Source organism: Gordionus sp. m RMFG-2023, chromosome 1, assembly GCF_954871325.1.
Source record: "Gordionus sp. m RMFG-2023 chromosome 1, tfGorSpeb1-WG-v2, whole genome shotgun sequence".
NCBI lineage: Eukaryota > Metazoa > Nematomorpha > Gordioida > Chordodea > Parachordodidae > Gordionus > Gordionus sp. m RMFG-2023.
This window is the reverse complement of record NC_088775.1, coordinates 50271859-50416037: the sequence shown is the minus strand read 5'-3', so window position 1 is coordinate 50416037 and position 144179 is coordinate 50271859. Positions and strand designations below refer to the sequence as shown.

At 27.2% G+C, this 144179-nt stretch overlaps 3 protein-coding genes and 2 long non-coding RNA genes across 8 annotated transcripts in view; 3 read left to right on the top strand and 2 right to left on the bottom strand.

Moving 5' to 3' along the window:
• Positions 1-669, bottom strand: part of LOC135923009 (uncharacterized) — a 1629-nt gene extending 960 nt beyond the window's left edge. The window contains exon 1 of the long non-coding RNA XR_010571101.1: positions 530-669. This is a non-coding gene — a long non-coding RNA (uncharacterized LOC135923009). The remainder of the gene's footprint in view (positions 1-529) is intronic.
• Positions 670-32338: 31669 nt separating this feature from the next.
• On the top strand, positions 32339-33118 carry LOC135926893 (piggyBac transposable element-derived protein 3-like). Its single transcript, XM_065462829.1, has one exon. It carries the CDS (start codon positions 32339-32341, stop codon positions 33116-33118), a length of 780 nt encoding a protein of 259 aa, XP_065318901.1.
• A 6170-nt stretch (positions 33119-39288) lies between these two features.
• On the bottom strand, positions 39289-118391 carry LOC135922854 (integrator complex subunit 4-like). Of its 4 annotated transcripts, XM_065457350.1 has the most exons (15): positions 117394-117545; positions 117163-117353; positions 116337-117090; positions 104422-104564; positions 104282-104367; positions 103695-104108; positions 98373-98527; positions 87491-87703; positions 87236-87378; positions 86678-87031; positions 80750-81023; positions 80087-80644; positions 58720-58843; positions 41086-41179; positions 39289-39389 (listed from the first exon to the last, which is right to left on the bottom strand). In XM_065457350.1, the coding sequence occupies exons 1-15, from the start codon at positions 117442-117444 to the stop codon at positions 39368-39370; spliced, it is 3576 nt and encodes a 1191-aa protein (XP_065313422.1). In that variant the 5' UTR covers positions 117445-117545; the 3' UTR covers positions 39289-39367. The 4 variants fall into 4 exon arrangements, with proteins under 4 accessions (XP_065313422.1, XP_065313423.1, XP_065313420.1 ...); XM_065457351.1 differs by lacking the exons at positions 39289-39389; positions 117394-117545 and adding an exon at positions 118369-118391 and having other exon boundaries at positions 40940-41179; XM_065457348.1 differs by lacking the exon at positions 39289-39389 and having other exon boundaries at positions 40940-41179.
• On the top strand, positions 41665-42428 carry LOC135922845 (uncharacterized). The gene is made up of 3 exons (XR_010571050.1): positions 41665-41703; positions 42128-42268; positions 42308-42428. It is a non-coding gene; the product is annotated as an uncharacterized LOC135922845 (long non-coding RNA).
• LOC135922181 (uncharacterized) lies at positions 42747-44804 on the top strand. Its single transcript, XM_065456606.1, has 6 exons — positions 42747-42803; positions 42920-42997; positions 43114-43191; positions 44097-44174; positions 44448-44581; positions 44633-44804. The coding sequence occupies exons 1-6, from the start codon at positions 42756-42758 to the stop codon at positions 44790-44792; spliced, it is 576 nt and encodes a 191-aa protein (XP_065312678.1). The 5' UTR covers positions 42747-42755; the 3' UTR covers positions 44793-44804.
• Positions 118392-144179: the final 25788 nt, after the last annotated feature.

Genomic DNA, 144179 nt, shown 5'->3' with positions numbered 1-144179 from the left:
TTTAAGTTTTGAAAATGTTTTAAAGCTGATAATTAGAATTTATATCTTTTTAATAAAAAGTTATATGGGTTGGGCAAAAACCTCAATAAAAAATTTTTACAGTCCGGCCTACGCCGACCTCTAATACAACTATATCAACTATCAAGTTTAAAATTATTCTGCAAAATATAAGGAATCTAATAATCTAATATGGGGTCGCATTAGGCTCAGTTAAAAAATATGATTAGACTGGAAATGTATTCCAACATGTGTAGATAATGTTTAGGGTAAAACTGTCAATTTATTTTACATTTTTATGAAGGCCAGATATTTTCAATATATTTTAGCCAAGCTAGGCCTATCAGGCCTGTTTACAGGTCTCTACTTTGTTGGCAATAATTCGTAAAATTCTAAATATTTTTAAATTAACTTTATAAAAACTTTTCATAGCTGTTCAAAATATTTTTCATAAATAGTAATTCTTTTAATTACAAATCATTATTTTACGAATGGAAAATCCCTATATAATATTTAAACTTAGTATTTATACATAGAGCTATGGCATGTCCTCCTGAATTCTTCTATGCCAATACTATTTTGAAGGCACAAAGATGTGCAGGGCACGGATAAATACCAAAAAGACCATCCATGTTCTTGTCGAAATTTTAATGAAATATTTGTTTGAGAGACGCATATGCCACCTTTGCACCACTTTAATATATATTTATATACTGGTATGAAATAATTATCAATTTTTTTGAAATTAATTTTATTATCTTATTCTCTAATAAAAATTGTAAATATAATTAAATTATTCTCAAAATATTTGATAAATAAGATTTAAAAATATTGTAGCCTTATGGGAAAAATATTTATTAAAAAATCATTTTTAAATTAATATTTAAAAAATAAATTAAGAGAGATTAATAATATTTTTGTAAGGCGAAAAATTTTTAAAATTTTTAGCACACGTTGGAAAGCAAATTCCTGGCTATGCCCCTACGAGTGAGATGTCTATGCATATTTGAGAATCTATGTGGCTAACTCAAAGACTTTGTTTATCCAAATAATAAAATTTAAAATGTTTTGTATAAATAATAAAACTTTTCCAGGGCCACATATTGTTCCTTCCAATGCCGGAAAACGATAAAATCTAGAAATTATGTTTGTGCATTGAACGAATTGACATACTGTCTAATAGAAAAAGAAATGAAATTTAGTTTTTTAAATCTTATAAGTATGATAATTGTGATTTTTAAATCGATCCCTTGCCTAATTATCTGATAATTAAAAATGCTCAGTAGAAGTCTAAAATTTTTCATTAATAACAATCTTAAAATTCATAAGAGTTGTAATTTTAAAAAATGAAATTATAACGTGTTTGGTTAATAACAAAAATCAATATTTTAATTATAAATATGGTAAAAAAATTTTTTAATTACTATAATATACTAATGGTTATAATTATTTAAAAATATAAATTATTATGCCATATGCCAACGAGTCAATTATAGAAATGAATGATTAAACCTCAAGACTTTGTCTACTATCATGGCTACTATTAGGTCCATTGAAACTTTTGCATTGTTCATTTATATTATATAATAACCCAGGCAAAATTCTATTTGTAAATACGTTACTTGATTCATTTTCATTTTGATTATTAGTTCTACCCAACTCCATAGCATAAGAACGACGATTGTTACTTTGAAATAGACAACTAAATTGAGGACTTCTATTTGATAATTAAATATAAATATTTTTTGATATAAATTTAAAGAAATTTAATTATCACAGCAATATCATTAGTTATTAGTATTATCCTCTTCAGTAATACATTTTGAACGTATAAAATAATAATATGCCCTGTTTTTAATTATACTATAAATTTATCTTATATTTGAAGAAAAAAAATAAGAAGATATATTTTTTATGTGCCTAATATAAGCTGCGATGATATTGGCACTGCAGGTTGACCATGTTACTTGACCTATTCCTAAACTTTCAGCCATTATATATTTACGTCTATCGCAACCATTCTGGAGGGTATCATGATCCATACCAAAACTTAATTAGTGAATTGATTAGTATTGTAAGAAAGAAATTAAATTATACAATTTGGGGATATGGAATCAATGAGAATTTGGAATAGGGATTTGAGAGAATATTTCTTTTTAAATATTTTATAAAATATTTTTTATTTATCTCGAATTACCATACAAGTAAAAAATTTCCAAAACGAAAATTTAAATAACATTTTACACTTATTAATATATATATTTTTAAAGTTTTAAACCTCATTTTTATTTACTATTGTTTGAATTACTAATTTACAGCGCTGTAAACATTTTTGAAAAAATCGAACTTCACTTTCATTCAAAATTTTATGATAAATTTTTTTAAATTTAATTTAATAAAAATAAATGTCTTATATTTTTAACACAATATATTAGACATATTAAAAAATAATGTAGTTTTATTTTGATAATATATTATAAATGCAATATAATATAGCGATTAAAAAGATAATTTTATTTATAAAAATTTCTTCGTATTAATTTTTTTTTATTAACAATTGCTTTTCAAATTTTTTTTATCTGATTGACAGGAACGCTTGGCAGTTAATATGGCATTAGCTATAATAAAAATGCGCTCTATTGGCCACACTCTGACAGCGTTGCATAGAGTTTCATGATTAACATTATCAAAAGCTCTACTAAAATCCACAAATGTAAAGTAGGGGAGGGTATTTTGTATTTGCAACATTTCTGCATAATTATTTTTAGGGTTATGGCTCTTCTATTATATTTTTGTTTGGTCTGTACGCGCATATGTATATGGGGAAAAGATGAAGTGTGGATAATATGATTTTATTTTTTAAGAGGACCATAAAAGTCTTTGAAGGATATAAGGGCTACGACTCGATAATAAGTAAATTTTTGTGGGTCTTTGATTATAGGGAAATTACATAGGAAGGATTTGTTCCATTCCACTGGAGTATTTCCGTTCTCCCATATTTTATTGAAGAGGGCTAATAGGAAGTAAGATATTGTCATGGTGCGATTTTAGGTATTCATCTGTGATATTATCTAGCCCTGGAATTTAATTTTTTCGTTACATTTTATTTTATTTATGGAGAAACCAGACGGGAATGGGACGAGGTTTGTATTTATGTTTGTTAGTAGAGTTGTTTTCCGAGAGTCGAAGATCATAATATAATAATCAAGCCATAATTTGTTCCCCTGGTCAATGATTACTTTTCCGTTTTCTAAAACTGCAATGTTTACAGAAATATTTTAATTTTTTATAGGCGTCATAAATCATATTATCTTTTCATATCTTTATAGATATCAATGGCTTTTTTTGATAAGTAAATCCGCCTATCACTCCTCAATAATCTCTGTATGTTTTTCCATAAGTCGTTATTCGAGCCATTCATTCTAAGTTGATTTATTTTTTCTAATGTCTCACTAGACATCCATTCTTTCCTTGAAAACATTTGCCAAACCATCATGCAAGATCATTTTTAAATAGTTTCCAATATTCTTCTACTTTTCTGTGCTAGTTATGTTTAAGGAGTTAGCTCTTTCCCTATTTAATGCTTGATTAAAAATTATTACATCTTCAGGTGTTTATAATTTACTGAGTTTACGTGTAAAGTTGTTTTCAAATGAATTGTACTAGATCCAGTTGAGTTTTGTCTAATTCTGTTATAATAGCCCCAAATATTTTTTACGGTAATAATAGCTATAAGCATTCTATGATCCGACAAGTTTATATTAGTTGATGCCGTCAAACCACTGGTGGATATTAGAGATGAAAAGATTAATTTGGGATTTCTGCCGAGCCCTCAAAAGGTTTATGTGTTTATTTCTCCGTGGCATAAAAAGGTATTTTTCGATTTTAAAGTTCATGTTTCTGCAGAAATCAAGAAATTTCTTGCTATCCTCGCTAGTCGGTTGTTGCATGGTATACCCGGTGATATTACTGCTAACATATTCTGCTTCTTACCAATTTTCATTAGATCGCTTAGAACTATTATATTCTATTTGCACGGTAGGGAATGGATCGTATTTATCATTATGTCGATGAAGCCTAATTTTTCATTTCAAATTGGTGGACCATAGAAATTTGCTATTATTGTGGGTCTAAAATTTGTGTTTAAATAGAGAAGACCACATCTTTCAGATATGGGTACGAATTTGATGATGAATTTATGTATTCGTTTATTTATTAGGAATGCTCTCCCAGACCAGATTTTGGAAGTGCTACCCGAGCAAAATATTTTAATCATTAAATTTGCAGTGTTATTCCTTTGAAGAGTTTCTTGATTACCTATAATGTATACTTTCACCACTTCTAACCTTAAGATCCGTCTTCATTCCATTTATATTAAGGAATGCAATTTGTTACTCCTGTGAAATTGTTCTCCATTTCATAGAATCCAAGAAGATTTTATAAAGATTCAGGTGACGTTAGAAAGAATTTTCGGTTTAGATTAAAGATTAAAGTTATAGTAAAGGAAAATTTAATTTAAAAGAATTTAGCATCAGTTAAAAAAATTGAAATATGAAAAAGCAGCTGATTAAAAAATATAGGACTTTTTTCTTAAAAAATTCGGATTAATATTAAATTTTTCAAATAAATAAAATAGTGTTTTTAAAATTGAACGAACGTTAAATTCGAACGCGTTCGTCAAAAAAAGGAACGCGTTCAAGTTCAAAGTTCGGCAAAAATAAAAGGAACGCCGTTCATCATTTTTTTCAAAAAAACGAACTTCGTTCCAAACACTATTAATTCATGAAGATTCAGAATATTTTTTTATAAGATATAAAATATTTAATCTAAAACTATTATGGTTATACCTAGTCCTATCTAAACCAAATTAATAACTAATTTTTTATACAATTTTATTCATTTGTGTAAACATACCAAACTAATTTGGTACGTGATTTTAAGTTCGATAAAAAAAATTTATGTTTAAATTATACAAGTAGAAGGTTTCGAAATAAATGTAATTTTAAATAAAATTCAGATAACATTTTTATCCCCATAATTGTTTTCTATTTTTAAAAAGATTTCGAACCTCATTTTAATCCCAATATTGTTTGAATCAAGATTAATTCCGTCAATTGACCGAAAAAGTATTTAAACTGGTCAAATACGGTCAAATACTATAAAATATCTAAAGAAAAAGAAAAATATGTTTGAAAAATGGGAAAAGTATATAAATACATGTGATAATGCTGATTATTGAATGGTAATGAATTTAATGAAGCATATAATATAATACAATAATTAGGTATTTTAATTGGTGATGATAAAATATATCAAGTGATATAATAAATTTCAGAAGTAAAAGCGGTATATTTAATAGCAAAATATGTGAAAAGCATAATGGTTGATTTGGGTTAATATTCATACGAAAAATAGAAATCGCCTGAAAACCATGACAACAGGAAAATTGATTAAAAGATATTTAAAAAAATGATAATATTGAATATTATTCAAAACAGGCTGACTGAAACATTGGTTATAGAATGACAATCAATTTAAAAAATATTATAAAATTAATATTACGGATTCATTTGAGATTACACAAAATAAAGTAAATATTGTCTAAAAAACATTTATTTGAATTTGATCATATTTAACCGTATTCGACAATATTTGGCCAATCAAATATCGGATTTTATACATGGTTCTATATTTATTTCTATAAAATATTTTTAAAAAAAATTTCAAATGAAACGTAGGGATTTGAGATCTTAAATCCCTGTGTGCGATTCCGAATCTCCATTGATTCAATATTACTATACGAATATACATCGTTATATATATTATAATGTAAACACATTCAATAAAAAAAATATCGATAAAATTGATCAAATATCATGCTATTAATATGAATATGGAATAATACTTATGTCCCATTTCATGGGTGATGGTTATGGCAGTACCGAATCCATCCATACCTTCATTTAAACTCACCGATAATATTGGATCACATACAAATTTCCCAAAAAATCCATAACCTTATAAATATTAAATCTTAACATGCACCATATATTATATAATAAAATAAAGTATTAATTATTTATAAGCATTTTAACTATAAAATCTGCAAACTGTCATATCTCTTAAATACTGTATAGAACCCTGCACTGGCTTATTTCAGGGTCCATCTCCCGAACCGAATCTTAATCTAAAATATTTATTCGGTTCTGATCTTTAAAAAAATTCTATAGCTTTTATGGATATTATTTTGAAGAAAAACACCAAAATTACTGCTCTCCTTTGCATCTTTTTTTTTAAACATACTTTTTTTCAGCCAAATATTTTCTTTATTTTTATCGGGTCGGGCTCGTAAGTATTTCTAAAATAGAAATGTATCGAACTTGGATATTTGAAAAAATAGTCATTTTGGCTGAAAAACTAGATGCCCGGTGTAGGGCTCTAAAAAAGACACTAAATGGGCGTAAGGGGGTGAAAATGATATTTTAATAATAACTATAATACTAATATTTTTAATTTTGCATGGCTCTTACGCGCAGTGCTTATTAACACTTTAAAATATTTTCATTGACCAGTTTAATTATCCCCCCCCCCTGAATATACATGATCTTAAATTTCATATATCTCAAATATGCAGAGTTGTTAAAAGATACTTTTTAATGGATCTAGATATAGATACAGCCTCTAAAAAGTTTTTTAGATACAGATACATTGTCTAAAAAGTTATCTAGATACAGATACATACACCCTAATTTAGGTTTGCATAAACCTAAATTAGGATTCTATTGTGAAAATTCATGAAAAGAGGTAAAAAAATTTTATTGACACGATATCACATTTATTAAAATATAACTAAAATAATGATTTTTAGTTTTAATATAATAATATAATATATGAAAATATATGATTATAAATAATTATTGATTTCAGTAATAAAATATTTTCATAATTTTGGTCATTAAGGCATCCTCGTTTACATCTAAAGACATTTTTAGACATGCTAAAAACCTTTCTACCGGGGGGCTTGAAGGGATTGTGGTGTTATATTTTATGAATAATAATTTTATATCAGGAAATTCAGAGCTAATGTTTTGATCATTTTTATAAATGAAGGATTTTCAACAATTGAAAATGGCTGAATGCTAGCTATAATTCATTCAAAGTGGTTTGGGTTAAAGACTGAGATCTCTTGGAAAAAATTCAGTGGACGATGAGCCTAGTCCAATATTTTCTTTAATAGATTTATTTTCCTTCCCCTTTTTTATTTTTAGTGTATGATGTTTTCTCTTAAAATTTAAAATTACAATTGTAAACAAGTATTTAGTGTCTATACCCTTAAATGTTTTAATGTTACAAGTTGAGGTAATACTAACTGAAATTTTCGTATTTTTTGGTAGACATGGCAAACATCTTACTATCAGAGATTTGTTTTCTTTATTTGAGATATTTTAAATATGCTCTATAAATTGGCCATGGAAAAACAATGTCTGAACTTATTGATGCTTCATTGATTATTACTTCTTCCACTTCTTCACTATTAATATTAATCTAAAATAAATTTTTAAAATTAAAAAAATAAAATATAATTAACCAATTCCATTGAAAATAAAAATGGCAAATTCCTTGAGGTGTATTGTAATCAGAGTTGTTAAAGTATCTAGATATAAAAAGTGGTATCTGTATCTAGATAGATTTTTTATTAAAGTATCTGTATCTAGATATTATTTACGAAGTATCTGTATCTGTTTTTAGATACTTTTTAAGATATATTTTGATATACTTCTATTTATCGCCTTTTTATATTATAAATAAAAATACTTGAAGGTAAAATTTATTTTATTTCATATGAGCATATAACTTAATATTAATATATATATAAAAATATTATGTCCGAGTTATCAATAACAAGCAAATTCTGATATTACAATCCATCTCAAGGAATTGCCATTTTTGATTGCAATGGAATTTTATTCTATTATATTAATTTTTAAGATTAATATTGATGACGAAAATGACGACATTCTTCCATGGCCAATTTATAGACCATATTTTAAAATAATATCTCAAAATAAAGAAAACAAATCTCTGTTAGTAAAATGTTTGCCATATCTACCAAAAAATATGCAAATTTCAGTTAGCATTACCTCAACTTGCAACATTGTAAAACATTTAAGGGTATAGATACTAAATAAATGTTTACAATTTTAAATTTTAAGAGAAAACATCAAACACTCTTAATCCAAAAAAAAGGGAAGGAGAAAAAATCTATTAAAGAAAATATTGGACTAGGCTCATTGTCCATTGATTTTTTTTCCAAGAGACCTCAGACTTTAACCCAAACCATTTTAGATGATTTAATAACTGATTTTATTATAGATAGCATTCAGCCATTTTCAATTGTTGAAAATCCTTCATTTTTAAAAATGATCAAAACATTAGCTCTACAAAAATTATGATTTGCCGACAGACAGTGGTTGCTAGAATCTCCCAAAGATGGGAGAAAGAAAAGAAAGAAAGCATTAAAAGTCTAATAGAACCATTATTAGTATGTACAACAGCAGATTGTTGGAGTGCCTATCGCCTATATAGCTAACATTTAAATTTATATAATAATTTAATTACAAACAAATTATTTAAACAGTTTTAAGAAATGTTAATTTTTAGTTCATACATGTCACTGCACACTATATAGATCCAACAAGTTTCGAAAGAAAAAATGTAGCGTTGGCTTGTAAAAGGATGACTGGTAGTCTACATATGATAAAATAGCAAAAAATTTACAAGATATAGCAAAGGATTATTGCATACAAAATAAAATCTCAAAGACCATTACTAATAATGCCAAAAACTTTATTATGTCTTTTAGGTTCATTTTATTATAAATATAAACATAATATTACTTATTTATGATAGAGTTTTCAAGCCAATTGAAAATATTAGTGAATCCCTGGAAGATGAAGAAACAGTTGCACCAATATCAATATCAGATCTTTATATTACTGCTCAAGATTTTGGAAAATCAGAATCATAAACCTGTGAAAAAAACCAATAATTAAATATCCGATTTTTTTCAATATCCCACAGCAGGAGATATGATTGTTAATGATTTAAATTCTGATAATCAACAAATTTTAAATGTTTTTTCAAAAATGAATGCCGAGATTTTAGTATTTTTAAACAATATCCTGATATAAAAATGGTATTCATTAAATATAACACCACAATCCCTTCCAGCGTCCCTGTTGAAAGACTTTTTAGTATAGCTAAAAATGTCTTTAGAGATAGACGAGGATGTCTTAATGACCAAAATTTTGAAAATATTTTGTTACTGAAATTTAATAATTATTTATGATCATTTAATCATATATTATATTATTTTATTAATGATATATAATAATTATTTATATTAATCATATATATTATATTAATATCTAAAAATCATTATTTTAGTTATATTTTGATAAATGTGATATCGAGTCAATAAATTTTTTAGATCATTTCATGAATTTTCACAATAGAATCCTAATTTAGGTTTATTCAAACCTTATCTAAGAGTATAATAAAAAATGTATCTGTATCAAGATACATTTTAAATTGTATCTGTATCAAGATAACTTTTTAGAAGCTGTATCTGTATCTAGATAAATTTTTAGACGATGTATCTGTATTTAGATCCATTTAAAAAGTATCTTTTAACAACTCTGATTGTAATCATAGACCCGGAATGAACTAGAATGAACCGCTAAACCGTTAGAAATATATGAACCGTAACCGAACCGATATAATTATTTTTTGAAGGAGTAAAAAGAACTTTATAAAAAAGTTAAAACGGTTTGAACTGGGTTAAACCCATTTCAGCCAAAAAAAATAAATAATTTTACGTTTTTTAACATTCTTTTACTTGTGGTGTATTACATATTTTACCATATCTGCGTCGTTATTTATAATTATTAAATGATCAAAATATTTGTTAAATATCCATAAGAAGTATATATTAATTATACTATGAATTGATCCACAATCTTTTAAATGCTTCATATAGTATTAGAGCATTTCTATTTCCAATATTTTAGTATGCAAAATATATAAATAACCAATTTTTGATTTAGTTGCATTTAATTAATCTAAAAAATCATCAGTTTTTAAATATTGGGAATCAAAAAAATTTGAATAAACTTGCTCTTATGGTATTTGCGTTTCCCGCAACATAATTTCTGTTAATAGAGCTATTTTGGGGCTAAAATTTGTGTTATCATCACAACTAACAAATATAAATCCACTTATATTAGAAAATATATTACTTATACGTTCAAATAATATATTTAGAAATGAGTTATATTTAGATAATTATAATAAATAAATTAATTTTAATCTATTTTATAAATAAACAATATATTAACTTAAATGATGGCAATAATTTTAATAAATAATATTCATAATTAAAATCATTATACGATGGTGCTGCGTCAATAAAAATAATTTTGAAAAAAATTTCTAACCGTTATGAACCTTTATAAACCTTTACAATTAGCTGAACCGAAACATAATAAATTTTTTCTTAAGAACCATTATAATTTTTTACACTGAACCGTAACCAAACTGAACCGCAACCAAACTGAACCGTTATAAATAAAGATTCGGGTCCCTGATTGTAATATCAAAATTTGTTAGGTTTATTGATAAACTCGGACATAATATTTAATGAATATATATATTTTTTTATATATAAGTTTTAATATTTTATATATGTATATATAATTTTTTATTATAGTAGTCTTAATATTTTTCAGTATATATATATTTAGATTATATGCTCATAAAAAATAAAATAAATTTTGCATTCAAGTATTTTTATTTATAATATAAAAAAGTATCAAATAAAAGTATATAATATATCTTATTAAGCATCTAAAAACAGATACAGATACTATATTCGATATTTTTATATCTAGATATTTAACAACTCTACAAATATGACATGTATGTTTAGAACTAGGACAACCTTATGAAATGTATTTAAATACAAAACTATAAAAAGTGAGCAATAAATTGCTTTATCTTTATTATTGATATGCTCAACTGAAAACAAATTCTTGATATTTTCCCATAACCAAATCATTAAGTTACAAACATGATGTCTTTGATTTCAGGTTCATGAGCGGGTGTTAGGAAAATTTTATGGAAATGTTACATTTAGATCTAAATGGAAAAAATTAGCTCTTATGCAAAAATCTGATTATTTGTATTTGTTGCTTTTGTATATGAGAAACCAGATAATGTATTAAAATTGATTGCATGGGATTAGATTCCTTTAGAAAATTAAATTTAACCAAATGATTTTAAAAAATTTTGATTTTAACCCCAATTTTTTTTAAATTTTGAGGCTCCGCGGAACTTTTTCCATAAGACTTACTGGCCAGTCTGCCCCTAATTTGATTTAGAAGGACCCAAAATTAAAACCTTGGCAAAAAAATTATATCCAAGGTTTATTTTTACTATAATATTCATATATAAGTTTTGATATAATTATACCTATAACTCTTTTTTCGTAGAATGCACCATTAATATCGAAAAGGTCATTACTAAATATTTATATAGTACATTCATTATATATAAATAATTATGTAAAATCTTTTACCCTGTTAAAAGTACTGAATTATCCCATATTTTTTGTTGATTTAACGAATATTGATAACGCGAAAATTGCATAATTAGAGACCTAATATAAGAATTCGCATGGGGCAGATATGGCTAAATATCAATTGACAAATCATGCATATATAAATTAATACAGCTAATAATAATTATTGGAATATTTATGAGACAAGATTCAAAAAAAAATAAAACGAAATATCCAGTGTAGGAGAATAAAATTGAAACTACACCTAGCGAGTTTGAGAAAAGATATTAATAACAAATTTAAACATTTAAATATTTTTTAATAAGATATTAAAGTTAAAATTTAGCAAATGTGTTTTGATGGGAATATCGGTAAGAAATAAGATATGTAATTTAAAAAAAAAAATCATATATATTAAGAAACTGGATTAGAAGTCATTAGATATAGTCGAACTAGATTGATGGTGATAGGTACCCCTATAGATGGATGCAAATACAAAAGATGCACCTAAAATTATAAGTTTTAAAATAAAAATAAATTATTTTACAAAATGGAAAAGACTAATATATTGATTTCGGATTTCAGCTATGTTCATTTTATTTCTTTCGATTTTTAATTTTATCAAGGCTTGATCCAAAAATCCGGCTAATTCCAAAACAGGGTATGAATTATTAGTCGAAGAATTCGGAATAGATTTATTGATCGTACTAGCTGCGCCAACTAATAAAGATAAATTTACCTCCTTACGGAGTTCAGATGCCAAAATGAAAGTTGTCTTTATAATATCTTTTAAATTTTTATTATTTTTGACTTCTTTAACATTGTTAATCAGGTCAACAGATTTCTTATTTGAGGCATAAAAATTTTTATTTGGATCATTAATATTATTTTTGACATTTTTAATTTCGTGCAAAAATTCTGGCTCAACATCTATAACTTTATCGACATCTTTGATAAATCTCATATCCTCTTCTGTTATAGTGTCATTATAATCTATATAAATAAAAAATACAAAAATGTAATAAAATTATATTATTCATTTTAATATTCTCTAATATATTTGTGCTTAACTATAATAAATGATAATTTAAATAATATATACCTTATCTGTCAAAATAGAAATAAATAGTAAATTAGCCTAGTCTTTAAAAATATAAAATATATAGTAAATTAGCCCATGTTTAAACATATAAAATATATAAAGATTAGCCTATCTCATAGACCTGAGGTAGAATACATGACCAAATAGAATTTTAATTTTCAAGACCTGCCGGGTTTTTTAATTTTATATTTTACAGTTTGGGCAGTTTTAAATTTCTTCCTTTTAAGTTATTTTAGCAGTGTTTTATAAATATTTTTAAAAGAAAATTAAAAATATAAGTAGCAAATGAATGTTAAATGATACATAATATGATTTTCCAACTAGTTTTTCGATATAATTTAAATTTATTTAAAAAATTCTACTCGACCTGGATTTTGTAAAATAAATATTTAGACCCAGGATAGAAATCTTATGAGGTTGGGAGACATGGATTTCAGGATTTCTATCTTGTTTATCACTATATAATTTATTTTTACGGCCAGATTTTCTAAAATCATACCCTTTACCCTAGACCGGATAGGGGTTTAGGCCTATAGGTGTACTCAGAGGCGGACTGTTTATGCTGCGGCCTCGTGGACAATAATTTTTATTAGCAACTTTATTATTTTGTCGTCCTTCGGCCAGGTCTCCTTTATTGACTTATTTATATTAAGAGACCGGGGTAAATTAGTATTACCATAGAATTTTGAACAAAAGTAAAACAGAACAAATTATAGATATATGTAGCCAAATCCCTCATCTATAAAAAAAAATGTAGCTCCCTACCTAAGATACTTTAAGAGCTGCGATTAATTATGTGATGTACGCCATTTTGGCCAATTTACCCCGTACTCAAGGTAAAATGGCTAAGCATCAAGGTAAAGTAGTAACAATTAAAATTGGACATAATTTTATTGAACAAAATATTCCAATTTAGGCATCTATTCAACACTTTTAAAAATAAACAAATATGGGAATGTTAAATTTTTTTAAAAATTAGTACATTTTGAATGTGCCCATTTTAGGCATATCGTGTATTTCATTTATTCTTCCCTTTGGCAACTATTAGTAAAATTTTATTCCAAATAAAATACAAACTATTTATTAAAGTCCCATTTTTCTCAAACATTTTTTTAATATGGTGTAGACGTCAGAGACCTGCAGGTCCGGCCCTATGTCCATTCTGTGTACCCGGACCGGGCCATATATTTTAAAACCAAATATTTTAAATCGCCATTATTAGCTATAAAAATTAAAAATAAATATAAAATATTTTTAAAGCCGAACCCGAAAATATAATTGAAGCTAGATGGGCCGAAAAAAATTTTTGAAAAATAAATCCGGTCACACCGTGCAAATGGTACCTCTGCAGGTCTCTGGTAGACACTAATATTTAAAAATTATCTTTTTACAGCTTTTCAACAGAAAATTTTAACCGTTTTACACAAATCAACTTTACCCCAAGGTAGTATATATCATACAAATGGTTATTGCGTTGACTTCTAGTTAAACTATAAATTTCCGATAAATTTTATTTGATAGCTATGACTTAAAGAATTTTTTTACTAGAAATTTAGATGAATAATACGCCACTAAAATTTGAAAATAATAGGTAATTTACGCCAAAGAAAACTTGAAATCGAAATTAATTGATAAAATAACTTAGTAGATGAATGTGATAAATAAATGTAATTAAATGTATATATGAGTTAGGAATAAATATTAACAAATATAAATTAATATTAGCAATAATATTTTTGAAAAATATTATCCGGCATCTGCATTTTTTGGGTTTGGGGGGGGGGGATTTGTCCCCCTGCCTCCCCCTGCTGCGTACGCGCCTAGCTCCACTATAGCCCTTATTTTCGTTTACGTATTAAATTAATAGACCAACAAGAGACGAAAATGATGTTTTATTTGAAATATCAGTCCCTAATATAATCCTTAAAGCAATATTTGTTTGTTATTATACTAAATTAGACAATAAGATCCGTCTATAATTTATTATATTGCTTTTTATTTTCGATTTTATTTACAGTGGATCAATAAAATTCTTTATCACATTTTTCGATTTATATTTATATTTATTCTTATTTTTAATTATGTATAAGAAATACTTATATAATCGTTACATGTTAACGTAAACGTTATTTCTTCAAATAATGTGTCCAACCCTATATATTATAGCGTCAAAGAGTCTCATAAACATAAGTATTGTTTACACTTGTTATTGCACTTAGTTATTATTATCTTTATTTCATTTGAGTTTGTTAGAATCTTCCAAAATATACAGCCAGTATTTTCACTTAACCCGACTATTAAATCTTTGTTAGTACGGGCATATGAAGACATTTCATGTTATTATTTGTCACTGATTACATTTTCTATTGTGATATCTACTGCAAGGCTTTTTCAAAAATTTTGATATTTATTTCAATTATATTCTTCTAATACAAATATTGCATATTCTTAATAAGCCATTTATTCACCGAAACCGGTTCTGTTAAACTATTTATAATTTGATCAAATATAGAAAAAAATACTTCAACAGCATGGTGGTCAATCAGATCTGCGTTCTTTTTGCATTCATGGCTGCCTCCTTGTTCGATTTATTCCATTTTTTAGCATTTCATTTTAGTCCCAAGTGCTAGCTGGCAGCTTAAAATTAGGAATATCTTTATTCAAAAATTCATTTTTATAGCTAATTTTAAATAGATGTGAAGGTTATAAAAGATATAGAAAACTTGGCATCCTCGATTATTTTTCAACTTGATCAAATATCTAAATTTTTAGTTTGAAGATATAATGAGAGCCGCTCTATTATTTCAGAAATTTCCGAAAGAAATTAAAACTTGTATTTTTTTTAAAAGAAAAGATTTTTATTTGAAAAAATAAATAAAATACACAAAATTAACACTAAATGATAATCTTCAAGACGTATTGATATGATATTCTAAATGCTAAAAAAGAAATATAATTAAAGATAACATTAAATATATAAAATATATGAATATGAAAAGAGGAAAGTCACTCTTATTTTCTGATCGGCTCAAAAATGGACATTTCTCGTCTCCTCATAGGTAAAATTCCCACTTGGTTTTATTAGTCCGCCCCTGCTATCCCACAAAAAATATAATATAAAAAATGTTATTTTGGCAGCTAATTTAAATAATAGGGAATAAAAATATAATAAACTAACATATTTTTAAAATGAAGAAAAAGTAATTCTTTTCATATTTTTACTAATTTATAAATTTACATTTATTGACAGAGCAGGTTTTAGGATAAAAAGCTTGCTGAAAATATTCATCGTCTTCATTTGCGTGGATGTTATCATAAATCTAAAGAAATATAAATTAATTAAGTTTTCTATTTAAGATTCTGATTTTTAAATTCTTAAAAAACACTTAAAAATTCCTTTTATAATTAAATGACATTTTTGACTCCTTGAGATGTGAAACTACACAATCGGGTAAACCTGAGGAATAAATGACTAAGAAGAACAATCTTAAATACAAATTTAGCTCATGATTTAAATCAAGACTTCTTTTCTGATTATATATATTTTAATTCTAATCATCCAGAGCGCTCTATATAGAGCTATGATTAAAATGGGTTTAAAAAAGACTAACCATGTTGACAATATCCGAATTGCGGTCGATTCTAGGAGATTCAGATCCCAATATATCCATCAAGGAATATTCTTCCCTATAATATGAGTCATATCGAATATTTTGATTTTTAAGGTGTTTACTCCATTCAAAAAGTGGTTTAACATTTGTTAAGGTTTTATTATAATCTGGAAATTTTTCGGGCTCCGATTTTAAGTTCCTTATTTTAAGAGAAGGAAATGTTTTATTATTATTATAGTCGCTTTTATGTTCCTTGCATTTTTTATTGGTATGATTAGTCTTTAGCTTGTTAAATATAATTTTATCATCAAGTTCAAATTCTTTGATCAAACTACGTTTCTTTAATAACTTTTTATTCAATGCTTCTTAATAAATAAATCTAATAAAAATTATAATTATAAAACTTTTAAATGATGGTTTCTTTATAATTTGTGATAGTTTAAAATCCATGTCTTTTTCTAATTTTTCCAAGCCATTCCATTTGTAAATCAAATGTAATTTAGAAAATTTATTTTCAGTAAATGAATTTTTTTTACGGCCTCGTACCATTTCAGGGTACATCTCAACCATCTCTTCAACAGATTGATTGAGGGATCTTTTAAGACGTTGTTCTGATTGATAATGATTTTTGATACGATGAGTTATGTGGTGTTGAATAGGTTGTATTATATAATATTCATCTTCTATATCATTTTCTACTTTTATCAGGCCACTCTACATATATAATATAAATTTATTATCTAACAGCCATATTTTACCATTCTATCCAAAAAATCTAATGCAATTATAGCTTTATTTTTATGAAAATGTGATTCAATTGTCCTATGATTTTTCGAGCCATATTTCTTTGTTGATGAGTTTTGTTCTTTATTTTTAAAATTTGTTTTATTGGCAGATTTATAATAACTGTCAAATATTTTCATGTATTTTTCATCTTCGCCCTCGAAGTTTCTATATAAAGAAATGTCTATTTCGTTTCCATAACCGACATAAAAGCAGCCTCCTAACGTTTTATTTGAAGTTTCATTAATATTCTTTAGGTTAGATACAGAAGGTTCAGGCAATTTTCCATTAATATCATCTTGATCATAATCGATAGGAAATAAAGCGTTACCTCTGATTTCAAAACTCAAAAAATCTGGTTTGATAAATTCTTTATTCTTAGTGATATTAAATACGAAGGTACGATTTGTTCCTATCGTGTTATTTATATTAGGTGAACTTTTATTAAGCCTAATTGATGTTGGTAGCTGAATTTCGATCTCCATATTATCGGGGCATTTCTTTCCATCCTTCCTGTCATTGTCGACTACATTAGGGGTGTTAGTGATGGACGGTATATATTTTGTCCGAGTCGCCATGAAATTTACATCGCCAGATATAGTCATATTGTCGACATTTTGAGTGCCAATAGTATTATTGATTGTATAAGTATTTGATATCATCATTAAGTTTGTGGAGTTAAATGGAGTATTAATATTCTTATGATTAGTTGTATTTAATATGGGAGATATATCAGCACTGTTCTGATTTTTTAGGCCCGAATCATTGAGTAATGAGTCATTGATTAATTTGGAAAAAGGTGATCTTTCTGCATCCGATTTTATTTTTACTATTATATTGTAATCATTAAAGAATATACTAGCTATCCTATCATCGATCATCAAAACTTTATGATCTGGAACTAAATTTTTGAATATTCACATTTGTTTTTTTATAAAAGTTTACCTTTATCGTGATGATTTACTCCGAAATAATGCAATATTTCATGTTTGTCTAAATAATAATGCAGTTTAATATCTTTAAAATCATCGTCATCTGGCACCTAGATAAAATTAATATTCATGTAAATTCCTTAAACCTTTGATCAAATAAAAATTTACTTGTAAGATGCTGGCTATCGTTGAAAATATGATATTTAAATATTGAAGATATGTAAAAAAATTCATTCTCTTACTATACCCTGATTTTTTAATATATACATAAATATCAAAACTGACAAATATTAAGGAAATAACGTTTATTTTTAAAAAAATCATTTTCACTTTTATATAATGTTGTTGGTCTACTTTATTTAAAATAAGTATTACTCAAGAGTCAAATGCAAATATAATATAAGAAGTAAAAAATTTATCGCTGATTTTAAATCATATATTATTAAACAAATAAAAGAAAATCACCTCATTTCATTAATGAGCCATATTATTTAAGATTAAATTGCATAGATAATCTACTTTTTTAATGATTTTAAGGCACCTTTTTTTCAAAGGTGATAGCTTTTGAAAGTTTTTATTTTCAAATAACATTGTTGTATTATCATTATGATTAATTATAAACTACGTATAATTTTCTAAAAAGTAAATATGTTTTGGCGAAGTTTTAAAAGAGATTTTCTAAAGAAATAATAATTATAGAGAAACTGAAAATATATAAAAATAATACTGCCTTGACTTGTAAAATTTATAAAAAAAATTTTTTATAGAAATATTTTTTTTATTTTTCAAAATTTTAAGAAAATAATACCCTGGAATAAAATTTAGAGGGGAAATATTCACCGGAAAAGAATTCCCAGGAAAAATATTTCGAAAATATTTACTCGAAAAAATTACCCCGGTAAATAATCATGCTAAAAAAAAATTGAACGAAAATCCCCATTTCTTAAATCCTAAAAAATATTTAAAAATTTTGAGAAACTCACAAAATAGGCAAAAAATTTCATCATATAATTTTTATAAATTTAACAACATTTTAAACTAGTGTTGTTAAAAAGCCCGATTCGGGGCGATTATAATAAAACAGTATTATGTAAGTTTGGAGATTTTGCTCATATATGGTAGAAAGGTTAGGCATCTATTTGGTAAATCTCGAAGCTTACATAATATTATTTAGCTAAACCTTAATCCGACCGTTTTTAAAAATTGACCAAAATCGGACTTTTTAACAACACTATTTTAAAAAATAACAGGTTAAATTAAACTTAACCTATTCTATTTAAATAAACAACCCTAAAACCAGGGATGTGAACCCAGCAAAAATTTAAATCGGATTTGGTTCAATGGGGAAAAATGGGTTCGGTTCAAGGGAATATTTTTGAACCCGGATTTGGTTCTAGGTTCAGCACGGGTTTCGGAATTTTTGAATTGATAAAAAAATTCTATATTTAAATCATAATTAAAAAACTAGACATAAATTTAGTATAAAAAATAAAATATTATTTTATTTATTAGCCATGTACCAATTTTAAAATTTTCATTTACACGTATTAGCATAATATTTACCCCGAGTTGTTGGCTCATCCTTCAATGAATGCAGTGAAAGAAATGAATTTTAAATGTGAAAAACATCTTTTAACGATATATTTATATGATATGATAAAAACTTGGGTTGCAGGAAAACCAAATAAGATTTTGAATAAAAATATAAATCGGGCGCTGCAGCCAGATTCCCAAAAATGCGAAATATTTTCCTTCTTATCCAATCTTTTAAAATCACCAAATTCAATCATTATCGTTCCAATACTTTTCTCTTCTCACCTTTCTTCAATTTGTATCAATTTCTCTAAATCATCATCCTGTTCAATATTTTTATCCGAACTATTATTATCATAAAATGGACGTGGATATGGGTTTAATTCTATTCTATAAATTAACAAAATGCCTTTTCCAAATCTATTCATCATCTTTAAGTAATATCTATAATATTTAAGGATTTATATACCGGTTATATTTAAATAAATTGAAAATATTAAAAAAATCTGATTAAATTATTAATATTTGCATTTACAATTTTACAAATCTAAATATATGATTTTAAACAATATTCACCTGGTTGAATCCGGGTTCAAAAAATTCCCAGGTACGGTTCGGGGTTGGAAATTTTATAAACGGGGTTCAGGGCTTGGGTTTAGAAATTATTTTCAAAAACCCAGGCTTTCTTCTCGGGTTCAGTTTGAATTCCTGCTTAAAACATATGTGTAATACTAAACCTACCCCTACCATATGTTACCTACAGGTCATATTCTAACGCCGTCGGCCCAGGGCATAAGCTAATTCAGCGGCCCTTAAAACCCCACAATTCAGCTAAGCTTATTTGAAATAATCGTATTCTGACTGTATATAATCACAAGCATATTATATAATTCTTAAAAACTAAAAATAGTAGTTTAAATATTAATCCTTCTCGCCTTTTTATTTGTAAAAGAAGATATTTATCAGTACAAACGAACGACAATGCATTGTCTTTTCGATTGAAATTAAAGATAGGTTTATTAGGCAGTCTTGCGCCATACAGAATTTTAAGTAAGTCTTAATTATTTTGATCTTTGAGAAGCTGCGTTCATCAGATACGGTAATCGGAATAGTCAAAATAATCCTCAAAACAATGGATATGTTATGACGGGACTTCGTCTATATTCGTGTAAAGATAGAACAAGACTTCTAAGGGACTTTTTATGGACTGCTTGCACAATATATTTATTAAATAATTTCAATTAAGTTATAGATCATATAAGCGAATCTTGATCCGTTAATAAAATATTTAATTAATTACAATATTCTTATAGCTACGATTCAGTATCATTTACCAATGCAGGTATCGAATAAAAACGTAAAATGATTCTTGAAAAGTTTTAACTGCTGAAAACGTTCTGACAACAAAATCTTAGTTTGGTCGAAAAATACGCTAAAAGTTCAACTCTATATTTTTTTGAGAATCATATATAGGCGCGCCATCTTCTTTGAAAGAAAAATTGTTTCGTTTTCAAAATTCCAATGCAAGCTCCTTCGCTAGTCAAAGAAATTCTGAAAGCCATATTTTTAAAAAGATCTTATAAATCCTGTGTGCTCTCTCTAAGTGTAACGCTTTTTTTAATTGAATATTGTCACTTTTATCTTTCTTACTAAATTCTAGAATTGTTATAATAGTGTGCTGTCTGCGCATTAGTTGCGTTAATAGCTTGCTTACTTTTTTAATTAGTGTAGCTAATAGTGCGTTACATTTTTAAAAAAATAGCGGTAGCTCCCTTCTTTTTAGGGAAATTTATCTATAAAAAAATATTATAATTTATTTATAAATCTAATTATCCTTTTTTTAAAAACAACGAATTCATAACAAAAACTTAAGATAATTTCTAAATATATTTAGAAAAAAATTTACACATCAGCTTAAATCCATTAAATTGGTCACTCGCCCAGTTATTTTTAAATTAGACGGTTTAGACTTTTTGCCACTCAATATATTATCCTTATCATCATTTTTATCATCCAGATTTACAAACAATTCTATGATCTCAGGTTTATCGTTTATTAGCTGACGCAACTAACAAATAGGAAACTCATATACACCAAACCGATACCGTTATTCGTCTGACAGGTTTGGTGGTCATGAATGATTAGAATCACTTCCTAGTCGTAACCTTGGTAATCACTTATCAGACGAACAAATGAGAGTTGCCATGATTTACGTCTAGGTTTTGATATCGTCGCACAGCCACATGCTTGCATCAACTGCAAATCACACGTCGATTCAAAGGGTAGGCATGACCTTAAATGTATATATAGTCAAGGGCGAGACTAGCAGCGTAAAACCAAGTAAAAAATCGAGGTTTAACATTCCGAACCATCTTGAGCCTACAAATTGATTGGCTTAAGACTAATCTATAAAATCATCTAGTAAATTTCTTCTAAAAAAGTGCGCGAAAAAAATCTTAAAAATTATCGAATTAACAATATTAAAGAAACAAAGCCATTAAAAGACATGGAAAAACTATAAATATGGGATCGATGTCTGACCTTTCCTATATTAAATTGTAAAAAGTATTAATATTACTTTACTAAACAATCCCTCAACTTTAGCGCTAGAGGGTAAAAAAAATCAGCTATTATCTGTTTTCAATTTTAACGTAACCAAACCATTTTATTTTGGTATCACATTTTCAAATGAGGTCACAAGCCTATTTGGCTATTTTTTATGTCACCGTTGCTAAATATAAAAGTATCAGAGCTACCACCATATCGCATCTCATATTTTGAAAGAAAAGGATTTTATATAATGATAATAGTAAATCTCTTTTTAGATATTTCGTTTATTTTTTTTATTATAATTGCTTTCGTGCTTCTAGATCCTTCATTCTAACTTGAATCTTGGTATCAATTTTAGTCATTTTTGTATTTTGCTATTAACTTTTTTATTTATACTGTTTAACAAGCAGATTGAAATTTAACTTGAATGTATAACATTACCGCTTAAGCTTTAGAATTAGTCCGTTCAAGTTTGGCAAACTTCATGTTTAGTCTTAATATCAATTCATATATGATTTTTGAAAATATGACTCGATTTAAAACTTAATGAAATATAAACTATTTTACTTTTATATCTATTAAATAAACAACACAACTCCTTTTTGCAAAAACGTTCTTTTTTTCACTTTGCGCCAATTTTATTTTATAATTGCGCGTTTTATTTTCCCTATAAAAGGGACAAATTTTTATAATTTAATACTTTATTTTTTGTTTTAAAATTATACTTAAAAATACACTTTATTTGATTAATTGTGTTTTTTTGAGTAAATTATTTATGCCTCTTACAAGATCTTAGATAGACAAACTCCCTACCGTTCCAACCTTTACTGAAGCCCTGACTCAAAATCTAGATTATGGAATCATAAGATTCGAAAATATTTTGAATCAGGGAAAAACCCTTAATATATTTAGACCAATTTGATTTTTAAATCGTAATTTAAAATTCGATATTTAAGACAGCCTAAGGCGTGTCGTAGTTTTTATTTCCCTTATAACTGATTTTTAATTATTAATTAGAAAAGCTGATTGATGAATTAGTAGTTACTAATCATGCCTTACATATTGTGCTTCTAAATTTTCCTTTTAACATGATCAAGGTTATCCAGGTAAAAATAATTCAATTGAAATTTTCGTAAAAAATTGGGGGGGGGGGAGTGCACCCCCAAACCCCTTTGAAACAGATTTATAGTCTAAAAAATACTTATTATGGATCTATTTTTCAAATATTATTTATAAAAATATAGTGGGGAATTCTTTAAAAAGTTATTAATGATTGTTTAATCATTTTAAAATTTACACAAATTCGCTAATATGATATGGCTGAATAATATATAAAATCCCATCCTTTTATTTATTATCAGATAACATAGCAAATTTAAGAACAGAGGATCAAATAGAAAGTGGTGATTGAAAATTTTAATTTTTTTTTTATCTGAAATACATATTTTTATATATAAATTTTCAAAAAAATAATTTTTGAAAAAATTTAGAATGTGACTGTTGTGGTCATGGTTTCGAACTGCTAAGTAGAGCGGTTCGGTTCGTATCGGTTTTTAGTTTAAAAAAGGTTTTGTTCCATTAGTTTTTTTTGAAAAAATTCATATCGGTTCGTTTCCGTTTATAATTTATAACGGTTCTTTTCGGTTTGTTCCGGTTTTTATAAATGATTTTTAAAAAAAATTAATTATAAACCATATATATTAATCTTAGAGACAAATCTTTTTATTTATATTTTTATAATTTCTTTTTTAATTTAACCATGAAAATCGAATAGATATTTTTATTAAACTTAGTTAAATATAAATTAGACAAATTAATTTTTTTTATTTCATAAATAAATAAGATAAAAACAAACCTGCCCAAATACAACGAGGAATAAATTAACGCATAAATATAATGGAATTAATACTATTTAAATTTAAAAAGAGAATTAGAACGGATAACTAAAATATTTTCTAATGAGTATAAACCTAATAGAAAAAGCTCTTTCTACGGATACCTGTATAGCTGGAACTCCTAGTGCAAATATAGCTAACTTATAAAGTTATGGCATAAAAGACTTTACATTTTCCCAATAATTTAAATGATTAGTATCTTTTTCTAATCTCTTATTATCGAATGACCGAATTATATATTCTATTTCTATACATTTATTATAATTTTCTCCCAGAATTATTCTTGTTAAGGCTTTCAAGCGACTTTAATAAATCTTCAAAATCATCATCTTAATTATCTTTCGAATGTGAACACGTCAGCATAGTATCTAGAATTCCAATATTCTGATAATTTAAATTTTTATCAAGTTACAAGTTTTAAAAAGAAGATTTTTGGCCATTGCTTTGTCTTCAAATGTTAAAAATTGGTATTTGATTTTTATTATATGTTAGTTATTAATGGTAGAATTATATGATTTTCCCTAAATTATTAACAAGTATTATTATAAAAGCTAATTAATAACTAATATATACATATAAGAATAAACTTGTTTATTTAGCCAAGAATAGTTTGTGTGTTTAAGATTATATCTTATCTAATTAACTGTTAATTTTCCTAATCTCTATTAAATTGAGTATTTAAAGTAAAAAAATAAACTTGGTATTGATTGATATGTAGATAATATAAAAAAATTTAATTTTAAACGAAATCATGAATTTAAAATTGCCCCCAAGGAAAATTAAAATTTCAAATTTAGGTTAACAATTTAAATTAATTATTTTCTAAAACCGTTTTGAACCGGTTTAAAATATATATAAAGGTTAGGTTCGCTCTTTTTATATTTTCTTTATTATAGTTCGGTTTCGGTTCAGAATATTATAACGGTTCATTCCAGTTTGGCGGTTCGGTTTGAAACCCTGGTTGTGGTATATTTCGGAAATGTTAAAAATGTGGTAGTGTGGCGATTTCGACTTTTTATAAAATAAAGGCAGTCTACTAGTCAATGAGGATGATCTGGCAACCCTAAACATGATGTAAATCTTGGTAAATTTTTTATATATTGCCATTAATGTTTTTCTTTAAACTATATGACAAACGGATTGAAGCACTAAAAAATATTGCGCACTAATTATTGACATAAATATCAGAAATAATGCTTCCATATCTTTGGCAGATTTTACATAAGTTGTGATATGATAGTTTATATTTCTTTCGTAATTTGATTACTTTTTTTATGCTGGCATAATGGATTAAAGAATTAATAAGACACTAAATATTAACGCAAACCAGATAGGTTATAACTTCTCTTTTTGGTATGATGGTAATTTTTTATTTTTTACCAATTTTTTTCACTTGTTTATCAAACAGAATAAAAAAATAAAATCTAATAAAACCCTATTTAATGGTTTGGTACCAGTTTCAGATATTTCCTAAAGTTTAGCTAACTTCATGCTTAAAACATGACTTCTTAGTTTTCATTTTGTTAATCAGTTTCTTTTTATGGTGCCCATATTTGATTGAGGAATTAAAAGTACTATACAGGCACTAAATATTAGCGCACGCCAGATATAGTTTTTTTTAATATTTATTCTACCGTAATACCAATTTTTCTTTCTATCTTTACTGTCCACCAAATGGATAAAATTAATTTACAATTGAGAACTAAATATTGATAATATTCAGATTAATACTTCCAGTTACTCTTAAATCATAATGTTGGCCAAATTTTTTTACTAATTTTTTACTAGCTATAAAGTAATACACACATAGACGTATCCTGGATTTTGCTAAGTGTGGGGGGGGGGGGTACTAATAGTTGAACTTTTTCTCCCTGAATGTTATTGGAGATCTTTAGGTCCACTTATTGTAGGCTATTGACTATATTAGATTTTTATAAAAATAATTTTGGGTTTTCACTTATTTTTTATTTAAAAAAATTTTAAATTTATATCAGGGCCGTTAAACCGATATTTTTTATCAAATCTAAGCCAATAAAAGATTTTCTAGCCGAATCTGAACTGAAGCGCTACAATATACGTGAACTGTCGAACTCATGATTTTGTGTATAAAATAGTATGAAAGTTATTACTGTGCCAAAATTCTAAGTTTTAAAGATTATTATTAAATAATTTTGATTGATAAGTGTCAGTGACATTTTTTAAAATTATTACCACATCAAAATGTAATATTATTGTTTGTGACACACCTATGAAAGGGCGCAATGGAGCAAATCTTGACCATCACTGGAAAAGAAACCACCTTCTAGAACTCAATTAAATTAAAATATCACAACAAACAAAACATATAATTCGAATGTAGGTTTGTATCAAAAGGATTAAAACCGGTTTTTAGAGTTTTGAACCGAACTGAACCTATATCTTGCACAATTATTTATCCGAACCTGAACCTACAAATCGATATTCGTTTCGGTTCGGATCCCTGATTTATAGTCGTTATTTTATAAAGTTATTAACTTTTACTAATTTTCCTTTCAAACCTCCCTTATAATATATTGTATACATTTTTTGTAGAGGGGGGTGGATGAGGAAATGTTTATTAGCTCAAACTGATATTTACGAGAGCAGGCAAATTTGCAATAGGGGATGGGGGTAAAATTCTTCCCCCCCCCCCCATTGGTTACGCGTTTGCAAACACTAATAAATCACAAAACATTGGCATCCAAGGAAAAATCAATAATATATAACTTTTTATAGGCGGGGTCACGCCGAAGACTGGGCAAAAGGGGTGAAGCCACAACAAAAATCCCCCCCCCCTTCCCCCCCCCCCCATGGGTAAATTCTGGCTAAGCCATAGCGTTATATACAGGGTTTCCTTTTCAAAAAAAGGAAAGTTCAAAACAAAAAAGAGAAAGTATCCGATCAAAAAAGAAAAGTGTCAAACAAAAAAGGAAAATTCCCATTCAAAGAAGGAAAAAAGTTATTTTTTTAAATATTTTTAAATAAAATTTCATATTTTGTTGTCAATTTTTAGTTACTCCTCTATGATTTAATCTTGACGTGGATGCTACCTATTTAAAATTTAAAATTCAATAATTGAATTTTCTTTGTTTTTAATAAAATGGCTAAAATCATATTTTTATCACGTCCATGTTTTATTCTTCCATGCAAATCAAATCAAACAAGTTTTTTTAATAAATAACCTACCTAACATCCTCAACTAGTGTTGTTAATTAGTCGAGTTCTTTCGACTACGAATAATAGTCGTAATCATGGACGACTAAAAACTTTAGCGACTAAATTAGTCTATTAGTCAACTAATTTAGTGGACTAAAACGACTAATATAATCGATTAAAACAACTAATTTAGTCAATATAGTGCACACATTTAGTCTACATGCTCAATCGATTAATTTTTTTGGGCCTAATTGAACCAGATCACTGTATAGTCGGGATTAGTCTAGTTCTTCCGACTGCTTGAGATATCAGAGAAGATAAACCATAGAAGAGTCACAAATCTCATATTCGTTATTTTTAATAATTTTTTTGTATCAAATGGGTAAAAATATACATGTTAAATTTAAATTAGGATGTATCATAGAAAAGTGACAGTCATAATCGTTATTTTGAAGTTTTTGAGTGATTTTAAAGTAAATAGGTATAAATATGTTTTGTAAAGATGTTAAAATAAAATTTCAGTGAAGATGTACTATAGAAAAGTGACAATTGCCATAATCGTTATTTTTGAACTTTTTTGAATTTATTTAAAGTAAATAGGTAAAAATATATATTGCAAAAATGTTAAGTTAAAATTTCAGTGAAGATGTACCATTGAAAAGTGACAATTGTCATAATATTTATTTTTTAACTTTTTTGAATTTTTTTAAAGTAAATAGGTAAAAAATATATAATGTAAAGATGTTAAAATAAAATTTCAGTAAAGATGTACCATAGAAAAGTGACAATTATCATAATCGTAATTTTTTAACTTTTTTGAATTTTTTCAAAGCAAATAGGTAAAAATATTTATTTTTAACATGTTAAATTAAAATTTCAGTGAAGATATACCATAGAAAAGTGACATTGTCATAATCGTTTTTTGTGAACTTTTTTGAATATTTTTAAAGTAAATAGGTAAAAATATATATCGTAAACATGTTATATTAAAGTTACAGTGAAGATGTACCATAGAAAAGTGGCAATTGTCATAATCGTTATTTGTGAACTTTTTTGAATTTTTTTAAAAGAAAATAGATAAAAATTTATATTGTAAACATGTTATATTGTGAAGATGTACCATAGAAAAGTGATAATTGTCATAATCGTTATTTTTGAACTTTTTTGAATATTTTTAAAACAAATAGGTAAAAATATATATTGTAAACATGTTAAATTAAAATTTCAGTGAAGATGTACCATAGAAAAGTGACAATTTTTATAATCTTTTTTGTGAACTTTTTTAAAGTAAATAGGTAAAAATATATATCGAAATATGTTATATTAAAGTTACAGTGAAGATGCACCATATAGGTGCGTACGCAGCGGGGGGGGGGGCAGGGGGACAAATCCCTCCCAGCCGGATATATTATTCAAAAATATTATTGTTTATATTAATTTATATTTGTTAATATTTATCTCATATTAAATATATATTTAATTACATTTATTATCACATTCATCAACTAAGTTATTTTATCAATTAATTTAGAATCCGGCGTAATATTTACTTATTATTTTCAAATTTTTAGTGGCGTAATATTTATCTTCCATTTTCAAATTTCTAGTCAAATAATAATTATTCAGAAATTGTCCAACAGGGAGAAAGAAATTGCAACCTTATCCAACGAGATAGAGTCTCAGCCATCAAGCAGTAAAAGCTTTTATGGAGTTAGAAGAGCGATAATTTGCTATTACTGAAATATCACAATAGCCTGAAAGAAATATTTCCTCAGAAGCAAGAAAATTATTGGATTCAATGCTTATTCCAAATTTTTTTCTCATTAGAATGTATTATTTAATTATACAACTATTTTATGTATTACTTTTCAAAAACATGACATTGACTTAATTAAGAAGATGAGAATAGCGGAGAGCATTTTATTAGAATTCAAATTAGGGCTAATGTTGATGAAGAATATCATATTTTATATGTTATTCTTAAGTCAAAAAGAGCTATACGTGTTTAATATTTGTCTCCCTCGACTTGCAGCAAGGCAAGCTCATAGTTAAAACATTAATATAGGATCAGTAGAAGAGTATATCTTAGATACAGATAAATTTATAACCCAAAATGAATGGTTTTTAATTCATCATGCAGCACTTAACAATCTGCAAATATTACTTCCATAAAAAGCCCTCCCAAACTTTCAGATGGTGATGGAAAAAAAAATATTTGTTGGATTTTTATGATGAAGATGTTAAAGTATCTTATGATGCCTTATTAGCTGAATAATTATGTTTATAAAATAAACTATGGTTGATATAGTCCCAAAAATTGCTATGGATGCTTTGTATTATTTCAAACACTTTTAGATTATATTCCCAATGTATTAAAAGGGTTTATATATATTAGCAACTCTTTCCATTAGTAAACTAATAAGAGAACAATCTCCTTTTTAAGAAGAATAACAGAGCCCTGCAGAGGTACCATTTGCAGGGCACGGCCCGGATTTTTTTTAAAATTTTTACGGCCCGACGCGGGTTTTTTTTTAAAAAAATATTTCAGGCCCCGGTCCGGCTTTTTTTTTAAAATTTCAGGGCTGACCCGGATATTTAAAATAAATTATATTTATTTTTGATTTTTATAGCTAATAATAACGATTTCAAATATAGGCTGTTTTAAAATATACAGCCCGCCTGAGTGTTTTTTTAAAAAAATATCGGGCCATGCCCCGGTATATTTAAATAAATTAAAATACGGTCCGGCCCGGGGGCCAAGCCTGCAGGTCTCTGCAAAACATACCAAGAAATACAACTTCTAAAAGTAGATTGAAAGGTTTGGATCTTTTGAATATTCATAGGCATTTAACGATTGAAAAATTAGCTCAATCCCAACGAAGATTGGATTTTACATTGTTAATATATAACATACAAAATACAATTATTCCTAAGAAACTTTTTATGTATTAATTAGCTCAATCCCAACGAAGATTGGATTTTACATTGTAAATATATAACATACAAAATACAATTATTTCTAAGAAACTTTTTATGTATTAATTTATATTTCTAACATTTAAATTTTTTATACTTTATATATAAATTTTAAAAGCTCAAAAAATTCATATTTCTATTTTGGGTCATTTAAGTGATTCTTTACATATAATTTTTTTATAATTCACATTAATTTAAAATTGTGTATTAGAAATAGTTATTAGTCCTAATAAATTTATGCTTGATATTTAAAAAAAACAATAATATTTCTTAAAAAATTTTATTATCCTCCCCCCCCCCCCAGACCAAATTCCTGCGTACGCGCCCAGAACCATAGAGAAGTGACAATTGTCATAATCGTTATTTGTGAACCTTTTTAAATTTTTTCAAAGAAAATAGGTAAAAATATTGAAAACATATTATTAAAATTTCAGTGAAGATGTACCATAGAAAAGTGATAATTGTCATAATCGTTATTTTTGAACTTTTTTGAATTTTTTCAAATCAAATAAGGTACACATATTTATTGTAAACATGTTAAGTCAAAATTTCAGTTAAGATGTACCATAGAAAAAAGGTGGTAAACATTGAAAAATAAATGCTTCATAAAATTTTAACATTTTTAATACCAAAGTACAGATATGGATGTTATATTTGAGAGAAGCTAATGAGACTAAAAAACTTCTTAGATTTGATTTGCGTGGAAGAATATAACATCGACGTGATTAAAAATTAGATTTACCGGTTTTCCCAAAAGCAAAGAAAATTCTATTATTAAATTTTAAATGCAATGTTTGAAATAGGTAGCATTCACCTCAAGATTAAATCACAACAGAAGAGTAGATGAGGTAAATAGAGGAGAGCACACTTTTTAATTACATTTAAATTTGAAAGTAAGGATATTGATTTGTAAGTCTACAATTATACATATAAATAAATTTATTGATTTGAAAACTATTTAAATAAAAAAAAAATTGCGTTTTGTTAATTGGTTAGTTGTGTAACCCCCAGACCCGGGGTTTGCGTCTATGACTAAACCAGCTCTGATCACGAGCCCCGGGAAAAGACCCGGGGTTCCATCCTTAACCCTTTAACGTCTCATGATTTGTTTTGACATCATATAATATAATTATATTTTTTAAATTTATAAAAGCCTATAGATTTAATTTAACATCATATGATATAAATATAATTAAAATACTTTCGCATTTTATTAAAATTAATAACGTATATTTTTTAATTTTTAAATTTGAATCAATTATATTTTCATAATTTTTTTTTTTCCATTTTACTGAATTTTACGATTTTATAACGACAATAAAACATATTCTGTGGAAAATATATATTATTCCTAAAATTCTTATTAATTATTAAAGGTAAGAGTATAATATTATGATCATTATTTTATTAAAAATGACTATGCTCTTTTTTATATCAACTCAAAGTGCATGATGCCAAAATAAGTCAATGGGATTTTAGAATACAACTTTTAAATATTTTTTTTAGTTTTATATTTATAATGATTTTCTATAGTTATAATTAAATTTTACCATAAAATGTATTCTAAATCCAATCAGACCATACCATTTTTGAATTTGGCGTTCATAAGACCTATATCTTCTGACTTATATTATAATTTTACATTTATTATATTTTTTAAAATGAATCTATAAAATTTATAGATGCCAAATAATTTATTAATAGTGGAGGGAGATATTTCGGAAGCTGATATCGATGAATCAGATCATGAGGAATTTAATTTGCATACTCTCTACAATGATTCCCCTTCAACTTCATCAACTCCAATATCTAATAATCTTCAAATCGAGATAGAGGAATTAATGATAACATTATCATTCAAAATAATATGAAATGGAGAGTAGGTGATATACATCAATTGGACACAAATTATGCTAATAAATTTTCCACTTCAACCAATATATTAACTCCGTATCAATACTTCAAATTATTTATTTCAAATAATATACTAAATAATATATGTAAACAAGTAATTTATACAGTTTTCAGCAAATAAATCGATCGCTAAATCTAAATATAAATGAATTAGAACAATTTATAGGCATAATCTTTTTTCTTCTTTGGTCAAAGTTCCTTCATATAGACAGTATTGGTCTGCACAATTAGCGTTCCCTCAGGTTACGGAAACTATGTCTCGAACCAGGTTCCAAATATTGCGAAAATATTTACATTTTAATGATAATTCTCAACTTATCCCAAGAAATCAAGATGGATATGATAAATGTTTTAAAATTAGGCCATTTATTAAAGAGATTCAAAATAATATGCAAAAATTAGAGATGGAGGAAAGAGTATGTGTTGATGAATTAATCATCCCGTTCAAAGGGCGGAGTTCTTTAAAACAATATATAAAATCGAAGCCTCACAAATGGGGTATCAAAGCATTAGCTGGATCCTCCGGTATTGTATATGATTTTAAGATTTATGCAGGAAAGCAAACTAATCCAACACCCTCAGAATTAGGGATAAGTGGTGATATAGTCCTCCAATTGGCTAAAAATATCCCGAAATTTCAAAATCATAAACTCTTTTGCGATAATTATTTTTCTTCAATAGCATTGGCTAAACAATTAAAAGAAAAAGGTATATTTATGGTAGGGACTATTAGAAGTAATCGTTTGAAAGATTGCAAGTTAAAATGCGATAAAGACTTTAAAAAAGAAGGTCGTGGGAGCTATGTATATAAAGTTGATAAAAAAGAAAATATAATAATTGTCAAATGGTATGACAATAAATTTGTGCACATCATCTCAACACTTGTCGGTGTTCATCCGGTAGTAAATGTAAAAAGATGGTCATTGAGTAACAAAGAATATATTGAAGTTCCAAGACCAAATGTATTAAAATATATAATGAAGGTATGGGAGGAGTCGATTTACACAATATGCTTGTTGAATGCTATAGAGTAGATATCAAAGGAAAAAGATTCTACTTAAGAATTATTTTTCATCTCATAGATATGTGTGTAGTAAATTCATGGCTTTTGTATAAACGGCAAATATGCCATGAAAAGGAGAATAAAATCATGAAACTTATACAATTAAAACACATATTGTTAAAGCATTGTTATCGGCAGGAAAAACTAGTAAAAGAAAATCAGGGAGTCCTTTAAATAAACCGATTAAAAAAAATTTCTTCTAATGGCTCCTGTATATGATATCAGATATGATAACATAGGTCATTGGCCAGATTCCTGCAAAAAGAACAAAATGTGGAAAATGTAATATATATTTATGTTTTAATCAATTTAGAAATTGTTTTCGACATTTTCATAATAAATAAATATTTGTATTTTTTTATTACACAAAAGCCTGATGATTTGATTTGGCATCATCATTTTTTTTAACTGTATATTTAAATATAAAAGTTGAAATAAATATTAGGCATCTATGGAGTGTATAAATGAATAATTTATAAAAAAAAATTTTTTTTTAATTAATAAAAAGTTGAGCGTCAAAGGGTTAATAGCCACGCCTAAAAATGCGAACTTGTATTTTCTTTGAAAAATATTACAAAACGTTACTGAATTTATTATATATATAAAGTATTTAAGAATAAATGGGGGCAGGGGGGGAGGTTAGCGAAATCTTTTTTCACAAAATCGATTTTTATAATTCTCCCTCAAAAAAATTTTTCACTAAATTTCTCGCAATTGATCATACAGTCAAAACAAATCTTTTTCTCTTTTAATAATTTTTTTTCAAGAAAGGAAAACCCCTATATTTTCATTTTCATAATAATAAAATATCACCACATTTTGAGATTTTATTTATTATTTTAATTTTGATATATTTTAGGGCCTAGCTGGCACCATTATTTTTTTGTATATTTTTTAAAAATTATTATTTTAGAAAATAAATGACCAATCCCTCCGCCGTTCTCTCTCCCATTGTTATTTAAAATTGTAACAATCATTTAGCAAGATTTTTTGGTTATTTAAATTTATTATAATTATTATTAATATTATATTTATTATTTAAATTTCAATGATTATAGCGCCTAGATGGCACCAGTAAGTTTTTGTTTTAAATTTTTATTTTAATTTTAAAAACAATTTTTATTAAAAAAAATTTAACATTTTTTCTTTTGAATATTTTTATCATAGAAGAATGCAGAATTTTTAGATATTGTTATAAGGGATATTAAATTATGGAGAAAAAATGCAAATAATTTTTATAGACTTTTCTTCTTGCCCCGCCCATATAAAAAAAGTTAAACCACTCTCGCCCCCCATATAAAATTTAAATATGCCCATTCTTCAAATTTTTTAAGCATCTAATAACAAATAAATGATTCAGTATCAACGCTACACTCTTACTAAAAATTTAATAATTTAGTAAGCATAAAAAAAAATATTCAATTTAAATTATGTTTAAAATATTTATGATAATATAAAATCATTTTATTATCATGCAAAAATAATAATGAATCCAAATTTTCTGTGATCAAAAGCGTTCCTATTGTTTATAAAATACCACTTAAAAAATAAAATTTTAACGCATTAGTTTTTTTCACTATTAACAATATTTATTTTATTTTTTTTATTTGAATTACATGATTTTTAAATAAAAGAATTAAGATAATATATAATTTTTACGTTGATAAATCTCATTAACTTTGAACCTTTGCGCAAATAAACAAGAGTATCTTCTAGTTCAATCTATACTAAAAGTTCTCATTCAACTAACATTAAAAATAATCCTAATTTTTCTTCGTCTATATTAGTTCTCATCCTATTTTTTATAATAATTTACTAAATGTTCTCTCGCAATTAACTTGCGTAAATGACAGTTTGTATTCATAAATTTGTGTATGCACTTGTGTACATATTGTATCTCAAGAATTTCATACATGCATATTAAACAATTGTTACATTTATTATCCCAAATCACATTCTGTATTATCTAATTTTAATTAGACTCCTCACCTGCACATACGATATCATAGTCCGTTTCATTTAATTCTGCTATTAAAACTTTGAATTCACAGGCAAATGAACATAATTAGTTACGTAATTCACACAATATATTTGCCAATTGTGTCAGTTTTCCCAAGGTATTTTCAGAAATTCCTTTACTATTATTTTCATCAAAATGCCTAGGATGTAAATATTACACATTCAAAATAAGCTCTCTTTTTGCAGAAAACCGTTCTGATGTTTATAATTTGATCAATTATAGGACGAAATACTTCGACCCTATAAATGCAAATCAAATCCAACAAGTTTTTTTTATCTTATTAATTTTTCCGACGATAAAATCCACAACAGTTATCGATAATCTGGTATTTAAAAAATATTTATGAAACATATTTTTTAAATAAATTTTAAATAACAAATAAAAGTTGTTTATTAGCCCGCCCATTTTTTCAAAGGTCCGTTAGCACTTTTTAAATTATTTAGCCAGATTATTTGGGCAAAAAAATTAAAAAATATTTTAAATAACGATTATAATAATATCAATTTCTATGGCACATCCTCACTGAAATTTTAACTTAACATGCTTACAATAAATATTTTTACCTATTTGCTTTGAAAAAATTCAAAAAAGTTAAAAAATAACGATTATGAAAATTGTCGTTTACAATATCATATTTTTACCAGTTTGCTTTAAAAAAAAATTGAAAAAAGTTCAAAAATAACGATTATGACAATTGTCACTTGTCTATGGTACATCTTCACTGAAATTTTATTTTAACATCTTTACAATATATATTTTTACCTTATTTACTTTAAAAAAATTCAAAAAAGTTAAAAAATAACGATTATGACAATTGTCACTTTTCTATGGTATATCTTCATTGAAATTTTATTTTAACATCTTTACAATATATATTTTTACCTATTTACTTTAAAAAAATTCAAAAAAGTTAAAAAATAACGAATATGACAATTGTCACTCTTCAATGGTACATCTTCACTGAGATTTTATTTTAACATCTTTACAATATATATTTTTACCTATTTACTTTAAAAAAATTCAAAAAAGTTAAAAAATACGAATATGACAATTGTCACTCTTCAATGGTACATCTTCACTGAGATTTTATTTTAACATCTTTACAATATATATTTTTACCTATTTACTTTAAAATCACTCAAAAACTTCAAAATAACGATTATGACAATTGTCACTTTTCTATGATACATCTTCACTGAAATTTTATTTTAACATCCTTACAATATATATTTTTACCATATTACTTTAAAAAAATTCGAAAGAGTTAAAAAATAACGATTATGACAATTGTCACTTTTCTATGGTACATCTTTACTGAAATTTTAACATCTTTACAATATATATTTTTTACCTATTTACTTTAAAAAAATTCAAAAAAGTTAAAAAAAATAACGATTATGACAATTGTCACTTTTCTATGGTACATCTTCACTGAAATTTTATTTTAACATCTTTACAATATATATATTTGCCATATTACTTTAAAAAAATTCAAAAAAGTTAAAAAATAACGATTATGACAATTGTCACTCTTCTATGGTACATCTTCACTGAAATTTTAATTCAGCATATACAATTTATTATTTTACCGTCGCTTCAAAAAAATTCAAAAAATATTACAAATAACGATAATGATAGATAAATGTCAGTCACTATACTTTAGTTCATCTTCTATGATATCTCAAGTAATCCTAGACTAATTAGCCACACTAACCCCGATTATACAGTTATACAGATTCGTTTCGGCTCAAAAATTTGATTAGTCGACTAAGCTGACTAAAAGGGTCGACTACTTTAGTCGACTTAATTAGTTCTTTTAGTCGACTTAATTAGTTCTTTGTCGACTAAATTAGTCGACTAATACATTAATTTACACTAATTTTAACATATGATGGATTAAAATTATGATGGATTAAAATTATGATGAAGTAAAATATTATTGCATTAATATTTAAGTTATAATTAATATCATCTAATATTTTATTTTATTTGGCATGTTTATTTTAGGTATTCCTAGATCAAATTTTATGAGATATTACAAGAGATATCAAGAAATTGAAGTATTTGCTAGAAAAAAATAGTAAAAAAAATTTTTCACAAAGATATTTGTCTTTGTTGTAAGCTAGATTATATAAAACATCATAACGGCTAAGGTACCAATGCAAAATGTACCAAGGATGTGGACACATGGTACATGTTTAAACTTCGATAAATTTTTTATATCTCCAAAATGTTTACTTAATTAACCAAAAATAAGTTTCAATTTTTATATATAATTAGTTTCAATTTATAAGTATTATAATATTTTAACAATAAAATTATTCCATACGTATCATTACTAATAAATAAAAATGCATTTCAATTGATTATAGCCTAAAAAACTAATGGTTTAGGAAGCCCCTTAAAGTGGTTTGCCTAACCCCGTTACTGGGGCTTGTTGGACAAAATTTTCACTTTTATAAAAAATAAAATTTCAAAAATATGATTATATTCTTAAAATATTTTATAAGGCACCAGTTTTAGGCATCTATTCATGTATTGTTTTTTAATATTATCTAAAAAACACAGGAGCTATAGCCGATTTTGCAAAAATCAGTTCGAATAGCCCCATCTTCCCCTAATTATATTATAAAAATTTTTATCATGTAGTAAAAACATTGATAATACCCAAGTTTGAGTTAGAAGTCAGAATGCCCCTAAAGATATAGTGATGAGTAAAAATTACAATTTTATCAATAGATCTTTATATTAGCCTTTATAATATAATATCAAAATATTATACTAAATTTTTTTAGCTTCTCCACCCCACATAATAGTTTTAATTATCAATTAATCAATTGATCCTTTTCGAAATATTAAGCGAAATAACCCTACCGCATTGAAAATGTAGAATGATGAGCTACAACCAGTCTCCTTATTTTTCATATTTATATCGATGAATGTTAGGGTATTTTTAACCCCTAATATTACCATACCCTTTCTGAAGAGATGAGCATCATTTTAATCAATTCATCTACCATGGTGACGCTGAGTGTTGAGTATCAATGTAATCAAACAATTTTAATTAGGTTTCATTTGATACCGATGAGAAGATATTATGTTAAAAAAAATGCCCCCCTCCCCTACCTTGATAATCAATTTATTTTTTATTAGTTTTAATTAAATACCCATGACAAGTATTATGTTATAAAAATTGCACCCCCCCCCCCCCCCCCCAAATCCATGACCTAGACCTTGATTAATAAAACTCAACAATACATTTAAATAATTTTAATTAAAAAAAAATACTTTATATAGAAAAAATTTCTGAGCGATTTAGTATTTCTTCTGAGATATTCAATAAAAAAATTCTGATATAATCATAATTTTTACATTGAAAAATCGTCTTTGATTTTAAGAAAAATAACTGTGTAATTTAGTATAAATCTTTTGCTTTAAGTATTTTTGCAATTAAGTAAAAAAAAATTGAGTATTTAAGTTTTTATTCTGTGCGAAATAATAAAAATCATAATTTATATTAATTTTTATTTATATATTTTTTGTTATATAATCAGGGTTGGCACGGAGGAGTATTTGACAGCTCAAATACTCTAAAATATTATTGCCGAATGAATATTTTGATATAATTACCTAGTATGCATATTAAGCATGTATCAATATTATTAGGTTACAATTTATTTAAAAATATATTTGTATCATGAAGGAATCGTTTTAATTATAATTTTATAATAAAATTTAAAAAATTTACAAAATAAAAACAAAAGAATTTTTTTATTACTAAAATAAATAAATATAATAATTTAACTAAGTCATGGTTTATTTTTTAATAAATTTAAATTTTATTTAATATTTAGCCGATAATTCTCATTTATTTTACTTCCACTACATTTGAATTTATAATTATCTTTTTAGTTAAGAATTTATAAAATTCTGGTAAAAAGTAATATAATATTATAATATTAAGCCATATTGATATTGAAATAATTGGTAGATAATTAAAAAAAAATTAAGATTTATTAATTTTACAATAATCAAAATCTTCTATAGTTAAATTTTAATATATTAGGAATTATGGTCAAACCAAAGCATCAAGTTTGGAAACATTTTAAAGAGGTACGCGATAGTAAATCAGTTAAAGCGGTATGCAGATTTTGTAAGATGTCCTATATTACCTAGGTTGATAGAATGGTCAAGCATTTACTAAGCAGCTGTACTATGTGCCCTGTCATAATTAAGGAAAATTTTTATTCAAATTCCCAAATATCAACATAGAAAAAAAAATCACACAAATATAATTTATAATACTTCTAGCTCTATTGAAGAATCGGGTGAAATTAATAAGAATAATTATCAAATTGACAATATTTTGCCTTATGACTCAAGAGAATTTGATTCCATTATCTCTGATCAATCTACAAGAAAGGCGATTAAATGTATATCTTAATCTTTTATAAACGGTTTCATAGATTGAATGAATCCCAAAGAAAAAAATGAGCTGGATCAATTGTTTGACTGTATATGCGAAGAATTTACCTTTCCACATCACTGAAAATCTTACATCCAAGAATTTTTAAAAAAATACGTTCTATTCACACTTTACCCATGTGAAGGTAACTGGCTGGATATCTTCTAGACAAGGCGTCAGGAGATATGGAGGCGAGAGTTGCAGATATAATGGATAGAGCTTCTCACTTATTAGTTGTAAAAGATAGTTGGACATCAGAAACGAGAGTATTATTCATTTTATGGTGATGACGCCTGTTCCAGTATTCTACAAATTTTTAAATACTGAGGAAAATCGCCATATGGCAGATTATATTGCCCAGAAATTTAAAAATATAATTCATGAATTGAATCCGATAAAAGTATATTCTTTAGTTACTAATAATGCCGCTAACATGAAAGCAGCCTGGAGAATTCTAAAAATTGGAATTTATTTATAATTATATACAATGTTATGGTTGTGCATCGCATACTTGGCAGTTATTCTTTTACGATTTTGAATGATTGAACGACTTCAGTTATAGGTATTTTACAAAGTGGTGATAAAAATATTTTAAGTGATTTAATAAATTTCAGAAGTAAAAGCGGCATATTCAATAGCCAAAATATGTGGACCTTAAGTTGATGTAATGCCCTTTATCTACCTTGCTCATTAAGAGAAGTATGAATATTTTACTAACATTTCCTAATTCAACTTCTTTTCCAGAAAGAAAATGGTCGTTTTGGGGCAATGTTCATACGAAAAACAGAAATCGATTGAAGACTTCTACAACAGGAAAATTGGTAAGTATATCATAACTTAAGATTGATTAAAAATATTAAAGAAAATAATAATATTGAATATGAATCGGAACAAGACTCTGCCACGGAGAGCGAAACATTAACTATGGAATGAATTTAAAAAATATGATAGATTCATTATAATATTATATATATACAAAATAATGTTAACATTGACGTAAAAAACATTTAAATTTGAATTTGACCATCAAATATCGGTCAATTGACCAAATCGTATTTGACCGGCCAAATACACAACCCTGATAATAATAAAGGTTTTGTTAAATAAATTGAGTGTTCAGGATTCTTACTAAAATTTTAAATAAGCTAAGAAATATGAGTTATCGCATATCAATTAAGTGAGGTTGTATATGTATATTAAACGTTCATGATCATGTATGAAAATAATGGATTAATTATAATGATATATATTTGATTGTGTAATCAAATTTTTTGATTGTGTAATCAAATTTATTAGTCTGTATAAATATATAATTTGACATAAGTGTAAAACATAATCAAATTTTTATGAAAGTATAAAGTCATTTAGTTTTTAAATAAAAATATTATTCCCTGACATTTGTCGTGGTTGAATGTAAAATTTAACATTATTGCTAATCGTGACAAAATCATACCATAGGTCTCCTATGCACATTTCGTTGATGATATCAGAATTTTCGAGTAATAAGTCAACAGATAAAACGATGCTCATTTCCACATAAGCTGGATCTTAAGAACAAAATAAAAATAATTATAAATTATATATTTTAATTTTATTATAGTTATATAAATATATCAGAGACCTGCAGGCCCGGTGTAACGTGTGAAAGTGATTACCATGAGATTTCGAATTCTCACACCATCAAAATCTCACGGCTGACACCGTGTGAAAGTGATATCATGAGATTTTGATTTTTATCGCTTCAAATACATTTTTAGGCCATTTAAATCATCAAAATCTCACGGTTATTCAATATTTCAAAATCTCATAGATATTTTTAAAATCTCGCATTATTAATTTAAATATACTTTTAAAACGTCAGATTTGAATGAGGCTGTCAAATTAGAAATATTTATATATAATACAATTTAATTTGAAATTCTTTTTCATTATGAAGTAAATTTTTAACAATATATTTTTTATTTCAGAAATATTTTAGCTCAAATTATAATGATATATATGACTTCCTAAAATGTTCTAAAGTTCCAGTGCACCGCCTTCAAGATTATAGAAAATCAATTATTCTATGAAAGTAATTTTAGATATGTCATGATTAATTTATTATAATTAGCCATTATAAGTTTAATACAATATATTATTTTTTAACATTGAAAAATGCTCAGGCCATTGATTATTATCTTTTTTTCATCTAAAATTAATTATAGCTGTAAATGTAACTGTATATAATATATATATATGTAAGAACATTTGATAAAATTTTACATATAGGCATTATTAAATGCTATTTTACAACTAAAATTTAATTTAGATTATCACATAAAGATGAAAAGTAAATGTTAGATACTTTTATTATAATGTATATTGGGCTTATAAATGATTGCATAATTAATTTATTAAAGTTAGGTATTAAGTGCAGTTTATTCTTCTAGCCATTGATTATATATATTTTTTCTGCATCACAAATATTATTATATATATAATTTAATGATATTTAGAAGAAAGAAAAGTTATACTGACAGAACATGAACAAAAAAAATAATTAAAACAATGCATGAGGGGGGTGTATCTACAGTTGCAGGTATTGCTATGGGAGGGCATCTGGGGATTAATAAAACTAATCAAATAATAGCTGAAAAGTAAAAATTTGCAATATTCTTTTAATTATATTTTTTAAGCTTTTATTGGTTGGGGAGCAATAAAAGTGTTAGAGAGTTTATCAAATTCTGTGAGGTTTGTCAAAAATCAAGCAGTCGTTTTGATAAAACCTCAAATGTTTTGCACAATAATAAAGTTGTGCCATAGTCTTGGTATCAAATTGGCATCGATTTAATCCAGATGCCAGAATCCAAGGAAAAATACAAATATATTTTATGTGCCATATGCTATTTTTCAAAACAGCTAAATCTGTTGTAAAAGCCTTATACATCATTGTCAACACCCACCAATGCTATGAAGTAATAAAATAAAAATACCAATTTTAACTGAATTTTATTATATTAATATATATTTTTTTAAATTTAATAAAACTAAAATATATATTTATTAAAGATTCAGATAAATGATCAAGGCATAAATATTGTGGGATTGTCCAAAGAGTAACCTCAGCCTACCACCCACAAGCAAATGGTTTGGTTCTTGCTAGAGAGTTTGTTGATCCAAAGTCTCCCAGAGGTATTGTAGATATATATTTGAATTATCTTTTGAATGATAATCTTATAATTATTTTTTGAATAATAGCCTTATAATTATTTTTAGTGTTTTTATTATAATTAATGCATTGCCTTTAGATAGTAGTTCCCAAAATGGCCTTTATGATGAAATTATCCCACTTGCTACGGAGTTTGTTGATCCAAACTCTCCCAGAGGTATTGTAGATATATATTTGAATTATCTTTTGAATGATAATCTTATAATTATTTTTTGAATAATAGCCTTATAATTATTTTTAGTGTTTTTATTATAATTAATGCATTGCCTTTAGATAGTAGTTCCCAAAATGGCCTTTATGATGAAATTATCCCACTTGCTACGGAGTTTGTTGATCCAAACTCTTCCAGAGGTATTGTATTTAGGATATATATTTGAATTATCTTTTGAATGATAACCTTATAATTATTTTTGAATAATAGCCTTATAATTATTTTTAATGTTTTTATTATAATTAATGCATTGCCTTTAGATAGTAGTTCCCAAAATGGCCTTTATGATGAAATTATCCCACTTGCTACGGAGTTTGTTGATCCAAACTCTCCCAGAGGTATTGTAGATATATATTTGAATTATCTTTTGAATGATAATCTTATAATTATTTTTTGAATAATAGCCTTATAATTATTTTTAGTGTTTTTATTATAATTAATGCATTGCCTTTAGATAGTAGTTCCCAAAATGGCCTTTATGATGAAATTATCCCACTTGCTACGGAGTTTGTTGATCCAAACTCTTCCAGAGGTATTGTATTTAGGATATATATTTGAATTATCTTTTGAATGATAACCTTATAATTATTTTTGAATAATAGCCTTATAATTATTTTTAATGTTTTTATTATAATTAATGCATTGCCTTTAGATAGTAGTTCCCAAAATGGCCTTTATGATGAAATTATCCCACTTGCTACGGAGTTTGTTGATCCAAACTCTCCCAGAGGTATTGTAGATATATATTTGAATTATCTTTTGAATGATAATCTTATAATTATTTTTTGAATAATAGCCTTATAATTATTTTTAGTGTTTTTATTATAATTAATGCATTGCCTTTAGATAGTAGTTCCCAAAATGGCCTTTATGATGAAATTATTCCACTTGCTACGGAGTTTGTTGATCCAAACTCTTCCAGAGGTATTGTATTTAGGATATATATTTGAATTATCTTTTGAATGATAATCTTATAATTATTTTTTGAATAATAGCCTTATAATTATTTTTAATGTTTTTATTATAATTAATGCATTGCCTTTAGATAGTAGTTCCCAAAATGGCCTTTATGATGAAATTAATCCACTTGCTACGGAGTTTGTTGATCCAAAGTCTCCCAGAGGTATTGTATATAGGATATATTTGAATTATTTTTTTGAAAATAAAGCAGCACGTGTGTTACTTATATATAGTGGTTCCCAAAATGTTGAGTTTGAAGATAAAAATATTCAGCTTGACAGGGATTTTATCCATCCAAATACTCCCATAGGTAATGTTATTTCTGATATATATTTGATTTATTTTTTAATTTATTACGTATACAGAATTGGATGATGATATTTTGATAATAAATAAATTAGAAAATATCCCTAGATTTTTTTTTCCTACAACAAAGGTATGGAAAAAATTTCATGCTAAAATATATGGTCTAAAGCCTCCCAAACGTTGTCGGGATGTAGACTATGAGAAACAACTTGGTGAACCCACCATCCTGGTGCAAATTGAAGGTGATGGGAATTGTTTTTATAGGTAAAACATATTAATATAAAATTTCATTTTATTCTACTTTATATAATTTAGGGCGATTAGTGTAGAGCTTACTGGAGCTCAAAATTCCCATGATATTCTCAGGCAATGGTTGGCACAATTTAAGCTAACATCCGAGATGGGAAAGGTAATTGAAAATTATCTTCACGACACGAACAAAAAAATAGACACAAACATGTCTTTAATAATGTAATGACACAGTAGATATGGGCTTCTGACACAGAAGTCAGGGCGATGGCCACAATGTTAAAACGGCTATTTTTACTTATATAAAATATAATGATAATTTTGTATGGGCCCGATATGACCCATTTTATATTCGCGACAATATAAAAATATTTAATAATAATTTTATTTATATAAAAAATGGGGGGAGTCATTTTGAAAATGTTTTAGATTGCGATTTATCTTCCATCTAATCACTATTTATTATTTTTATTTAAAAAAATTTTTTATATAAAAATATATAAATATATTTCATTCATATTATAACTTATCGCCTTATATATATATTTTTTATGAAAGTTGTAGTTTATAAATAATATTCAATTACATTCTGATATGCAAAATATGATAATAATTATATTTTTCCATTATGCTTTTATTAAATTTAAAATTATGTATAAATATTTATATCAATAAAGTTCTTCGTCTATTTTCTTATACCAAATAAAGTTTTATCTAATATTGGTGACCCAATTCAGTACAAAATAATATAGAGATGGATTATTTTTAAAACATTATATTAGGTAAACAAAATAAGCATTACGACTAAGCCATTTAGGCTAAGAATTTATCTTACTGTTTCTTTGCGTGATTTTTAGAGGGTTGGGTAGAAAAGGCGGTTTGCCTCTAGTAAATTTTCTGTCATATATGAGCTTTGTCTAAATTAATGTCTATCGAGAAGATGTACTTTGTATAAGAAATATCATGGGATCGGAGTATTTGGTTATTTTATAAATTTCATGTTGTGTAAATTAGCATGTTAGTAAGGATCTCTTCCCTACCTAAATATTGCTAAACTTTAAATATGATATAGATTGGAGTCTCCTATCAATAATCTGAACTAGTTCGCCCGTACTTTAAAAAAAATATTTTCAACATTGGGCGAGAGGGTTAAAAAATTTGGGAGAATTTGATATTTTTCAGGCGAAATGAGCAGAACAGTAAATAGTTTTTCATAATATTCCATATTATATGTTTAATTAAAAATACATTAAAATAAATAAAGAGCCAAACCAGCCATAAAATAATTTTAAAACAAAATATATATAAAAAAAATTATAAGTGAGAGCGAGGGCAGGTTAAATAAATCTTTTCGCTAAAAACCCGCCCATTACAGACCTCTAATCTGCATATCTTATCACACACTATTTGGTATGATATGCAGACTAAAAATATAAATTTAAAACTATAGAGAGGCGGCGACTATTTAGATAAGATAGATAAAAAAAACAATATAAATAAAAAATGTACGCTACATGGATTTGAACCCGCATTTTGAGGATAGGTATGTAATTATTACTAACTAGACTACCCACCACACCTTGTAATTCTTAATTTTATTTGTTATATATAATCTACTTTTTAATTAAATTTATATGTATCAAAAAGAGAAATTTTATTATATTGTTAACTTTAATGATGTTAAAATAAAGATGAGCTCTTGAAATGAAACAATATATATTTTACAAAGCATTACTAAAATATTATTTTAAAACATAGATTATTAAATAGTTAGGTGTGATACCATTATTGTCTCTATATTGTATTTTATATCCTTAACTTTAATGATGTTCCTTGATTTTACAGCTCTCATTATTCGACTTAATGACCTTAAAAAAATAAAGAGTTCTTAAAATGAAACGATATATATCTTGCAAAGCATTATTAAAATAATATTTTAAAACATAGATTATAATTTAACAGTTAGGTTTTATACCATTATTGTCTCTATATTATATTATCATTTAAATTCATGTCATGAAAATTTTTGCTTTAGATTTATCGCTTCAAAAACATTGGGGGCCATTATCATCAAAATCTCACAACCCATCCGTGTGAAAGTGATTGCGTGAGATTTCGAAATCTCACAGATCACTTTCACACGTTACACCGGAACCAGGTTACAAAAAATTTAAAAAATCCGAAATCGGTTGAAAAATCATATTGGAAGATCCAAAAAATAATGTTCATTTTTACTGCGGCCATGGGAAATATTTGCATAGGGGACTACACAATTGTTACAGTATTGTCAATTATTGATAATAAGTTTATAATTATTGTTTCTTTTGATTCAGTGACCATATACAGTGAAGATCAAGTTAAGTAATTGTTAATTTATCTTAAAAAATTAATTTTAAAATTATTGGCACATGCTAAATAAAAGAAAATAAATTTATAAGGGCTATAAACTTTAAAAAAATTCAACGGAAGGAACTTTAAAAAAAATTAGCCTCAAATTCCCACAAAAAAAATCTGTTTCTATATTATTATAACATGTCAACCTATTTTTTTAGAGTAATGACCGGGCCCGTAGCCATGAAGGATCCCGGAAGGGGGAGAGGGAATTTGGCCCCCAAGCCTAACTAAAAAACAAAATTCTAGTTATTAAAATTTTAATTCGCCAATAAACAAGAAAATACTCATAAAAATATTAGTTATAAGATATCCATTCACTCATTTACAAAATGAAAAAACAAGAAAATACTCATAAAAATATTAGTTATAAAAAATCCATTCACTCATTTACAATTAAATGAAAAAACAAGAAACAATATCCTTTTTTATTCCCCGGCAAAAAGACACTAGTTTTGGTGAAGTCAGTTCCCGTGATAATTCTTCTCAATCTCTTCTTGAAAATGGTAAGTCAGTTAGCGAGATTCAATTAATTAAACAATTAAAATAAATTATAGAAATTGCAAACTAATTCCTGCTTATTATGCGATGATACCTGGACATTAATTAGAATATATTTTAAAAAAATTGAAAGAGGACGAATATTCTTATATGAAGAGGATTAATTAAAATACCAATTTTCTTAATGAAGTGTAATATATTAAAATGGCAAACTACTTCTAGCCTTTCAAGTCCCTTAAACGTCAATTATGGTCAATGCATATCAAATATTAAAATAAATTAAAGAGGATGAAAACTCTTAAAAAGAGGACGAATATTTTACTATGAAGGATAACTGAAGGATTTTTAAGCACAGGGCTCAGGTAACTTACACTATAATTACTTATTTCCAGGGTTGTGTATTTGACCGGTCAAATATGGCCAAATTCAAATAAATGTTTTTTAAGAAAATATTAACTTTATTTTTTATATATTTAAAAGATAATATTCTATTTGTTTTTTTAAATTTTACAAGAGAATTTTTATAATACTACTTGATTCATTCATTAACATTATTTTATAATATTATTAAAATTCATTGTCATTCAATAACTAATGTTAGCTCTCCGTGGTAGTTTTGTTCTGATTTATATTCAATATTATCAATTTCTTTAATATTTTTATATCAATTTTCCTGTTGTCTATTGTTCTAGTAAGATAATTTACCAATATAAACCAATTTATTAATGAAGAAGTAGAACTAGGAACTGTTAATAAAATGTCACTTCTCTTAATACATGGTGAACAAAGCTCCTTTCACTAACTTGAGATCGGAATCTGATTGTTTCTTATGTAAGTTAGTGCTTTTCACATAATTTTATATTCATGCCGTTTTTACTACAGAAATTTATGATATCACTTGAAATATTTGATCATCACGACCTTATAATAAGCCTAATTATTTTATGACACTTTAATCTCAAATAAGCATCATTGTGATAACATTAATTACAGATTTTTAATAAGACCAGGTCAAATACACCTCCGGTCTAGTGTTTTAAACGGCTAAGCCGAGTCGACTTAGCTGCGACTCGAGAGTTTATAATCGATAAAACGACTTTGACTCGAGCCGACTAAATGAATCGCATTGGTCGGCTCGCTTAATCGACTCATGAAGTCGGCCCGTATAAGTCGACTCGCTGGGTCTGCTCAATTTTTTTGTTTTTTTTATAAAATCTGGTAAATTGCTAAATTTTGGGTTACTGATTAATGAGAACAAAATTATAAGAATATTCATGTCGTAACTAAAAATGGCTCAGGACCCGAATTCGGCTTCAGGGATTATACCTAATTTTTATAACACAAAAATGTAAAAATATAATTTATATTGTAAAGATGTTAAATTAAAATTTCAGTGAAGATGTACCCTAGATAAGTGACAATGGTCATAATCGTTGTTTTTAAAGTTTTTTTGACGTAAATGGGCTAAAATAAATATTGCTAACATGTTAAAATAAAACTTCAGTGAAGATGTACCCTAGATAAGTGACAATTGTCATAATCATTGTTTTTAAAGTTTTTTTGACGTAAATGGGCTAAAATAGGTATTGCTAACATGTTAAAATAAAGCTTCAGTGAAGATGTACCAAGTTACAATTGTCATAATCGTTGTTTTTAAAGTTTTATAAATTTTTTTGACGTAAATGGGCTAAAATATATATTGCTACCATGTTTAAATAAAATTTCAGTGAAGATGTACTCTAGATAAGTGACAATTGTCATAATCGTTTTTAAAGATTTTTGACGCAAGTGGGTAAAAATATAGATTGTAAATATGTTATATTAAAATTTTAGTGAAGATTTACCATAGATAAGTGACAATTGTCAATCGTTATTTTTAAAGTTTTTTAATTGTCAAAAAATTTTAAAAATAACGATTATGACAATTGTCATTTTAATATGGTACATCTTCACTGAAGTTTTATTTATACATGTTAAAAATGCAAAAATTTTAAAAATAACGATTATGACAATTGTCATTTTTATATGGTACATCTTCACTGAAGTTTTATTTATACATGTTAAAAATGCATACTTATGTCTATTAGCGTCAAAAAATAAAATATGTTTAAAAATACCGATTATGATAATCGTCACTTTTCCAAGGAACATTTTCATTGAATTTATAATTTAACATTTTTACCATATAAATTATATTTTTGCCCTTTTGTCAAAAAATTTCAATTATCTTAAAAAATAACGAATATGACAATTGTCAGATTAAAATATTATCCTTACAATGATCATATAAAATAACATATTTCAAAAATAGAAAAAATTAACTCATTAAATATATTAACCAACAATTTTGTCACATGCGATATATAAATTAGAGATTTGCAAAAGTAGACCAGGTATTTATCAATTTTATTGAATTTTTTATTTAAAATAAAAATATTTGATTTTATTTATAAAACTAGACGCCATATAACATGTATTTTAATTAAGAGTAATTATAAAAATTAATTTCTATATTTAAATAAAATCGGGCTAGGCCGGTAAAACATTTTAAAAATTAATTTATGGTGCGGGCCGGCGAAACTTTTTTTAAAAAAAATTACTTAGCTGGACTTGAAAAATAAGGCCCGATGCAGATCACTAATATAAACGCATTCACATCAAGCAACTTATTCGAGGCCTTTTTAATAGCCTTAATTTGAATGCCTATTTAAGGTTCTATGAATGTTGTTGCCATCCCAATTGTAGGGGTTTATTCGGAATAAACTTTTCACTTTCACCTAATTTTAAAAGAGGTTAAACAAATAGTTCAAGTTTTTTAAAAAATTCGGAATTCTCAATATTTCAACAAAAATTAATATGGAGAATTTTTTTAAAAATTATTATTTTATGTTAATTATTTATAACTGGCTATTTAAGTAAGACAAGTAAAAAAAAATTATATCATTATTCTCTTAAATGTTACTTTTTGAAAAGTTTTTTATTTATATGATGTAATTTTTTAAATTATTATTTTATAAAATTTAGTGAAGATGTACCATAGAAAATTGACATTGTCATAATGGTTATTTTTAAAGTTTTTTGAATTTTTTTGACGAAAATATGTTAAAATAAGTATTAATAACATGTGTAAATATAAATTTAGTGAAGACAATGAAAAGTGACAATTGTCATATTCGTTATTTTTTAAATTTTTGAATTTTTTGACGAAAATATGTTAAAATAAGTATTAATAACATGTGTAAATATAAATTTAGTGAAGATGTACCAATGAAAAGTGACAATTGTCATAATCGTTATTCTTAAAGTTTTTTGAATTTTTTTGACGAAAATATTTTAAAATATGTATATTTAACATGTTTAAATAAACATTTAATGAAGATGTACTCTAGATAAGCGACAATTGTTATAATCATTATTTTTTAAGTTTTTTGATTTTTGTTGACGAAAATATGTTAAAATGAGTAATAATAACATGATTAAATAAAAATTTAGTGAAGATGTACTATAGAAAAGTGACAATTGTCATAATCGTTATTTTTAAAATTTCTTTGATGTAAATGGGTAAAAATATAGATTGTAAAATTAAAATTGCCTGAGTATATGCCATAGAAAAACATATGGTAATAATAGATTCTTCCCCAAAAACAGGAGCGAATTGGCATTTTATTACATTTGTTAATCGGGTCAGAAATTAATATGCAAAATTTATATCATAATATCTAATCCTAAGTTAGAAATTATTATTTTTTTACCAATTTTCACCAGACAATCTTGTTTAAAATTTGGGTAAACTTTTTTTTCTATTTTAAAATCAATATCGATGCAAGTTAACTATTTTCGTCAAAAAAAATCAAAAAACTTTAAAAATAACGATTATGACAATTGTCGCTTATCTAGAGTACATCTTCACTAAATTTTTATTTAAACATGTTATCAATACTTATTTTATAATATCTTTATCAATAAAATTCAAAAAACTTTAAAAATAACGATTATGACATTTGTCACTTTTCATTGGTACATCTTCACTAAATTTATATTTACACATGTTATTAATACTTATTTTAACATATTTTCGTCAAAAAAATTCAAAAAATTAAAAATAACGATTATGACAATTGTCACTTTTCTATGGCACATCTTCACTAAATTTTAATTTAAACATGTTTTTAACATTTATTTTAACATATTTTCTTCAAAAAAATTCAAAAAATTTTAAAAATAACAATTATGACAAATGTCACTTTTCATTAGTACTTCTTCACTAAATTTATATTTACACATGTTATTAATACTTATTTTAACATATTTTCTTCAAAAAAATTCAAAAAACTTTAAAATTAACGATTATGACAAATGTCACTTTTCATTGGTACATCTTCACTAAATTTATATTTACACATGTTATTAATACTTATTTTAACATATTTTCGTCAAAAAAATTCAAAAAACTTTAAAAATAGCGATTATGACAATTGTCAGTTTTCTATGGTACATCTTCACTAAATTTATATTTACATGTTATTAATACTTATTTTAAGATATTTTCGTCAAAAATATTCAAAAAACTTTAAAAATAACGATTATGACAATTTTCACTTTTCTAGGGTACATCTTCACTAAATTTATATTTACACATTAATACTTATTTTAACATATTTTCGTCAAAAATATTCAAAAAACTTTAAAAATAGCGATTATGACAATTGTCACTTTTCATTGGTACATCTTCACTAAATTTATATTTAGACATAATATTAATACTTATTTTAACATATTTTCGTCAAAAAAATTCAAAAAACTTTAAAAATAATGATTATGACAATTGTCACTTTTCTATGGTACATCTTCACTAAATTTATATTTACACATGTTATTAATACTTATTTTAACAAATTTTCGTAAAAAAAATTCAAAAAACTTTAAAATTAACCATTATGACAATTGTCACTTTTCATTGGTACATCTTCACTAAATTTATATTTAAACATGTTATTAATTCTTATTTTAACATATTTTCGTCAAAAAAATTCGAAAAACTTTAAAAATAACGATTATGACAATTGTCACTTTTCATTGGTACATCTTCACTAAATTTGTATTTACACATGTTATTAATACTTATTTTAACATACTTTCTTCAAAAAAATTCAAAAAACTTATAAAAGAACGATTATGACAATTGTCACATTAAAATATTATCCTAAAGATCATATAAAATAACATCAAAAAAGTTTCATAAAATCCACCTTATTTAATAATAAATAGATAATTTTAAAAAAATGATAAAAGATTTCACCTAAAAGATTGTTTATTTATCTAATAAAATTTACAATATAATTTCTCAATAAAAGATGTATTTACAAAGAAGATTGTGAAAATCACTAATAAATTATATTATAAAGAATATTACATTTTTACAATATAGCAGCATTTTATTTTTTTTATTAAAAAAACATCAAATAAATAAATTTATTTTCATTTCAAAATATAATAATATAAATAAAAAATATTAAATCATATCATGTTTATTTGTTGATAATAATAAAATATTTACATTAAATATAAATAAAATAAATTATTTTACTAAAATAAATAAATAATAATTAATGCTAAGAAGCATCGAGGCAGAATTTTGACTAATTTATTTTAGCCAATTTTTAGGCTTAGCCCATTTTTAGGCTTAGTTGATTTTTAGGCTTAGCCGATTTTTAGGCTATACCTAATTAGGCTTAGCCGATTTTTCCACCTAAAATCTCGGCTAAGCCGTTTTTAGTCGGCTAAAATTAGCCGATTACGCAACACTAATTATACCACTTAATAGTTTTTGTTTTTATTATATCACCAAATAAAACACATGCAACCCTGTACAGTTCAAACTTATTTAATTTTAAAAAGGTACATTATAAATAACCAAACGATTAATTTATAATTTAGCAATTGTAATTATATTGTTTGCCAAAAACATTATATATAATTTTAAAAAATAATTATCAAAAATGAGAAGAAAAAAATTGAGAAATGCTTAAAAAAATAAAGATTAAAAATGACTTAAAGAGATTGAAAAGGTTAGAAATGTATGTAAAAGATTACAATGAAAAAATCATAAAAAGAATATTGTATGTATGATGAAAAAAAACATAAAGAATTGTTAAAAAAATGGACCTAAATTTATAAATTATTTTTAAAAATACAAAAGAATTATCAAAATGAGAAGAAAAATAAATTGAGAGAAGATATAGTAAGAAAAATAAAAGTAAAGAAAATCGAAAAAAGTAGAAATAAATTGAGAAAAGATACAGTAAGAAAAAAATATAAAGAAATCGCAAAAATTTAGAAAGAAATTAAGAAGGAATAACAAAAATAAATGAAAGTTTAAGAAAAATTTAAAAAAATTACGATTTTCCTTTTTTGAATGAGATACCCTGTATCTAGGGTACATCTTCATTGAAGTTTTATTTTAACATGTTAGCAATATCTATTTCAGCCCATTTACGTCATAAAAATTTAAAAAACAACGATTATGACAATTGTTACTTACCTATGGTACATCTTTACTAAAATATTAATATAACATATTTACAATATATATTTTTACCCACTTGCGTCAAAAAATTTCAAAAATCTTAAAAAGACGATTATGACAATTGTCACTTATCTAGGGTACATCTTCACTGAAATTTTATTTAAACATGTTAGCAGTATTTATTTTAGCCCATTTACGTCAAAAAAATTAAAAAAAACTTTTATGACATTTGTCACTTATCTAGGGTATATACATCTTCACTGAAATTTTATTTATTAGCAATACTTATTTTAGCCCATTTACGTTAAAAAAATTAAAAACAACTATTATGACAATTGACTTATCTAGAGTACATCTTCACTGAAATTTTATTTAAACATGTTAGCAATACTTATTTTAGCCCATTTACTTCAAAAAAATTAAAAAAGCTTTAAAAACAACGATTATGACAATCAATTTTTACTACATCTTCACTAAAATTTTAATATAACAATATTAGCAATACTTATTTTAGCCCATTTACGTCAAAAAAATTTTAAATACTTTAAAAACACGATTATGACAATCAATTTTCACTACATCTTCACTAAAATTTTAATATAACATATTTACAATATAAATTATATTTTTACATTTTTGTGTTATAAATTTAGGTATATAATCCCTGAAGCCGAATTCGGGTCCTGAGCCATTTTTAGTTACGACATGAATATTCTTATTATAATTTTGTTAACATTAATCAGTAACCCAAAATTTAGCACCAGATTTTATAAAAAAAAACAAAAAAATTGAGCGCACCAACGAATCGACTTACACGAGCCGGCTCATGCGGCTCCTTGATCGGCTTGAGTCGGAGCCGTTTTTTACGACTATGACTCCGCAAGTCGTAAGAACTCGACTTTTTAATAACACTAGACTGAATTTGAACAGTCAATTGACCAACTTGTCAACCTTGCTTATTTCTACCCATAATATTTGAGTATAACGTAGTTTTATTTTTGACGTTGCACATCCAGCTATTTAGAGAGTTAATATAAACCAAATTTTAATTTTAGAATATGAAAAAAAATAACCCAAAATTTATCTTTTAATACATTTTGTTAAAATTTATAAATCAAAATATCGTATTATATTATTTTGTATATTTATTTTTACAAATTTTTAATATAAAATAGCAAAAAATTTCAGAGTGCCTAACTATTTGTTTTATTTCAAAAAAAATATTGGCCTTCCAAAATAAACAATTGCACCCCGACCCAACTGAAAATTCCGGGCTAAGGGTCTGACAATGACGTAAAACAACTCTCTATAGGATATTAGAATAGAACATATAGGAACTCATTAAAAATAAAAATCCAGATCAAAAAGAAAAAACAAACACATAGGAGAAAGCTCCACAATAAGAAAAGTGTTATTTAAATTAAAAATAAAGTCAATTAAAAAGGATGAAAAACACATTTAATTAATACAAGATGGAAGAAATACAATTGATCAATTCTAGTATTGCTTGTTTGAGCCATTCTTTTAAATAATTTTTGTTTTGAAAGATATTAATGAAGACGTATCAACATTATGTTTGCTTAAAATATTTAGCGCATGATCGTACATAAATTTAATACATGTGTAATATTCTATTTTGCTTTTGTTATTACTGGATTTATATTTAAGAGCATTGGTGGTTATAGTATTGGAATAATTATGTCAAAGGGTATGGCATAATATTTCTAATTTCCTAAAGGCAAGTAGTTTAATAAAGGGAGCATTATATAGGTTCCATTGATTTATATTGAATATTATGAGTTGGTATTTAAAGTTCAGCACGAATGGTTATACGCTTTATAAGGTAAAGTAGAAAAAAAGCAAATCACATATTCTCATATAGCCGACAATATATTTATATCCATAGTAGTTTCGAAAACTGCTCATTTGGGAAAGAGGCTCAAAAAAACCCTAAAACAATCTTGATAGCCCTAAATTATCTATAGATTCATGGCCGCCACTATAGTTGAAATGGTTCGATTGCGCCCGATTTAAAAAACAGTTAACTCGATATTTTAGCCAGCAAAATATTGCCCAAGCCTCGAGATTTGAATAAATTTTAACACCTTAGTGCCATCTAGAACAAAATCTTCAGGCTTGCTTAATATTTTTTCTGGCTAAAATATTGATTTCGCTGTAAAAATCGCCTCAAATCGGGCCGTTTAACAATACTAGCCGTCACCAGTATTCTTTTTAACTTCTTTTTTTGAAATAGGTTATTTTTAAAATTTATAATATACTTTATAAATCTTAATTCTATATGTTATTTTATACACAGTTAGATTTTATTTTTAATTACTTTATATTATCGGTTATTAAATTAAAGTATTTATTTATTTATAAAGGTTTGTGATTTTTTTATGTTGGTCTTGGAAATGTCACAACTTTCGATTCCGTAAGTTAGTGTTAAAAATTTGTGTTTAAAATTTGCTAGAAATAATATTAGAGTTCTATAGTTTATTAAATAGCAATATTTATTTTTGGCTTTTGAAAGTCTAGAAATATAACATACTTATGATCATCTTAAACATATCAACAATAATCATTTCATTATTATTGATGGTGATTTCAATATGAAATTAATTAATAAAACTATTAACAAATACATAGGCAATGCAACTTGAAATCAAAAAATCAATAGAATATAGAAATTTGTAGGCAATATAACCTATAAATTGCTAAACCTTTTTAACAAAAAAACGATAATTAGAAATTCGCAATGGGGAAGGGGGGGGGATAAATAAAAAAATTTGAATAATTATAGAAGTTATTTAAGTTGAATAATTCTAAAGTTATTTAAGTTGAATAATTCACGTAAGAGTTTCAAAAAATTATTAGGACTAATAACTATAAAATATTTAATGTTTATATCTTTGTAAAAAAATATAAATTATTTTGATTTAAAATTTGATATATAAGTTTAAATTATATTTTTAAAAAATGTTGTTTTACATGTATATGAAAAGGATTATGGTGTACTAAAAAATAGAAAATAATATAAATAAGAAGTATAGTATATATAAATGTAAAATTTCATCAGTGTTTGGCTTCAATATGAATTAAGGGGAAATAATATAATTAAGAAGTATAATATAAATATAGATGTAAAACTCAATCTTCTTTGAGTTAATTTTTTCAATGATTTAATCAGTGATTGGTGTCAAAATGTAATTTAAGCTAACAACTATTCAAATTTCAGAGGTAGTATTCTTCAATAGTGTTACGATTTTTAAAGATGGCCAACTCAATCCTCCGGTATGTTTTTATGCTTATTAAAGAAAAAATGTTCTATCATTGGTAAAAATTCTAACGGGTATTAACAAAATATTAAATAATTTTTAAATAAAAGGAAAATAGTCAAGAATGTTTTTGAAATATCTATAGCATTTTTTGGAACATTATAAACCATATTTAACCTTTTATATCATCTGCATTTAGCTAGTAATACATCAAGGGATATTATAACATCATCACAATAAAATCTGCCAATATTTAATTCTTCCTCTATCAAGATTTAAAATAGATTCGGAAGGATTCAGTGGTAATAACATTTGCAGATTTGTAAGTGCTTCCTGATTAATCAAGAACATTTCATTAATTGAGGTATAGAAGTATCCAGGGAGATAAATAAGATTTATTTTATAGTATTCTTCGACTGGCCCTATATTAATGTTGGAAGGATTGCCTTGATGCAAGTCGTGGAAGACATATTAAATTCATAGAGCTTTGCTTTTCACTCAAAAATGACATTTAATTTATGAAATTCGTCATCTACATTTGCCAAAATTTTTCTAAATCCCAATATAATGCTTTCAAAACGGCTTGATTTGAGCTGATTTTTAGAAAGGGTTATCTCAATATTTTATCCAGATACACAAGTGAGGATTTTACTTTCAGATGGTACAAAAATTTAACATCTATCAGTGAAATCTCGAGGTTTAAGGAAATTTTTCTGTCTAAAATATGGAGTCGCCGTTTTAAAAAATCGGCTCAAATTTAACAATACTAACTTTCGGTTCAAATGATTCGGTGGGAAATTTTAAAATGGTAAATAAATATAACGGCAAGGAATTTTGAAATCGATATTAATTGGTAGAATAAGTAGATTATTTATTTCTGTTGTGAATATAATAAATAAATGTAAATTGGAATATATATGCGATAAGAGGTAGGAATAAATAAAATATTTTAACCGACATCTGTATTTGGATTTGGGACTATTATATTTAGATTTCGCGAATTGAATGATGTTCTCTCAGTATGCAAAATTTTATCAAAATTAAAAAGGTCGGGAAAAGTTATCCCTATAGTATGGAATTACCCTGTGCAATTAACTTATATCCTTATATATAAAAATGGTCAGCTCAGTTTTATTAGTAAATTGAATAAAAAAAAATCCGTGTTGTTCAAAATAATTCGCAAATATCTAAGATTTCTTTACTCGTAAATATTCAAATTATAAATAAGGGATGAATGTCTTTAGTGAAATTTTTATTTTTTAATTTATTTCCATGTCTATTCAATGAAATATTTGATACGTACAAATAAACATCGTGAATAATGCATTTATTGATTTGCATTTTGACTTTAGTGGGCTTTGTAGACCCTACAAAATATTTATAGATTCATTTCTTTCAATTAATTATTTTTATCAATAACAGATTTAAAACACTTTAAATTTTTTATAAAATAACACCTGTCCAAGATTTTTCTGATGTAATAAGCACATCAGTCTCTATTTTGAACCGACCAGTTTCCGTTAGCTTAGCATTGGAATCAAATATTTTATGATACTCCAGCTTATTGTCCGGGTATCTAACCTGAAATGAAAATATAAATTATATTTAAAATTTATTATAATAATTAATTATATATATATATCAGAGACCTGTAGGCCCGGGCCGTATTTTAAATTTTTAAAATATACCCGGACCGGGCCGGGCTTGAAAATTTTTTTAAAAAAACCCGGGCCGGGCCTGAAAATTTTTTTTAAAAAATACCCAGGCCGGGCCAGGCCGTATTTTTTTAAAAAATTTATACAACATGAATTATTATATTCGTCAATTAGATATGGTTATAATGATTATATATAGTTATGATATAATGTTTGGTGAAAGTTAACACTAGCTAAGACTCATAGTATCTATTACATAATAAAATTATAATTTTCCTGCCATGGAATAAATAAGCAAAGGATTAAATACATTATTATATAATATATAATATATGTAACATTATTATATAATATATAATATATTTAACATTATTATATAATATATAATATATGTAACATTATTATATAATATATGTATATTTTTAATTAATTAAAATATCATTTTTATTTTTTTATAAATACATAGTATATTCTCAAAATATTATTTACACAAATTTTTTACAGTATCTGTTAATATATAAATTTTGCATAAACTTTATATATTTTTTACTTTGTAATTAATGACCTTTTTTAAATAATTCTTTCTTTTAAATTTATTTAATGACCTTTTATATTTTCCTAATTTTCGTAAATGTTAATTTAATTTAAGGACGAATTTGTTAAAATTTAACCTTTTAAAAAACTTATGTAAAAAGTGTAAATTAAAATTGTATATATATATGTTAGCGGCAATGTGAAATATTCGGCAATGTGAGGTAGTGGTAGGTAGGGTAATTTTGTTATATCGGCATATTATACATTGTCGGGTTAAATCAGGCTAAATTTATTATTTATTTGAGATTAATTTATTATTACTTTAATAAATTTTTTTAAATATATTTTTTTGATTGATATATTTTTTTAAATATATTTTAATTTGTTACAATATATTTTTTGATTGATATTTTTTTTTAAATATATTTTAATTTGTTACAATATATTTTTTGATTGATATTTTTTTATATGATTTCTTTAATAAATTTTTTTAAATATAATTTTTTAATTGATATTTTTTTTCTTGATATATCTTTTGATCGCTAATTTTTTTATTTTTTGTATTATATATTTTTTTAATAAATTTTTTTAAATATATATCTTTGATTGATATTTTTTAATATATTTTTTTAAATATATTTTTTTGATTGATATTTTTTAATATATATTTTTAAAATGATTATTATATATTTATATTTTACGTAGTTTTATCTATTATATATCTTTTGATAGATAATTTTTTAGGTAATCGTGACAAATGTCATAATCGTTATTTTTGAACTTTTTCAGATTTTTTAAAACAAATAGATAAAAATATGTTTTGTAAATATGTTAAATTAATATTTCAGTGAAAGTGTACTATAGAAAAGTGACAATTGTCATAATAGTTATTTTTAAACTTTTTTGAGTTTTTTTAAAGTAAATGGGTAAAAATATGTTAGATTTTTTAAAGTAAATGAGTAAAAATATGTTTTGTAAACATGTTAAATTAATATTTCAGTGAAAGTGTACTATGGGAATGAGACAATTGTCATGATCGTTATTTTTGAACTTTTTTGAGATTTTTTAAAGTAAATGGGTAAATAAATGTTTTGTAAACATGTTAAATTAATATTTCAGTGAAAGTGTATTATAGAAAAGTGACAATTGTCATAATCGTTATTTTTGAATCTTTTTAAGTTTTTTTAAAGTAAATGGGTAAGAATATGTTTAGTAAACATGTTAAATTAATATTTCAATGAAAGTGTACTATGGAAAAGTGACAATTGTCATAATCGTAATTTTTAAACTTTTTTTAAAGTATTTGGGTAAAAATATGTTTTGTAAACATGTTAAATTAATATTTCAGTGAAAGTGTACTATGGAAAAGTGACAATTGTCATAATCGTTATTTTTGAACTTTTTTAAGTTTTTTTAAAGTAAATGGGTAAAATATGTTTTGTAAACATGTTAAATTAATATTTCAGTGAAAGTGTACTATGGTGACAATTGTCATAATCGTTATTTTTAAACTTTTTTGAGTTTTTTTAAGGTAAATAGGTAAAAATATGTTTTGTAAACGTTAAATTAAAATTTCAGTTTAGATATGTTTTATATTTAAGTCACTAACAGTAATATCAACAATAAAATTCCTAAATTCGCTTTTATTTATATATTCAAAATTAATGATGAGATATTTTCCTGCAAATCGTCATTCCTTGATTTGATTAAATTCAATATTTTATTAATAATATATTTATCACTTCAAATGATAATAAATTCCACTATTATGATTAAACTTTAATCTTCATAGCATCCGGAAATGTTTTTTTAACATAATTTATAATAGTAGGCCGATATAAGATTAAAATAATTGTAAGATTAATTTATTTTTTCCTAAAATGTTAACTACGAAATATATTTAAATATAGAATCCTGCATCGGTTATTTGTATATCAACTAAATATAATATCTTTGACTTATTTATTTCAATTCTGTGAGTAAATACATTTTAAATATTTATTCACTTTAGTGAACGATCTGAAATTACAAGTTAGAGTACTATTGAAATTTAAATCTATCAAAGTATTAAATAACTTTTCGAAAATAAATATAATTACTAAATTAATTTTAGCATTTTCAAAGTTAGCCCTCATGTTTATATTTATTTTAAACAATTACTAAGATTATACACCAAACATTCTAAGTTTATCTAAGTTTTTTTCGAGAAATGAAGGCCTTGGATAATATTTAAAAAAATTTATTAAAAAAATCATATAACACAAAAAAAATATATATTTAAAAAAATTTATTAAAAAAACATATAACACAAAAAATAAAAAAAATTAACGATCAAATATCAAGAAAAAAAAAATATATTATTATAAAAATATCAAAAATATATTTTTATAAAAATATCAAAAATATATTTTAAAAAATTTCTTAAATAAAAAAATTAGCGATCAAAAGATATATCAAGAAAAAAAATATCAATCAAAAAAATATATTAAAAAAATCATATAACACAAAAAATAAAAAAAATTAGCGATCAAAAATATATATTTAAAAAAAATATATATTTAAAAAAAATATATATTAAAAAATATATTTAAAAAAAATATATATTAAAAAATATATTTAAAAAAAATATATATTAAAAAATATATGGTAACAAATTAAAAACCCTCCCTACCTACCACTACCTCACATTGCCGCTAACATATATATATATAGGATTAGTATTAATAAAAAATAAAATAAAAATTTAATTATTTTTTTGTTTTTTTTTAAGCCTTCCGTTAATATATAAGTATCAATTTGTAATATACTAAATATATGTTTAGAATAAAAATATACTTGCTTATTAAATGATAATACTCGCCGAAAAATATGATAAAATACGAAATAATGAATTTTTTGTATATACCAGGTCGAATATAATTTAAAAAAATTCCGAGCCGGGCCAGGCCTTCAAAAATTTTTTTTTTAAAATCCGGGCCGGACCGGGCTGAAAATTTTTCAATCTGAGCCGGGCTGTACAAATGGTACCTCTGCAGATCTCTGATAGAGATCTGTAGGCCCGAGCATATGGGCCAAGCCATAAATATTTTTTCCAAATAAGCCCGGGCCGGGTTTATTTATTTTAATATTCGGGCCGGGCTAAAAAAAATTTCCCTATATACCCGAACTAGACGGGATATTTTAAATAGAGATTATATATATAGTAAATTTAAAAAGTATTACACATTTCAAGATCATTTTATCGAAAAAAATTTTGAACATTCGAACCGGGCCGAAACATAAGAAATAAGGACTGGGCCAAAAAATTATTTTACAAATCCGGACCAGGCCGTGCAATTGGTATTTCTGAGGTCTTTATATATATATATATATAAGTTAATTTTGAATCATATATTATATCTTATAAAAAACGAAATTTAATCTACCAACACTGCTTACTTGTTAATAAATGGGGGTTTGCAGAGGAAAGAATGCTACATTTTTGGCAAAAATAATTACATTTCATTTATTTTACAATATCTCAAGTAATAATTAAGTTAAGAGTAATAATTTAAATGTTTATATAGCCTAACAATAGATCTTTAACCCTTCGTTGCATAGGTGAAAAAATTCGGCGAGAGACCTCCTGGAGTCCCCTCAGATCCCAATATAGAAACACTATATCTTATAATCAAATTAATTTGCAGCTCTCATATTTTAAACACATATTTAAAGTCCACTTTTTAATGATTTTAACAATTCAATGTTATTTTATCATTTTATGACAGCTTTTGTCACGGAGTCAAAAAAGTAACAAATTATTTTAAAATGTCACAATCTGATATAAAAAAAAATATATAAAAAAATTGATGATGTTGAATATTTATCTAAGTTCAAATAAAATTAAAATTAACATATCAAATATAAAATAAGATAAAACAATATTTTATAAAAACGGAGGTGGGACTACAAGTTCCCAAAAAAACATGAGTATAATTATATTTTAAAATAGTGATTTGTAGGTTTGTTAGAAAATAGAATTCTTCTGGTTCTGATGTAATGGCTCTTGTCTTATCGCCTATATTTTTAAAAACTTTAAAGTTCCACTTGGCATATGTCCAAGGGAAGAGATAACGATCGGTGTAAAAATATAATTTGTGAATTTAGAATATTTCATTGTTTTTTTTCTCGGCTATGTCTTCCGGATTAGAATTTAAATTTTTTGGGGAAGAAGATACGCATGTGAAGTCCCAAATTAAGGATTTCCCTAAAGACCAAGGCACGGAAGTTAAGCCATCATCTAATGACAAATTTGTAGGCTCCAGGATGTTTGGTATTCGGGCCCTGATAAGAGAACGGCTAATAGCTAAATTAATTGCTGCATGCCTTGACTATATATATAATTTAGACCATGTCTCCCTTTGGAGTCAACTAATATTTTACATATGATGCATGTATGTGGTTGAACAATGTTACATCCAAGTCGATGGCCTATGGCAATTCTTAATTGTTCATCTGATAAGAGGTTACCTAGGTTACGACTTGGTAATGCTTCCAACCATTCATAACCACTAGTACAGTCAGCATTCTGTAATAGTTGAATATACTCCAAAAGGGGTTTTGATGAGATTATTTTAAAAAAATTTTAATTAAAGGTTCGAAAATAGATTGGTGTGTTAAGATTGTGGGTAAAACAGCTTCAGGTGGAGCTAAAGATACCCAGGCTGTCAAGGCTGAGTTTAAAAGGTTATCTTTAGGAAAGATAAAAGAAGATATCATGGCGTTATTCATCAAACGCGATGCCAAAAATGAGGAAAGAGATAGATATAAGATTTAAAGGATAAATCTAAACCACCCATTTTCGAGGGTAATTATGAGAAGCCCCAATTAAAATCTTCCAATTTAATATTTAAAATATTTTCTAATAAACTTCTAAAAAATTCATGAACACGATTAATAATTTTATTATTTAAAAAAAAAAGGAAGAAGATCTAAAAATATGTAAAATCTATTATTTTTAATTAATAAAAATGGTATAAAATTGTGTTTATTTATGCTTAATATATCAATGCAAAAGAAAGTTACACGGATGACCAGGTGGGGTCTATACAGGTCCCAAGCTCCAAAAAACCCTAACTACTGAACAAAATCAAAATTAATTTTGGACACATATGCTTTATAGTGTTGTTAAAAGCCGTTTTTACGCCGAAAAATTGTCTTAGGCTCAAGCCGGCTCAGAAGTTGGCTCGAGTCTAATTTTGAGCCAAAATTTATTTATTTGATATTTTAAAAGAATATAATAAAATCTATAATTCGTCTACCATGCCAAGTTCACTCATTTGTTTTTAAAAATTTTTTAAGCATAATAATTTATATTATATTATGAAAATATTCGGCGCGGAAAATTCGGCGCAGAGAAATTCAGCGCCTATCTAATATAGCTTACAATTTATTATAAATTAATTAGTATAAAAAAAGGATGAAATTGAAGTCATTTTGAATGTTAGTCCTATTAATTATTTCTTTGTATTTTTTTTACAAAAATCTCAATTTTATTTACTATATGTGTAATATCAATAAAAAATTTAATAATATCAAAAAAAATTAACAACCAATATTTATGCCGATTTTTTTGTTGATTTTATTAATATTATGTAACCCTGGAGAATTTGCGCATAGAAGAATGAAAGAAATAAAGAAAAAGAAGTTTGAACCTCTATTTCAATCTTACATATTATTTTGGCTAAAATAATAATCGACCGTTATTAAAAATAAACCCAAATCGGCCCGACGAATTAATGCGCAATTTTTTTTATTTTTTTATATAGGTATTGAAATTATAAATATATTAATTGTAAATAAAATTATAAATTTCCAGTGTAAATAAATATGAGAAATTTGACATTCTAATTATCATGGATAAAAAAATATAAGTGGCTTATCATGACATTGACTTAAAAAATCAAAAAAAGAAACTAAAAAGATTTTGTCCGACTAGATTCATTTAAAGACAAGAGTCGGTGAAACTCTTTATTGAACTATATGATGTTGTATTTGCAGTAGAGATCTGCAAAAGTAGGACCGGCCCGGACCCGACTCTTTTTAAAAAAAATCGGGCTCGGGTTTAATATTTTTTAAGGAAATTCGGGCCAGGCCGGGTCGGGCCTTAGAATTTTTTTTAAATATATCTAAATTTATAAATTTTATGTTGAATTTTTCTGTAAAATAAAAATATTTGATTTTATTTATAGAAACTAGACGCCATATAACAAATATCGTTTATTTTGAATTATTCATAAAAATTAATTTCTATATTTATAATAAATTCGGGTATGGCCAGGCCGATAAATTTTTTCAAAAATAATTTCGGGTTCGAGCCGGCAAATATTTTTAAGAAAAATATCGGGTTCGTGCCGGGCTGGGAAAAACTTTTTAAAAATATTTCGGGCCGGGCTTGAAAATTTAGGCCCTATGCAGATCACTAATTTGCAGCACTGGAATTTTATATATCAAGCAAGGAAAAAGATTCAGCAGATGCTGAGAATCTTTTGCAGGCTATTATTAAGCCACAATTTTTAATATCTATTCAATTTGTTAATTTTTTATTTAATTATACATATGATTTTAGCAAAATGTTACAAAAAATTAATTTGGATTTAAGAGAGGTATTAACAAATATTAGAGAGAATGTGGATAAAAATTTCATGAAATATGAGAAAGTAAAGGAGATTGCTAATATGTTAGGGATTGAAATCTTTAAACCTAGAGTAGTTTCTAGACAATCCAATCGCTCAAATATTGATGCATCTACGATTAGGATTTTTATAAAATAAATTTTTTTATTCATCTTATTGATACATTTTATTTAAATTAAAGGAAAGATTTATTAGTCATATTTTTATTTTAAAAAGCATTTTTTTTTGCCGGTTGAGTCTAAACTGTTGATTACGCTTGAAACAAGAGGATATTAGGGGAAAATCTCAATATAGTAGGCTCATATGATAAGTTAACTTGTGATGTCTGATTTTCGTAATCATGACAGAATATAGTATTCTTTGAGACCAAAAAATGCTCTGCAGACCCTTTCCATGTGTAATTGCACTTTAGGTTCCCAATATCAAAACATTATTATTTTAACTATATTACCCATTAGTACCTGCACATGAAGGGTCTTTTTTAACTTTAAAAAGGTTAAAAACCTATTTAAGAAATACTACCGGTGAAAAATCCTTGGATTAGCCCTATTAAATATTTATAAGGAGATTATTCTAGATAAAAATTTGATTCCAGATGAATTAGCAAAATCTCAGAGAAAAGTAGACCTCTTTTTATAAATTCAAATCAAAATGTTATTTGAGTCTATTTTTAAAAACTTAGCTAAAATAATATGTATATTTTATAATGTGATAAATTGTCCACCAAAGAAATCGGTATAAATATTGGTTGTTAATTTTTTTTTGATATTATTAAATTTCATTATTAATTTACACATTTAGTAAATAAAATTGAGATTTTTGTAAAAAAAATATATTAATCAATTTTTTTTTAATACTAATATAAATTTATAATAAATTGCAGCTGTATTAGATACGAGCCGAATTTGAATTGTCGCCGTGCCGAATTGACGTGATACCGCTGCTATTGTATTGTGATATAATTTTTGTTATTATTGGGTGCGGTTCATCCGGTGCAATAAGAAAGACTCAACAAGTGTTATTAATTGATCTAATAATATCGATAAGTGGTTGTGATGTATTTTGAATTAATATTTAATTTTATTTAATCATATATTTATTTCGACTCAATGAATTAAAATTAACGATGAAATGGAAACTACTGTATATTCTTAATCCATTCTATATTATTGATGTGGTAATACTATGGATTCAAATATCCTTAACTCATTCTATATTATTGATTTGGTTTTTTTTATGGATTCAAAAATAGATAAGATTACTAAATTTATATTTTCTTTATAATACTCATAACTAAATCTCACAATTACAAAATCGGAAAGGGTAAGTGTTGAATTTGGACCGATGGGTCCCCCAGTCTGAGTGGGAAAAATTCAGTCCGTGATCGGGGGTACGGGATGGTCGATGACGGGATCCAGGGGGCCGGGTTTTATCGATTTTGTCATGGAATCACTAGGACAACGTAGTGGGAATAATATTTTCAAAGTTTATTAAAGTCGTAGTTGCAAAGCAGGAGTAAAAAGAAAATCAAAATCATCCAATAATTAAACAAAAAAAAATGTATATAAATTACACAATCAAAAAAATATTTAATAGTCATGAAAAAGGTATTTTTCCAACCTTTATAATTTTTAAAACAAAGAGAAAAAAAAAGGTTGTTATATAATCGCGATACAATCATTCTTGAAACTGGTTAGAACCAGTTTCAAATGCAATTTAAAAATAAGGTATAATATCAATTTCATAACAAAAAAAGGAAGATGGGAAAACAAAAGAAACAAGTGGAGAAAAACGTAAAGAAAAGAAATAAGTTATATGGGACAAGTGGGGAGATAGAACATAACACCCCTCCCCGCTTAAATACGACTACCCCGGGCGTCTGCGCCGATTTAATTCCCTAGTCAAAAAAAACCGGCATCGTCGCACCGCTGAGTTAGAGCGGAGTTAATTACGAAGGTAAACCCTATCTTAAGTCAATAAAATAAACAAAACGGCATTCGCCGCACCGCTGTGTTAGAGCGGATTTTAATTACAACTAAATTTGAAACACGTGGAGGGCATAAAAAAAAGGATTTGTTACATAACAGGTGGATGACTACAAAAAAAAATAAATTCATATAAAATACAAATAAAATGATAAAAAAAAATAAATAAGGGTGTTTTATGGAAATACAGCATTCTCCTCCCCTCTTAAATTAGGCTACTCCGGGGAGGGGGTCTAAACGGTCATGTGCGTGCCCCCTCGTATTTTGGTGGGTTTTTTGGTTCGTAATCGATACGTCTCGTCCTTTGGGTCGGGGAATCTGAGAGTTCTTTCTTTCCCTTCGTGAGTGAGCCGGTTGTGATGGATTTGTAGCCTTCTGGAACAACTTCTTACGGAGTGGTGTAATTTGGGGGGTTGTCTATCTTAGCGGGATTGATGGCTTTGTGACGATAGGGGATTAACGACTCGTTCCGCTGTTGACCAAAATGATACGGCGTTTCGGACTTTTTAGCGAATAAATCGTCTGAAGGGGTCTCGGTGCTTGGAGAGTTTGTGGGGTGAGAACCTGATATTTCCCGAAGGAGGTTTAACGGACGTGACTGTACAGCAGGTACGCTTCGGGGTTTGGCGGTGGGAAGTATTTTTATCTCTATTTTACTAGGAAAGTTCCTTAAGGTATCCGAATATCTTTGTGGATAATCTAATGGTAGCTCTTTTATTTCATGAGTCTCGGCTGTAATATCTTGTATGATTCTGGGTATTTCATTTAGTATATCCTTTCCCATTATGGAGGTGTGGTTGTCATTTGTTACTAGTATATTACCCGAATATGTGCTGTCATGGTAGTTTATTACCGCGGGGAAGTGTCCTAAAAATGATTTTAGTATTATGTTAGTGTCTTTGAGCGGGATAAATTTGAAACCAATCACGGATACTTCTGAGCCAGTATCTATTTCCTTACTTTTATCGTTACCTGGAAAGAGTGGTTTTCGTCGACATCTGTTTCCTTTGTCATTACATTTATGCGTCGGTATTCTTTATTCTCGTCCTTCTTAACATCGGGTAGTGCTTGGTTAGCTGGTGGGTAGGATATCGCCGGGACAATTGGTTTTGGGAGTAACATTTGTGGTGTATAATGTGATGGGTTATAATCGTTGATTGTTTGTCTCATGGGGCAATTTGACCTGTAATGTGCCACGTTCCTGCAATTGTAACAGGTATGGTTATCATTACGTGGGAAATTTCGACGTGGGGGTTGGTAGTAATTATCATGTTTGCGGGGTGTTTTGTATATGAGTATACTTTATGGGTACGTTTCTTTGTTTGCTGAAGGCGTTGTTCGTTGGATTATTTTGGTTAAGAGCTTCGGCCATTTCCCAGGTTTGAGCAATTTTTAATTTTCCTTTAAAAGTTTCATTATCGGATGTGATCACCTGACCACGTATTCCGGTGGATTGTATTCCTGCTCCGAATTGGGAGGACAAGAAGAGGTCCCAGCTGGGTCCTAGATCGCATTGCGAGGCCAAAGCTATCAAAGCTTCTGCATATTCAGTAATCGTTTCGCCATCTTGCTGGATGCGTTGACGAAGCTTGTTGATCGATAGTCCTTTATTGTTATTATTGTTCCCCGAAACGTACCTGCTCTACAGTCACGTCCGTTAAACCTCCTTCGGGAAATATCAGGTTCTCACCCCACAAACTCTCCAAGCACCGAGACCCCTTCAGACGATTTATTCGCTAAAAAGTTCGAAACGCCGTATCACCTTGGTCAACAGCGGATCGAGTCGTTAATCCCATATCGTCACAAAGCCATCGAAAATCCCGCTAAGATAGACGACCCCCCAAACAACACCACTCCGTACGAAGTTGTTCCAGAAGGCTACAAATCCATCACAACCGGCTCACTCACGAAGGGAAAGAAAGAACTCTCAGATTCCCCGACCCAAAGGACGAGACGTATCGATTACGAACCAAAAAACCCACCAAAATACGAGGAGGCACCCACATGACCGTTTAGACCCCCTCCCCGGAGTAGCCTAATTTAAGAGGGGAGGAGAATGCTGTATTTCCATAAAACACCCTTATTTATTTATTTTAATCATTTTATTTGTATTTTATATGAATTTATTTTTTTTGTGGTCATCCACCTGTTATGTAACAAATCCTTTTTTTATGTCCTCCACTCACTCAATTTTGTTATATTACAACAAGGTTTGTGGTATCCTTGAGAAAAAAATCGATATAATTTTATGAAGGGTGGGCCTTCATAAAATTCACGTTCGCTCATTTTGGGCACGTCTATTACCAACGTGCTAGATAAGATAAGATTTATTAGTGATTTTCAAGCCCAAAATTTTTAGCAAAAATATTTTTTGAACATATTTTGATTTGATAAGAATTAAATCTTGTTTGTAAATAAAAAAATTTTGAGGAATTATTTTGTGATTAAAGTTTTTTTAAAATCATTTTTGTAAATATTTATATTAAAGTTTTTGATGTTATTTTTATCATCTTTTGAAGGATAATATTTTAATGTGACAATTGTTGTATTCTTTACTTTTTAACATTTTGAAATTTTTTGACACAATAGGGTAAAAATAATATTTATATTGTAAAGATGTTAAATTATATCAATGAAGATGTTCCTTGGAAAAATGACAATTATCATAAACATATTAGATTTTTTTGATGCTAATGGGCAAAAATATGTATTTTTAACATGTTAAATTAAAATTCAATTATGATGTACCATATAAAAGTGACAATTGTCATAATTGTTATTTTTAAAGATTTTTGAATCATTTTGATGCAAATGGGTAAAAATATAGATTGTTAACATGTTAAATTAAAATTTCAGTGAAGATGTACCATAAATATATGACAATTGCCATAATCGTTATTTTTAAAGTTTTTTCAATAGTTTTGACGCAAATGGGTTAAAATATAATTGTAAACATGTTAAATTAAAATTTCATGAAGATGTACCATAGAAAAGTGACAATTGTCATAAAATGTTATTTTTAAAGTTTTCACTATTTTTTTGAGAAATCATTCAAAAAAAGATATTTTGTTTAAATTTATTGAAATAATTCAGAAAAGTGCCAATTATCACAATCTTGATAAAAATACGCAAAGTGATTACTAAAGAGGGTTGTAACTCATATTAAATTCTCAACTTTTAAGATATGTATTCACAATCTTATTCCTTAAATTAATAAATTTTAATACTACATCTATTAAAATAATAACCCTGAATTCACAGTTAGCAAAATTTTTGTATACTCACGGCGAAATCGTGCTGAATCTAAATTCAGAGTAAGATTTTTATGAAAAGAACTTAAAAACCATATAAAATGTTACAATATATATTTTAACCCATTTACATCAAAAAAATTCAAAAACTTTAAAAACAACGATTGGCAATTGTCACTTTTCATGCTACATCTTCATGAAATTTTAATTTTACATGTTTACAATCTATATTTTTACCAATTTAACGATTATGACAATTGTCACTTTTTTATGCTATATCTTCATGAATAAGTAATATAACATGTTTACAATTTATATTTTTACCCATTTGCATCAAAAAAATTCAAAAAACTTTAAAAATAAAGATTATGACAATTTTCACTTATCTAGGGTACATCTTCACTGAAGTTTTATTTAAACATGTTATAGCAATAATTATTAGTCCTTTTATGTCAAAAAAATTAAAAAATAACCATTATGATAATTGTCACTTATCTATGTCATATCTTCACTAAATTTTTAATTTAACATGTTAGCAATACTTATTTTTGCCCTTTTGCGTCAAAACAATTTAAAAAAACTTTAAAAATAACGATTATAACAATTGTCACTTTTATATGGTATATTTTAATTGAAATTTTAATTTAACATGTTAAAAATACATATTTTTGCCCATTAGTGTAAAAAAATCTAATATGTTTAAAAATATCGATTATGATAATTGTCATTTTTCCAAGGAACATCTTCATTGAATTTATAAATTAACATCTTTACAATATAAATATTATTTTTACCCTTTTGTGTCAAAAAATTTCAAAAATGTTAAAAAAATAACGAATATGACAATTGTCACATTAAGATATTTTCCTTAAAAACATATAAAATAACATTAAAAAGTTTTTTTTAAAAAATTATTTTACTTTTAATATACTTAAAAAAATAGATAATTTTACAAAGATGATAAAAAAAAAAGATTTCACCTAAAAGATTGTTTATTTATAATAAAATTCACAAAAGAATCCTCAAAAATGATTTATTTAAAATTCTTATCAAATCAAAATATGTTAAAAAATCTTTTTGAACTTCAAAATATTTTTTTCTTAAAATTTTGGGCGTAAAAATCACTAATAAATTGTAACAAAAATAATATTACAATAGCAGCATATCATCATTTTTTACTAAAAAACATCAAATAAATAAATCTATTTTCATAATATAATCATATTTCGTTTCGTTTCATTTCATAATATAATAATATAAATAAGCGCCTAAGTTAATTTTTCGACTCAAAAATTGGCTGAGTTTAGGGAATTACACATAAATATATTTCGGCTTGAGAATTCCTGAACCGGCTTGAGTCTGAGTCGATTTTTCAGCTCAAAAACTGACTGAGTTTAGGGCTAAGCTGGCTTGGCTCAGCCGTTTAACAATACTAATGATTTACCTAAAAATGTTAAATTACTAAAAGATTCAGGCAAAAATATCGAAAAGAATTTTAAGCAGATATCCAAACAGAAATGAATATCGGTTCGGGTCAGGCTAGAATAAAAATAACGTTCAAGGTTCGGTTAATAAAAAATAAAAATATCGGTTAGGTTCGAACCTTTAAAAACCGGTTTGAACACTTTTGTATTCAAACCTACATTCGGATTATGTATAGTGAAGAATATTTTTTTTATTTCATCAGTAAAATAAAAAACACATATAAAATAATATTTAATTTATAAATAATACAAATAAATATTAATGATTAATTTTATATGAACAATATTTAACTTTATTTGCTTAAAATTTTTTTATTAAGCCGCACAATTAATATATTTTCAAGATTCGCACTCAAATTATATCTATAAGGAGACAGTATAAATTTTGTTGAAAAACATCTTTTCATATTAACTTGGGTAGCCGGTACTGCCAGTATGATATCAGACAATTTACATAATTTTGGATATCGATTACTCTGATTTCTCCAATAGTCTAAAATATTCATATTTTTATTTTACTTACGTTCTTTTGAAAAATTAACTAAAATATTTCTAATATTCTCCGATTTTTGTAACAGATTTTGTTTGTTACGATCTTTTTTTAAAGTAAACTTTATACTAAGTCCTCTTCAGATGAAGATATATTAACCGGCGTTGATTCACCTTCACTAGAAACCTCCACTCTTATAACAAAGTTTAATTCCATGTTATGTCACATTTTAATAATATGCTCTCTAACCTTGGTTTTTTCTTCTACAGTCAAAAGCACTATAATAAAAATTAAAAATATCATTAAAAAATCTTATTATTTTTTATGAATAAGAAAAATATAAAGTAAAATAAAATTATTAATTAACCCTGTATTGCATGTACTATGTTAGAATAATTTTTTTTTGGCAAACTAGATTTTTTATTTCTCTAGATACTATTGATAATCTCATGGCTCACTTTTTTAAAAAAAATTCTAAATTTCTTAGAAGATGAACGGTATGTGGATTTAAATACACATTATGCAATTAAGGATACAAATTTCAATTATTTCCACAATAATTTTTATTGTACTTTAAACTATAAATATATAAAATTTTATTTAAATATAACAAATATTAAAGGTTTAAACATTTTAATTTTCATGAAAATCTATAAAACAATTATTTGTGGGCGTAAAACATAAATATACACCACATTTTTTGCAAGATACTTTTGTTATAAATAAGCATCCTGGCATTTTACATCTACCCTTCTTATCATTATATTTTGGCCAATGAGCCGTGAGGTCTTTCCTAACCTCTTGAAGTGGTAAATATTGAGCTGGTCCTTTTTTACATTTTTCCCGATAACCAGTTTGAACTGATTTTCGTTTTGGAATATTGTTTGAAGTGCATTTGCCATATTTGCAAAGGACTTCCGCCACCGAAATTTTGAAATTGTACAAACTTAATCGATCCTTGCCTGCTATTGATATACTATTATAATCCCGTTTGTATAGCAACCAAGAATTTATAAGTAACATGTCGAATACATGAAATAAAATTCGATGGTACCATTTTCTTGATTTGGTATGAATTCTATATAATGAAAGTAAAGAATCCATAAGATCTACACCTCCCATTGATTTATTATAAACTTTAACAATGTTTGGACATTTTATCATTATTTTATCCTTTTTTTTCTATCATATCTTTCGCAATCGATAAGAGGATGTGCACCTACAAAAGTGCTCAATAAGGTCACAGCACGATTGTCGTGCCACTTCACTGAATTTAATTCAACCCCGTTTATTATTGTTTTTTTTGAAACAAAAAATCCTCGTCCTTTTTTTTCAACTCCTTATCTGTTGGGAAGTTGATATTTGGTAGTCGATTACCTCTGACCGTGGCCGCGCAAAATATCCCTCTTTGAGCGAGTACGACTTGCAAATTTGGTGAACAAAACCAGTTATCAAAAAATAATTTATAATTAATTTGCTGTGGTATATAAGAAATTAAACGTAGCACAGCATTGCCACTTGCTCCAACATCAGGCAATCCTTCCGCTGGTAGTATTTTCCCAGAGTATACTTCAAAATTATGGAGAAGGCCATCATCTCCGCATAGTAGAAAGACTTTATAGCCCCATTTTTTGGGCTTTTGGGGGTTATATTGCTTTAATCTGCTCATCCCTTTGTATGGAATTATTTGCTCATCTACGCAAATATTTTCCCCTATCGATAAAGATTTTAGTATATTATTGGTTATAGTTATCAAGGGTCTAATTTTATGAAGTGGGTCATGGCCCTCACTTCCAAGTGGAATAAATTTGTCATTATCATTTATATGAATGAATGATTTGATTTGTTCCCAGCGATTTAGGGTCATGACATCAGCCACCTTGGCCTGTCTTGTATTGGTGGCCCAGTAGAGACGTGCTCTGGGAAGTTTAATAATTGACATGTAAAAAATAATTCCTATAAATTTTTCTAATTCATCTATCGATAAATTCAAAGGTTTGTTGGAATTACATTGAATTGCATATAAATTTGATTCGTAAACAATTAGAGGTAATAAATCATTGAGATATGTATTATAATAATCCATTGGTTTTTTTACTTTATCAACCGTTGGGTTTTCTCCTTTCCACTTTGGAATAACTAATGGTAAATTAGTTAAGCAATTTTTCCAAATCATTTTTCTCACGATTCCTTTTTCATTATTTATATTTTCATCCTCTTCCGATTCATCACTCTCATTGAAATCTAGATATTTATAGATTATATAAGAGCATACATTTTAAATATACCTAAATCATTATTTTGGGTTGACAGAAACTCCTCATCAGACGATTCACTTAAATTTGAATCTTCACTATCATTAGGTATGGTACCACAATTCATAATTCTAAAAATATAAAACTCAAATAAAATACCTTATTTGCATAATGTGTCTTTAAAGCAACGTATGATTATTACAAAATATAATTATCAAAAATAATTAATATATATAAAATAATTTCATAAACATTAATTTTTACCTTTTATTTATCTAATTTTAATGTTTTGAAATTTGTCAAATATATTATTTATCCTTTTACGATGTGTAGAAAATTGAGAAGAAAAATTTTATAAAAAAATAGCCATTTTTAAAAATAGGGTTTAATAAAATGCGAAATTAAAAATAAATAATAGATCACGTGGCCCAAATTAAAATTCCAATCGAAGATATAGAATATGGCTTCAAATACACACCATGCAATTGATTTAAAATTTATTTATAAAATATTTATTATATAATTTGTGGTATGTGGCTTGAGATACACAGTATGCAATACAGGGTTAAGGTAAATAAAATTAATTAAGGTAAATAAAATTATTAATTAAATTTATGTAAGATAAAATATAATATTTACCTTAAATCTAGATATATGCATAACAAAAAGGTATTGTTGTTTAAAAGTTCTCTAATGAAACAACATATGGTGAAGTAAAAATAGAAAATTTCTAATTGAGCTTTTAGCCATAAAAATCCCCTAAATTTAGGTGCTCAGGTTGTAAGTTCTTGTATTTACTTTAATTGGTTTTAGGAAATTTATCAACCCTATAATTTCCCATTCCAAAGCTGTAAAATAAAGTTCACTGTATGATGCTAATAATTCCTCACATATATATTATAACTCATTCAATCTCTCTAGCATGTCATAGGTTGACAACCATCTGTGACAATCCAATATAGGTCTTTTTAAGTTTAATTTTTTTAGTAAGATTAATATAGATTTTATCCTTAGCTTCTTGCAGGCAGTATGATTTTTAATAATAATATTAGAAACTGAGCAATTTTTTAATGCATGATCTACCACAAGTTGTAAGGTATGAGAAGCATATCTTATAATATTATATTGAGAATCATTAAGATTGTTTGTTAATTCATCGGGTACTTGTGAAACTAGCTGAAACATCATTCAAATTATCTACATTTTGTATTTGTTCTTCTTCATCATTTTCACACATTTGATTGTCATTATCACTATCCTACATAAATAATTTTAGCATCTTAATCAGATTACCCCCATTGTCAGTTGTTATAGTGTATATTTGTGATGTTTTGATTTCACAATCATTTAATATTTTATTAAAAGGAGCTTTAAATTTAATGCAGTAGGCCTTTCAAAAAAAATTTTCATTGCTAGTGTTCTCAGAACAATTTTTGTTTTTTGAATATACTGAAGATTAATTCCAATAATGCTGCCAAGACGAGTAACACATGATAAGTATTGACTTGTTGTTTTGTTATTTTTTTTGTAAAATGTTTATTATTTATATAATGATATGAATTTGAATAACGAAGAAATGAGATTTTGAAAAATAAAAAATGATTTCGATACCATAAATACTAAAAAAGACACTACAACACAGTCAATTTTTAGAGATAATAACCTACCATTTATTTCTTTGATTATATTTTGCCGAATATTAAAGCTAATTCTGCAACATTTGATTGTAAATTTTGAGAATTAATTTTAATATTACCCATGCCTTCTAATATAGGATATAGAATTTTTTTTAAACCGCTATCATCGATTAATTTGAATGGTCTGCCATTAAAAGTGAGCATCGATTATTATTTTTTTATTTAGTTTTAGTGATGTTGTTTGTTCTTTTAATACTTCTTCTATCGTCTGTTGGCTTGATGGCATCTTAAGCTTTTTTATTTTATTAGGCTTTTATTGTGATATTTTGTTAATTTTATCGAATTCTAGAGGGTGGTTTCTTTTTATGTGACGCTCAAGATTTGCTCCATGATGGCCTTTCATATTTATTTGACAATCAGTAATATTATATTTTGATGTGTCATTTATAAAATTATATGTATATAATTTATATATAGGATTTAATTTTTCTCTAAATAATTTATAGGCTTAAAATATTTAAAAAATATTGTAAAATGGCAATATACTAAAGTTTATAAAAATTATGACTGATCAATCAAATGTAATTGATAATAATCTTTAAAACAACTCGAATATAGTGGAAAATTTTGCAATATACTAGTAATAACTTACACATTATTTTATAAGCATAAAATCATGATGCTCGAACTGGTTCAGAGGCATTTTAGCGGTTCGGTTTAGGTTAGGCCAGAAATTTTTTAACGGCTTGGTTCGATAAAAATACCGGTTTTCGCGGTTTAATGGTTCAGTTTGGATCCCTGATTTTAGATAATAACGTTTTTAAAATGACTGGGGTTTACACGGTAGTACCTGTGAAACGAAGGGTTAATATAGCATATAATATGATAGAAATTCGATTAATATCAAAACCGGAAATTGCTATAGAAAGGGTATATTTTTCAAAAAATTTTTTTATATAGTTAAAATTGATCAATATCATAAATATAATCATATTTAAATTTAATGGATACTAATAATTTTTATTTAAAAATTATGTCTATATGAATGCCCTTAACTTATTTAAAAAGATTTCTGAGGGTGGGTAAGATAATATAATTTTTTAACACGTTCATTAAATTTTATTTCGAAATTACATGGCAAAATAATTGCTATTATAATATTATATAATTTTATAATGTAACATATCAAATCACCCGAAGAATTTGAATAAATTTTGACTTTCATTTTATTTTCTCATAGGGAAATAAAAGTATTCCAATAGTTCGTTTTGCTGTAAGCACTCTTTTAAGATGATTTTCCATACTTTTGCTCAGTGATGAAGCGTCAATAAAAGCAAAGGAGGCATTGCTTCCCTTGAAATTTTTCTTATAAAATTCTTAAATAAGCTTATAATATAATCTTTATACTATGCTAAAAAAACTAAATTGACTTCGTTAAAAAAAATTAATATTAGTGATCTGCATCGGGCCTAATTTTTCAAGCCCGGCCCGGCGCGAAATCATTTTATAAAGTTTTGCCCGGCCCGGCCCGAACCAGAATTTTTTTCTAAAAAATTTTGCCGGCCCGGCTCGAATTTATTTAAATATAGAAATTAATTTTTATAATTACTCAAAATAAACGATATGTTATATGGCATCTACTTTCTATAAATAAAATCCCATACTTTTATTTTACATAATAAAAAATTCAACATAAAATTGATAAATTTAGATATATATTTTAAAACATTTCTAAGAACCGACCCGACCCGGCCCGAATTTTCTTAAAAATATTAGGGCTTTTTGCAGATCTCTAATTTTTATAACGTTAAAAAGATTAATATTATTTTTACTATGTTAAGAAAAATTACTATTATTTATATTTAAAAAATTTACTATAATTACTACGTTAAAAAAAATATACATGATGAAAGCAAATTTAATATAGCTTATTTTTTTAATAAATAAAGAGAAAGAAATAACTTGAAGAATAATATAACCAAACTCAAAGAACGAGTAATTCTTTTAAATAGATTATAAATAAATATTAAAAAGAGAAGAATTTTTTTAAATTTTAATATAATGGAGGTTTCAAATAAAATCATATGATTTTCGGCCAGAAAAATATCTATACTAATAGAAAGAACAACGATAATAGATGTTACTGATGTGGCATTCGCAGATCTTTATTACCTCAATTGGCCTTTATTTTCAATAAATAATTTGATTAATATACAAAATAACCAATTTATACTTCATCGCAAAATGTATGTGTTCTAATATGAGATAATAAGAAATTAGATGAATATTTGTAAAAGTAGATGGAGTTGATAAAATCTAAGTCTAAAAATTATGTGAAATTATATATAATTTTCTGGGATCTAGTTGTGACTAGAGAAATGATTTTTGAACCCTGAGATATAATATTAACATTAAATATATAAAATAAAATTTATACCACATTTACATTTGCCTTTTTAAATAATTTACAATTTTATTCATATGAAACAAAAAATATCAAAGATAAAATATACACGGGAAATTAAATTATAATATATTACACAATTTAAGTATAAAATTGTACATGGAGGATCGAATGACACCCCTTGCTTGCCCTTCCATGTGGGCGCCCATGTTAAAAATCTAATAGGACCCGGCCTGAACCTCGGTAAAAAGATTTTCGAGCCCGGTGAATAAAATAATTTTAAGGCCAAACAACTTTTGCAAATTATTTCTAGGGGACTTTCCGGAATTTCTTTTATTATGGACCAGACCAAAAAATCTATTCAAAATTAATATGATTCGTTATGGTATATATGACGAAAGCAATCACTATAATTATATGCATATTAAAATAAAGATTTTAAAAAAAAATTAAACCTTAATTCTCAACTGTTTACAAAATTGTTCGAAAGATACGGCATTACAAACATCCATTATTTTGTGGTTTTGACTAGGCGATGTAAGAAGGCAAATTTCTAAGAGAACCTTAAATGCCATTCCGGCTATAAATTTAGCAGGATTATCCCTATCCCGATTCTCGATAGGTCGAATAATCTCGGCAGTGTACCGGCTCAAGGAAAAAGAAAAATCATGATTCTGCAAATCCTTATCGCTTTCTTCAGCCTTATGAATGTAAGACCCATTGATTTTGACATCTGAAACATAAGTGGAACCTCTCACATAATCTTGAAGAATCGATTTTAAAGTCTTGGTATCAAGTAAGTAGGGTTTCACATTTACGAGGTCTTGCAAATCCGATTCATTAATGCTAGACAAGGTAATATTACTAAATATTTCGTTGTGCTTATCCAAGGTTCTTTTATTGCAAATGATTAAAAGGAAAAGGACGAGGACTTTGAGAGTAGTTAACTGTCGAAAAAGTACGGGTGTTAGACCTCTATAACAATAAATAGCCTCGAATATGAACATCTTTAGCTATGATATTATAAAATATATAATCCTAGTTGAATTAATTAAATGGGTAATTTTTAATCAGTTAATTATAGGCAATTTGAAATTTTAATAATGGATTTAACTAACCTTTTGAATTTCCCCATAAGTATTTGCTTCACAAATCAAGACAATATCTAGTTTAGATAAATGTTGGAAAATTTCTACCAACCCAATTTTGACTTTAGTTAAAAGTGAGAGTAGGTTTGCGCACGCAATAGTCGAGCTAATCATCGCCAGATCCTTATTCGACCAATCAGGAATAGAGTCCGACATAAAGATTCGCGATAATTGGGATAAATCGCACTTGCGCATAATAGTGTCGCACAAGAAATCTGTCACTATGGAGGCTGGGCTCGTAGTACTAAATAGATTATAATAAAATTTAATTCAAAGGAATTATAATACAATCAGTATTCTTATTTACCAAAATCATTTGATTCCACTAATTCCAGCCACTTTTCCATTTTTTGTGAAATCCACTTAGTAATTGGGATTGGCAAAATTCGTGATTTTTTAAAAAAAAATCAAATGGCGACGAGTTAAAATAAAAAAAGTAGCGCGGTTTTTGGTCTTCGGTCAAGTTTAATAATATATAGAATTATAAAAAAAATTTCTGCTTATAAAAAAATATAATATATTTAGAAATTATGGATAAAATAGTTTTACAGGATTATAAAAAAGAAGATTGTTTCATCGATGACTACATTGATTATATAAAATACATACTGAATGTGAAAAATATTCCTCAAATGGACGCCACTTTAAAATCATTATTTATAACTTATGGAGGAATAAATATTATAACTGATATAAATTTATTACTCTATCCAAGGAAAATGGAGGAGGTAGGATGGACAGACATATACAAAATTGCAAAACAACTTTATAAAGATGAAAGAACTGTTTTGGCATCTAGAATTGATTTCATTAGATTAAGTCGCGGGCCTACTGAATCCGTAATGAGCTATTTAAAAAAATATAAAGGAGTTAGCCAGAAGATGCGAATTTGAAGATAATGTAGAACTAAGAATTGGCGATCAATTAATCGCCGGACTAAAGATGTCACAACTAGATAAAGAACTACGTTTAAGATACCCAGATACTAAAGACAAAGACCAACCGTTAAGCTTAAACAAAGTTGTAGAAATGGCTTTAGCGATGGAACGGGCTGACTTAGAAATAAATAATATTACTAAAATGGTTTATAAAATCAAAGAGACGAATAAACATAATGATAATAATAAACGATTAAATCAAAATGATAAAAATAATCGGCAATATAAATGTTAATCGACAATATCAAAATGATAATAAAACATATGTAAAAAGAGAACCAGTGCAAGTTCTAAATAACTACCACACAAATAATAATAAATACAATAAAACCGTGTTATTTTTGTAATCGTTTTCATACTATTAGAAATTGTCCAGCACACGGAAAAACGTGTAACAAATGTAAGAAATCAAACCACTTTGCCGTGTGTTGTAAAACTAGAGGAAAAATTTACGGTACAAATTACAATAAATGATGACGATTCAGATTTCTCAATAAGTAAAATCTACCAATATGGACAGCACCCAACAATTACGGTATTAATAAATAATCACGAAATTAAAATAGAATATGATAAAGGTTCAGCAGTAACCATCATAAATGCAACAATATGGAATAAAATTGGGAGGCCAAAACTTAGAATGGCTAGAGCTCCATCTACATATGGAAACAATACAATAAAAATTATGGGCGAAGCTTATGTAAAAGTGCAATTAGATGATAAAATAAGAAGGCTTCCGTTATTAGTTACAAAAACAAATGATGCAGCACTATTTGGATTTCCATGGACTATAGAATTTGATTTATCGTTACCAACAAATGTAAAAATCAATATGATCAACAATAGATATAAATATAATGATAATGGTAACGTGAATATTGACAAACTAAGAATTCGCTACGGTGTTTGATAATAAATAAGGATTAATAAAAAATGTCGAACCAGTAAAACTAAAATTGGAAGAAAATACAAAACCAATTGCACTGCCAGCTAGAAGAGTATCATTGCCTTTAAAATTAGAAATTGAAAATGAACTGAAACGTTTGGAAGAAAATAACATAATAAATAAAATAGATCCATCAACAAAAAGAGTAACCTGCAGTACTCCAATGGTAGTGGTACATAATACTTCAGGTGAACTACGATTATGTGGAGATTTCAAAGTAACATTAAATAAATTTCTACTAAAAGACTATCACATTCTATCATCGTTTGAAGAATTAATTGCAAAAATCGCTAATGGAAATAAATATACAACATTAGATCTCAAAGATGCATATCTACAAATGAGCATTGACGATAAATCGCAAGAATTATTAACAATGGTAACACCAAATGGATAATACCGCTAATTACGATTACCTTTTGGTATACCTACAGCACCAATAATATTTCAACGATATATGGACGATTTACTTGCTGATTGTAAAGATACAGCAGTTTATTTAGATGATGTTATAGTCACAGGGAAAAAAGATACTGAACATATAGAGAATATAAAACAAGTCCTCAAAAAATTACAAAAAGCGCGATTAAAAGTCAAAACAAGCAAAATAAATTTTATGAAAGAAAAATTATCATATTTAGGATACATAATAGATCAAAATGGAATACACCCAGATAAAAATAAAATAATAGCAATACAAAAATATCCAACTCCAAAAGATAGACATGACATAAAATCATTTTTAGGTATATTAAACTATTATACACGGTTCATACCAAACTTACATGGAATCATAGCCGAATTACTTAATAAAACTAGTAAAAATGTTAAATGGAATTGGACTAAAAAAGATGATGTTATTTGAAAAAGCAAAAGGAATAGTAACAGAACAAAATACTATACAGTTTTATAAACCAGATCTTGAGTTAATACTAGAAACAGATGCATCTAACCAAGAATTTGGAGCTGTACTCATGCATAAATATGATAATTAGGGTTGTACCGATCCACATATTTTTCACCGATCCGATATTGGTTTAAACCCGATCCAATATCTATATTAATTTTTCACCACCCCCCTTCGAACCAAATGTAATTAAGAAATCAATATTTTTTATGCAAAAATTCGAATTATGCAATTAATTTAATTTTTTTATTTCTAAAATAATTTTAAAAAAGTTTATGGATATAGTGTTAAATGAATTTTTCATTATTCCTCCCCGTGAAATTAGAATTCCGCAGATAAAGCATTTTGCAAAATTATCTTTGTCTTTTATAAAATATTTCCATAATTCAGATAACATATTTAAAAAAATATTTAAAGTATAAATAATAAAATGGCATTATTTAAAAAGATTTAAAATAAATAATTGGGTGTTCCTTTCTATTTATATAAAAAAACTTTTAAAATACTATAAATCTATTTTAAAAAATAAATAAAATTTAAGAGGTATTGTGCATTTGCATTGTTTAAAAAATAATTATTTAGAAAATATTATTAATGAAAAATAAATATAAATAAAATAACAAAAAAAGAAAAGTAAAAAGATCGAATCGGTTTTTTACAGGTATCAGTCCGATTCAACATTTTGGAAAACTCGAGATATCGGTGCCGATCCGATATTTAATATCGGCACAGCCCTAATGATAATGGTAACGAATACCCAATAGCTTATACCTCGAGAACTTTACAAGTTGCTGGAATTATTCGACAATCGACAAAGAAGCCAAAGCCATAGTAAACGGCGTAGAAAAATTTCATAACTATTTGTATGGACGAAAATTTAAAATACGAACGGACCACAAACCTTTAATAAAAATATATGGTGATAACAGAGATTTAAGCTCCTTAACAAACAAAAGATTATTACGTTGGGCTTATAAATTATCAGCATAAGATTATGATATAATTTACAAGAATGGCGCTAATAATATAATTGCAGATGCTTTATCGCGAAATCTAATAGAGATAAATGATGATAAGATAAATGATGATAAAATAAAAAGCGAAAATAAAACAGTGAAATATATAAGAAATCTTATTTATGACACATTAACTCTATCAAGAAAAGAACTTAGAGATGAAGCCTCGAATGATCCAATTTAAAGAAGAGTAAAAATATTAATAAATGGTACAAATATACAAAATCAAGCCCCAGAATTACAAGCTTTTAGAACAAGAATAGATGAAATAGAAAATGATGACGATATTTTATTTTGGAATGGTCGATTAATCATTCCATACTCACTACAAAAAAAAGTCTTACACATATTACATACGGGATATTATATATGGTGGGAACATTTAGATAAAGATGTCGAAAAATTAGTCAACCGCTGTATTGGGTGTCAAAAACATCGCAGATATACCAGGAGTTGCCGTATACCCGTGAAATCCGCCAGCACAACCCTAGGAAAGGGTACATTTAGATTTTGCCGGACCACTAGACGGATTTTATTGGCTGGTAGGAATCGATGCATATTCAAAATGGATAGAGATCGATACATTTGCCGGACCACTAGACGGATTTTATTGGCTGGTAGGAATCGATGCATATTCAAAATATATAGAGATCGATAGAATCAAAGATACAACAAGTAAAAATTTAATAATTAGATTAAAAAAATGGATTACTCGATATGGTATTCCACGTCAAATTGTCACGGACAATGGTCCACAATTTATTTCAAATGAATTTTATAAATGGTGTAAAAACAAGAATATACAACATATAAAAACGACACCATACCATCCGAGAAATAATGGATTAGTAGAAAGATGCATACAAACTATCAAAAATCGGTATTTCGCAAATAGAGAACAAACAAATGATAAGGAAAAATGCATAAATGAAATATTATTTACGTATAGAAATTCCGAACACTCTTCAACGGGACGAATACCTGCCAAACTATTTATGGGGAGAAGACTAAATACTTTATTGGACTGGGTCAAACATTCAATTACTGAAAAATTAGAAACCTCTGTAGTAAAACCCGACCAGTTAAACAAATGCTACATAGATATTTTGAAGAAAACGAATTAGTTTGGATAAAAAACCCACTTGAAAAAAAGATGGCATGAAAAAATAATAAATCAACAAGCTAAATTCTCGTATAACGTAGAAGAAAAAGATAAAATAGTACGAAAACACGCAGACCAACTACGAATTAGGGAAGAACCAGTTGAAACCACATCAATAATAACAAATAACACTATAAAGTTAGGAAAGCTAAAACAGTAGAAACAATTGAACCAAGTCAAAAAGGAATGCAACCCCGATATCCAACAAGGGAACGGAAGCCAATAAAAAGATTAATTGATGAACTTGAACTTGGTAAAAAGATTGATAGACGATCTTAACTTGGTGGGAAAGAAGATATGTTATATTTGAATAAGTTATATATTTTATAAAAGTTTTTTTTATTTTGGGCTACGGTCTGGACCGGTCTTTTATTTAAGGGCCGTGGTTTATTACGAGTAAGCAATATAGCTGGCTGTTTGAATAAGTCGAACCAGGACACAGCCTACAAGCTTAATTAAAATTGAAAGGTATTTTTATGACTTAAATTAAATATATATTTGGGAAAATCGAGCCGGGGAAAAATCTTATATATTTTTTCAAATAAACTTATTTGGATTATGTTTTATTTAAAAAAAATTTGTATCGATATCGGTATCAGCAAAAAAAGTGGTATCAGTGCATCACTGATTTAAATCACTGAAGATTAAAATCGCGATTTTAATCTAATTGATTTATATTAGCCGACCCTATTTGCGGTGGTTTTCAATCTTATAGTTAACAAGTTTAAATAGGCAGTCATTAAATGAGCTATTTTCTTCAAAAAATTATAATATATTATAAATAAAAATACTGCTTAAAGTAGGAAAATAATATATTACAATAAAATATATTTATGAAAAAATAACTCCGTATTCATCAACATCTTACAAAAAAAAGAGTAAATAAAAATTTAAAAATATATCAGTCATAAAAATTAAATTTTTTTAACTTAAACCAGAACAATAGTTTTTGAGGTCGTGCCAGATTAGTTGGAAAGAATGCAGGATAAGTATCCAATAAATATGGATAATGTCTATCTATTATGTAAGCCGGCATGAGCGAAGTGTAAAGCTGAGATGGGGCTGTGGAATGCAGGGCAGCATTTAGAACTAAGACTAGTATAGCAGAATAACTTTTATCTTCCGTCACCTCAGGTTCGGGCCCATCGAATTGAAATTGGCAACAGAACGCGGAATCATTACAGTCAGTTAATTGCCGATTTTTCATGGATTCGGCACATAACAAGTCGGGAATAAGTGGAAGAATCAAGGATGAGTGATGGGAGGCCAAATCGCGGAGACATCTTAAATAGTTAAATAAATTTTATAATTTTCAACTAAGAATTAGTGGACTGGGTAATTTCAGCTCTAGCTAAAATATTAATAAATTCAAGATTTAAATAACTTTTTGACCTTACCATTGGGTAATCTAAGATGAGAAGTATAGTTTAATAATATTTATATTGCAACAAATTAATGTAGTTAAAAAAAAATTTGCAATATTATACTCGCAAACGGAGTAAAAATCTTGTGGATATTTATTCATGTTAAGTAGAAGAAATCGCACAATTAAAGCTATGCTATTTACATCTACTACAGTGCAGTGAGCTATTATGTTTCTCAAGGCTTTTCTAATTTCTTCAGAAGAATCCTAAGGGGATATAAAAAAAATTAATCAATATATACTTTTAAATATAGCTAATTTTTCAAAAATAATTAATAAATATCAAAAAGATGAATGATCAATTTTATTTTTTTAAAACCTCCAATGCACTCAACACGATTTCGATCTGATCACTTCTAAAAATCAGGCCAATTTGACTCTCCCCTGAGTAATTTGAGGAGCGAGTAGTTACAACAGTTATGACCCTTGCTAGAGCGCGGATGGCTTCTAATCGGACCGTTAAAATTTCATCGTTAAACATGTCTACCAAAAATTCAACCGTTTTTCGAGCGAATGAAAGTATGTCTATATCCTTTGCATTTAATTATTGATGGGCAATAATAATATTGGATGTACAAAGATCAAACATAAATAAAAAAGAAAGAAAAGGTTTTATTCTTTCCATTTTTATTTATTACTTTCCAGTCAATGATATCATCGGATAATGCAAAAAAGTAGGTTTATCAAAAAAAAATTGTGATTCTATGGCTCAGCAAATAACCTATATAATAAATAAAACCAAATCAGGTAATTATCAGAATAATTAAGGAAAAACGCTATCTATTTTTGTACCGGTAGCTAATAGTGAGCCACTTTTTTTAAAAAAGATGTCATTAGTTCGCTTGTTTAGATTAAATTTAATAAATAAGAAAACCAATTTATATTTCATAATTAAATTTTGATTTTAAAATTTAAATGGGGCATATTGATAAGATGCATTCCTTTTTATTTTAGATATCCATTGATAGAATTGAGCTAAAAGCAGCATTTATATCTCTTTAATGTGCCTTTAAAGTTACATAATGTTAAATATTAAAATATTTTTTAAATATAATAAACGGAAAATAATAATTTTAAGATTAATTAATGAATATATCAGAGACCTACAGAGGTACCATTTTTCGGCCCGGCATGGGTTTTATTATATATTCAGGAGACCTGGGTATTTTATTTAAAAAAAATTTATGCTTGGCCCGGCCTGTAGCTAGTGAAAGTGATTGCCGTGAGATTTCGAATTCTCACACCATCAAAATCTCACGGCTCATACCGTGTGAAAGTGATTTCATGAGATTTTGATTTTTATCGCTTCAAATACATTGGGGGCCATTTAAATATTCAGAATCTCACGGCTATTCACTATTTCAAAATCTCATGGATTTTTAAAATCTCACATTACGAATTCAATATGGATTAGATTTTCTCAAATTAAAAACGTCAGATTTTACTGTAGCTGTCAAATTGAAAATATTTCTATATAATACATTTTAATTTGAAAAGAAAGGAATATTTCCTGTATTATGAAGTAAGTTTTTAACTAACAATATATATTATATTTTATAAATATTTTTAGTGATAATTTTTCCAAAATAAATGAATTTTTAAAAATTTCAAAAATTCCACTTAATGTCAATAAATCTAACTTTATTAGAAAATGGACAGCCTACAAGATAAAAGATGACAATCTTTACTACATGATAGGGGAAAGTAAATTTTAGATATTTTTTTATTTCAAATTGTGATAATGTATATGGGTTTATAAATATATTAATTTTTTTTTAATTTAGGATAATTATTAAATTTGATTAGAACATTTCATATATTTTTGTTAAAGTCTTAATTAATTTATTTTATAGGTAAATTAGGATGTAAGTGTATTTTTTATTTCAAATTATTTTAATGTATTTTATGTTTATATATATATAAGAACATTTAATATATTTACTAAGATTTTACATATAGGCATTATAGGATAAGTGCTATTTATACAACTAAAATTTAATTTAGATTATCACATAATTTAATATTTCTGCAACATCACCTAATATTATTATAAATATAAAATTTAACATTGCAGAAGTTAACACTTTGGGTGAAAGTAAATGACAGATTCTTTGTATAAATATAAAATTTTCAATGCAATTTTTCATTATTATTTAGCATTATAAATCTTTAAGCCATTGATTGTTTTTTTCTGCTTATTATTATGTATATAATTTAATGATATATTATTTTAGAAGAAAGAAAAGTTATATGGTCAGGAGATGAACAAAGGAAGATAATTAAGCTACATGAGGGGGGTGTATCTACAGTTACAGGTATTTTCATGGGAGGGCATCTGGGGATAAATAAAACTAATCAAATAATAACTGAAAAGTAAACATTTGCTACATTATCTTAATTAATTTTTTTTATAGCTTTTATTGGTTAGGAAGCAATAAACACATTAGGGAGTTTATCAAATCCTGTGAGGTTTGTCAAAAATCAAACAGTCGTTTTGATAAAACTTCTAATGTTTTGCATAATATAAAGGTAGTACCAAAGTCTTGGTATCAAATTGGCATCGATTTATTTTAAATATATTTTATGTGCAATATGTTATTTCTCAAAATATTTAATGACCATTCCTATAAAGGATAAAACAGATAAATCTGTTGTGAAAGCCTTATACATTATTGTCAACACCAACCAATGTTATGAAGTAATAAAATTAAAAATATCGATTTTAACTTTGAATTTTATTTGTTTTTAAATTTAATAAAACTAAAATATATAATATATAGATTCAGATGGTAAATAATCAATTGTGATAAATTTAGTCAAATCATATATCTACTTTGAAAAAAATTTATTTCCTTTGAGAAGGTTGATCAGGGTAGGGAATTCTGTATCAATGTTTGTACAGAATTCCATAAATATTGTGGGATAGTACAGAGAATAACCTCCGCCTACCACCCACAAGCAAATGGTTTGGTTGAGAGAGTTAATAGGACAATCCAGAACCGAATAGCAAAATCAGTTTTGGATATCCCAACTGACTGGCCGGACCCTTTAGTAGGGGTGTGTGGGACCTACAATTCTTGCATACACTCTTCTACAGGATTTTCACCCATAATAATTAAAAATATAATTATAAAGATTATCTCTACTGTAAGAGGACGTCGCGGTTTCTGACCATACATCAGTTAGTTACAAAATAAAATTAATGATGTATTAGCCTTACCAGAGGTCATGGCAAAAATAACAATTGACGAATGTCTAAGGGAAGAGTTAGATATAAAAATGGCGCATCTCAAGAAAATAACAGAGCTGGCTATACAAAATATTGGCACAGCTCAGCTCAAACAGAGAAAGGATTATGAGAAGAGGACTAATGGTGCAAAATCTTTTGTTGTGGGACAAAAGGTTCTTGCATGGAATCATAAAAAGTCAGATAGGAAAGGGAGGAAAATGTTGAACCCTTGGATTGGCCCTTATTTGATCAATAAAATATTTGATAAAGGTAATAATTATATTATATAAATTATTTATTGTATATCAAGGTATATATGAATTAATAACAACAAATAATGTTATTTTGAAAACAAAATACAATCTACGCAATCTAAAAGAACATATTGTGCGAAAAAATAATGATCCAGATAAAAATGGTAATGATTTTTTCAAAATCACATTTTTTTATAAGGTAAAAAATATTTTTAGATACAAAGATTAATGTTTAATATCATTATAATTATTTTATATGTTTTTATTATAATGTATTGCCTTTAGATATTGGTTCCCTAAATGTTCAGCTTGAAGATGTAAATTTCCCACTTGATACAGATTTTATCGATCCAAAGTCTCCCATAGGTAATGTTATTTTTGATATATATTCAAATTATTTTTTGAATGATATGATAATTTTTTAAAAATATTATAAGTAGCGCATCTGGGTGAAGATTTATGTAATACATTACCTATTGACAGATATTCCCAGAATGTTGGCTTTGAAGATGAAAAGTTCCCACTTGATACAGATTTTATCGATCCAAAGTCTCCCATAAGGTAATGTTATTTTTGATATATATTCAAATTATTTTTTGAATGATATGATAATTTTTTTAAAATATTTTTATAAGCAGCACATCTGTGTGAAGATATATGTAATCATTTCCAAAAAATATTGGAGATAATAAATACAAAATAGTGGTTCCCAGAATGTTGGCTTTAAAAATGAAAATTTTCCACTTGATACAGATTTTATCGATCCAAAGTCTCCCATAGGTAATGTTATTACTGATATGTATTTGATTTATTTTTTAATTAATTATGTATATAGAATTGGATGATGATATTATGATAATAAATAAATTAGAAAATATCCATAGATATTTTTTTCCTACAACAAAATCATGGAAAAAATATCATGCCAAAATATATGCTCTAAAGCCTCCCAAACATTGTCGGGATGTAGACTATGGTAAACAACTTGGTGAACCAACTATCTTGGGGCAAATTGAAGGTGATGGGAATTGTTTTTATAGGTAGAACATATCAATATAAAATTTCATTTTATTCTACTTTATAAAATTTCGGGCGATTAGTGTGGAGATCACAGGGGCTCAAAATTCCCATATTATTCTCAGGCAATGGTTGACACAATTTATGCTAACATTTGAGATGGAAAAACTAATTCAGAATTTTATGACACAAATAAAAAAATGGATATAAAAACGTATATCGTAAATAATGTTATGACAGGACAGATATGGGCTTCAGACACAGAAGTCAGGGCTATGGCCACAATGCTTAATACTCCGATTTTTACATATTTAAAATATAATAATAACTTTGTATGAGCAAGATATAACCCATTTTATATTCGCGATAATATTAAAAAATTTTATAATAATTTTATTTATATAAAAAATGGAGGAAACCATTTTGAAAATGTTTTAGATTGCAATCATTTATCATCGCTCTAATCATTATTTAATACATCTTTATTAGTGTTATATAGTTTTTATTATAAAAATATAAATACTTCATTATTATAATTTATATTCCTCATAATATATATTTTTGCAATAATTTATCATCCATCTAGTCATTATTTAATATTTCTTTATTAGGATCAAATAATTTTTATTATAAAAATATAAATACTTCATTCATATTATAATTTATATTCCTCATAATATATATTTTTGCAATAATTTATCATCCATCTAGTCATTATTTAATATTTCCTTATTAGGATCAAATAATTTTTATTAAAAAAATATATATATTTCATTCATATTATAATTTATATTCAGCTGATATATTCTTTTTATGAAAGTTGTATTTTATAAATAAAATTCTATATATACATTATAATGTGCATTATATGATAAATAGTTATATCAATAAAGTTCTTCGTCTATTTGCTTATTAGTTTATGTGATCCAATTCAAATATAAGATAAAATAATATAAAGATGGATTTTTTAAAAAAATATTATATTAGGTAAACAAAATAAGCATTATGATTAAGTCATTTAAGTTAAGAATTCATCTTACCATTTCTTTGCATTTTTTAAAAAGGGTAGGTAATGATTTTTAGAGGGTAGGGTAGAAAAGGGAGGTATCATAAATTAATATTGATATAGGAAATCTGAGGAAAGGTCAAATTTGGATAGTTATGAGATTGTAGTCTTCGGTTTTGGACCTATTTAAACTTAAATTTGTTTTATATTATATAAATTTCATATTGTGTAAATTAGAATATTAGTAAGGATATTTTTACTTCCTTTACAAATAATAAATTAAATAATATTCATATATTGCCAAAGCAACCCACATAGCCTAAAATAATCTGAAACATATCACCCCCACTCTTCGGTATGAAATACAGACTGAAAATATAAAATACAGACTTATAATATTAGTAATTTTAAATACTTGTCATGAAAACTTTTACTTTTAATTTATAGCTTCAAAAACATTGGGGGCCATTTAAATCAAAATCGCACAACCCATCCGTGGGATTTTGATGGTGTGAGATTTATTTTCACACGTTACACAGGCCCTGGTAATTTTCAAGTTAAACCGTGCATAGGTTTTAGGAGATATGGGTCATTCCACGTCAAATCGACCAAAAAAACGCGATTTTCGGACGACCATCTTTAAAATAAACGAAACTTGGCATGATAGTTTTTATTTTGTATATTTTTGTAAATTCTAAATTTTAGAGTGCTAGCTCAACCAAATCTAAAGATATACGCCTTCAAAGTAGAGAATCGCATAATGCGTGATTTCTTAAATCTTGTTTTTCTTAAAAAATACTTAAGATAAAATTACAAATAATATATCATTTTATAGCCCTTAAAATTTTACATTGGAAAATATTTAAAAAAAATCAAAAAATTTTAAGTGTTTTTGTATTTCCGGTAAAAATAAAAAATTAACATTCCTGGGAAGGGATATTTTTTTGGTGTTGATACTCTCTAAAAATGTTGATTACCTTTATATTAAACTATTTAATGAAAAATCTCGATAGCCATTTTTGTTTTTTTAATTTTATTAAAATTTTTATTATTTTTATAAATAAAAAAGGATAATATAGATGGTGTTATATTAATTTTAATAATAATATAAGGAATGACGTAACATATGTGGAATTTTTTCTAAAAAAAAGATTAAAAATTCTTGAAAAGATTTTTTTATTGTTTCCAGATTACTTCTATCAACAGACACCCACTGTTTAAAGGATATATGATCTATGTCATTTTGGGCAAATACAACATCTAATTGTTTTTTAATTGAGAATGTGCCTGGACAATAGTTACAATCTCCTAAATAACAAATAGGGAGTGCTGGATTGCATATTGTTTGAGCTAAAATATTTTTATAGTTATGTAATGGATATTTTGGCATAGCTAATAGTTTTGCCAAATTAGCATCTACAAACATAAGCTTAAAATTTTGATGAATTACACAAACAAACACACTGTGTGTTCCACTGGCTCCAGCCAGAATACAATTTTTTGGCCGTACATCTGCAAATTTAGAAAATTCAACTTTAATTATCGGGTACCTCTCTTTAAATCGTTCATATAATTCTTTTAAATTGTTTAAATTTAATCTTTTTGAGACTGCTCTCTTTTCCCCTTGATCATTATGGATTTATAGTCTTTTTTCCCGGGCATCGTGCGACTGACTTCATCAGAAGAGTAAAATTTTTCTATAATATTCACGGTTTCCTGATCAATTGTTTGCCCAGGTTTTATATTGGGAGATGACATAAATCCTTTTAATTCTATTAGTTTTTTTAATTTTCTTACCAAGTAATTCGTGGCTTTGAACTCCATCTCAATTTTTTTAGAGGTCCAAGAAGGGGGCAATATTTAAGGAGTTGATATTTTTTTTCCTTAGAAATAATTGGATAATGATGTTTTAAATTTTGAAGAAGTTCGTCATTTTTATTATTTTGTATATCAAACTCAGGAAGGCTGCTTCTGTTTTGACTTAATGCTTTTGTTATTTTTTTAAGTTTTTCTTGCGGATATTTCTTTTCTCCTATTCTTTTCTTTTTTATTGGGGATTGGCCTATTTCTTCTAGCGATACATTTATTATATCCAAAGTTGAAGTGGATGGGGCTAGTTGGGGCTCTTCATTTTCAGATATATCCTCAATGGATTCCATATTTATCAAATATAAGCGACATGAGTGACATAATGATTGGCCTATTGTTAATAAACCTTTGGATTTTTTAATCATCTTTGGTGTAATTTAATTTTATATATAATAAAATAATCACGATATCCAATAATAAAAAAGATATTATATTAGTAAAAAATCCAGAATCCCATAATATAAATAAACTTACCTTTTGTAGATTTTTTGAAATAGACTTATGGCCTTCTCTAATGAATAGATTACTACACAGTGATTACATTATTACAATTTTTTAAATTTAAAAAAAAATTTTAAGTAAAAAAAGAAAGATTTTTTTAATCCTTATGTTGTTTTTAATCATGATTGATAATTAAAAATTTAATAGAAAGAAAGGAATGAAAAATAAAATAAGATGATAAAATCTTTAATTTCAAATAATAACGATAGTAGATCCAGAAGTGTGAAATATATACAAATTACGGCCTCAAGAATTTCTATTTAAGCGCAAAATGGATTGCGATAAATAGATATATTTTTATAATAGCTTGAATATAATTTTAAAGTATCTTTATATGGGCCGCTTCCTCATTTATTGCCACATCATACTGGTTATACTTAATCGATTTCTTTTGATTTTAATACCGATATAAAATATATTATTATTAAATATAATATGTTATTAATAAATTTAGTATAACGCCATCTATATTATCCTTTTTTATTTACAAAAATAATAAAAATTTTAATAAAATTAAAAAAACAAAAATGGCTATCGAGATTTTTCATTAAATAGTTTAATATAAAGGTAATAAACATTTTTAGAGAGTATCAACACCAAAAAAAAATCATTTCCCAGGAATGTTAATTTTTTATTTTTACCGGAAATACAAAAACACTTAAAATTTTTTAACTTTTTTTCAATATTTTCCAATGTAAAATTTTAAGGGCTATAAAGTGATATATTATTTGTACTTCTATCTTAAGTATTTTTTAAAAAAAACAAGATATAAGAAATCACGCATTATGCGATTCTCTACTTTGAAGGTGTATATCTTTGAATCTGGTTGAGCTGGGGCTCTAAAATTTGGATTTTATTATCATTTACAACATAAATAACTAACATGCCAAGTTTCTTCATTTTTGAGATGGTCGGCCGAATCACTGGTCGATTTGTCATGGAATTACCCATATAGCATTTTAATACCTAATCGATTGTAAAAATTCTTAATAAATATTTGATAAATCATATTGTAACATATATTTAAGCCAAATTTTTTTAACTATTTTATTTTGAAAAAGTGGGGAGGTGGGGATTAGAGGTCTGCATTGGGCGAGTTTTTGGATCAAAAGCCGGCCCACCCAATGTTTAAAAAAAATTTGACCTGCCCGCCCAACCCGCCCATAGTTTTCAAAAAATATATATCCACCCGACCCGCCCATTTGTCTAAAATTCATTACCCGCCCGCCCATAAGTCTAAAAGATTTTACCCGCCAGCCCATTATTTATAAAAAAATTTAACCCAAGACCACTTATAAAATTTAATAATGGCCATTCTTTCAATTTTTTAAGCATCTAATAAAAATATTTCAGTATTACACCTCTACAAAAAGTTTATAATTTAGAAAATTAATTTAAGCATAAAAAAAATATTCAATTTAAATTATGAACAATTTATTTGATTAAATAGAATATTTATGAAATAAATATAAAATTGATATTATATGTAAATATAATGCAAAAATAATAATGAATCGACATTTTCTGGATTCAAACACGTTCTTCTTTGTTCTAAAAACCTTCCAGCAATGCTAAATCCTCGTTCAGAAGAAGCACTAGTTGCAATTGCCAATATTTTTCTTGCTAATCTCTTGTCGTTTCCACCAAAGTAGGATATCCGTCTAAAGTATATCCTCTTCCTCAAGTGAGATCCGGATGTCCCGTATGCAATATATATAAAACTCTTTTTTGAAGTGAGTATGAAGATTAATCTGTCATCCAAAATAAAATACCGTTGTATTTTAGCAATCGTTTCATGCTATTCGGAATAGTAACAGAACAAAATACTATACAGTTTTATAAACCAGACCTCGAGTTAATATTAAAAACAGATGCAACTAACCAAGGATTTGGAGCTGTATTCATGCAAAAATATGATAATGGTAACGAACTTCCAATAGATTACACCTCAAGAACTTTACAAGACGCTGAAAATAATTATTCTACAATAGACAAAGAAGCAAAGCAATAATGGCGTATAAAAATCTCATAACTATTTGTAAGGACGAAAATTTAAAATTTGAACAGACCACAAACCTTTAATAAAGATATATGGTAATAACAGAGATTTAAGCTCATTAACAAACCAAAGATTATTACGTTGGGCTAATAAATTATCTGCATATGATTATAATATAATGTACAAGAATGGCGCTATTAATATAACTGCAGATGCTTTATCGCGAAACCCAATAGAGAAAAATGATGATAGAATAACAAGAAAAAATAAAACAGTCTAATATATAAGAAATCCTACTTATGACACATTAACTCTATCAAGAAAAGAAATGGTACAAACATACAAAATCTAGTAAAGTGTTCTTCACTTAAAAAAACGATTGGTACAATAAAAAAAGAAATATTGTTATTGATCATTTAATTAATTATGATTTTTCTTTAGTTTGTCTCTGAACAAAAATTTTAAATTTCCTTAACCCGCCCGCCCATTGTTTAAATTTCTTAACCCGCCCACCCACCCGCCCTTAGTTTCAAAATTTTTTTAACCCGCCCGCCCGCTTGCTTATTCTCAAAAAAATTTTTACCCGCCCGCCCATTTAGAAATGCAGACCTCTAGTGGGGATATTGTAATATATTGTAGTGATCTGCATCGGGCCTAATTTTTCAAACCCTGCCCGGCTCGAAATTTTTTTTAAAAAAGTTTTGCCGACCCAACCAGAACCCGAATTTTTTTTACAAAAATTTACCGATCCGACCCGGCCCGAATTTATTTAAATATAGAAATTAATTTTTATAATTACTCAAAAAGACATATGTTATATGTCGTTTAGTTTCAATAAATAAAATCAAATATTTTTAATTTACATAAAAAATTCAATATAAAATTGATAAATTTAGATATATTTTAAAAAATTTCCAAGGTCCGACCCGACCCGGCCCGAACCTGATTATTTTAAATAGAATTAGGCCCGAGTCCGGCCCGCAATAAATTGAATTTAGCTAAATATATACGTAGTGAAGGTGTAATAAATTTACTCCTTGAACAATTGCCAGAATAAATCAGTAATAATTAACAATTAAAAAGATAAAAATTATATGTACATTTTGAAAGCATAGGATACGTTTTTCCCTATTAATTTTATAACAGGTACATTTTAAAAAATGTTTTAGGAAGAAATAGATATGGTACTAGAATCCTCAGCTGACGATTATATAAAATATTTTACAAATTTCCTACCTTTTTTAAAAATAGTTCAAGCGATAGTGCAAAATAAAGTTTAACAACACTGAAATTAGAGACTTTTAAAAATCTAATTATATATTTTACATCAATTGACGAATTTTCATGGTTTAATCTTTTATGAGTAGATCTAAGAGCCAATGCAGACATTGAATATATGGTCAGCAATCTGACCTCTGAAGATTCATCCTCCAACCCGTGAACCAAGGCTCCAGCATTTGCACATATCTCATTTCCAGCATCTTAATTTGTAAAATTTTTAATATATCATATAAGGAGATATAAATGATTCCATATTATATATGCTAGAAAGATATGGAGATATCCAAATCCGAGTGTATGAGGAGCGATCTGATAGTTATTTAATCGTGCTACTATGACTAGTTAGCATTGTGACATCTCTTAACTAAACCGGTACTGCCCAAAGTTCCTGCATTCTGCCTCAATGTACAGAGGAGGTACTAGAGATTTGCAAAGCCGGGCCAGACATTTAAAAATTAATAACAGGAAGAGGGTAAAAAATTTAATGAACCGGGCTATTTGTATATAAAATATTTCGGACCGGGCTGGACAATTTTTACATAAAAATCAGGCAGGGCCTCGAAACTGATTTTTGGTAAAGTATTAATAGGCCAGCCTTGATATTAAAATTTTGATATTTTTTTTTGTATTCAAGCTAATATTTTGATTTCGATTAATACTATTTGAAAAAATATTACATGATGTTTTTCGTATTTTAAGAGCTGTCTAACTAAAATAGTAACTCTAAATAATATAATAAATACAAAAAATTAAACAAGTTATTTATGATACGATTCAATTACAAATACACAATATAGATATCAAACACAATTGATTTATAAAACGGTTGTTGTAGAAATAGATAGACATAGAGGAAAATATGAAAGCCCTATTTGACATTGGAAAAGATATCATATATATATTAAAAATGTGATAGCAAAAAATTGGTAAAAAAAATTTAATGGGCAAGGACGAATTTTTCGCTAAATTTTAATAGTCCGAGCCAAGTTAAAGGGCTGAACAATTTAAGAATCCCTATTGGGTCGAAGCGGGCTGTTTTGCAGATCTCTACAAGGTTAACATCAACTTGCTGTGAAAGATTTTTCTCAGTTAAAACTAATTTGCAATTAAAAATCGCATGTCTTGTAAAGTAGAAAAAATAAAAACATTTTGTCTTAAAAATTGGCTTGGCATTATAAATTAATAAATATGCATTTAAAGTTAATAATTTGATCGCTCGTCCTTTATAATCTGATTATTATAATAATTTTTCTGTTTAAAATATACGTGCAATAAAAAAAATCTATCAATATATTTTCGTATGTAAGAATTATTTAAACAAATTATTCGAATGTAGTAAATTTTATTATTCGTAGTTTAAATGAATTAAATATGAAAAATGCCATATTGGATAATTAAAAATGTGTTTGAAAAAAAGAAAAACGATATAAATACATGTGATCATAATGCTATTTGTTTATTGAATCCTCAATATCAAGTGGAGCATCTTACTAGTAGTGAATTTAATGAAGTATGTGATATAATGTAAGAATAGACTTTTTATAGAGTGGTAGTGATCAAAATATTTCAAGTGATATCATAAAATTTCAGAAGTAAAAGAGACATGTATAGTAAAAATTATGTGGGAGGCAGTAAATTCCAAAAGAAACAATCATATTCTGGTCTCAAGTTAGTAAAATGGGCTTTTGTCACCATCTTATTGGCATTTTTCCAACAATTCCTATTTCTACTTTCTTTTGGAAAAGAAATTGGTCGATAAGGTTTAATATTCTTACTAAAACAGAAATCCATTGAAGAACTCGACAATAGGAAGATTAAAAATTTTTTAAGAAAATGATAATATTTAATATTAATCAGAATAAGACTCTGTCATGGAGAGCGGAACAATAGTTATTGAATGACAATGAATTTAAAAAATTAATATTATAGATTCATTTTTCTATTATATATAAAATATAGTTAATATTGTCTTAAAAAACATTTACTTGAATTTGAACATTTTTGGAAATCCATTGAAGAACTCGACAATAGGAAGATTAAAAATTTTTTAAGAAAATGATAATATTTAATATTAATCAGAATAAGACTCTGTCATGGAGAGCGGAACAATAGTTATTGAATGACAATGAATTTAAAAAATTAATATTATAGATTCATTTTACTATTATATATTAAATATAGTTAATATTGTCTTAAAAAACATTTACTTGAATTTGAACATTTTTGGCCGGTAAAATGCATAACCCTGATAAAAATACATATCGAAACCAGAGTCTAACATTTGCTCAAAAAGAAAAATCTTTAAAGATTTGATCTAGAAAGTTTTTTTAAAAAGAAGATTTTTTAAAGGAAGATTTTTTGAGAATGCTTTAACAGGATTTTCTTTCATGATGAAATCACAAATTTTTGTAAAAATTTTTCTGATCTTCTGTAAGAAAATCGATTTGCTCAAAATTTTGGGCGAAAAAAATCTTAAGATTTTTGTTAAACCCTGAACGAAACAGATTCTTAAGTATAGAGGTGAGCGTGGGCGGTGATAATAAGTGACATGATGGGTCACAGCGTGAGTGTGAATAAATTTTAAAATATTAGGCGTAACGAGCCTTCCCAAAATTTTTGCCAGGCGTGAACATAAATTTCCCGTGAATTACGAAAATTTTAATTTCTTTTTTATGAATATAAATTTTCAATTTTATAATTATAATATATATTTCTAATTTAATTTAGTTCTTTTTGAAAAAATAATAATTTTTGAAAACAAAAAAACTACAGTATTTTATATACTATCTCATAAATTTTCAATTGAATGAAAAATAATAAATCTCTCAACTCTCGTTCAGCAATGGAAATTTGGTAATAAATAAATTTAATTTAAATGTTTTACTAAAATTTTTATTAATATTCAAAGAATGATCAGATAACCTCGCGCAGATTCTCGTCCCATAATAAATGAAATTTATCTATGGAAACAAAAATTAGTATTTCTTTTAAAGAAAAGATTTATCATGCAGCCACTACATAAGTTAGGCTTAATTCTAGATCTGAATTTAAAATTCTTAATTTTTTAATGGACGAAGAAAAGAAAGATATATGAAACAACCTTGAAAATGCTAAATGATATAAATTTAGATGATATGCATAAGACAGTGCGAACTATCATTTATAACTTTTCTAATTCATCCTACATACACAAAAAATCGTATTCTCTAAATAAGCATTGATAAGTCGGTCAATTGGCCAAAGGAGTATTTGACCTGGTCAAATTATCTAGAATATTATTAATATATATATTGATTTAATTAACTATGCTTAGATTACAATTTATTTTAAAATATATTTGTATCATCTAGGCATCTATTTAGTTATAATTTTATATTAAAATATAAGAAAAACAATTCAATCATGTCATGATTTTATAATTTCTCTACCTGAAGAAAAAATGATACGTTGAAAAAGAAAAAACAATCCAAATACATGTGCTCACACAGCTGATTATTTATTGGACCCCAATATATGGGTTGCATCTATTAATAGTGAGTTTGATGAAGCATGTGATATAATATAAGAATTAGCCATTTTATGAGGTGATGATAATCAAATATTTTAAAATATATCCTAAATATCAGAAGTAAAAGCGGCGTATATTTAATAGCCAAAATATGTGAGCAGTCTTAATAAAAAATAATCAGATCTCGGTCCAAGTTGTTGGAATGGGTTTTGCCCCTTAAACATTAAGGGCTCTAATATCTTACTAACAATTCCTAGTAGCAAGAAATTGGTCGGGTTGGGGCATTCATACGAAGAAAAGAAATCGATTGAAGATCTCGACAACCATATAATTGGTAAGAGTAATATCATAGGTTGATTAAAAATATTAAAGAAAATGATATTGAATATAATTCAGAACAAATTTTGCCATGGGGAGCGAAACATTAATTATAGAATTTAAAAAAATATAATTAAATAATATATAGATCATTTTTACTATTATAAATAAAATTAAGTTAACATTGTCTTAAAAAACATAGACCGAATCATATTTGACCGGTCAAATGTACAACCCTGCTCTAAATGAAACATTTTGAGAATTTCTAGATGATTCTGATGAAACATCAACATCTACCGAAGTAAGTTGTGAGGATGAACTTAAAAAGATTCATCACTCATAAAACAAATAACAATGACAATATTTTGAATTTTTGGAATAGTAAAATTTTGTCAGTCCCGGCAAGTTGGGCTTCTAGTGAAATTATTTTCTATAACCAATCGCTTATTAGAAAGAACATAATTGTAATAAAAAAACTTGCTATTCTTTTTTTTTAAATAAAAATTTTGATTTATAAATAATAATTATTTTGTTTTATTAATATGGAATTAGAGAAATAAAACTGATAGAAAAATTCAAAAAAGGGTAAAAGTATAGCAATAAAGTTTAGAAAAATTTAAAAACACTGAATTTTCGGATGTGACGGGAGTGAACAAAATGTTGTCCTTCGTGAGCGTAGTAAGCGTGAAAGCGCGTAAATTTTTTATTGATACCGTGAGTGGAGGGGCCGTGAATAAAAAAACTAGACCCGCGCCCACCTCTATTTGGCATATTTACTCATTAGGAAGATCTATTAATCAAAATCAGACAGACGAGGAATGTATCAGACAGCAGGTACAAAATCAAAATTGCGATAAAGATTATGAAAACTTGGGGAATTATTGAAGGAAGAAATGACACAATGAAGGAGGCGCTATAGATTATGAAATCATATGGACAACTATTAAAGAAGAATGAATACCAGAAAAGATATCGATTTTTATGTAACCCAAATTATTATTAATGTTTGTTGATGTAACTTCGTTATTAAAAAATTGCGAGTTAAAATTTACGAAAGAAAATTATGGGGCTATCTATTTAACATGACCATTAAGTGTATCACCGTTTGAGATTATGTACTTAACAAATTGTATCTATAATATTCGAATATTCATATCCTCGATCCGCCAAAAAGTAAAAATGAAGAAATAGATTAAGGTGGTTTGGATATGCTAAACGAAATATGATTGGGTAGATAAACTATGATAGAAGTAATGGGATCAAGGCCTAGAGGAAGACCAAAACGAGGATAAAAGTGATAATGAATGACATTAAATTAATAGGTTTTACATATAGCGATTCCCAAAACTATAAAAAGTAAAAGGAATTGCAGAAACTGGCTCACTGGGTACCTTTAAAACGACCTTTAGACGAAGAAGTTAACTCAACCGGTTAAGAAATGAATCATTATTTTTAACTTTTTTGTAAATTATTAATTTTTTAATAGAAAAAAAGAAAAGGAGGCATTCTTCTGAAATGTTCTGTATAGTAAATAAAATAACCAATTTTTTCTAGAGGCCTATCATCCTTAATGGCACTTGCACTATCTCCGGTTGTATAACCTTTGAGTGCTCTCTCGTGAAACGATCTTTTCTTTCGCATGTTAGACAAGAGAGTCCTTTTATCCAAAGTTTGGAGCAAGATTTCGGCTGATTCACGTTCGTTTCCTCGCATTAAAGGCCATAGTATATCAAGGGCATTCGTCTCAATATTTTTGTCGACATTTAAATATCCCTTATAGGGAAAGGCTAATAATCGTACTGCCAAGCCCCTTATAGACGATGATATGTCATTTATTACTACTTTGCATAGTTTGTGAAAAGTGTCTTCTATTAATAGTGGTGATTTCAGAGGATGAGCAGGTATTTCTTTTGCATCATAGGTGAAAGGTGCTGATTGACATGAATCAAGATCGCCTTTTTATAATGAAAAGAATATGTACTATATATGAATATTAGAATTATATATTATTCCTTATTCCTCCCACTACTCAACTTTCCTTTATCTCTGCCTTAGTTTTATAAATTTTGCAAGAATGTATAAGCCATTTATATTATAAAAATATTTTTTTCAATCATATAAAACAAACTTTGGATTAATTGAGAGGCTTCAGCAAGCAAGAATTTAAAAGCTCTATTTTTGATTTCTCGCAATGTTGTTGAAGTATTAACAGAGCTTTTTAAATATAAAAATGTTGTAAAATATTAAGTAGCAACTATAAGATATTACCGATCAGGGTGAGAAATAGCTATTTGATGCAATAAAATGATAGAATTACGCCTTATCATATCGTAGTCGTCATTCATTGTTATCGATACTAGGTTGTATACTTCTTTTAATGGAAGGATTTTACAGTTATATTGCAAATCAAGCTTTATAAAATAATAATTTAAGCCTTTTTTTATTATCTACATTTTATAATAGTAAAGTAAATTAAATTAGAGATCTGCAAATCCCGGCGCCAGCCAGGCCTATTTTTTAGAAATAATTTTGGTTCTGGCTATGTCGGGCCTAATATCTTTTAAAAAAAATTCGAACTGGGTTGGGTCGGGCTTAAATTATTTAATATATCATTCAAATTTGTGAAATAAATTGATACGTTTTTAAAATCTTGCAAAAAACAAGGCGCCAATATTTTTTATTTGTAGAATATTTTTTTCAAGCCGGGCGAACAAGTAATTTTTATTTGAGGTAGGGCTTTTCAGGACAAATAAAAAAAATTAGTTCGGGATAGGGCTGGAGAATTTTTTTTAGTTAAATATCGGGCCGAGACGGGCTTGAAAAATTAGGCCTAAAACAGATCACTGAATTAAATAATTAATTGTAATGAGTCAAACTATGTAAATATCTATGTTCCCCTTATTTGAATCTCATTCAAATTTATTAAGGGTAATGATGTATAGCATCAAATGTTATTGATTTTTCATGTTTTATTAAAATATTAGAAAGGTTGTAATTTTATCTTTATATATAAAAAAATGTTGTTTCTATTAGCGTCTGTGACAGTTGTTATAATAAAAGTAGGTCTTATTGCATTTTAATAAAAAAAAATTTATTTAACAAATTGCTATATGACGACCAACACCAAATATCATTGTCTTATTATAAAACACTCCTTTAACGAGAAAAAAACACGAATCAACATTAACACTAACCAAAAGTGTGAATAATAATGTTATATTAATAATATCAAATTAATTCAAATATTATTGATCTGTAAAGTAAAGTTGTTAGGTTAGTAATGAAGTACCTTTTTCCAAAAAGAAAGAGAAATTTCATTAGTTGTTTAGCGGTAACGTGTTACATTTCATTATTTTCAAAAATAATGGAAAAATTATAACAAGACAATTTTTATTTAATCTTTTCTTAAATTTCATTAAATAATAAGCTTAATTTTCAGATCCAAAATTCAACAAAGTTTGGTAGCATTGTAGTTGGCGAAAATAGCAATAGCGGGTCATTCATTCCATGTCAAATCAATCACTTTTCGGCCGACCCCTTTCGATTTCGATAAAAATTTGTAGGCTGGTTATATATGTTCCCATTAGATTATAAACAAAATTTTAGCGCATTAAAAACTATATTAGCGGAGATATTCGGGGTTAAAGGTCCAAAAACGTCTTTTTTTGCTTTTTACTGATGTTAAATAATTAGTTTTTAATTTAAAATTAAATATGATCAAATATTGAATCTAATATCAATAGCCAAGTTAATAATTGATGATTATGGCGAAAACATCAAAATTAATTTTTGATAAAATATGGGTCATCTTATGGTCAGTTTAAAACTTGAAATTAATATTTCGAAATGTATATGATCTCCGATTTTTAATTTTTTTAAGAATTATTATCCGTTTACTAATTTTTAGTAATTTCTTCGACAATTAGTATGGCTGGGTATTTATTTAAAAAAATATTGCGATTATTATACTTTAAAAAAATAGATGGCGCTATATATAATAGTTTTAATATGTTAAAATTTATTTTTTTTATTGATTAAAAATATTTTAATGTATATATATCATACTAAATCGATTACAATGTGCATTATATATATTATTTGTAATTCAGATCATAAATTTTTAAAATCTTCACAAATTTTGCCTAATTAAGATAGTTTATAAATTAATTAAATCTTACTTCATCTAAAGGAATACAAAGCCTGGCTAGCTTGTGAGATTCTTCAGATAATATAAGTTCGACTGGTGGGAGTAGAGGGATTGACCAGCGAGAGAATATGAGATTTAAGCAACACTAAAATATTATCTTTCAGAGGAAATTTAAATGAGGCTGAAGGTCCACAAGGGTGTAAAAATAGGATTTTTACTTCTTCATTTGTATCACTTTTATCGATTATATATTAACCACCATTTATCATCATATAAACATGTTATATATCCATTAATATTTTAAAATAAAATTTTCTCATTTAAAAACGAAACTTTTATATTATATTTTTTGGAATTAGAATATATTTTGGTTTTTAGTCTATTTTGATCAATGGGAATAATCCCGTGAATTTTTTGGGTCCCATGTATGGGCAGTGCAGAATTAAATCTTTTACGAAGCGCTAATTCCTCTTCGATATATTCTTGATTGGATACATATTCAAATTGAATATTAATATTTTCTTTAGCATAATTATATAATTCTAATGGGGTTAGGATTTGATTTTTATTTGGCCTTTGAGGACTAGCTCTGGCAACTAATCTTTTGACAGTTCCTCCGATACCGTCACATGCATTTTTGCCGTGAGCAGTGACAAAGAAATGCCATTCGGCAGGAATATTAAAATCGTATTTATGAAAGCATATGTTCAGAAAATTTTTGCGATTCTTGTATTGAGAAGCGGCTTCATCCGAAAAATATATTATTTTTTCTGGTTTAGAATTAAATTTGGCTGTTAAGAATTTAATGACTTTTTTTTGATAAAGGTGGACTGCACTAGTATTATGGCTTAATGATTTGGACAAAATAACAAAATTTATATTTTTTTAATTCTTCTCCAGATTTATAATATGCTACAAATGGATGTATAGTGACCTGCACATTGTTCCAATGAAATCCCTGAACTTCATCTTGTAAAATGAAGGAATAATTCTCAGAATAATCTAGAATTGTTAAAAATTCCTCATCTTTTAAATTTTCTTTAAAATTCTTCAAAAATAAACTTTGTGTTTAGCTATAAACGAGTGACGCAGTAAAATTTGAACTTTTTATAATAGATATTCGATGAAACCATCAATGGACTTTATAATAGTTTCAAGATTTGCTCTATCCACCGTGATCCATTGTTTAAACGTGACATATTCTATACGATTTCTCTGAAACAATTCGTATAATTGGCCCATAAGGGATTCTATACCAGGGCATTGATCACAATTTGTTAAATAAATTTTGGCTGAGATGGATTACAAATAATTTGCGCCAAAAGATTGTTATAAGAATTTATACAGTAATCTTCTCCTGCTGTACAGCTATTACATTTGTCATTAATTTCACATTCTGATGAACGGCGCAGACACAAACAGTGTGTGTGTCATCCAACTAAAATTCAGTTTTTTGGTCTAAGTTCGGCAAATTTAGAGAATCCAATTGATATACTTGGGTATTCTTCCTTAAACATCTTGAATATTTCTTTAAGATTATTTAATATAAATCTTTGCTGATTCTTTCTCGCCTTTAACAGATACAAAATCTTTTATTCCAGGCATGAGTCGGCTTATTTCATCAGAACTATAATTTTGTTATTTTTATTGCTTAAAAAATTTTTCAAAATCTTTGAAATTTTCTTTATCTCTGGTTATTTTAATAATGTAAGATAATGACAATTTCATAACATTCTTGGTCTTGATGGGTATGACTTAGTCTGGGGGGGGGATTGTGGGTAGGCCTGGTAATTAATGTCATTTTCGATTTTTCCCTTAATAATTTTCCTGCACTCCTTTAATCCTGCTTTTTTGTTCGTGTGCTAGTCCGATTTTTTAATTATTTTAATTTACATTTGAAATATTAAAAAAATTATTAAAATTTTTTATTTGCGAATATCTCAGGGGAATAAGGTTTACAAAGTTATATAATCGAATTTTATGATCTATTATATATTAAAATATTTTTAATCAATAAAAAAAATGAATTTTAACATATTAAAACTATCATATATAGCGCCATCTATTTTTTTAAAAGTATAAAAATCGCAATATTTTTTTAAATAAATATCCAGCCATGCTAATTGTTAAAGAAATTATTAAAAAAATAGTAAACAGATAATATTTCTTAAAAAAATTAAAAACCGGAGAACATATACATTTCGAAATATTAATTTCAAGTTTTCAACTGACCATAAGATGACCCATATTTTAAAAAAAATTATTTTTGATGTTTTCGCCATAATTATCAATTATTAACTTAGCTATTGATACTAGATTCAATATTTGATCATATTTAGTTTTAAATTAAAAACTAATTATTTAACATCAGTAAAAAGGAAAAAAGGGCGTTTTTTGGACCTTTAACCCCGATTATCTCCGCTAATATAGTTGCTAATGCGTTAAAATTTTGTTTATAATCTAATGGAAAAATATATAACCAGTCTACAACTTTTTATCAAAATTGAAAGGGGTCGGCAGAAAATCTTGATTTTTTTGCTCATTTGACATGGAATGACCCCCCCCCCCTTCAATTTTTCTTAAATTTTGCACACTTGTAGTATATACTATAACTAAGAAAAAATGAAATTATACCTTCTAACACTGCTTACCCGCCAAGATATGGCTGTTTAAAGCGCGAAAAAATGGTACATTTTTGACAAAATGTACCTCATTTATTTTCAAATATTTCGAGAAATAATTGTTATAAAAATAATTTAAATTTTATTATGTAGCTTAATAATATTTCTTTTATATGACATAAAAATAAATATGATATAAATTTTATTAATATCGAAAACCGGATGTATAAACCCGGAAATGGTCATAGAAAAGAAAAGGTATTTTTTTCAAAATTTTTTTTAGATAGATATCACACTTCTATATATTTGTATAAAATCCTAGACTGGGATGAAGATGAGTTTAGGAGTTATGACTCTTTATCTGGCTAAAATTAAACAAATTTAACCCAAAATATCATAATATTTAAATTTAATGAATAGTTATGAAATAATGTTAATTTAAAAATTATGTTTAAAGGCAGGCCCTTACTTTTTTTCAGGGATCCAAACTGAAACGAATTTCGGTTCGGTTCAGATTCAGGTTCGGATAAAATAACGGTTCAAGGTTCAGGTTCGGTTCGTAAAAAATTAAAATATAGGTTCGGTTCGAACCTCTAAAAACCGGTTTGACCACTTTAGTATTCAAACCTACATTCGAATTATGTATAAGGAAAATATTTTTTTATTTTATCATTAATTTAAAAAACACATGTATAAAACTTTCATTTTTATTAATTGCACATTTGATTAATTTTAATATGAACAATATTTTCCTTTTTTTTTACTTAGATTTTTTTTATTAAGCCGCACAATTAATATATTTTCAAAATTCGTCTCACTCAAATTACATCTATAAGGAGATAGCATAAATTTAATTGTTGAAACATCTTTCCACACTAACTTGGGTAGCTGGCACTGCCAATATCATATCAGATTTGATGTGTCATTTATAATAATAGATTTAATTTTTCTCTAAGCATTATAATTTATAAGCTTAAAATATTTAAAAAATGTTGTAAAATGACAATATACTAAAGTTTATAAAAATTATGACCGACACTTGTCAATCAAATGTGATTGATGATAATCTTTAAAATAATTTGAATATAATTGAAATCTAATAATAACTTATATATTATTTTATAAGCATAAAATCATGAGACTCGAACCGGTTCAGAGACATTTTCGCGGTTCGGTTCAGGTTCGGCTGGATTTTTTTTAGCGGTTTAGATTCGATAAAATATACCTGTTTTAGCGGTTTAACGGTTCAGGTCCCTGCTTTTTTTTATCTTTATAAAAATTTTTGACAGGTGTCTGGGATAATGAGCTTTGTTTAACACTTAAGTTAAATTTTGTTTCGAAATTACTTGATAATTTTAAATATTTTATTTATTTCTCTTTTAGCTTTCACCTTTTCTGGTGGTAAGCTCCTTCAATATCTCTCTCCACTTTATGTTTTTCATACTATCTCGTTTATCTAATTTATATTTCTTCATATTGGCTCTAACTTTATGGCCCCATTGAAGTTTTGGCCTTCCTCTTTTACGTTTACCCATCACTTCCAAACTCTCAACCTTATTTCCTATGTAGTTCATAGGCCTTCTCATTGTATGCCCATCCATCTAAGTCTGTTTACCATTATCTTAGTCTTAATGGACACTACCTTTAAACTACTTAGTATTCTTGTACTGCGCACTTTATCCTTTCTTGTTACCTCAGCATTCTCATCTCCTTAGTTTGTAGACTTCTCTCGTCTGATTCCTTGGTTGGCCATGTTTCCGAACTATATAGAATAGTTGGTTGTATTATGGAACTGTATATTTTTCCCTTTAATTTGTGTAGGATTCTTTTGTCAAATAGCACTCCAGATAAAGATCTCCACGTTAACCACCCTTGATTAATTTTCTTCTTTATCTCTTTTTCTAATGTGGTTTGTTTGCATAGTGGAGCCCAAATATTTGCAACTTTCAATTGCCGATATCTGCAATTCATTCATATCAATGCTCTCTGTTTCATCTCTTATCACCATACACTCCGTCTTTTCTCTATTTACTTTTAGTCCGTGCTTTTCTAGGATATTTATCCAGCTCACTAATCTTTCTTTTATTTCATCCTTGGATTCGGCAAGTACCACAATATTATCTGAAAATATCATATTCCACGGGACTGTTTGTGGTATAGACTGTGCTAATACATCTATTTGTTATGAAGAGAAGTGGGCTGAGAGCCGACCCTTGATGAACTCCCTCGGCTATGTGAAGCCTGTTGAAGTACCAGTTGTGCTACGGACCATTGTTGTATAGCCCATATATATATCCTGTATTATTCTTATATATTTTTCGGGAACCTTTTTGTGGCAGCGCCTACCAGATAAGTTTTCTTGGGATTCTATCGAAGGCCTTTTCTAGATCGAGAAAGACCATATGTAGCTTTTTGTTCTTTTCCTTTTATTTTTCACTCATTTGCCTAATTGCGTGGATAGTATCAGTTGTTGATGGCATAAAGTCAAACTGAGTCTCTCCTATTTCGATTATGTCTCTTAACCTTTTTTTTATTATTTTTTCGTAGAGTATAAGACACTGTGACATTAGTTTTATGCCCCTGTAATTTTGACAGTTGTGTGGATCCCCTTTATTTTGAAGATAGGAACTAGATAGCTCTGTTTCCATTTTTGAGGGATCTCTTCATTTCCCAGTATTTTATTGTACAAATTTGTGAGGAGATGTATTTCATCATCTCCTAGTGCTTTAAGGCTTTCTATTGGAATATCATCTGGACCCCTAGCTTTGTTGTTTTTCATATGCTTGAGTAATGTGATTATTTCTTGTTCTGTTATTGGTTGTATTAGGTTTTGACATGGGGAGTGTTCGTCTAGATGAAGTATGTGGGGATTAAAGTTGAGAAGCTCCTGAAAATATTCGTTCCATCCATTCATTATTTCTTTTTCTTTATTATCAATTTCCCATCTTTATTTTTGATTAATTTTGGAGCTCCGTTTATATCCCTAGAATTCTTTTCTAGCTGTTTGGCTAATTTGTGTATTTTATTTTGCCCTTCCTTGGTATGTAGTTCTTCATACATGTCATCGTATGCCATAGCTTTGACCCTAGCCACCGCCTTTGTAGCTATTCTCTTGGATTTTTTGTAATTTGTCTTGTCATCTAGGTTTTTTGATTTGTTCCATATTTTATATAAGGCTTTTTTCTCCTTTATAGTGGTTTGTACATCTTCATTCCACCACCATAGTTCTTTGTATGATTTGTTGCCTCCCCTTGTCAAGCCTAATGTCGATTTGGCAGTGTCTATTAATCTGGATGAAAGGTCTGTCCACATTTTTTCACTGACTTGTGAGGAATCTATTGTTTCAATGTTTGCATTAATTGCAAATGCATCTGTCAATGTTTTTAATTTACCCCATTTGATACATGATTCAAGTTTTATCTTATTTTGAGTGGATTTATTTGAGATGTGTAAATCCATGGCTAGTAGCTTGTGTTGTGCGGCAATATCTTCTCCTGGGATGACTTTGCAGTCTATTACATCTTTTAATTTTCTGCGAGAGATAAGCATGTAATCTATCTGGGGTTTCCTTGTACCACTTTCATATGTTATTAAATGACTGTCTTTTTCCTATAGTAGGTGTTGGTTAAGGTAAGGTCGAAGGCTTGCGCTAATTTCAGTACATGCTCTCCTCATCATTTTTTTCTCCATATCCAAAACCACCATGATGCCTTTTGTAGCTACCTCTTGCTTTTCCCACATGTGCATTTAAGTCACCACCAATTATGACTAGGTCATTCTTAGGGATTTATATTAAAGCTTCATCAAGGATAGCTCTAAAGTCATCTTTCTCTTCTTCCTTGCAACCCGTTTGAGAAGCATATACTTAAAGGATGTGTAGTATTGATTGACCAATGCAGAGGTTTATCTTCATTAGTCTATCAGAGATCCTGTTGACTTTTACTACTGAAAAGGTGAGATCTTGACTGAGGATGATGCCGACACCGTTCCTGTTGCTAACAATTCCATTATAGTACAATTTATATACATCTCCATTCATTAAAGTCTTCTGACCTATCCATTTCGTCTCTTGTATGCACGCTTTATCAACTTTTCTCTTGTTCAACATTGATGCCAATTCTCTCGTCTTACCTTTAAGTGTCCCAATATTAACTTGCTAACCTTGTCTTCTTTGCTTTGACCTTTATTTTACTTTTCGCAGGATGGAGTTATAAACCCTGCGCGTCGCTTGGAGGGAACGCCCTAGCTTTCGTATTCATATTTTTATTTATGTCCTTCATTTTTGTTTATTAGACAAGTATCCCTAGCACCTGGCTGTCCAGCCTGTCGGTGACTGGGGTGTCATCTCTAAACTCTGAAATTCATCTTACCATATGTCTTTACACATCAGTCATCGAAGAAAAATCCAAAAATTTTTATGTTCCTTACCAGGATCGAACCTGGGACCTTCTATTTCCAAGCCTACATCATAACCCACTAGGCCACCCCGGCGATCTTATTTAGCATAAAATAATCTAACAAAATTTAAATTCAACAATAAATTTTCCCCCATATCTTTAAAATTTAAAGAAAGGCTTAATATATTCTTTGACGAGAATTCTATAGATTATATAATATTCAAACAATGGATAGCAGTTGGAACTACCCTCGAAACACTGACAAAATCCGCCGACGAATTTGTAGATTATTTAATTGAATAATTAAACAATTTGATTCCTCATTTTTTTATTGCTTCAGGATTATCATTAATTCGATTTTTTTAAATTCAATTTAAATGTTGGCGAATTCTTAGTTATCGCAGACTTTTCAGAAAACTATGCATTTGTAGTGCAGGACCATGCACAAGGATTCAATCAGACCAACAATCAGGCCATTATCTACCCTTTTATGATTTATTACCTTGAGGACAACATAATAAAACATGTAAATTTAGTGGTTATATCAGATTGTTTAAAGCACAACGCATGTGCATTTTATTTATTTCAAAAATTGATCGTATTCTTGAAGGAAAGATTTAATATAGTGGCTAAAATTTACTATTTTTCTGATGGATCAGTAATCTATATAAAAATAAATAAGACTTCATTAATCTCTGCAATCATGAAAATGATTTTGGGATAAAGGCTGAGTGACATTTTTGAAATCGCACAAGGTAAAAGTTCCTGCGACATTTTAGGGGCCGTTACTAAACGGTTATCAGCTCGAGCAAGCTTGCAACGCCCATATGAACATCACATATTGAGAACAATAGATTATTTAACTATGCAAGAAATAATATTTATGGGGTAAATTATATATTTGTGAGCAATAATGAATATATTAACATAAAAAGTCATCTTGAAAGCAGATTTTTGAGAGCAAAAATAATTTCTGGAACACAATGTTCCAAGCTTTTATTCCTCTAGGGGAAAACAAAAGTCAAAATTTATTAAAATTCCTTGGATGATAATAATATATGATATATTTTAATTATAAATTTTTGATTGTATTATATGTAATGCAATTTGAGGCAGATAAAGTTAAATATGTTTAAAATTATTTTGTCAAGTAACTTCAAGACAAAATTTAACTAAAATGTTAAACAAGGCTCATTATTCCAGCCACTTCTCAAAAATTTTGATAAAGATAAAAAAAAGTAAGGGCCTGTCATTTAGATATAATTTTTAAATTAACATTATTTCATAACTATTCATTAAATTAAAATATGATGATATTAATGTTAAATTTGTTCAATTTTAGCTATATAAAGAGTGATAACTCCTAAACCCATGTTCATCCCAGTCTAGGATTTTGTACAAATATAAAGCAGTGTGATATCTATCTACAGAAAATAAATTTAAAAAAAAAATACCTTTTTTTTCTATGGCCATTTCCGGTTTTACACATCCGGTTGTATATTAATCAAATATGATATTTATTTTTATGTCATTTTAAATAACTTTTATTAAGCTACAAAATAAAATTTAAATTATTTTTCTTAATTATTTCTCGAGATATTTGAAAATAAATGAGGTGCATTTTGACAAAAATGTACCCTTTTTTCACGCTTTAAACGGCAATATCTTAGCAAGTAAACAGTGTTGGAAGGTAAAATTTCATTTTTTTCTTAGTATAGTATATACTACCAGTATACAAAATTTAAGAAAAATTGAAGGGGGTCGGGTTGAAACTTTGGTTGTTTGATATGGAATTCACCATATATATATTAATAATATAATTATTACTTATATTTTTAGTAAGATTTGATAACCAGAAATATGAATTAAAATTTTGGTATGAAAATGGTATGAAAAAATTGATTTTTTATAACTATAATATGATATAATAACATATGATACAAAGCGAGTTAGTGATAAAATACGAAACAACAAACATTAAAAATATGATTTCAAAAGTTATCAGTTACCATTTAATGCATAAAAAATACTATTGAAAAATTATGATTCCAAAATTTATCCATGGGCACGAAAGGGTTAAAAAAAATTATTCATGGATTTTTATTATTCCATCATCTATATATAAAATAATTACAAATAAAATTAATAATATCGGTTAGAGATCTGCAAAGTTAGGCCTGGCTCGTACTTGGCCCAAGTCCTGGCCTGAACGGGCTTCGAGCCGGGCTTGGGGTTAATTCTATTTAAAATAATCGGGTTCAGGTTGGGTCTAATATTTTTTTAAAAATTCAGGCTGGGTTGGGTCGGACCTTCGGAATTTTTTTAAAATATATCTAAATTTCTCAATTTTATATTGAATTTTTTATGTAAAATAAAAATATTTGATTTTATTTATTGAAACTAAAAGTCATATTTATTTTGAGAAATTATAAAAATTAATTTCTATATTAAATAAATTAGGAACATTTTTAAAAAAATATTGAGTTCGGGCCGGGTTGGCAAAACTTTTTTAAAAAAATTTCGGGCTTGGCCTGAAAAATTAGGCTTGATGTAGATCACTAATATTGGTATCAGATCTGGATCAGTGTAGCTCTATTTTCAATATTTTAACACAATTTCTACTAACAAGAAAGAATACTTAAAAAGTAATTGTTTTTTAAATGCCAAAATTGTCAAACCATTGTCCAGGCTTATTTTATCCTGACCTACAACCTCTTAACATTCCCCTTCAACTGGGCTTTCTATTCTTATGGTTTACCTTTGGGCAAGTATAGTTAATAAAAAGACTGGATTCTTTAAACCTTGTAATCTTTAAATAATTATTTTTTCTCCCCTTTATATAAAATTATTAAGACATAAATAATATAAAATTATATTGTCTTTATTGAAAGATTATGATTTACTTGTTATATATAAAAATTAATATTGATACAACTCCTTGAATTCAAATTTAAGATGCTTAAAATATTAATTGTTAATTGTTTAAAATCCAAGCCTACATTATGTATATGTATTTACCAGTGATAATAATGCAATATTCCTAATTCTAGGTTCCTGGTGAGTTGAAAGAATTATTAGCATATGCTCCAAATAATTTAATAAATTTTTGGAATGAACATTGTCATGTTTGCCTTTATTAATAATTGTATGGGTGGATATTATAATGATAATTGAGCTAATAGTAGTTTCTAGTATAGCAATAGGTGAAATATAATCAGATAGACAATGTGTCAATTTATTATAACCAGATTCAATAAAAATAAACATGATCTTAATAATATTTTGTAATAGTTTGAACATTTTAGATGAAATATCAGCAATTGATTGATCAATAAATTCAGTATTTAGTTGTATTATTTTGCAAACTGTTTTAAATGTTAGAGTTAATATATTCATAAATATTTGAGTGTTTGATATGAGGTAATGAATATTTGAGTTTATGTGTTTCATATCTTTTAAATTGTTGTAAGGGGTAAATATTTCATTTGATAATATATTATTCAAAGTGACAATAATCTGTTGGATTTGATGTGATAAGTTTTTATGTTCAAGTTTAGAAGATATATTTTGATAAAACGTTGGATATTGTTGTAAAGAACTACAATCCATAACAACATCAAAGATCATTTCAAAATTCTTTTCAAAATTTATTAAAATTTTAGAATACATATTACATATTGTATTCAAATTCAAACAGGTTTGACTCTTACCATTGTTGGTAACTATATAATGACTTTTTTGTAAAATTCGCTCATAAAATCCCAGAATTTTACTATATAAATAAAAAAATATGTTTAGATAAAGTTAAAAATAGTATATGAGATAAAAATAAAAAGATAATTACTTGATTATTTTAAATAGATTCAAATTATAATTGCCATTAATGCTTAACAATTTTTCTAAGTTTGAGTCTATTTCTTTAAACAGATCTTCATCTTCATGTAGTTTCTTTAATAATAAATTTGAATTTCTCTTAATATAGCATTCATCGTCCTTTCTGATAAAGGTTATAGCTATAGTATCAACATTTGAAATCTAAATACATTATAAAATTTAAATTTAAACTAAATTTTACATTAATAGCATTGTTGCTACAATATTTTCTTTTTAAATTTCGGGTAGACATGAATAATGTTGTTAGCTATGTCTCAAAAATTCATATAATAAACTATCTGTCATGGTGTAATTTGAGGTTATGGGCCGCTAATACTACTATTAAAAAATGTTAAAAAAGCTAATAAGCTAAAATGGCTATCAAAATGGCCCCTATAAGTTTGAAGTGAGAGATTTATTATAAATATTGCAATCTATCCATTCCACAATTACATAAGTTTCATAAATAGCTGGGTTTATGTAGATCTAGGAGTCTCTATTAATTTTATTCATTATAAAAAATCTTATATCAGTAAGTTGAGTAATTTTTATTTAAGATGTTTTTTATTTTGAGAAGTATGTGAAACTAATGTTGATAAATAGGTATCTAATAATCTCATATTTTAGCTTTAAGTTTCAGTTATATACCTCTTATATATTAATATTACAAATTCTACTCCATTTTCCATTTTCATAACATTAAATTATTTATTAAAATTAAAACAAATTCTTATAATGACTTTTGCAAATATATTAAATCTTATAATATATTATAATTATATATCAAATAATGAATTAATGTGAAGTCATATTTTCATAGTAAAAAATAATATATAATAACAAACATTGATACTCAGTATACACATATAATTTCATTAAATAATCACACAAATGAAGAAAATATAATCTTTAATATCAATATTAAATGTAAATAATATTTTATAATAATAAATACAAAACAATTCTATAAATATTAAATGCAAAACAATTTTATAAATATTAATTGCAAAACAATTTTATAAATATCAGATGTAAAACAATTTCATCATTCATAAAAGGTAGGGTGAGCCTGATTAACCAAATAATACACATGATAAACTAGACAAAATCATTTAGAAACTAATTGTAATAGTTTGTTACTTCTTTAAAGAACATTATATAATAATTCATATTTTACTTTATATCTTTTTTTATCCTAAGAGAGTAAAGCTTCTTTTTTATACTGTGCCAATTGAGATAAATAAACTTTAAGCTTTGAGCATATAAACTTTAAGCTTATTATTTGAGCATACAAATTATAAGGTTAAGCGAAATTTAGCGAAAAGTTTGCCGACAAAATACCTAATTATAACTAAAAAATAGTAAAGGCGGTACGATACCGTAATTTGAGAATTGACATCTAAAATTTATTTTTATTTTATAGCTCATCAATTATATTTTAAAAATATAAATAAAATGTTTTTATAATATAAATTAAATTTATCAAAAATATAAATTATCTTATATTTTTTAAATTTTATTATGGATTGTTATATTTTCTATATAATATATCTGTTCTCAGAGTTGAGCAGTACCGCGAATACTTGTATCTTGTATTCAGTATTTTTTTGACATTTTCTAATAAGATACTAGTATCTGTGTCTAAGATCCTTTATTCTGAAAAGAATCTTGTATCTTTTTCATTTTCATTTTCATTTTATTGACAAAAGATACAGATAATATTCATGTTTAAAATTTTACCACTCAGAGTATATCATAGGCGTAGCCAAGGGGGGGTGCAAGGAGAAATTTCTACCCCCCCCCCCCCTTCAGAAATTTATCACTTTTTGTGAATATAATTTTAAGCAAATAAAAAATATCTCCCTTAGTCCTCCTTCCCACTCCCTGACCCCCCAAAAAGTATGTATATATCTTAAACAATAATTTGAAAGAAAGAATGTAAAAGTTGATATTTCTTTATAAAACTATTTATAATAATTTATACATATTTGGGAAAAAGCATATATAACTATTTTATAATTTTCCGATGTCCTCACTACGTCATCGGTCATGTCATCGTTACGTCATGTCATCGTTACGTCATGTCATCGCTACGTCATCATGGCGTCATGTCATCGCTACGTATTTATTTTTATTTTTTTTATTTGTTGATTTTATTTTATTTTATTCATACGATTTTTTTTAGATTTTAGAATATTATTTTTATTGAAAAATCGTCTGTGGGAAAATGGATGATGTTGAATGATTTTTTAAAAATAATTTCTATTAATATTCAGAATATGAATGAAATAAATAATATGAATAAAAAATATAATTCAAGAATTATTATCTCCTCATACCTCAACTTCCAAGATAATTTTATTTCATTTAATCTTTTTATTTTATAGACTCTCATAAATATTCACCCATTACTACCACTCACACATTTATGAAACTTGCTCTCTACAAAATATTCAACTTATTTAATAATATCACAATTTTTTATACATACATGTATATTATCTTCTATAAACCAAATTAAGAAGAGAATCAAATATATTCAAATATTTGTATATTCTTATCCTAAACTATTTCTAATCTCCAATTCCTATATGAAACCTTTTCTTTATTTCCCCTTTCTCAAAGATCTCATCTCTTTATCAATAAACTTCTTCATTTTATTTCTTTTACCTATTAACAAAAAATTCTTTCATAACATTATAAATTTATTTAATATAATTTTCTTATTTTTTTACATAATTCTTTTAATCTAATATCTTCTTTACCCTACAACTAATTAATTTTTTTGAACAACATTTACTAAAGATGTTATTTTTTAACCTTAAATTAAATCGTCTGCTTTTTTATCTTTTGCTTCAATTACCAAAATTTATTCCTTTTTATTCTTCTTTACCTTCAAATATGTCACTCAATAAAAAACTAATAATTTACTCTTACAATATTCCTGGACTTCTTAACAAAATTTCCATTCTAAGAAAACATCTTGAATTAAATGATATCTATATATATAATCCTCAAAAAATGTCAATCAAATTTAGCCAATAGTTTTCTTTTAAATATTATTTGTCCAATCAAAATGATTATAGCAAATTTGATCAATGGTAATCAATGTGAAAACTAAATTATTCATTCACAAATCACTTCCATATGCCCCAAATCAAGCATTTAAAACATTACTCAAGTATATCTATACTGGGGAAATGAACTTAACTTCTCAAAAAGTAAATCTATTATATTTAATTATTATTTTTTTCAAGATAAATATTTTCTTAAATATAAAATACATGCAACTTAAAATTAAATTATATCAGGCTCAACAGGAAATTATATAAAAATATTGTTCAGTCTGGGTGGTCAAAATTTTAGCAAGATTTGTTCAAACCAATTTAATCAGAGTACAAATTAATGCCACCCTTAAGATTTTTTATTATAAACATCCCTCTGGCTATACTGATTTTTATAGGTCGATTGGATCTGATATTAGTGTTGTCAAGGGCCTGTTTTTGATATTACATGTTTATAAAATAGAAATATCTAGGGATCTACCAATGTCTTTAACAGATTGAACAGATATTTCGTCTTTTTAAAAATATTATCTGCCAATTATATAAAAAATTTTATCCAATCCGATAAAATATTACTTATTATGTATATAGATTAATGTTATATAAATAAGTGATTTATCATTAAAAATATTTTATAATAAACTATAAATGATCATTACAATATATTTAAAGGACTTATGTTATTGTATAATTAAATTATAGATGTTATACTATTAAAAAGTATATGAGATGAGTAGATATATGTATTAAAATTTAAAACCTAAAATGTTTACAGACTATAGATCAGTAATCAGCTATTATTAATTTAATAATTTCAATATTGAATTGGTTCAGTTTCCAAATAGTACTTTCGATGCACCCCTAGAGATAGCTATATATTTATGCTATTTTATTCATCTATTGTTTTTTTTTTGAATTTATTTTTGCAAAATGCAGGCAATTTTTTAAAATTCTATTTGACCTAAGAAAGATAGATATTTTTTACATGATATATTTATTATGCTAAAAATTCCCCCTGGTGCAGATTTTAATGAGTAGTTGAAAATATAAATTACATCATTTTATAAGGTTTGAGATAGGTTAGATTTCGAGTTTTTCTCCCACGAATAGATCTAGCTCCTAGTGACTCTCAGTTACCATTTACTTTAAAAAGATGACAGTTTCCTATAATTCCCGCTTTTGTGATTACAATAAATAAAAGTCAAGGACAAACTTTTGATCATGTAGGCATATTCCTCCCTGAGCCCGTCTTTGCCCATGGACAACTATATGTGGCTCTTACTAGATGTAAATCTCAAAATAATATGAAAATTATGATTTTGACATCAGAATTACAAGGAAAAATTTTAAAAATGATAAAACATTCACACAAAATATTGTATATAATGAAATCTTAAATTCATAATTTGTAAGAAATTTAAAAAAGTCACCAACTTTGTTATTCACCATCAAATCACCAACTTTAAATCATCTTCAAAAACGAAACCACCTCGAGCAAAGAAAAGAGAACTTCTTCACCATTGCTAAACCATCTTCCTCACCAACAACAGTAAATTCTATTTTATAATTTCAATTTACACGTTTTATTTCAGGTTATTTACGGCAAACTACGAGCAAGGAAATTACAACATTATCTTCAAAAACGAAACCACATTGAGCAAAGAAAAGAGAACTTCTTTACCATCGCTAAACCATCTTCCTCACCAACAACAGTAAATTCTATTTTATAATTTCAATTTACACGTTTTTTTTCAGGTTATTTACGGCAAACTACGAGCAAGGAAATTACAACATCATCTTCAAAAACGAAACCACATTGAGCAAAGAAAAGAGAACTTATATTATTCATCAATCATTGAATAAAAAAGACAATTCATCACTCTTAGTCTTAATGGGTTGGAATTGGCCTGAAGGAGGAGGGGGAAGGGTAAAAAGAATTATCGTAAAAGAACGAATAAAATTCTCATCCCCGTCATTTTTGACGGGTTATCAACTAGTTAATATAATAATGATTCAAGAATCCTTAATTAATAATAACATAATTATAAAACTTAGAGGCTATACAATCTTTAATTCCAACCATTCTAATAATCACATTGGGGTATCATTCATCATAAAAGATTCAATTTTAAAATTTACAACAAACTTTGTACCTTTAATTTATACCTTCTTTTTTCCCCCTTTTTTAATCTTATTTTTTAATTACCTTACAATTAATTAACCTTTATCTTAATAACATTACATTCATCATGTTATTTTTTAACTTTTAGAATATCATAATAGGCTTGATAAGTCCCCCAAAAAATTTTTTGATGATAGCCCTCCAACTACTAGAAACATGCATCTAATATTGACCCATCTACCGGTTTTACATTATTGTAATGTTTGTTTAATTTCAACAATAGTTTATTCATATTTTTGCCTGATTTCTTTATTTGTCTAGGCGTCCCTCACATTGCTATAAAACATGATGAATCTATTATTAAAGATAAGCAAAGAAAATAATGACGATTAAACAAACACCTTACCCGTTCTAGAGTTATTGGTAAACAAAATAATATAGAACTACGCTTGAAATGAACTCATTTGAAGGTTTATTTTGTTTTTTTTTATCTTATGTTTTATATCTATGTTTATTTTATTTTCACCCAGTTCACCAAATGATATTTCTATCACCACTACCACAATCCCTATGCCACCTCCACCTATTTTTTAACAAATATAAACATTTTTATTTATCACTAAATTTTATTATCTCATTATTTTCTTTCTATCTCTATTATCTATTAACCACTATTTCTCAAAACCTTATCAATTCCTTTAATTTAATTTTTATTATTTTTATAATATAATATTTTATACCTTCTTTTTTCCCAATCTTATTTTTTAATTACCTTTTAACCTTAATCTTAATAACATTACATTCATCATGTTATTTTTTAACTTTTAAAATATCATAATAGGCTTGATAAGTCCCCCAAAAATTTTTTTTGATGATAGCCCTCCAACTACTAGAAATATGCATCAAATGTTGACCCATCTACCGGTTTTACAATATTTTAATGTTTGTTTAATTTCAACAATAGTTTATTTATATTTTTGCCTGATTTCTTTATTTGTCTAGGCTTAATCCCTCACATTGCTACAAAACATGATGAATCTATTATTAAAGATAAGCAAAGAAAATAATGACGATTAAACAAACGCCTTACCCTTTTTAGAGTTACTGGTAGACAAAATAATAAAGAACTACGCTTGAAATGAACTCATCTTGAGATTTATTTTGTTTTTTTTATCTTATGATCTATTTTTATTTTATTTTCACCCATTTCTCCAAATGATATTTCTATAACCACTACCACAATCCCTATGCCACCTCCGCCTATTTTTTAACAATTATAAACATTTAATTCTGTACTATCATTCACTTCACTAGGAGTTAATATAAATATTACTGTATCCGATTCTCTGAGAAACTTTCAAGAATATTTAGAGGAATATTCAAACTTGAATGTACAGTACAGCCAAATTCATCATCTTTATTAATGGAAAAATATGCAGTAGTTCTGTCAGGGCCTTTATATACTTATGACCGTTTTATCGTTTAGTTAACATTGTCGTTCATGATTCTATTTTAGAGGGGGATACCAATGCTGACATTGACAGAAATATAGTTTTGCGTTCATAGGCATATCATCTTTATCATGACGTTTTGTGTTTTATACACTACTTTGGTAATCCGTCATTACTTTCATCTACAACCTAAATGATATAAAATTATACATTAATTATTTCCTCTCCAGACGACCGCCCAGATTTATTTTGTCACTTTTTCCATCAAAAATTAAAATGTAAACAAGGATTTGTTATTAATTTTATCAAATACATAATAAATATTCCTCATTATTTTTAAAAAAATTATCCTAAATTTATATGTCAATAAAAAAAAATATCTTAAAAAATATATAAATAATTTGCATATAAGTTTCATTAGTGTTTAATGCCATTTTTGTAATTTAAATAGACAGCATTTTTTTTTACTTAACATAAAAAAATATATATCCCTTATCAAATTTGTCAAATAATTTCAGAAATGCAAGACATACATTAAATTTATCTGAAAAACAACAATAACCTTATATAATAAACAACATATTTTGTAGATATATTTTTAATTGATCATATTACAAAAAAGTATAAGAGTCGGTTATTTTTATTTTATTTGTCATGATTCTCTAATAAGTGGTTGCCCAGGCCTTCCAAGTTTCCCTTAATACGGAATTTACATGTTTTTTTTCCATATTAGACTAATTGGTAAATCAGATATTTCCTGTTCATGTGATGATATTAAAAATTTAACTATCTCCGAGGCGGGAAAAAATTTTCAAAATTATTATGAGTAGGACTGGGTTTGGAACGTCAAAATTAATATTAACTTGCACCTGACTTGGGAATATCTCTTACAAATTATTAAGGGTTGAGCTGGGCTTGATAAACTTTTTTTAAATTATAAGATCTTGGATGCTTCCTAATATTGTGATTGAACCTGGCATGACATCTATCGTAAAAAATGAATAAAAATCTCATTCCCCGTCATTTTTGACGGGCTTTCTACTAGTATCTATATATATAATCCTCAAAAAATGTCAATCAAATTTAGCCAATAGTTTTTTTTTAAATATTATTTGCCATCAAAATGATTATAGCAAATTTGATCAATGGTAATCAACGTGAAAACTAAATCATTCATTCACAAATCACTTCCATAACCATACCACATCACTCTATTACCATATCATTACAAAAAAAATCATCCCAGGTTTTATAATTTTCAAATATGATTCTTATATAAATCAAGATCATTTTCTATATTTATAATTAATAGCAATCTCATTTAGATGCCCCCTATCCAGAAATTATACCATTGTTAGATGATGAAGCCCAGGTTTTATAATTTTTAAATATGATTCTTTTATTAATCAAGATCATTTTCTATATTTATAATTACCATAAATTATACCACTGTTAGATGATAAAGCCCAGGTTATATATTTTAAATATGATTATTGTAATAAATCAAGATCATTTTCTATATTTATAATTAATATCAATCCCATTTAGATGCCCCCTATCCATAAATTATATCATTGTTAGATGTTGAAGCTCAGGTTTTATAATTTTTAAATATGATTCTTTTATAAATCTAGATCATTTTCTATATTTATAATTAATAGCAATTTCATTTAGATGCCCCCTGCAGAAATTGTATCATTGTTAGATAATGAAGCCCAGGTTTTATAATTTTTAACTATAATTTTTTTTAAAATGTGAATGAAACGTAATATTTTAAAATTTATAAGTTTTAATAGTTTGTATGTAGAATGTTAATTAAATTTATCTTCAAAAAATAGCAAATGGAAAATATACCCAATAGTTTTATTTTTGATAACCCAGAAGAAATATCTAGAAATTTATCAACAAATAAAGAGGTTTATAATTTAAATAATATTTAATAATGTCTTTAAAGGGTAAAGATAATCATATTGTTATCCAATTAGGGTCAATTTATACAGATGAAGTAATCAGTTTAAATTATCTATACATTTTAAATTATACAGTTGCCAAACAAAGCTAAATTAACTCCTTTATCTCAATATAAAAATGAAGAAGATATTATTTCATTATATAAGGAAAAAATCCTAATGATCCATTTCATTTTTTTAAATGTAGAATGACTAAAAATATGATTGATTTTATAATTCAATTTGGCCCACTACAACCAAGCAAGGAAATTACAACATCATCTTCAAAAACGAAACCACATTGAGCTAAGAAAAGAGAACTTCTTCACTATCGCTAAACCATCTTCCTCACCAACAACAGTAAATTCTATTTTATAATTTCAATTTACACGTTTTATTTCAGGTTATTTACGGTAAACTACTAGCAAATTTACAACATCATCTTCAAAAACGAAACCACATTGAGCAAAGAAAAGAGAACTCCTTCACCATCGCTAACATCTTCCTCACCAACAACAGTAAATTCTATTTTATAATTTCAATTTACACGTTTTATTTCAGGTTATTTACGGTAAACTACTAGCAAATTTACAACATCATCTTCAAAAACGAAACCACATTGAGCAAAGAAAAGAGAACTCCTTCACCATCGCTAAACCATCTTCCTCACCAACAACAGTAAATTCTATTTTATAATTTCAATTTACACGTTTTATTTCAGGTTATTTACGGTAAACTACCAGCAAGGAAATTACAACATCATCTTCAAAAACGAAACCACATTGAGCAAAGAAAAGAGAACTACTTCACCATCGCTAAACCATCTTCCTCACCAACAACAGTAAATTCTATTTTATAATTTCAAATTCAACGTTTAATTTCAGGTTATTTACGGCAAACTACGAGCAAGGAAATTACAACATCATCTTCAAAAACGAAACCACATTGAGCTAAGAAAAGAGAACTTCTTCACTATCGCTAAACCATCTTCCTCACCAACAACAGTAAATTCTATTTTATAATTTCAATTTACACGTTTTATTTCAGGTTATTTACGGTAAACTACTAGCAAATTTACAACATCATCTTCAAAAACGAAACCACATTGAGCAAAGAAAAGAGAACTCCTTCACCATCGCTAAACCATCTTCCTCACCAACAACAGTAAATTCTATTTTATAATTTCAATTTACACGTTTTATTTCAGGTTATTTACGGTAAACTACTAGCAAATTTACAACATCATCTTCAAAAACGAAACCACATTGAGCAAAGAAAAGAGAACTCCTTCACCATCGCTAAACCATCTTCCTCACCAACAACAGTAAATTCTATTTTATAATTTCAATTTACACGTTTTATTTCAGGTTATTTACGGTAAACTACCAGCAAGGAAATTACAACATCATCTTCAAAAACGAAACCACATTGAGCAAAGAAAAGAGAACTACTTCACCATCGCTAAACCATCTTCCTCACCAACAACAGTAAATTCTATTTTATAATTTCAATTTCAACGTTTAATTTCAGGTTATTTACGGCAAACTACGAGCAAGGAAATTACAACATCATCTTCAAAAACGAAACCACATTGAGCAAAGAAAGAAGAATTTCTTCACCATTGCTAAACCATCTTCCTCACCAACAACAGTAAATTCTATTTTATAATTTCAATTTACACGTTTTATTTCAGGTTATTTACGGTAAACTACTAGCAAATTTACAACATCATCTTCAAAAACGAAACCACATTGAGCAAAGAAAAGAGAACTCCTTCACCATCGCTAAACCATCTTCCTCACCAACAACAGTAAATTCTATTTTATAATTTCAATTTACACGTTTTATTTCAGGTTATTTACGGTAAATTACTAGCAAATTTAAAACATCATCTTCAAAAACGAAACCACATTCAGCAAAGAAAAGAGAACTCCTTCACCATCGCTAAACCATCTTCCTCACCAACAACAGTAAATTCTATTTTATAATTTCAATTTACACGTTTTATTTCAGGTTATTTACGGTAAACTACGAGCAAGGAAATTACAACATCATCTTCAAAAACGAAACCACATTGAGCAAAGAAAAGAGAACTTCTCCACCATCGCTAAACCATCTTCCTCACCAACAACAGTAAATTCTATTTTATAATTTCAATTTACACGTTTTATTTCAGGTTATTTACGGTAAACTACTAGCAAATTTACAACATCATCTTCAAAAACGAAACCACATTGAGCAAAGAAAAGAGAACTTCTTCACCATCGCTAAACCATCTTCCTCACCAACAACAGTAAATTCTATTTTATAATTTCAATTTACACGTTTTATTTCAGGTTATTTACGGTAAACTACTAGCAAATTTACAACATCATCTTCTAAAACGAAACCACATTGAGCAAAGAAAAGAGAACTCCTTCACCATCGCTAAACCATCTTCCTCACCAACAACAGTAAATTCTATTTTATAATTTCAATTTACACGTTTTATTTCAGGTTATTTACGGTAAACTACTAGCAAATTTACAACATCATCTTCAAAAACGAAACCACATTGAGCAAAGAAAAGAGAACTTCTTCACCATCGCTAAACCATCTTCCTCACCAACAACAGTAAATTCTATTTTATAATTTCAATTTACACGTTTTATTCTAGGTTATTTACGGTAAACTACTAGCAAATTTACAACATCATCTTCAAAAACGAAACCACATTGAGCAAAGAAAAGAGAACTCCTTCACCATCGCTAAACCATCTTCCTCACCAACAACAGTAAATTCTTTTTTATAATTTCAATTTACACGTTTTATTTTAGGTTATTTACGGTAAACTACTAGCAAATTTACAACATCATCTTCAAAAACGAAACCACATTGAGCAAAGAAAGGAGAATTTCTTCACCATTGCTAAACCATCTTCCTCACCAACAACAGTAAATTCTATTTTATAATTTCAATTTACACGTTTTATTTCAGGTTATTTACGGTAAACTACTAGCTAATTTACAACATCATCTTCAAAAACGAAACCACATTGAGCAAAGAAAGGAGAATTTCTTCACCATTGCTAAACCATCTTCCTCACCAACAACAGTAAATTCTATTTTATAATTTCAATTTACGCGTTTTATTTCAGGTTATTTACGCTAAACTACGAGCAAGGAAATTACATCATCTTCAAAAACGAAACCACATTGAGCAAAGAAAAGAGAACTTCTCCACCATTGCTAAACCATCTTCCTCACCAACTACAGTAAATTCTATTTTATAATTTCAATTTACTTTTATTTCAGGTAATTCACGGCAAACTACGAGCTAGGAAATTACAACATCATCTTCAAAAACGAAACCACATTGAGCAAAGAAAGGAGAATTTCTTCACCATTGCTAAACCATCTTCCTCACCAACAACAGTAAATTCTATTTTATAATTTCAATTTACATGTTTTATTTCAGGTTATTTACGGTAAACTACTAGTTAATTTACAACATCATCTTCAAAAACGAAACCACATTGAGCAAAGAAAAGAGAACTTCTTCACCATCGCTAAACCATCTTCCTCACCAACAACAGTAAATTCTTTTTTATAATTTCAATTTACACGTTTTATTTCAGGTTATTTACTGTAAACTACTAGCAAAACTACAACATCATATTCAAAAACGAAACCACATTGAGCAAAGAAAAGAGAACTCCTTCACCATCGCTAAACCATCTTCCTCACCAACAACACTAAATTCTATTTTATAATTTCAATTTACACGTTTTATTTCAGGTTATTTACGGTAAAGTACGAGCAAGGAAATTACAACATCATCTTCAAAAACGAAACCACATTGAGCAAAGAAAAGAGAACTTCTCCACCATCGCTAAACCATCTTCCTCACCAACAACAGTAAATTCTATTTTATAATTTCAATTTACACGTTTTATTTCAGGTTATTTACGGTAAACTACTAGCAAATTTACAACATCATCTTCAAAAACGAAACCACATTGAGCAAAGAAAAGAGAACTTCTTCACCATCGCTAAACCATCTTCCTCACCAACAACAGTAAATTCTATTTTATAATTTCAATTTACACGTTTTATTTCAGGTTATTTACGGTAAACTACTAGCAAATTTACAACATCATCTTCAAAAACGAAACCACATTGAGCAAAGAAAAGAGAACTTCTCCACCATCGCTAAACCATCTTCCTCACCAACTACAATAAATTCTATTTTATAATTTCAATTTACACGTTTTATTTCAGGTTATTTACGGTAAACTACTAGCAAATTTACAACATCATCTTCAAAAACGAAACCACATTGAGCAAAGAAAAGAGAACTCCTTCACCATCGCTAAACCATCTTCCTCACCAACAACAGTAAATTCTATTTTATAATTTCAATTTACACGTTTTATTTCAGGTTATTTACGGTAAACTACTAGCAAATTTACAACATCATCTTCAAAAACGAAACCACATTGAGCAAAGAAAGGAGAATTTCTTCACCATTGCTAAACCATCTTCCTCACCAACAACAGTAAATTCTATTTTATAATTTCAATTTACACGTTTTATTTCAGGTTATTTACGGTAAACTACTAGCTAATTTACAACATCATCTTCAAAAACGAAACCACATTGAGCAAAGAATGGAGAATTTCTTCACCATTGCTAAACCATCTTCCTCACCAACAACAGTAAATTCTATTTTATAATTTCAATTTACGCGTTTTATTTCAGGTTATTTACGCTAAACTACGAGCAAGGAAATTACATCATCTTCAAAAACGAAACCACATTGAGCAAAGAAAAGAGAACTTCTCCACCATTGCTAAACCATCTTCCTCACCAACTACAGTAAATTCTATTTTATAATTTCAATTTACTTTTATTTCAGGTAATTCACGGCAAACTACGAGCAAGGAAATTACAACATCATCTTCAAAAACGAAACCACATTGAGCAAAGAAAGGAGAATTTCTTCACCATTGCTAAACCATCTTCCTCACCAACAACAGTAAATTCTATTTTATAATTTCAATTTACATGTTTTATTTCAGGTTATTTACGGTAAACTACTAGTTAATTTACAACATCATCTTCAAAAACGAAACCACATTGAGCAAAGAAAAGAGAACTTCTTCACCATCGCTAAACCATCTTCCTCACCAACAACAGTAAATTCTTTTTTATAATTTCAATTTACACGTTTTATTTCAGGTTATTTACTGTAAACTACTAGCAAATCTACAACATCATATTCAAAAACGAAACCACATTGAGCAAAGAAAAGAGAACTCCTTCACCATCGCTAAACCATCTTCCTCACCAACAACACTAAATTCTATTTTATAATTTCAATTTACACGTTTTATTTCAGGTTATTTACGGTAAAGTACGAGCAAGGAAATTACAACATCATCTTCAAAAACGAAACCACATTGAGCAAAGAAAAGAGAACTTCTCCACCATCGCTAAACCATCTTCCTCACCAACAACAGTAAATTCTATTTTATAATTTCAATTTACACGTTTTATTTCAGGTTATTTACGGTAAACTACTAGCAAATTTACAACATCATCTTCAAAAACGAAACCACATTGAGCAAAGAAAAGAGAACTTCTTCACCATCGCTAAACCATCTTCCTCACCAACAACAGTAAATTCTATTTTATAATTTCAATTTACACGTTTTATTTCAGGTTATTTACGGTAAACTACTAGCAAATTTACAACATCATCTTCAAAAACGAAACCACATTGAGCAAAGAAAAGAGAACTTCTCCACCATCGCTAAACCATCTTCCTCACCAACTACAATAAATTCTATTTTATAATTTCAATTTACACGTTTTATTTCAGGTTATTTACGGTAAACTACTAGCAAATTTACAACATCATCTTCAAAAACGAAACCACATTGAGCAAAGAAAAGAGAACTCCTTCACCATCGCTAAACCATCTTCCTCACCAACAACAGTAAATTCTATTTTATAATTTCAATTTACACGTTTTATTTCAGGTTATTTACGGTAAACTACTAGCAAATTTACAACATCATCTTCAAAAACGAAACCACATTGAGCAAAGAAAAGAGAACTTCTTCACCATCGCTAAACCATCTTCCTCACCAACAACAGTAAATTCTATTTTATAATTTCAATTTCACACGTTTTATTCTCAGGTTATTTACGGTAAACTACTAGCAAATTTACAACATCATCTTCAAAAACGAAACCACATTGAGCAAAGAAAAGAGAACTCCTTCACCATCGCTAAACCATCTTCCTCACCAACAACAGTAAATTCTTTTTTATAATTTCAATTTACACGTTTTATTTTAGGTTATTTACGGTAAACTACTAGCAAATTTACAACATCATCTTCAAAAACGAAACCACATTGAGCAAAGAAAGGAGAATTTCTTCACCATTGCTAAACCATCTTCCTCACCAACAACAGTAAATTCTATTTTATAATTTCAATTTACACGTTTTATTTCAGGTTATTTACGGTAAACTACTAGCTAATTTACAACATCATCTTCAAAAACGAAACCACATTGAGCAAAGAAAGGAGAATTTCTTCACCATTGCTAAACCATCTTCCTCACCAACAACAGTAAATTCTATTTTATAATTTCAATTTACGCGTTTTATTTCAGGTTATTTACGCTAAACTACGAGCAAGGAAATTACACTCATCTTCAAAAACGAAACCACATTGAGCAAAGAAAAGAGAACTTCTCCACCATTGCTAAACCATCTTCCTCACCAACTACAGTAAATTCTATTTTATAATTTCAATTTACTTTTATTTCAGGTAATTCACGGCAAACTACGAGCTAGGAAATTACAACATCATCTTCAAAAACGAAACCACATTGAGCAAAGAAAGGAGAATTTCTTCACCATTGCTAAACCATCTTCCTCACCAACAACAGTAAATTCTATTTTATAATTTCAATTTACATGTTTTATTTCAGGTTATTTACGGTAAACTACTAGTTAATTTACAACATCATCTTCAAAAACGAAACCACATTGAGCAAAGAAAAGAGAACTTCTTCACCATCGCTAAACCATCTTCCTCACCAACAACAGTAAATTCTTTTTTATAATTTCAATTTACACGTTTTATTTCAGGTTATTTACTGTAAACTACTAGCAAAACTACAACATCATATTCAAAAACGAAACCACATTGAGCAAAGAAAAGAGAACTCCTTCACCATCGCTAAACCATCTTCCTCACCAACAACACTAAATTCTATTTTATAATTTCAATTTACACGTTTTATTTCAGGTTATTTACGGTAAAGTACGAGCAAGGAAATTACAACATCATCTTCAAAAACGAAACCACATTGAGCAAAGAAAAGAGAACTTCTCCACCATCGCTAAACCATCTTCCTCACCAACAACAGTAAATTCTATTTTATAATTTCAATTTACACGTTTTATTTCAGGTTATTTACGGTAAACTACTAGCAAATTTACAACATCATCTTCAAAAACGAAACCACATTGAGCAAAGAAAAGAGAACTTCTTCACCATCGCTAAACCATCTTCCTCACCAACAACAGTAAATTCTATTTTATAATTTCAATTTACACGTTTTATTTCAGGTTATTTACGGTAAACTACTAGCAAATTTACAACATCATCTTCAAAAACGAAACCACATTGAGCAAAGAAAAGAGAACTTCTCCACCATCGCTAAACCATCTTCCTCACCAACTACAATAAATTCTATTTTATAATTTCAATTTACACGTTTTATTTCAGGTTATTTACGGTAAACTACTAGCAAATTTACAACATCATCTTCAAAAACGAAACCACATTGAGCAAAGAAAAGAGAACTCCTTCACCATCGCTAAACCATCTTCCTCACCAACAACAGTAAATTCTATTTTATAATTTCAATTTACACGTTTTATTTCAGGTTATTTACGGTAAACTACTAGCAAATTTACAACATCATCTTCAAAAACGAAACCACATTGAGCAAAGAAAGGAGAATTTCTTCACCATTGCTAAACCATCTTCCTCACCAACAACAGTAAATTCTATTTTATAATTTCAATTTACACGTTTTATTTCAGGTTATTTACGGTAAACTACTAGCTAATTTACAACATCATCTTCAAAAACGAAACCACATTGAGCAAAGAATGGAGAATTTCTTCACCATTGCTAAACCATCTTCCTCACCAACAACAGTAAATTCTATTTTATAATTTCAATTTACGCGTTTTATTTCAGGTTATTTACGCTAAACTACGAGCAAGGAAATTACATCATCTTCAAAAACGAAACCACATTGAGCAAAGAAAAGAGAACTTCTCCACCATTGCTAAACCATCTTCCTCACCAACTACAGTAAATTCTATTTTATAATTTCAATTTACTTTTATTTCAGGTAATTCACGGCAAACTACGAGCAAGGAAATTACAACATCATCTTCAAAAACGAAACCACATTGAGCAAAGAAAGGAGAATTTCTTCACCATTGCTAAACCATCTTCCTCACCAACAACAGTAAATTCTATTTTATAATTTCAATTTACATGTTTTATTTCAGGTTATTTACGGTAAACTACTAGTTAATTTACAACATCATCTTCAAAAACGAAACCACATTGAGCAAAGAAAAGAGAACTTCTTCACCATCGCTAAACCATCTTCCTCACCAACAACAGTAAATTCTTTTTTATAATTTCAATTTACACGTTTTATTTCAGGTTATTTACTGTAAACTACTAGCAAATCTACAACATCATATTCAAAAACGAAACCACATTGAGCAAAGAAAAGAGAACTCCTTCACCATCGCTAAACCATCTTCCTCACCAACAACACTAAATTCTATTTTATAATTTCAATTTACACGTTTTATTTCAGGTTATTTACGGTAAAGTACGAGCAAGGAAATTACAACATCATCTTCAAAAACGAAACCACATTGAGCAAAGAAAAGAGAACTTCTCCACCATCGCTAAACCATCTTCCTCACCAACAACAGTAAATTCTATTTTATAATTTCAATTTACACGTTTTATTTCAGGTTATTTACGGTAAACTACTAGCAAATTTACAACATCATCTTCAAAAACGAAACCACATTGAGCAAAGAAAAGAGAACTTCTTCACCATCGCTAAACCATCTTCCTCACCAACAACAGTAAATTCTATTTTATAATTTCAATTTACACGTTTTATTTCAGGTTATTTACGGTAAACTACTAGCAAATTTACAACATCATCTTCAAAAACGAAACCACATTGAGCAAAGAAAAGAGAACTTCTCCACCATCGCTAAACCATCTTCCTCACCAACTACAATAAATTCTATTTTATAATTTCAATTTACACGTTTTATTTCAGGTTATTTACGGTAAACTACTAGCAAATTTACAACATCATCTTCAAAAACGAAACCACATTGAGCAAAGAAAAGAGAACTCCTTCACCATCGCTAAACCATCTTCCTCACCAACAACAGTAAATTCTATTTTATAATTTCAATTTACACGTTTTATTTCAGGTTATTTACGGTAAACTACTAGCAAATTTACAACATCATCTTCAAAAACGAAACCACATTGAGCAAAGAAAAGAGAACTCCTTCACCATCGCTAAACCATCTTCCTCACCAACAACAGTAAATTCTATTTTATAATTTCAATTTCAACGTTTAATTTCAGGTTATTTACGGCAAACTACGAGCAAGGAAATTACAACATCATCTTCAAAAACGAAACCACATTGAGCTAAGAAAAGAGAACTTCTTCACTATCGCTAAACCATCTTCCTCACCAACAACAGTAAATTCTATTTTATAATTTCAATTTACACGTTTTATTTCAGGTTATTTACGGTAAACTACTAGCAAATTTACAACATCATCTTCAAAAACGAAACCACATTGAGCAAAGAAAAGAGAACTCCTTCACCATCGCTAAACCATCTTCCTCACCAACAACAGTAAATTCTATTTTATAATTTCAATTTACACGTTTTATTTCAGGTTATTTACGGTAAACTACTAGCAAATTTACAACATCATCTTCAAAAACGAAACCACATTGAGCAAAGAAAAGAGAACTCCTTCACCATCGCTAAACCATCTTCCTCACCAACAACAGTAAATTCTATTTTATAATTTCAATTTACACGTTTTATTTCAGGTTATTTACGGTAAACTACCAGCAAGGAAATTACAACATCATCTTCAAAAACGAAACCACATTGAGCAAAGAAAAAAGAACTACTTCACCATCGCTAAACCATCTTCCTCACCAACAACAGTAAATTCTATTTTATAATTTCAATTTCAACGTTTAATTTCAGGTTATTTACGGCAAACTACGAGCAAGGAAATTACAACATCATCTTCAAAAACGAAACCACATTGAGCAAAGAAAGAAGAATTTCTTCACCATTGCTAAACCATCTTCCTCACCAACAACAGTAAATTCTATTTTATAATTTCAATTTACACGTTTTATTTCAGGCTATTTACGGTAAACTACTAGCAAATTTACAACATCATCTTCAAAAACGAAACCACATTGAGCAAAGAAAAGAGAACATCTTCACTACACCAACAACAGTAAATTCTATTTTATAATTTCAATTTACACGTTTTATTTCAGGTTATTTACGGTAAACTACTAGCAAATTTACAACATCATCTTCAAAAACGAAACCACATTGAGCAAAGAAAAGAGAACTTCTTCACCATCGTTAAACCATCTTCCTCACCAACAACAGTAAATTCTATTTTATAATTTCAATTTACACGTTTTATTTCAGGTTATTTACGGTAAACTACTAGCAAATTTACAACATCATCTTCTAAAACGAAACCACATTGAGCAAAGAAAAGAGAACTCCTTCACCATCGCTAAACCATCTTCCTCACCAACAACAGTAAATTCTATTTTATAATTTCAATTTACACGTTTTATTTCAGGTTATTTACGGTAAACTACTAGCAAATTTACAACATCATCTTCAAAAACGAAACCACATTGAGCAAAGAAAAGAGAACTTCTTCACCATCGCTAAACCATCTTCCTCACCAACAACAGTAAATTCTATTTTATAATTTCAATTTACACGTTTTATTTCAGGTTATTTACGGTAAACTACTAGCAAATTTACAACATCATCTTCAAAAACGAAACCACATTGAGCAAAGAAAAGAGAACTTCTTCACCATCGCTAAACCATCTTCCTCACCAACAACAGTAAATTCTATTTTATAATTTCAATTTACACGTTTTATTTCAGGTTATTTACGGTAAACTACTAGCAAATTTACAACATCATCTTCAAAAACGAAACCACATTGAGCAAAGAAAAGAGAACTCCTTCACCATCGCTAAACCATCTTCCTCACCAACAACAGTAAATTCTTTTTTATAATTTCAATTTACACGTTTTATTTTAGGTTATTTACGGTAAACTACTAGCAAATTTACAACATCATCTTCAAAAACGAAACCACATTGAGCAAAGAAAGGAGAATTTCTTCACCATTGCTAAACCATCTTCCTCACCAACAACAGTAAATTCTATTTTATAATTTCAATTTACACGTTTTATTTCAGGTTATTTACGGTAAACTACTAGCTAATTTACAACATCATCTTCAAAAACGAAACCACATTGAGCAAAGAATGGAGAATTTCTTCACCATTGCTAAACCATCTTCCTCACCAACAACAGTAAATTCTATTTTATAATTTCAATTTACGCGTTTTATTTCAGGTTATTTACGCTAAACTACGAGCAAGGAAATTACATCATCTTCAAAAACGAAACCACATTGAGCAAAGAAAAGAGAACTTCTCCACCATTGCTAAACCATCTTCCTCACCAACTACAGTAAATTCTATTTTATAATTTCAATTTACTTTTATTTCAGGTAATTCACGGCAAACTACGAGCAAGGAAATTACAACATCATCTTCAAAAACGAAACCACATTGAGCAAAGAAAGGAGAATTTCTTCACCATTGCTAAACCATCTTCCTCACCAACAACAGTAAATTCTATTTTATAATTTCAATTTACATGTTTTATTTCAGGTTATTTACGGTAAACTACTAGTTAATTTACAACATCATCTTCAAAAACGAAACCACATTGAGCAAAGAAAAGAGAACTTCTTCACCATCGCTAAACCATCTTCCTCACCAACAACAGTAAATTCTTTTTTATAATTTCAATTTACACGTTTTATTTCAGGTTATTTACTGTAAACTACTAGCAAATCTACAACATCATATTCAAAAACGAAACCACATTGAGCAAAGAAAAGAGAACTCCTTCACCATCGCTAAACCATCTTCCTCACCAACAACACTAAATTCTATTTTATAATTTCAATTTACACGTTTTATTTCAGGTTATTTACGGTAAAGTACGAGCAAGGAAATTACAACATCATCTTCAAAAACGAAACCACATTGAGCAAAGAAAAGAGAACTTCTCCACCATCGCTAAACCATCTTCCTCACCAACAACAGTAAATTCTATTTTATAATTTCAATTTACACGTTTTATTTCAGGTTATTTACGGTAAACTACTAGCAAATTTACAACATCATCTTCAAAAACGAAACCACATTGAGCAAAGAAAAGAGAACTTCTTCACCATCGCTAAACCATCTTCCTCACCAACAACAGTAAATTCTATTTTATAATTTCAATTTACACGTTTTATTTCAGGTTATTTACGGTAAACTACTAGCAAATTTACAACATCATCTTCAAAAACGAAACCACATTGAGCAAAGAAAAGAGAACTTCTCCACCATCGCTAAACCATCTTCCTCACCAACTACAATAAATTCTATTTTATAATTTCAATTTACACGTTTTATTTCAGGTTATTTACGGTAAACTACTAGCAAATTTACAACATCATCTTCAAAAACGAAACCACATTGAGCAAAGAAAAGAGAACTCCTTCACCATCGCTAAACCATCTTCCTCACCAACAACAGTAAATTCTATTTTATAATTTCAATTTACACGTTTTATTTCAGGTTATTTACGGTAAACTACTAGCAAATTTACAACATTATCTTCAAAAACGAAACCACATTGAGCAAAGAAAAGAGAACTCCTTCACCATCGCTAAACCATCTTCCTCACCAACAACAGTAAATTCTATTTTATAATTTCAATTTCAACGTTTAATTTCAGGTTATTTACGGCAAACTACGAGCAAGGAAATTACAACATCATCTTCAAAAACGAAACCACATTGAGCTAAGAAAAGAGAACTTCTTCACTATCGCTAAACCATCTTCCTCACCAACAACAGTAAATTCTATTTTATAATTTCAATTTACACGTTTTATTTCAGGTTATTTACGGTAAACTACTAGCAAATTTACAACATCATCTTCAAAAACGAAACCACATTGAGCAAAGAAAAGAGAACTCCTTCACCATCGCTAAACCATCTTCCTCACCAACAACAGTAAATTCTATTTTATAATTTCAATTTACACGTTTTATTTCAGGTTATTTACGGTAAACTACTAGCAAATTTACAACATCATCTTCAAAAACGAAACCACATTGAGCAAAGAAAAGAGAACTCCTTCACCATCGCTAAACCATCTTCCTCACCAACAACAGTAAATTCTATTTTATAATTTCAATTTACACGTTTTATTTCAGGTTATTTACGGTAAACTACCAGCAAGGAAATTACAACATCATCTTCAAAAACGAAACCACATTGAGCAAAGAAAAAAGAACTACTTCACCATCGCTAAACCATCTTCCTCACCAACAACAGTAAATTCTATTTTATAATTTCAATTTCAACGTTTAATTTCAGGTTATTTACGGCAAACTACGAGCAAGGAAATTACAACATCATCTTCAAAAACGAAACCACATTGAGCAAAGAAAGAAGAATTTCTTCACCATTGCTAAACCATCTTCCTCACCAACAACAGTAAATTCTATTTTATAATTTCAATTTACACGTTTTATTTCAGGCTATTTACGGTAAACTACTAGCAAATTTACAACATCATCTTCAAAAACGAAACCACATTGAGCAAAGAAAAGAGAACATCTTCACTACACCAACAACAGTAAATTCTATTTTATAATTTCAATTTACACGTTTTATTTCAGGTTATTTACGGTAAACTACTAGCAAATTTACAACATCATCTTCAAAAACGAAACCACATTGAGCAAAGAAAAGAGAACTTCTTCACCATCGTTAAACCATCTTCCTCACCAACAACAGTAAATTCTATTTTATAATTTCAATTTACACGTTTTATTTCAGGTTATTTACGGTAAACTACTAGCAAATTTACAACATCATCTTCTAAAACGAAACCACATTGAGCAAAGAAAAGAGAACTCCTTCACCATCGCTAAACCATCTTCCTCACCAACAACAGTAAATTCTATTTTATAATTTCAATTTACACGTTTTATTTCAGGTTATTTACGGTAAACTACTAGCAAATTTACAACATCATCTTCAAAAACGAAACCACATTGAGCAAAGAAAAGAGAACTTCTTCACCATCGCTAAACCATCTTCCTCACCAACAACAGTAAATTCTATTTTATAATTTCAATTTACACGTTTTATTTCAGGTTATTTACGGTAAACTACTAGCAAATTTACAACATCATCTTCAAAAACGAAACCACATTGAGCAAAGAAAAGAGAACTCCTTCACCATCGCTAAACCATCTTCCTCACCAACAACAGTAAATTCTTTTTTATAATTTCAATTTACACGTTTTATTTTAGGTTATTTACGGTAAACTACTAGCAAATTTACAACATCATCTTCAAAAACGAAACCACATTGAGCAAAGAAAGGAGAATTTCTTCACCATTGCTAAACCATCTTCCTCACCAACAACAGTAAATTCTATTTTATAATTTCAATTTACACGTTTTATTTCAGGTTATTTACGGTAAACTACTAGCTTATTTACAACATCATCTTCAAAAACGAAACCACATTGAGCAAAGAATGGAGAATTTCTTCACCATTGCTAAACCATCTTCCTCACCAACAACAGTAAATTCTATTTTATAATTTCAATTTACGCGTTTTATTTCAGGTTATTTACGCTAAACTACGAGCAAGGAAATTACATCATCTTCAAAAACGAAACCACATTGAGCAAAGAAAAGAGAACTTCTCCACCATTGCTAAACCATCTTCCTCACCAACTACAGTAAATTCTATTTTATAATTTCAATTTACTTTTATTTCAGGTAATTCACGGCAAACTACGAGCAAGGAAATTACAACATCATCTTCAAAAACGAAACCACATTGAGCAAAGAAAGGAGAATTTCTTCACCATTGCTAAACCATCTTCCTCACCAACAACAGTAAATTCTATTTTATAATTTCAATTTACATGTTTTATTTCAGGTTATTTACGGTAAACTACTAGTTAATTTACAACATCATCTTCAAAAACGAAACCACATTGAGCAAAGAAAAGAGAACTTCTTCACCATCGCTAAACCATCTTCCTCACCAACAACAGTAAATTCTTTTTTATAATTTCAATTTACACGTTTTATTTCAGGTTATTTACTGTAAACTACTAGCAAATCTACAACATCATATTCAAAAACGAAACCACATTGAGCAAAGAAAAGAGAACTCCTTCACCATCGCTAAACCATCTTCCTCACCAACAACACTAAATTCTATTTTATAATTTCAATTTACACGTTTTATTTCAGGTTATTTACGGTAAAGTACGAGCAAGGAAATTACAACATCATCTTCAAAAACGAAACCACATTGAGCAAAGAAAAGAGAACTTCTCCACCATCGCTAAACCATCTTCCTCACCAACAACAGTAAATTCTATTTTATAATTTCAATTTACACGTTTTATTTCAGGTTATTTACGGTAAACTACTAGCAAATTTACAACATCATCTTCAAAAACGAAACCACATTGAGCAAAGAAAAGAGAACTTCTTCACCATCGCTAAACCATCTTCCTCACCAACAACAGTAAATTCTATTTTATAATTTCAATTTACACGTTTTATTTCAGGTTATTTACGGTAAACTACTAGCAAATTTACAACATCATCTTCAAAAACGAAACCACATTGAGCAAAGAAAAGAGAACTTCTCCACCATCGCTAAACCATCTTCCTCACCAACTACAATAAATTCTATTTTATAATTTCAATTTACACGTTTTATTTCAGGTTATTTACGGTAAACTACTAGCAAATTTACAACATCATCTTAAAAAACGAAACCACATTGAGCAAAGAAAAGAGAACTCCTTCACCATCGCTAAACCATCTTCCTCACCAACAACAGTAAATTCTATTTTATAATTTCAATTTACACGTTTTATTTCAGGTTATTTACGGTAAACTACTAGCAAATTTACAACATCATCTTCAAAAACGAAACCACATTGAGCAAAGAAAAGAGAACTCCTTCACAATCGCTAAACCATCTTCCTCACCAACAACAGTAAATTCTATTTTATAATTTCAATTTCAACGTTTAATTTCAGGTTATTTACGGCAAACTACGAGCAAGGAAATTACAACATCATCTTCAAAAACGAAACCACATTGAGCTAAGAAAAGAGAACTTCTTCACTATCGCTAAACCATCTTCCTCACCAACAACAGTAAATTCTATTTTATAATTTCAATTTACACGTTTTATTTCAGGTTATTTACGGTAAACTACTAGCAAATTTACAACATCATCTTCAAAAACGAAACCACATTGAGCAAAGAAAAGAGAACTCCTTCACCATCGCTAAACCATCTTCCTCACCAACAACAGTAAATTCTATTTTATAATTTCAATTTACACGTTTTATTTCAGGTTATTTACGGTAAACTACTAGCAAATTTACAACATCATCTTCAAAAACGAAACCACATTGAGCAAAGAAAAGAGAACTCCTTCACCATCGCTAAACCATCTTCCTCACCAACAACAGTAAATTCTATTTTATAATTTCAATTTACACGTTTTATTTCAGGTTATTTACGGTAAACTACCAGCAAGGAAATTACAACATCATCTTCAAAAACGAAACCACATTGAGCAAAGAAAAAAGAACTACTTCACCATCGCTAAACCATCTTCCTCACCAACAACAGTAAATTCTATTTTATAATTTCAATTTCAACGTTTAATTTCAGGTTATTTACGGCAAACTACGAGCAAGGAAATTACAACATCATCTTCAAAAACGAAACCACATTGAGCAAAGAAAGAAGAATTTCTTCACCATTGCTAAACCATCTTCCTCACCAACAACAGTAAATTCTATTTTATAATTTCAATTTACACGTTTTATTTCAGGCTATTTACGGTAAACTACTAGCAAATTTACAACATCATCTTCAAAAACGAAACCACATTGAGCAAAGAAAAGAGAACATCTTCACTATCGCTAAACCATCTTCCTCACCAACAACAGTAAATTCTATTTTATAATTTCAATTTACACGTTTTATTTCACGTTATTTACGGTAAACTACTAGCAAATTTACAACATCATCTTCAAAAACGAAACCACATTGAGCAAAGAAAAGAGAACTTCTTCACCATCGCTAAACCATCTTCCTCACCAACAACAGTAAATTCTATTTTATAATTTCAATTTACACGTTTTATTTCAGGTTATTTACGGTAAACTACTAGCAAATTTACAACATCATCTTCTAAAACGAAACCACATTGAGCAAAGAAAAGAGAACTCCTTCACCATCGCTAAACCATCTTCCTCACCAACAACAGTAAATTCTATTTTATAATTTCAATTTACACGTTTTATTTCAGGTTATTTACGGTAAACTACTAGCAAATTTACAACATCATCTTCAAAAACGAAACCACATTGAGCAAAGAAAAGAGAACTCCTTCACCATCGCTAAACCATCTTCCTCACCAACAACAGTAAATTCTTTTTTATAATTTCAATTTACACGTTTTATTTTAGGTTATTTACGGTAAACTACTAGCAAATTTACAACATCATCTTCAAAAACGAAACCACATTGAGCAAAGAAAGGAGAATTTCTTCACCATTGCTAAACCATCTTCCTCACCAACAACAGTAAATTCTATTTTATAATTTCAATTTACACGTTTTATTTCAGGTTATTTACGGTAAACTACTAGCTAATTTACAACATCATCTTCAAAAACGAAACCACATTGAGCAAAGAAAGGAGAATTTCTTCACCATTGCTAAACCATCTTCCTCACCAACAACAGTAAATTCTATTTTATAATTTCAATTTACGCGTTTTATTTCAGGTTATTTACGCTAAACTACGAGCAAGGAAATTACATCATCTTCAAAAACGAAA

Excerpts from the sequence above, each read along its gene's own strand:
- LOC135926893 (XM_065462829.1), top strand. The coding sequence starts at position 32,339 with ATGTCTCGAACCAGGTTCCAAATATTGCGAAAATATTTACATTTTAAT.
- LOC135922181 (XM_065456606.1), top strand. The coding sequence starts at position 42,756 with ATGGTTTGGTTCTTGCTAGAGAGTTTGTTGATCCAAAGTCTCCCAGAG. Across the intron at positions 42,998-43,113 it reads TGATCCAAACTCTCCCAGAG|ATAGTAGTTCCCAAAATGGC; the intron begins GTATTGTAGATA and ends CATTGCCTTTAG. Across the intron at positions 44,175-44,447 it reads TGATCCAAAGTCTCCCAGAG|GTATGGAAAAAATTTCATGC; the intron begins GTATTGTATATA and ends CCTACAACAAAG.
- LOC135922854 (XM_065457348.1), bottom strand. The coding sequence starts at position 117,444 with ATGTCTACCCGAAATTTAAAAAGAAAATATTGTAGCAACAATGCTATT. Across the intron at positions 87,379-87,490 it reads TCGTGTTGAGTGCATTGGAG|GATTCTTCTGAAGAAATTAG; the intron begins GTTTTAAAAAAA and ends ATATCCCCTTAG. Across the intron at positions 81,024-86,677 it reads AAACTATTGTTCTGGTTTAA|TACTACGAGCCCAGCCTCCA; the intron begins GTTAAAAAAATT and ends TAATCTATTTAG.